Genomic DNA, 141,408 nt, shown 5'->3' with positions numbered 1-141,408 from the left:
CAATATTTAGATTGAGGTTAAACTCGTGAAAACTAATCTTTAAAGTGTAAGTACCTTCCACGAGTTTAAGGCTTCAGTTTAAAAAAAAACCCTTCATGAGAAATGAAAAATGCTGCATAAGAAGGATGATTTTTTTGTCTATTGGTTTTATTGATGTATAAAGGCTGTTCTCCTCATCCAAACCTTTCTCCATGTCTCCTTCAGGTTGCAATAAAAATCATCGACAAAACTCAGTTGAACCCAACCAGCCTACAAAAGGTGAGTTTAACCTTATTCTGTTTATTTATCACCATTACGAATGTTTAATGTATGCTACACCTTTTAATACCACCTCTGTTTATGAGCTGTAGCCAGGCACCAGATATGGGATTGTTTTATTCAACAAAGTACTTCTATGTTTTTGTGGAGTGGAGAGGTTCAGGTTCATCCTCAGCTGAGAGAGAGAGAGAGAGAGAGAGAGAGAGAGAGAGAGAGAGAGAGAGAGAGAGAGAGAGAGAGAGAGAGAGAGAGAGAGTTTGTGGGATGTAATGCTGTTTGGCAGGTGCTACAGACTGGATGGGCGAGAGAGGAGACCTCTGCTCCACAGATCATCTCTCGTCTCTCTCTGAGTTAATCTCCGCCCTGAGAGCGGGTGACTCATCTCAGAAACTGCGGCCTAACCAACCCATCGTTCTGTCTGTGTTTGTGTTCTTAATTTGTCTTCCATGAACACGTTGCTGTGGGTTTCAAGTGAAAAAGCCAGGATTTTGTCCCTGTTTGGTGCTCAGTAATGTTTTGGTTTGGTGCTTTGAGGGAAAGTCAGGTGTAAATCGCAAGGACTTTTGCCTGCTGGTCCACAGGTTGATCCTGAGTGGTGGACTAAAGAGGTGTGTTCATTGACTGTTTGTAAAGAATAAAAATGTGTCTCCACCCCTTGCAAAATAATAAAGTGAAGCCAAAAAAACCCCCATGTCAGGCAAAAAATATTGTACTGGTCACTACCCTTGGGGCAGAGTCTGGTACAGAAAGGACACAGATCTGACTCGTGTTAGTGTTTGTTAGGTTGTCTTTGCTGTTGCTCTTCTTCACTGCTAATTTGCTGCAGTTGTAATGGCTGCATGCAGAAATGCCTCTGAAAGCGATTGGAAAAACTTACAACCATTCAGAGCAACGCAGCGTGTGGTGTAGCACATAGCATCAAAAATGTAAATAGACAGCGGCATGCAGAGGAAAGAAACACTTCATTACCGCTTGACACTGTAAGTGCAGTAAGTTTTTAGTTCTTGTTTTATTGAAAATACATCATCCAGATTGTTAAAGGTTTCGCAAGTGCTGATTCAATGGACCTCACTGTGGCAGATGCCGCTATCTTGGTTGTCTACAAAAGGCTGAAGCAACACTCCTGTGTCTGCAACGTTTAGAATCTGACCCATTTTAAAATACAGGACTCTGGTTGGTCCGGTATATCTTAGACGAGAGGGGGAAGTTGTTAAGAATGGCAGCAGCTCCAAACCCATATGCCAGGAAAAACCAACACCCCTCTGGACAACCCCCGCTCCGACATGAATCGACATGATAAGAGATAACCATAAAGACAGAAGAAACCATGTTCTAGAAAAACAATGAACATGCATTTTGGTGGTAAAGTTTGACCCATGTTCCATCTGTCAACACGAAGGGGCAGACTGTATGACCTTCACTGCAGCCATTCGGCAGGGGGAGCTCTAAATGTTCTGGCTTTGCTTTGGGGGAGCTGTCATGCCGTCCATCTTTTAAACAGTTGTTCACATCTGGATTGGTAGAGATTCATCATAGCTGAAGGGAAGTTCTTTTGATCATGGGATCTCTTGTATCTCTATGTTGTCTCCACACATCAACCAGGAGCTTGTGTAATTTTTGAAGCAAGATCAGTGAGGGGAAAAAAAGCATTGCACGGTGAAGAGCAAAAGAGTCAAAGGATGCAGACAAGCATTCAGTCAACCCATATTTTCCCAGAATGCTCCTCACATGCACATGTAGGCCAAAGTGTCTCCCTCATTTAGCCGTAACTCTTTGTGCTCCTTCCTCTTTTTTCGCTCTTTGTACCTCCCCTCGGCCTGCGTTAGCTCCTCTGCCTGTGGGCAAGAAGTGAGCAGAGCAGAAGGATCAAATCAGGGATGAAATAATTGTTCTTTGTGTGGTGTTTGTGCATTTTAGTCTGACTGGAAGATGTCTGCATGTCTCGATACATAAGATGGGAGGACCAGTCTTTCTTCATTAGATGTAGCAGGGGCATAAATGTTTTCCGTGCACCATGACATGAGGACCCCTTCAGCTATGTCATACATACTACTGGAAATATTGTCGGCCACAGAATCAGTATTATCTCATGCCTGGTGTATACTTCTGTGTTTATTCTAGAAAACTAGTAAGATGTAGGACGTTAACATAACATGTTCTTTAGGAATGTAACTGTATGGCTTTGAGAACAAAACTGCTGCAACCAAACTGGTTTCTCAGGTGGCATTTCTCTGACATCACAAAAAAATGTAGCCTGTTTCACACATGCACGCCTGGAATTTTCAAAAAAATGTGGAGTGTTCTCCCCCTCAAATTTTCCAAAGTTACTTGTTCACAAACATCCTCACAGAAGGAGGGTGCTGGGTGGGATATGATATCAAAAGCACTCTGTGAAAGCCACGGTGTAATACTTCCAACACATTGGTGGATGAAGCAACAGGAACACTCATTTCCCAGTCATTTAAACAAGAATTTAAATTTTGACGGACTGACTAGTCTAAAGCTAAGAAAAAAATTGATCATGTATAAATTGAGCACAATTTATTTAAGACAGCTAAAGACTGGATCACATCATCTGTGGGTAAATTATGTCATATTGGTTTGCAGAATGTGGCTGCCAATAGCAGAGCAAGCACCACCAGCCTTTGGTTGTACTTGCAGGTTAATGTCCTTATGTATGTGTTGGTTACTCATTGCTCTGGTTAAGTGCTAGTTATGCTAGTTAAACCAGACACAGGCTACTTTTATCTCCATTTTCTAAATCTCCATTTTCTAAAAGACACACTGCACCACGATGCGAGATGCCATTTTTCATCTGTGCTTGTTTTTCTGGGTAGCAGAGCATTATAGCATTAATGTAGTAGCTGATAACTGGAGCCACAGTGCTGGCTAGAAGCAGGTGGCTGAGCAGCTGATTACATAGAACATTTGATGGCACCTTTGGCCTACAATAACAAAGATTTTAATAACTAATTTAACTGTTTTAAAATTTCTGGTGCAGACGAGTGACGACCCTTCTGGTCTTGAAATGGATTCTTCTTCAGCCTCATGTTTGTACATGAGAAGATTTAAATCTAACAAGTCTTGTCTCTAGCAGGTTTTTTAACCTCAGATGAAACATTTTTAGCTAATTACACTGTAAGATAGACAGAAATCAATACTAATGACTCTATATTATTTAAAAAGGCAAACCATAACAGCTATAACACTGATAATATCTTGATATTTACATTTTAAGCCTATAACCACTGTGGCTGGTTGGGTGATAGACAAAGTGAGTTAAAGCATGCTGCAGAAATGTCTGCTATTTCAGCTATTTCAGTGGTAGATTTAGTCAGAGACATGGTTGACTGTTAAAAGGAAGAAGTGTTTTTTTTTTTTTTTTGTCAGAAAACACTCCTTACACATGTACAGGACTAAATCAGCAAAGGAATCATCAACAGTGGGCGTCTTAAGAGACCAAAATAGCAAATATTCTTCACTTTAGCTGATGCAAGATTTGTCAGCTCAACTGTTTTTGCATATCTTTCCCTTTATTGTAACTGTTTTTTTGTTTTTAACATTTTTCCTTGTACGTCTTGGTTTTATTTTACCCTTTCTGTGACCACTGACACTACATGGACCACTCCACCTGCCTGACAGTACAGGTACATCACTGACAATCATGGGACTGTAACTTGGTCAACTGGGCTGTATCAACATCAAATAAGCTACAGATGGAAGGCCTGTTTTTTTCCCTCAGAACTTATTTCCCCATATCTGGTAGTGGCCTTGTGCCCAACTAGGTGGAGTGGCCATTCTGGCGTTTACCCAAAATACCAGATTACTAGCGAGCTGTCCAACTGCAGCTTGATCAGCTCGGTTTCAGTTTCAGTTGCCAGTGGCAAAACAAAAATCCATTGAAAAGGAGTATTTTGTCAGATTTATTGCAAAACAAAGCAGACATATGAGACCAGGAGTGTAAATGCATGCACTTGAAGGCCAGATGCATTATAGTGAAAGCAATGACCTTGTGTTGTTGCAGTATTATCAAGACTTTTGATGCAACTTGTCTTTGTTGTCTGTTGCCCTTGTAATCACTTGCATCCTGTAATCCTGATACTTTGACTCATCACACTTTGCAGCTTATATCATGACTGAAAATAGATTATTTTTTGTATTTTTTGTTCCTTACCTGGCTGGAATATTAGCTTCAGGAGGAGCTATGGCTCCAGTTTCATTTCTTGAGCTGGACCAGCCGCTGTAAAAGCAATGTTTGAACATTGAGGACAGGGCTGAGGAGCTGAGGAGAGAGAAGAAGGATTGGCCACTGATTGGAGAAAATACTCCACAATTGGCCAGTGATGATAGCAGACTTCTTTACATACCCGTGGGCTAGAGAAAATCCTGAGAACTGGAGACATGAAACAGCCCATATTAGCATAATCTGGACGGTAATGTATGTAGATGGGGGAGGGAGGGAGATAGATGTATTGTATATGGTGGATATAAGAAGGGGGAGTTAAACCACACATGAGAAAATTAAACCTCAACATACAAGACGAGGGATTTCTTTAGGAGAACATATCACACCAGGAGATTTTCAAAATGTCCTCTCTAAATCCAAAGACACCTCAAAAAAAAAAAGTTGTGTATTTTTCTAAATATTTTTCCAGCTATTAGATTTTATGTAAATACTAGGGCTGCAGTCAAGAAGTAAAGAAGTATTTGTGGTTCAGGTCAGGCAAGTTGGCTGGCCAATCAAGCACAGCAATATCACGGTCAGCAAACCATTTGGTAGAAGTTTTGGCGCTGTGGGCAGGTGCTAAATCCTGCTGGAAAAATAAATCTGCATCTCCATAAAGCTTTTCAGCAGATGGACGCATGAAGTGCTCTAAAATATCCTGGTAGACACTGTGTTGACTTTGGACTTGATAAATAGACCAACACCAGAAGATGACATGGCACAAGAAATCATCAAAGACTGCAGAAACTTCACACTTGATTCGAACACCTTTGATTCTGTGCCACTACCAGATCCTCTCCAGTCTTCCTCCATAACTTAGGACCTTGATTTACAAATAAAATGCTAAATGTACTTTCATATGAAAAGAGAGCTTTGGACCACTGAGCAACAGTTCAGTTCTTTTCCTCCTGAGCCCAGGTAAGACTCTTCTGACGCTGTCTCTGGTTCAGGAGTGTCTTGATATTACGAATGTGACAGATGTAGTCTCTTTCCTGAAGACGTCTGTGCGTAGTGGCTCTTCATCGACAGCCTCAGTCCACTCCTTGTGAAGCTCTCTCTAAATCTTATCTCGACTTTTCTTGACAATCCTCTCAAATCTGTGTTCGTCCCTGTTGCTTGTTTACCGTTTCTTACCACATGTTCCGTTCTAGTCAACTTTCCAATAATATGCTTCAACACAACACTCTGTGAACAGCAGACCTTTTCCACAATGACCTTTTATGCTTTACTCTCGTCGTGGAGGATGTTGATGATCGTTTTCTGGACAGCTGTAAAGTCAGCAGTCGTCCCCATGATCGTGGTGTCATAGTCTGAACTAGATGTGTGATGACTCTTGCGACAGAAGTAGATATCCCATCAAAATTTGGTCCAACCAATGACATTGAATTGTCCTCAAAGATATGGTGAAAAGCGTTCATAGAGTATTCATAGACAGACATCTTTTACATGCTTTATTCAATGGAAAAATGTAACTTAGGTAATCTCATACTGTCATGTTGGAGGCTTGTTTTCATCAGTGACTGAGAATTGCTTCCCTTTTGAAATGTAGCTTCCACAAGAAATCGTGGTTCATCATTATTTTCTCCTCTGCTTTTGTAAAGGATGGTCCAGTGTGTGTTCAACTCAACTCAAACTTAAATTTAAAGAGCACGTTCAAAACAACTGGAGTTCACCAAAGTGCTGTACAGATCAAAAGCAGCACAAATGACAAAAATAACCCAAACAATGTCAAAGATACAATACTAAAATACATAAACACAGTGCAAATATATAATAGAATAAGATAGAATAAAAAAAATTAAAATGTAATTTAAATTATGCCAGATTTCCACTCAACCTTGATTAAAAGCCAGGGAGAAGAGGTGTGTTTTTAGAGAGGATTTGAAAACCTGTAAGAAAGGAGGTAATACAGGGAGCAGTAAAGCTCCTTTCTTCCTCGTTTAGAGAGTTTGAACAGCTCCTGTCATGGCTGACACTCTTAGGTTGTTTTTCTCAGTTAGGGAACCTAAAAGTCCTGTTTGACTGTGGTCCAGGAGTGAGCTCTTTTTCCACAGATGTTGTGAGTCCATCCGCTTTAACGTAGGATTACTATTTATTCACTACTGATGACCCGGGCATGGGGATTGTTTATTGTTTTGACGGATCTGACCGCTCAGCCCTGGCTGTGAGGGAATTAACTGTGACGCCTGCGTGATGAGACGCTACGTCCAGCAGCACTACGTATCCCAAGATCCCCCTCTGGCACAGCTGGAGAAGCTGGGAAAAGAGCCTGGTCTTAATACCTGGGTCGCTATGGCAACAGTGACGTTTGGGCACAGCTAGAGGAGCAGGCGGCGAGGAGGAAATGAATGAAGGAGGAGACACACATTGTAGGAAAAAAAAGAGGGGGAGGATGGAGAAAAGAGGATAGAAAGGCTGGCTTCGTGTTATTTTTTGTCTCCGTGTGAGTTGACAGGGTTGAAATAGTGTCGTGTTTTTAGCAATGGCCCTTTTTCAGAGAGAGTTTAAATGTCATAAACATGAAACCAGGGGATCTGGCTAGAATTTAATCCCCTACTCTCCTCTGACAAAGTGTACAAATATATCCTCCAGAGTATCACACGCAGAGAGGACTCAGACACAGAGCGGAAGTGGGTCTGTTTTCAGCTCATCACATTTGTGTGTGGGCGTTTTTTTTAATGTTGGGTTTCTTTGCTGGTTGTTGGCTGGTTGGGTCAGTATAATCGTCAATATAATGCTTTAGATTTTAGGACAGAAGTGTAGATTTGTTTGGAAGCATCACCCCTCCCCCAGCTGCTAAGGGCTGACTTTAGCAGCAGAGTTAAGTCCATATTAAAATGCTATAGAGACTGATAACCAACTCAGTATAGGAATAGGTTTTATGTAGCTTTTACACTCAAAAACAAAACCTTCATGTATTGATCATTAAAATGGTATAGCATTGATGAGCTAATAGTTAAAGATGTTCAATTTTAACCAGCAGTATTCACATCTTCTGTCTCCAAAGTGTGCGTGGTTTCTTTATTCCCATCCCAAGACGGATCAAGAGTAACAATATTCCTTTTTTCTTAGCACAGAAATTGATGGTTTTTATGTGGCATGTAGATGATTTCCTTTTTTCGTGCAGCACTGTCAGTTCTGTACCAATAGAGAGAAGAGATAGCTGTGTTGCCAGATTTGCACATAACAATGAAAAGGTTGATATATTTTTTCTCTGCAGCTTTGAGGTGAGAACTGCTCCTTGAGCTGTATTCACACAAGCACAAAATTCCTGAAAGCTCTTGACATTTTTGGGGTTCACTGAATGTGTGAACGCAAACAGTCAAAATTTTCACCATTTTCACACTGACTTTTTCCTGCCATCCCCCCAGTGAAATTGGCACAGGATTGATTAAAAAAAATCAGAGGCTGAAGAAGGAGAATCATTGTCAAGTCAAGAAATGTGAAGACATTCATTAAGCATTGATAAGAATGCAAAAACTGTCACAGTAGGTCTCTGCGGCTTCATCTGCCAGCACCATCTTCGACTGACAGGTTGGACTCCACTCTGCAAGGGACATGTGAACAACTTTGGAAAAATTGTAGAAGTTTTCAGGACTCAGATTGTCTTTGGTTTTAGCGTATGTAGCCCATATACACCTCCGGTCTTTAAAGTGGGCGACTGTTACAACTGGTCCATACTGCACACCTGAGTAGTGTTGAGTAGCCACACAGCCCGCAAGAGCATCACAGTTACGCCCCAAAAGTTACAAAATAAATTCAGAAATGACAGTGAATCATGTTTGTTGGTGTGTTTTGGGGGTGTAGAAGCAGAACTCTAGTAAGGCATTGAGTCTGTTTTTTCATCATGGTGAAGAGATCCATGGATGTGAGATTGTTAACTACAAATACAATTCTTCTGCAAGGGCTTGGAGAGCAACATGTTCAATTTGTAAAGCCAATACAACCTCCTCTCTTTTTAACCGCTCATTAAGGGCCTGTGTCCAGTAGTAGGGTTTTTTTGTGCCCTTCTTGATTTTGGTTGGTAAGTAGAGAGGTGACATTGATGAGCCAGGGGATGGTGTTCCAAAAGTTGCTGAGGATGCTGAGCGCCGAAAATGGTGCAGTGCATTGGTTTTGTACAGAAAAAGGTTGCTCCCTGCGGGGAAAAAATTGTCTCAGTGGACATAGACCCTGAAAAGCTCAGACCTATTCTCTGTCATAACAAGTAATCTAAGACTATTATCCCAGCCCTTCTATAGGTTAGATTATTATAACATGGGTCCAAAAATTGTATACATTCAGTCTGTGTGCATAATGTTAAGTTTGGATCTTTTTTGTCCTCTGACTTTAAACTCTCTGAACATGTGGCATGTAGATTTTAAAGTAAGGTCTATATATAGTTGGTTGTATGAAGCATGGCCATGGTAATATAACTTTGCATTACTGGTTAACTCGCTTTACTTTTTTGAATTTTCAAATCAAAGATGAATTTTTTTTCAGATCAACATGAATAATTTTTGATGTTAACCACACATGCCTTCGCAGAGCTCATCTGTGTTGGTGTGCAAAATGTTCTCATCAGATCGTGTGAAGATCCAAGTTGGATATAATGTTGTTATTGAGTATTTTTTGGCACCGTTTAAGTGTGCAGGCGTAGATTTTTTTCATTGATGCTGTTCCCGTGGCCTTGCACCTACATGATGTGCATTCAGTTGATTTGTTTATTGATAACGAAAAGACAGATTTTGAGGATTCACAAGACATTGATCTAAGTGAAGACATCCAGTTTAGTCTGTGCTCGTCCTACAAAAAGGTTTTCACAATCTGTATGTATGTCAAGAGTACAGCTGAGAACTAAACTTCATTCCACCGTTTGTTTGTTTTTTACATTTACTGATGTCTTTTTGTCAAGTATAGAGGTTTTCTTCTCATACATTTAATGGCCTTTCGTGTTAAGTTGTTGATCTGCTTTTGTGTTTTCAAATATTCAAAATAACAGTTTCAATTATTCACATAAAATGAACATTATCTCCTGAAATGACCATTATTTTCAGGGACAACACAACGATGATCTTTAACTCCTGAACGGAAGATTTAAAACTCTCTTTTTTTCTTTGCAGCTCTTTCGGGAGGTGAGAATAATGAAAGGCTTAAATCACCCCAACATAGGTAAGACACGCTTCACATGCATCTCAATGGCTTTATGTACTTGGGTGTCTGTGTGTGTCCATGCACGCATACGTGTGTGTGTTTTGCGTCTATGTACGTATGTGAGACAGAAGTATAAAAATGCTTTGAATGAGCTTTAGAGAACTCATTGACTGAGCTGTCGTAGGCCTTATAGAAGGTCACAAGGTTGGATTTTCTAAAGCTCAGAGCCATATGGATCAAAACTCCCCCACAGCATCAGCAGCAGGTTCTCCCGTATTAAGACAGACAAGCAGACGGCTGTGCAATAATTTATAATGGGGGCAGTACTTGTTGTTATTTATATCTCTGAGATTTTAATCTGTTTCTGTTTTGGGCTACAGTGCAGCTGTTCGAGGTGATTGAGACTGATAAGACCCTTTACCTAGTCATGGAGTATGCTAGTGGAGGTGAGTACATCCTTTATTGTCATTTGACAATGCACAAGAAAATTAAGGAATGCATTATCTTGCATGACATTCAGTTTACAACAAAATACAGCAAACATTCATTGAAGCCAAACATGTGTTCCATGGTAGATAATACATTGTTCACAGTAAGAAGTTAATATTATACAGAAAATATAAACGTTGCAGTGTAAAAAACATTCTATATCAAAGTATAAAAATGGTGTTTTCCATGGTAGATAATGTGTGTTGCACTAAAGATAATGCATACTGCATGGCAGGTAATTCTATTGTCCAATCAAAAATGTGCAGTGCACAGAGGATAATGTCTATTATCCAAAAGGTTGAACTCAGTTCAGATTTTTTTTACCATTTTGTTCTCTAACGGAGCGTATTTTACCTTATAAGGGATATGTCTCAGCTGTTGTGGCCCATCTCGTGGCTGTAGGCTGAGGCAGTCTACTGGAGTAATTCAAACACTTTTTCTACCTGTAAGCCTCTTAGATGCCAAAAAAAGAAAAGAAAACAGGGACCAGGGCAAATACAGGGATTCTCCTTTAAAATGAAAGAAATTTATTTTTTGCCACATATATCAGCTGATTTCTTTTAAAGTTGTGTAATCATTTGAGATTCCTCAGCATCATTACTGTTCATCTACCCATCCTCTCTCTAAAATATGTGGACTACAGTCACCATAAGATGACTGTAAACTTCCCCATTAGGTGTTGTCTAGTCTGTATTCAAACTTAATAGAGCATAGAGATCCAGCATAAATAACTGAGCAGCCTCAGTGCAGTCATGCCACTGCTCTTTAGACACAATATCAGGAGTAATACCAGCTCACAGTCCATCCAATGCTGCTCTCCTTTTTATTTTGTTTCTCTTTGAGTAGAACTGTATGCCTCTGCTCTGCTTTTTCTCTGCTCTGAATTTTGCTGGAGCTTGAATGCCTTTGATTCAATCTAAATAATCAGCATGTTTAAATGTTCGTAGTTGGACATGTATGTGCAGATAATGGTGTTAACATCAAAAGGACTGTACTTAAGTTATTGATAGGAATAGAATGTTGGATTTTGCGTTTTGTAGTTTATCTTTTTCTTAGAGGGGTAGGAGGCATAATTTCTTTACTTTATTTGACTTTAACTAATGAATGAATTAATTAATTTGTGTCATTATTATTTATGATATTTATATTTTTGTAATTATTATTACACTTTTACCATTTGGGAGTCAGGATTGAGCAAAGATATTGCAAAGTAGCCCCAGCACGATCGCAGTTTATCATCTCTCAGCCATTTCTCAGCACTTTTTCATTTTCTATAAACATATCTTTTATTAATTTTGTTTTAAGGGCATTGTAGCCTTTCCAACAATTGATATCAGTAAATCCCAGAATGAATTTTATTGTATGATAAACTAAATACAGCATCCAATTATTTGATTTGATTTTTTATTATTTTATTATTTCATGAATTAAGATATGATTCATTCATACTGCTAAAACAAAGTCCTCATTTCTCAGTTGCTTTCATAGTTGCAACTCGAATTCACACCAAAGTTAATATTTCCATTCACCATAAAGTTACAACTTAAGTGTTCTGGCTCTCTGTGAAGGTCCCAAATGGCAATTTGAACTCATGTAGGAAATAACTTCAGCACTATATTGTCTCCCTTCCCCTTTCTCATAAAGTCTGCTGGAATTTTCTTTTCTCTAAACGGGTCCTGCGACTCTGCCAGACCTCATGACATGGTTCAGTTTGTTTCCTTCATGCCTGTTTTCTTCACTTTGGCAGACGTCACTCTGCTGCTCCTCAGGTGTTTTAACATCCCGTACTTTTTTCTGTGCAGTCGCTTTGCTCTGCTGGTGACTGGTCAGCCTTTAACCACGAGTCAGAGTTTTGTGCTCACCAAATAAGTTAAAAGTATTTTATTTTATGGATTCAAAAGCTAAAGTTTTTGCCACAGTGTCAACAGGCAGAGGTGAAATGTGCTGGACTCCTTTCTGCAGATAAATTAAAAAAAAATTTGTTTGTGATCAGGCAGCTGGTTGATAAAATATGATAGTTAAACAATAGTGTGTTTTAATGTAAAAATAACTGTTGCTGTTGTGGAAATCATAATGAATAAGTATGTTTGAACATGTGGCATCATCTCATGAAACTCTCAATATGTGAAGACTTCATCATTCAGAGGGATGATTAAAACTGGGTGATGGATGATTGTGAATTCAACTATTTTATCCTCGAAAGAGAGAATTTATCATAATAAAAAAAACACGTGATATGGTTTTAAGTATTAAAATTTAGAGGTGCCTGTTGTTGGATTTTGGGACCTTCACAGAGAGCCAGGCGAGTTGTTTCCTGTCTTCAGGACATGGAAAAGTTTCCGACAGCAGCTTCAATTTACGGACAAAAGAAATGGTGGTATTAGTATTCTCATGTAAATATTAGTAAGACAGGGAATAAGTGTATTTTCTAAACTTTAAAACGATTAACTTTTGGTGGAGTTCAGTGTTGGGTTTGATGGCTACAGTACAAGTCCTGATGTTGTTTTAATAGCGCTGGTTTTATGATCTGACTGCTCTGTCCCTGCTCTCAGGTGAAGTGTTTGACTACCTCGTGTCTCATGGTAGAATGAAGGAGGTGGAAGCCAGAGCCAAATTTCGACAGGTATGAAAAAAACACAACCTCCTGACATATATATGTAACAAAACCCTCCCTTTATTTGTCTCTTTTTAAAATGTGTTTGTCACCTGTTTTTCTCAGATTGTGTCTGCTGTCCACTACTGCCACACGAAGAACATCGTCCACAGAGATCTGAAGGTGAGACAGCTAAGAGGACTTTTTGGGCTGCTTTCAGATATGACGGATTAAGGCTAGTCCAAGACTAGGACATTTCTTTCACTGGCAGATTACAGTGAAAGAGAAATTTATAATCTGGGACTAGTCTTAATCTGTGTCTGTGAAAAAGGCCCTTTAGCATCTTAATCGCAAGATGAGTGGACATGCAGCTTTTTACCGAGTAGTGGGAGCCTGCTCCTGTTTTAATAGATTATTACATTACAAACACACACAGTGACATACATACAGTATGACTCATGTCCAGGATCTGTTTTGTTGGACAACACACAAGCTCCAACCCCCTCCCCATCTGTCGCTCATTCACACTGCCGTTTTTTTCTTCATCTCAACTCACATTCTTGTGCACACCCACTTTGTCATTCCTCTCCCTCCTCCTTGTCCAACTATTTTGCTCCCAATTCTCCTTCCTGAAACCTTCCTTTCTTCCTTCGTTCCTTGAATGTGACCCTATATCTGGCACCCCTCCCCCCTGCTGTCAATCCCCTCCTCCTCCTCTTCCTCTATTTTAATGTATGTGTGACTCAGGCGGAGAACCTTCTGCTGGACGCCGACGCCAATATCAAGATTGCCGACTTCGGCTTCAGCAACGAGTTCACGCTGGGCAACAAGCTGGACACGTTCTGTGGCTCGCCGCCGTACGCTGCTCCCGAGCTTTTCCAGGGCAAGAAATACGATGGGCCCGAGGTGGACGTCTGGAGTCTTGGAGTGATTCTGTACACGCTGGTCAGCGGCTCACTGCCGTTTGACGGACAGAACCTGAAGGCAAGTGGAGGAGGAGTCTGTGTGTGAGTGTGAGTGTGAGTGTGTGTGTGTGTGTGTGTGTGTGTGTGTGTGTGTGTGTCAACAAAATGTTTCCAACGAGCATCTGATGAGCCAGGTGACAAACGTGCAGGACCTTAGAAAAATACTTAATGTGTGATACGTTACTCAGTACTGTGATAACAATATGAAGTGAAGAAACAATTTAAGAGTGCATATTAGCTTTAACTTGTCCATGTAAGTCCATGTAATCCTGTTACACATAATACTTGTGTTTGCAACAAAATCCTCTTAAATGAAGAATAAATCATCAAGTAGTTTTTTCACCTCTGCATTGGAAACAATGAATCTCACCGAACTGATAGCTTGAGCTTTACCTGTCTGCATAATAATGGTTTAAAAGCATGGCCACTCTACCCAACAGCTGAAATATGCAAGAGCAAAGTGAGAAAGTAGCAACTATTTGCTTTATTTTTTCTCATCAAATGAAATAAATTCAGACCTATTTATTGGGAATGCTCATTTTGGGATATACACTGATCTCTGGTGCATTACCCTACCAGGTAATACACTGCAGAATTTAAAAGAAGACCGAATTGCACCAGGCAAAGAAAAGTTTAAACCATCGTAATCTGTTTTATGTCATTCATGCTTTGTCTGTGGTATACTTTCTTTCAAAGTGTTCTGCAGTTGATCTCATAGAGCAGTGATCAGCATGTAGTTGAAGTTGTGTTGGTCCTTATGTATCATACTCATGTCAAATCAGATATTCACCCTGAGCAGAACAGACATGTGAAGCAGACACAGTATGTTCTGGGTGTGTGTGTGTGTTGATCATTTCAGTGGAATTTCAAGGATCAAACTTGTGTTCATGTGTCCTGACATGAGAGAAGAGGTCACTGTCGGTGTGAGTCATCCTTTTCACACAGTTCTGCCTTTCTGTTGGTTACTGACGAATGGAGAAAACCATGTAGTAATGAAGAGGATATTATCAAGCATAAATCATTCTTCCAGGTTTTCATCTGCCATGTATTTTTTTGGAGAACTGTCCTCGGATTTCAAAATGAAACAGGTCACTAGAGCCTGTGTGATATTGTTTGAAATGTATAATCAACCATCACAACAAATGGAGTGACGGCTGCAAGCTAGTTCAGGCAGGCAACTCGAGCTGCACTAATGTCACATTTGCCATGCTCCATTCTCACAGTCACCTGACAAAGTATCCTCTGAGTTAGGGGGTCTATTTGAGCATCGAGATTTCTGGTCTCTGCTTCTGCTTTGCTAATGCTACCGCTGCCCTGCACCAGTGCTGAGCTCAAACTTTCCTGCATCCACCTGCAACCTCCGACTCTTGGGGGTTTAAGATATTATGTCATCACTCCTCAATTTTCCGAGCCAAACACAAAAAACGATCTGCTGCTACAACACAGATCTGATCAAAACAACGTGAATCGACTGAGGGGACTGTATATCAGTGATGTTGTGACACCTAATTATCAGCTAATGTAATTATTGATGATGATCAAAACCACAAATTGAGCAGAGTTAATTCAGGCAGTCCACAAAGTCTTAAGGCTAGCCTCTATCAGTTGACACCTCAGCTGATTACAACTGTGCATCCAATTGGATGCGTAGTTGTAATCTGTTGTAAACTGTTTTAGCCTGCCTTCTCTTGCTGCTTCCCATGCAAATTTCTTTTCAACCCACCTCCACCCCCGCTCCTCTTTTTCTGCTGTGTCTGATTTTACCAGTATCATATGTATTTTCACTGATGCTCACTCTGCTCTGTACCCTGGGAGTCTTTGCTGTTGCTCTCCCTGGTTTGGTTTTTCATGTATGCGGATGCAAGAAAGGGGAGATGCGCTCTCCTTACCTCAGGCTTTAGCATTTCACACCGGCACGAGCTCCCAGAACAGAGCCTTAAAGCCAATCATGACTTATTTCATGCAATGAATTAACTATTTTGACGAGAGTGGTCCTGACTGAATTAGTTTTGTTTATGAGCATAATGTATAATAGTTTGGTTATTTGTTTTAGAAATGCAAAGTCCAGAGTACCTTTTGTGGCCGTGTCGTTACAAAATCTACATTTTTGTTCCTGCCAAACATTTCACTGTTTCCACCATCATGTGGGTAATTGGTGTGTGTGTTTCCTCTTAAGTTGGTATCTATATCAATTTAAAAAATCTCATACTGGTCTGGCTCGACATTGGTCTTGCTCTTTGGGAAATCTTTGGGTCTTCCTGTGTAGTTTACTTATTTGTCATTTTAATCTCCTGAGATTTGCAACCGATGTAAAAACAATCTTATATTAACCATTCAGGTTTTATTCCTCATTTCAAACCATCGCAAATAACTGCAGAAAACACCACTCTGTGTCTCCTCGAGATTTTTTCCTCCTGAAATAAAGTTGTACTCAGGAGTAGAACCTGCTGCCTAAAAATAAGTGAAACATTATTTTTATCTAAAATCCAGCAGATGGTAATGACTGCCCCCTAAAGCTCCACCAAAGGGAGGAGACTAATGTGTGTTTAACCCCTCTCATCTGTCTGACTGCAGCACAGCAGACTGCCTGCAGAGAGGGAACTCTGAGCTTTTAATGCAGCAGACAACATCGCATCATTCTGGGATAAAAAAAAACTGCAAATTAAAATACTTTGTTATATAAAGCTCAGCATGAACCAAAGTGATGATTGTGTCCTCTTCTAGGTCGAAATGGTTTGCAGAGTGTGTCATGATGCAGAGTGCTTATGTAGTCTTTATGTAAACAAGCAGCTTTCATTTGAATGCAGCTTTCATTCAAAGATGCAGAAGTACTGAAAGAAACATCAGATGAAAAAAAGATACAGATACAAAAACATCAAATAAATACAGAACATAATTATCTAAAATATATCTATAATACAGAAAAGTATAGCCAAATTAAAGCCATATTTAACTATTAAGGTCTTTACGTAGCTTTTTCTGTCCCCCCATGCTTTCGGTTGAAACTGCCGATTAATAATAACCTCACAAAACATTAAGTCACTTTTATTTATGTCGACAAAGGTCACAAAGTACTTTAGAAAAAAAATTGAAAAACACTCAAAAAATGAAAAAACAAGCACTAACAAAGCCAAAATGTAATCCCGTTAGAGTCCTGTGATGAGGTTTTCGGCGGCCTCCCGGGCTGTTGTGTCTAAAATGGTGGGTCTGAGTAACGTGTGATATTTGTGGCCAACAGGAGCTGAGGGAGCGCGTGCTGAGGGGAAAATACCGTGTCCCTTTCTACATGTCCACAGACTGTGAGGGGATCCTACGCAGGTTCCTGGTGCTCAACCCCTCCAAGCGCTGCACCCTGGAGGTAACGAGTGCTAAACAAACAGAACAACATTACTCACCTAAAATCAACACAGCTTAAGCTTTCCTTCTTCCTTCTTCATTTCTGTCTCTACAGCAAGTGATGAAGGATAAGTGGATCAATGCAGGGTACGATGGGGAGGATCTGAAGCCCCACATAGAACCTGTGGAGGACTATAGTGATCCTGCCCGTATAGGTGAGTCAGCTGGGCCGCCTGTCTGATTCAAGATGTTGTCTTTTTTTCTCTCTGTGTCTCTCCTCACCTGTCACACCTGTCTGTTTGGGCTCCTCAGAGGTGATGGTGGGGATGGGCTTCACTTCGGAGGAAATCAAGGACTCTCTGCTCAATCAGAAGTACAACGAAGTCACAGCCACTTACTTACTGCTGGGCCGCAAAGGAGACGTGAGTTATACACACCTGAACTATGTTATGTGTACATACAAAGCATTAAACTGACTCTCTTTTATTTATTATGACTCTATTTTTTATATATACCACACTCTTATTATTATTCATTCTTACCTGTTAATTGTTCAATTTTATCTTTCTGCTTTCTGTCATAAGATATGTGCTCTTATCTTTTTTCATGTATGACTTAACTTTATTTTTGATATTAAAGCACTTTAAATCTTCACCTATGGAGAGAATGTAAAGCAAGAGTGTTCTATGTGCATTTGCCTTCACCTTTACTGTACTTACTTCTCGATATATCTTCACTGTTTTAATTTATGTCACAAGATGTCATGTTCTCATCTTTTTTTCTTGTATGATCTTTGAACATTTCTTCTCTTTAACCTTTATTCAGGATCAATTTTAGTCCACATCTGTTAAAGAAAACGTCCCACATAGAGGTTTTCATTCAACTGAACTTTGACTCTACTTATCTAGAGAAGATGGAATGAATGAGGCTGACCTATCATTCGTTCCCAGTTGTAGATGCATGAGTACTCATTCTGGGAGCTGGCAGTCCCTTGCAATAGATATTTTGCTGAGTTTGCCAAGTATAGTACTTTTTTTAAACTAAGCTTGGACTCATACAAATGTAGTTTCCCCCTTTTTTAATATATCTTGATTAGTTTATTTTAAGAGCAAAAATAAGATAAAAAAGAACAATAAAAAAATCAGCTCAGACATAACATGATGTGGCGCTGGCACTTGCTACATGTCTTCCCCACTCTCTACTCGCTATATCTCCTGCTTCACTTCAGCTCTCTTATTGACAAAAAGCCCCCTAAAAATAACTTCAATAGTTGAGAATAACCTAAAAAATAAAGGAAAAAAGGTAATTAAACAAAAGGTTTTTAATATCGGCTGTATTCCCAACCTTAGTCTCTGATCAGTCCAACCACAACTGTACAGAGAAGCAGCATCAACAAGGTAGACAAACAAGGTGAGATTAAAGGAGGTTATAGGAGGGCAGGTACTTAAATCATAGAGGCAGAAGAAGAGGCTGAAGATGATAATGTAGTGCCATGTCTTTTTTAATGTAACAAATAAATTGCTGTGCAATGTGCATGCATGCATTTAAGACAGACATGTAAGAAGCTTACTTGGTAGAGTTGAAGTGAGACATGGTAGGAAAATAGAAAAAAGGAAATTTGTGGATCTAAGAAAATAAATGAATCAGACTCAGACCTGATGTATGCTTCTTAATCACTGCTGGTCCTTGTGCAGTAGACTGACATGCTCCTCTCTAGGATTATAAATACACGCTGCTCTGACGCCGACTAGCACTACTGCTGTTGGTCTGCTCAGCAGCAACACACCACAACTACAGAGGACACTGTAATTTCAGTAGAAGCATTTATTGCACGTCAAATTGCTAAAGCTCTAACAGGATGCACCAAACTTTATCCTCCATTGTTTGGAGCTGTGATAGAGCTCAACACACAGAGTCACACACACATATGAACACCACCATCAGATAGTGTTTAGGTGGGTTTGTTTGTGCACAAGTACTTGTCGTCTTACAGAGGCTACCAGACTGGCTTTTTTGTAGACTTGAAGCACAAGTAGAAGTGAGGCTCAAAAGTCTGACCTCAAACTCAGCTCCATGTTTTTATGCTTGACAGTTTTAACTTCTGAGTGCTCTGATCACATCTCAAAGTACCAGGGTTTAATACCAGACCCCCACTATCAGTATTTTTTACCAATTTAGTGTCCAAACACCTTCCTGAGTTAAGTACCTTTCCTGTTTCCTGTGATGTTACAGGAGGGCAGTGAGGCTCGCTCAGCCAGTAGCCTGTCCCTGGCAAGGGTGCGACCCAGCCCCATCACCAACGGGACCAACAAGCACTCTTCAGCCACCGGCTCCTCCTCCTCCTCCACCTCCTCCTCACACAGCAAGACCCAGCGCAGTGCCTCCACCTACCACAGGCAGCGACGGCACAGTGACTTCTGTGAGCCTCTTTTCTAACTTCATGGGTTTTTACTCTTTCTGAGCCTTACATGTGTTTAAAAACATTATTATTCCATGTATTTGAAGGGTTTTTTACTCTATCACCTGAGGTGAAATCATGATAACCTACACTTGATCATGACAGTGTCCCCACCTGGAGTCGTTACCAGCGAGGCTGTATGGATAAAGTTCATCTGCCACTTCCCTGTTGATACAGAATATACCTTATATGAGTCCCTTTGTGTCTGTGCTCTGCTGTCCTCCACAACAAAGGCGGGCCCTCCATGCCCGTCATGCACCCCAAGAGGAGCCCGACCAGCACGGGCGACCGGGAGTTGCGGGAGGGTCGGATGCCTTCACGTAAGGCCAGCTGTAGCGTGATGGGGAGCCATAGCCTCCCCCCCTCCAGCCCCATGGTCAGCAGTGCCAACAACCCCAACAAGTCTGAGATCCCAGACCGCCGCAAAGACATGACTGCCACCACGGTAAGAGATGCACTCCCTTCTTGAACAGGATCGCAGATCGAAAGTGATATCTTTGAAGAACTTCCTTCCAAAGTAACAGGATCTTTTAGTTCCAGGACTAAGTAACTCAAAGGTTTCTTCAGCTAGGTGTTATTTAAGTTTCAACCTGAATGTAAAAACCTGCCAACAAGGCAAATTTGTTCATCATTTAGACCCACCAAATGCTCCATCTCAAGGTCTGATTCACAAAGCAAATTGCTCTGATGATATTTAAGCACAGAAAGGCCCACTATGTTCTGCAGTTCTGTGCAGTTTGCTCCAGTTTGGCACCTGATTGAGACTGAGACGAGCTGCTTGTCTCCTCTCTGTGCAGCACAGAACTGTGCCATGTGTGCTCTCATCCTGACGGCACTAAATTCTATCCACATATGACAAGCTGAATGAAGAGAGGAGGTTCTTATCATTTTATTCAGGAGTTGATTCATGACAGGTGTGACACAAATGTCACAGTTTGTTATCAGTGTACTTTCTGGAGTGAGCTATCAAAAAAACAGCTCATTCAAATTAAATAAAATTTCTCAAATCATTTCATTTTGTTTCTTCTGAATTAATCAGCCACTTTTAAGGGTTATTTTCTTTACATCTAGTTTATTTTTATTGAATCCCTCTGAAATTGTATGCTACTGCTGTCTGTTAGTGGACATTCTCCCCTTGCTCCAACCTTCATGTTTCTGCTTGTTTGTCTTTGAAAGGATCTGTTGAGAATCACATGAGCTGCACAGAAAAGCAGAAGCAGAAAGACGCTCTCCTGTATAATGTTGCTGCTGTGAATGACTGTGGTGTAGCCTCTCCTGTTAATTGACTGAAGACGGCAGCCACACGGCATGATTCAGTGGTGTATTGTTGCTCCTGTCTTATCAGAGCTCTAACATGGTAAAGTAAAGGTAAAATCTTCCTCTTTCTTTATTCTCTCTGTAGAATAACATCCCTGGAAGCTCCATGACACGCAGGAATACATACGTGTGCACAGACCGCTCAGGCGCTGACAGACACTCTCTCCTGCAGAATGGCAAAGACAACAGGTAAGACTTTGTGTCATTATTAACAGGAGTGAGCACAGTATCAATGCTCAAATCATACATCCACTTATTAGATGGGTGCTCCTTTTGTCCAAACTTAAAGAGGAAGCAGTTTTTCACCCTCAGTCTGCCTCTCATTTGGAGGATGTGTGAAAATCTGAAATAGAACTTCCCAGAACATTTTGTTTCTTGGAAATGTGCCGGCTCAGTTTTTGCAGTTCTTCAAAGATTAAACACTCATCTTCAAAATCAACAAAGACTGAGCGACACATTTTTCTTCCCTCCTGTGAAATTCTGAAGCTTCGGGGGCTAACGAAGCTGAAAGACAACATATTCAGTAACTGAGGCCTGAAGAAAGCCGATGTGCAAAGAGTCAAAGGAGTGCTCTCAAGAAGATTAAAACTGTACCAGAAGAAAAAAATGAGTGAAAGAAAACACATTAATAAAGGAAACCACAAGACAGTAAAAACAATGTGGAAATAAAAAGAGAAACACATAGCAACAAATGAAGATGGAGGTTTAATTAATTTGTTCTTAATTTCTATGTTTCTTTAATATGTGTTCTTTTGTATCTTCTATAAAGAAATATTTTCATACCATTTATGAAAATGTTTCCAGTGGATTGACAGCAAGGGCCACGTGAGTGAAGGATTTTAACAGATAAAGAAAGGATATCATGTTACAAAAAAACAGAATAAATAAAAATATGCAAAGAAAGTAAAATAAAAACATACATTTCTATAAATATGCTCTAAAAACCATACATATTTAAATTTGAAAAAACATCAATACATTTCCTCTTTTGTTGGATTTTTGAACACATTTCTACCTGTTTATGGCTTTCCTATGACTCCACAGATGATTATGAAGTTAAAACAAAGATGATCCTTTAGTTATCCACGTCCTGCTTTTAATATGAAGGGTTCTATTCAAGTCATATTTAGCAAAGGGTGTAGGTATTGCGCAGGTTTATCCTAAGTTTGAATATATAAACTTGAAAGTAACCAAACAATGCTTCAAAAGCAACAAAAAAGACGTTATGATGCTCTTCTCCAACACTAAAGCATCTTTCCTGTGCACAGCTCTCTCGGTCACCGCTTGCCTGCAGCGTCTCCCTCCACACTCAGCATCTCTGGGGCCGGAGCCGCCTCCTCCTCCTCTTCGGACCGATGCCGCCTGACCAGAGGATCCACGATCCGCAGCACCTTTCACGGGGGACAGCTGAGGGACCGTGGGCCCCCAGTCTACTCTGCCCCGCCTACTTCACCCACCTTGTCCCACCATGAAGCCAGCCCTTTGCCCCATGCCCGCACTCGGGCCACCTCCAATCTCTTCACCAAGCTGACCTCCAAACTCACTCGCAGGTAGATATACGAAACATGATGCACATTATGTGGAAAACATTCTGTTGTTCCAATAGTTCTCCCTTTAAAGTTAGCAAACAGCTAGCTGTGCCCTTATGTGTCTAGTCTTTATGCTCAGCTATGCAAACCCTCTCCAGGCTGTAGCTTCATATTAACCGACCAAACTTCAGGTTTTTTGATCTAATCATCTCACTCTCATCAAAAAAAGATAATTCCCATTATGTTTGACTTTTCCTCAAGCTCTTCATGTCGTAACTGATATTGAAATTGCTATACTGTAGTTGCTCATTGTACAAGACAAACTTGTAAAACCTCTTTCTGTCATCTAAAAAGTGAGCTGCATCCTATACATCAACGCGACCAATATACAAAATATATACCCAGAATGTGGCGCTCAAAGAAGCTAGCAACTGCTTCAATGTGCAAAGCATGTTGGATACATAGTCAGGTGAACCTAGCAGTGCCAGGAAACAGTGTTATTCTGTTAACGAGGTAAAAGTTGTGGAGTTTTGGTTTGATCGAAAAGACTCTTCGGCGTAATAAAGCAGGTGACCAGCAGAGAGGGGTTGCGCAAGTCTCTGCTAAGTGGTTGCGTGCATAGAAGCTGCACGTTGCTGAATGGAACGAATGGAAATCTTCACGCAGGAACAGTTTCAACCTTTTTTTCCTCCTGGGGTTTTTTTTCTTTTGGTTCAAGCTCGAGACACATTCTCCCCTTTTAAATATTGTGTTTATTTTTCTGCCCCTTTTACATTTTGTGTCTCCAAAGCTTAAACACATCATATACACCTCCAATTCAAAACTCCTACTAACCTACCCCACCTCTTCCCTGAGGTTTGTTCTCCAGATTCCACTCTACAGGTAGGATACTTCATGATAATGCGAGTCAAGCTCTTGATTTATGAACCTTTTGTTATATTATTAGTTGCGACAATCCTTCTTACCTGTCTTCATTTGATTGACCTATTATACTTCTTGTTTCAACATGTTTTAATAAGGTCACAGGGAAAAAGACACAAAGGTCTTCATGCTTACAACTCTGATTTGGTGACTTATGTTATTGTAAGACTTGGTGTCTTTTCTGCTGTTGCAGTTGGTGAAAGTTATTCAAAAAGCTCAAATTTAAAATACATCTCGAGGAAAAAGAATCAAATGTGGTATTGTTGTGCAGTTCCTCCTTTCAGCCTGAGCACAGCCTGGTATGGATCCCTGCTTATCAGACATTTTATTCACCCAGGCCTTTTGGCAAGCCCTTGTGTGGCCCTGGATTATCCTCTGCTCCCCTCTCCCTCCCAGTCGTCATAATCACACATGTCTAATCTTATCAAACCTCAGCTTTATCCCTGCCAATCAGCTCCCGCGCTGCGCTCTTTTCCTCCACTTGCTCTCCTGTGATCCAGTTTTATTCTCTTACCCCATCCCCCCTGCTCTTACCCTGAACTCCCTCTTTTTCTCCATCTTTATCTTGTTGTGCTTTCCCCTCTGTCATGGCAATAGGGTCAACCTTGACCCGTCCAAGCGCCAGGGCTCAAACAAATCAGTGTCGGGTTGTACTCTTCCACAAGGATCAAAAACAGTTAGTAAGTTCCCATGTCTCTCGCTTCTTTCTCGTCTGCCTGTGCCGCCTCACCTGTCTGCCTGCTCACAGGAGTCTTTGCAAAATGCCTGCTCAACCTTCTCATTTCTGTATCTATGAATTATTGCCTGCATGAAATGTTAATTCATACTGTCAACATCCCACACACAGTTTAAGCATGGCTACAATTAAGGGAGGTTTATTTTATTTCGTTTTATTTTTTAGATTACAGTTTCAGGATTAATCTCGTTGTCGGTGAAAAAAAATCCTTTCAGCTCATCTGTTATGATCCTTAAGTCCCCTTAGGAACAGTGTTTTCATTTTGTATTTGTGGTTTGAAAGTCATTCTGTGTTTACTCTGTGTTGTTTGTAAAGACTGTACGGCAACCCCGAGAGGCAACTGAGAAAAAACAAAACGGTGATCCATTTTTGAAAAAGTCTGATCGAAATATTGTCTTTCTTATTTTCATGAAAAAAGAACAGGTGAAAAAAGAATCAGTCCAATTTTTTTTTACAGCTGAAACATAACTTATATATCTAATATCCAGTTTATATCAGCTGTTTAAAACGTATTCAACTGGCTCCTCGCAAGACAGTTTAAAACTGGGACACACAATATACACAAGTGACGATGCAAAACGGTGAAATATGGATTAAATGTCAACACCTTCTTTAAACAACAGAGGTCACTATCTGCCTCTGATGATTTTGCTATTAAGGATGCACCGCAGGTTACTTTATTCACACCTGTAGGTAGATTTAGTTTACAGCGATTGAGTCAGCCTCCTTTAATAAACAAACAAACAAACAGCAAAGGACAAGACATGATAAACAAGTGACAAAAGTGCTCTGGACTAAAAGGGATCATCCTCAGTGAAAACAGGATAAAATGAGACGATATAGGAGCAGCCCACCAAGCCAACTCTATCTCTCTTTCTCTCTCTTATCATTGAGTAAACTATGTGTAGCTACTAATATCAACTATCTTTCTTTTAGCTGTTTCTATTAACTCACCTAACTTTACACTCTCCTGGAAGTACATTTTGCGCCCTTTCATAATCAAAGGAAGTTTGTTCTCAAAGAGGGAATAAAGTTATCTAGGTAGATGTGAGGCTGTGAAAAGACAAAATAAAAGCTTCCAGGCATCTTTCCTCTAGGGCCTGGATATCAACTGGATTATTTAAACCTTGGAAAAAAATCATGAATAAACAAATTGTGAGTTAAGAAAAATTAACGGAAAAAAAAAGATATCTGTGAAAACTTCACCCAGCAAACCTTTTTTCCACCAATTTAGACACCAGAAAGTAACAGGAAAAATATGATAACATCTCTAACACCTGCATATTCTGGCTGTTGTTTTCACACACTGAAATGTTCCCCAACCTGTTTCACAGCTAGAAAAAAAAGGAAGATTATGCTTTCTTTTTTTCACCTGTTTGTGGGTCATTACCACAGGAAAGGCAAATATGAGATAGGACTTGAAAAATGGTTGCGCTGATTTAGTTTCTGTTGCCTCTTAGGTTTCAGTAAGAATAGAAGTGAATGTGTAATAATTTGATAAAGCTGATGACAAGTCAAGAGACTGTATTTCTACCTGCATGCCCATAGAGTAGTGAATGAGCACACAGGTAAGTGAAGTATCATGAACACACATCACATGCTTGTTGTTGATGCCTGCTCAGTCTCACTGAATGCTGTCTCATCAGAGAGTTTTGGTTGCTCGTTGTACTCGTGTGGATTACCGCTCACCCTGCCTGTTTATCCTCCAGGGTCACAAATGAATCTGAGGGAATCAGGAGATTTGCGGTCACAAGGTCAGTACATCTGGAAACTGCAACAACAATGATTTTATAAAAGTTAAAAGTTCATGTTTATTATCTTGTATTCATTTGTTTGGCCTGACGTGATTCTTCCTTTTTCAAAGCAGTTAATGGGTTGTTCTTCAACTTCACTCAATATCATCTTTTAAATAGTGACATTGAACAGAAGTGAATATTTGAGACATCATTGGGTTCTTTTGGACATTATTTAATTCATTAAAAAGTCTTAGCAAGAGATGGTTTATACTTCTTTTGAGAGTTACTTTTAAAATTTTAAGAAATATTTTTTGATCCATTTGATCATTGATCTTGATACTTATTCACCAGTACCAAGATGGCAACCACAAAAATTACAGTACACCATTAAAAGTCTACAAAACAGAGTACTGATAACAAATGTTCTACGCTTACTCTTTTAATGATGATGATTTCGTGGTTCTCCCTCTTCTTCATAGTTGCCATCTACCTGGGAATCAAAAAGCGTCCGAGCCCCGGGCCGTCGGACGTGGCTGGGATCTGAGAAGTGGTGGGCGGCGGGACCCTGCGGAGGTGGTACTGGCTCTGCGGGAGGCAGCGCTCGGATGTGGCTGCCAGGTCCACCTTGCCGGCCCCTTTCTGCTGTCCTGCACCCATGGCGTGGCAGGGGGCCGCGTGGCTTTCGAGGCCGAGGTATGCCATCTTTCCACGGGCACCTCCGAGACTTCTAACGGGGTGCGCTACACGAGACTCTGGGGGGCGCCGCTAGCTTTTCGGGACATTGCCACCCAAATCTCTAAGGACCTTGAACTTTGAACCGGAGGGGGTGTTTGCGTACAAGTGTGTGTTTTTGTGTGAACGAGTGTCAATGTGTGTGCGCAAAGGGAGGGGGGTGGAAACAATCAAAGAAAAAAAAAATTGCGGAGAAGGGGCGAGGGGCTGGACCCAAGAGAAAAGACTTCTCCTTCTGTCTCTTTCATGACTTACCCCCCTCCTCCCCACACACACAAACACAAACACAAACACACACACACACACACACACACACACACACACACACACACACACACACACACACACACACACACACACACACACACATCTGACCCGTAAGTCACGCAGACTGAAGCACCCCCCTCTCCACCCATTCATCCCACCGAGCTCAGCCAACTTCTTCACTGAGCGTCTGCACCCACTGGACCTGGATCAGACAGAATTTAGTCGATATTTTTTATTGCTACTCTAGCCATAATGACTCTTTTTTTTGTTATTTATTGCTCTAATCATTGTTTTTACCCACTGTCATCTCCACAGCTACAGAAAACACCATCTTGTCGTCTATCACTCAGTCCTTTTTTAAACTCTTCTTTTATATGTCACCTTTACACAAACGTTCATTTTTCCCTCCCGTACGGATGACCTGATTATCTGCTGACTCTTCATCACCTGGGGACAATCACATGCACACAAACGTGGAGATGGTGCGACTCAGTGATCAGATAAGCAGCCGCAGAGGGTTGCATTGCTTTGATTCCTGTACATACAGCAGTGACGACTGAGCTGGATTAAGGTCAGTGAGAGCAGCGCTGACAGGCTTTGAAGCAGCCAATCAGAGGCAGACCTGGAGTCAAATTCAGTGACATCTTCCACTTCATTAACTTCTATATCCATCACCTCTCAGTCACTTTAGTTTACCTGCATTAGACAAGCAGAAATAAGGAAAAGAGCTTGATTATAACAAGAATTTCATAATTAGATCAAGGAAAAGAGGGGAATATTTTAGAGCAGTAGTGTCTAGTTCCATCCGAGCTTTCAGTTTGGCATTTTGCTCATTGCCACCTTGTCTCTGGTCATGTTTGGTGGAAAGTTGGCACTGGAGAGGAGCAAGTAGCAAAAGCCAGGTTATAGTGCAGTCAAAAATCACGGTTAACCAAAAGCAGGCTTTACATAATATATGCTAATGAAAACAAGACATATGTGACCTCTCACAGTATATCATTTACAAATAGCTACACCGAAGACTAGGTTTCTTTACTGCAGGCTCTCCTATAGAGTAAAAAGAGAGACCTGCAAAGACTAAAGCACACATGCTGCTCTCTGATTGGCTGAAGTTGTCGTCTGTCAGCGCTGGTCAGTGTCATTAAAACTTGTTCCAAGCATTTCCGATTTTTAAATGTGCCACTTCATCCTTTATACCTTTACCTGTCTTCAAAACAATGTACTGAAGACAGGGCAGCAGAGAGACAGTTAAAAATATCTCTCTGATAGCAGACACACTGTAAAGCACAGGATGAGTATTACCTGAGGATCTAAGGTGGTTTTTAAATCCCCTCCCAGCAAGTTCACAAGAATTCACTCAGTCACCCCTGATAAGATATCAAGACTCTGAGTTGTCTTTCTAACTGTGTCATAAAAGTTTGAGTGGGGCCTGTTGAAATCATATAACATAAAAAGAATCAGACCGTATTATCCATGTGATCATTTGAAGATCTTACTCCTCTGAGCTTTCACTTTGTCCAAGTCTGTCTAGATGCTTTGTAGCAACAAGAGCGTCCTTTCAGAACTTTCTTATTTTGCCAGCACAGCCTGTTTGATTCATTACTGGGACAGAGGAAGAGAAATGCACAAAGAAAATTAAAAGTAGGGAGAGGACGTATATAAACAGGACTGCTGTTTTTAGCAGTTTGAGGTGTAATTGTACTCTAAATTTACAGACATGGTAGAATTTGCAGATTTGCATTGGGGCAAGATCATAGACGACCTCCTCTTTTATTATAAATCACTCAGAATGCCCATGTAATACTCGTCCTGTGCAAATAGGGCTTTGTTTTCAGTGCAATGCAATTCTTTGGTTATATATCTTGTGCCATGTGATCTCACTACACAGTATGTTAATGGGAAACACCAAAAGCAGATCAGCCAAACAGGGAAAACTTCTCACATTACACACATACTTTCACACGCACACACACACACACACACACACACACACACACACACACACACACACACACACACACACACACACTCACACACTCACACACACACACACTTCTAAATGTCCACCCTGTGCTTGATCTGTGGGGATCAGACGGGGGAGTGTGTTGACTCTGGAAAGGCACGATGAAGGCAGTGTGTGCACAGTGTTTTCTTTTTGTTAGTCCAGTTGCCTTTAAAGTGAACAACCCCCAGCGCCTTCATTCAGAAACATGTTTAATGTATTAAAAAAAGAGAGACAGAAAAAGTGAGGAAGCTTTCTGTTCTCCCTCCCTGTTTTTAGTGAATATCGTACTGTGATATTTACGTAGGCTACAGAGATCATGTTGTTTGGCTGCTGATTTACTGTTGATACTATCTCTCAGTTGTGGCTTTGCTCATGGTGACCCAAGACACCCCCCATCTCCTTTCTCCCCCACCCACCCCTACATTGAACAGAGACGCAAACCTTAGCTGTCCACCACCTTCATATGTAACACCGACTTTTTTCTATCGTCACAATGAGCATCTTCTCTGTGTGAGACTCGCAGAGAGATGCTCAGCCATTATCCACACTCACATCGTAGACCCATGTTTGACCGGCCTGTTAAGTGTGTGCTGTTTCATGAAGCACACACCAACATAGATGCCAGGATTCTGTCCTTGTCCTCTCCCTGGACGTTTCTCATTGTGGTGTATATTAGCATTAGGTAATATAGACCTCAATGCACTTTGCTTTGACTTGAATCAGCTCCTTCCAGTGTACCTGTACAGGTAATACCCAGAACTAGCCACTGGAGGGCGCCAATGTCTTAAATGTGAAACACTTCAATTTGTGGATATTTGCACAGGTACTTTATTTATTTTTTAGAATAATATCATTAAAAAAAACAGGATTTATATCAGTCAGTTGATGGCTGTATATAAAATATATGAATATAGTATATATCTTAGAGCTCAAGGTTTATTTATAGCTAGAGCAAGGGAAGTAATTCTAGTTTAAAGCAGATTCTGTCAGTGACAATGGGGAACAAAACCAACCTGCAATCCTGCATGACTTCAGAGTTTGGGTTTTGGGAGAAAAAAAAGAAACATGATGCACACCCAGGATTGGAAGCTTTGTGAAATACAGAGAAATGTTTTTAGATATGAGTTAATACATGGAATTGGTGCCAAATGTTGCACCAGGTCCTTTCCCCTTTTACAGAAACAAACAGATAGTGGTTTCAGGAGTAATTTGGTACGCTAAAGAGGGCTCCTGGGTTCACATACGTATTTAAAATGCCATGAAATGAACCACAAAGGAAAATGTCCTGTGAGGACTCTTACACTGAAAGCAGGTTGTGTTGTTTGGTTCTAAATTCACTTGAATTCACTCTAAAAAGTCCCTGACGTGTTGGAAACTCTGGGTTGCATTCAAGCCATAGAAATGTTTTGTCACTGACTCCTGTTTGACGATTTGAATCAGGTTGTTTGTGAAACCGGCTTAAAAGCTAATAAATTAGTGTGCAACAACTCACTCTTAGTATAAGATGGATAAACATTGTCTTAAGGTGGAATCTACTGTGAAAACTTCTTCAAAAGAGTTTCGTTGAGTACCTGAGTGTGTTACTGGTTTAGATGGTGGATGGTACAGTATTAGGACCCCAGAGGGCACAGTATTGAACATGCACTGTCGTCTTTGGAAGCTGTTAATGTTGTAAAAGAGACTGAAGAACACACACAGTTTGACATGTATGAGTAAATTTACATCCTCTACTGTTGAATTCCTCCACTCAGAAACAAACTGTAAACTGAGACGGAGAGGTTGTGGTAAACATGGAAAACATGGAGCTGAAGATTAATAAAATTCACTGATGTTGGCATTTTTTTCCTTTATTTGTGTGTCTTTTTTTTGCAGCTTCCCATATGTTTGGAGTTCCCCCTGGTAACTGGCTTTAGTACAGGTCATAAAGCCTGCCTCCGCAATGTTATGGGACATGGGTCAAACTTGAAATTGAAAATGCACGTCAAAAAAATATTTCTCCAACATAGTTTCCTTCTTGTAAGTCAGTTCATTTCACGCTGAGTTATGGGCAAATGTTCATTTGTATGAGAAGTTATGTTTACATTTTTTAGTTTTTTCTGTAAAAAGTTGTGTAACACCATGATTGGCAGCTCTGCTGTGGCTCCTGTGACGCAGTGTGCAACACATCAGCAGAGTAGAGAAGGAGCATTGAGGTGAAACGTAAAAAACACCAACACAAGAGTTGCAGACTTGTTTTTATAACCAGGTTGTTTTAAACATTTGACAACCACCTAAGTGCCTGAGACCCCATAGAGACAGAAATTAATCAATAACGGCAAAGAGGACGACAACCTAGTAACTCACACCACATCAAATCAGTCTGCAGAAAGGAGTTTGCCATATTTACCCTCTGCCTGTTGACACTGTGGTAAAAACATTAGTGTTTGTCTCAGGCTTGTCTCAAGAGTGGGGAAATAATGACAGTTAATGGGTACAGATGTGAGAGCAGCCTGAGGAGCTACTGGACCCCAACCATCTCTGATATGGAAAAGTGGAGCAACATCCTGTCCTGCAGTCCAGGCAATGGCAGCTGAGCTGGTGAGAGCATCTCTAAGCTGCTGATCTCTGCAAAGTCACTTCAGCCAGAAGAGGTAGTGATAATACCAACAGTGTTAAAAGTTGTGACATTTGTCTCAGTTATGTTTAAAGGTGTGTCAACGTCAAAGCTCTAAGAAGAAGGAGAGTTGAATGAGGACAGAAATTTCAACATCAGTATTCCTTCAAGGTGAGACAAGACCCCTCTGCTTCATGACAGGTGCTGTTCACCCTGTCAGGATTCTAATATGCAAAACCACCCGTCAACATGAGCGTCTGCTTCAAACCAACACAAAAATCTATCCTGCTGGACAATACCAACCATAGACTTTTCAAAACATGAACATACTCTCAGTGACATCCCCGGTTGGTTTGTGAAGAGGCGTTATGAAGCCTTAAGATGGCGGTCCACATGTTGGAAATGTATCAAGCTTCACACCAGCCGCGGAGCAAGGCGGGCTTTCAGCCTGGAAACATGAACTTCAGTTGAGGATGTGTAACATTATTTTACTTGCCAACCAATTCTAATACAGGCCACTACCAGCTTCCATGCTGCAGACAGCACTGAGGGGGAAATTAACTGAGAACGGATTGTGGCTGTTCATAGCACCAAGAATTGTGCATCATTTGTCCCTGCTATCTGCTCAGTCCCAAGGTCTAATTCACAAAGCAGATTGCTTTAATGATATTCAAGCACGAAAACAACCACAAAGTTCTGCAGCTCTGTACAGTTAGCATCAGTTTGGGTTGTGACTGAGATGAGCTGCTACATTTCCACTCTGTGCTGCACAGAGCAGCACTATGTGGTCTCATCCTGACCGCAAAATTCTGTCCACATATATGACGGACTGATCAGACAGGGGGAGTCCTTACCGTTTAAATTAGAAGTGGAGTCATGACTGATGTGACACAAATTTCACAGTTTATATCCAGCTTATTTCCTGGACCGAGCTAGCAAAGAACAGATCATTCAAATTAAAAAGATAGATAATTTAAAAAAAACAAAACTGTTGTGTAATGGCACAGCCTGTATGTGCAGGTTGAGCCTTAGACACCCCTAGACTCATTTAACTCCTGATTATTATAAAATAATGTCAAAGAACATTTACAGATTGTATGTACAGATGTGTTATTTCTAGGTCACACAGAGGTAGAATTATTGTTTTGATCAGTAAAATGTTGGAGTTTAGCATCCCTTATTACTGTTCAGTTACCACCAGCTCTCAGCAGACAGTAAATATTTCACTCTAACTGCACGGGGCTGTTAGTGAATCAGGTGTTATTTGTCACTTTGCTCAATTGAATAGAAAATGTCCTGTTTTGCTCCAAATGAATGCACAGTGGCTCATTTAGGTCTATGCAGACAACACAAGGGCACATAGACGCACTTTGCTCTGCAGCGCAGTTTGTGGAGCATTTGACCCTTTTCATGTGCTTCTTGAATTAGACGATTTATTTTTGGCTCATTTGCATCGGTTAAGCGGGCACAAAAGCAGTGCAATCCTTTAGTGAATCAAACCCTGAGAGTATTGTGCATTATGCTTTGCCAAACAACATAATGAAACCTTTCCCCCTCACTTTAAGTATTGTTTACTGTATCATATATCAGATAATATCAGCTGTTAGATAGAAGCAAATGTATGTTAAGCTATTACTTCAAGTTTGTCATGGAGCAAAAGAATAGACCAAAGTGATTGACTTGTTTGTTTAAATGGGGAACTTTTTATTGAACAGTATGAAGAGCTTCAATAATTATTACTTTTTATAACAAAAAGTAGGTGATGCCACGTCTGCCAGGCGAGCCCAGCTCAGTGGAGGCTGATTTCAAGGTGTTACCAACCAGCACTGGATAACGTGAAAAAAAAAAAAAAAGGACAGAGAAAGAAAAAACTGGAAGGAAGAAAAAGAGGTGGGCAGAGTCAAGAGTCTCTTGGTGAGCGGCTGTTTCCTCTGCACGCCATGTCAGCTGGCTCGATTGCACATGAATGGTCACGAGAAAAACATAACATTGTCCCTCTTTACTTCTGGGAGGGGATCATGCTGTCGATGGCCTCTCCCTTCTCCAGCTTCTTCTCCATCTCAACCATAAGCTTGACACCATCAACCACCAGCTGGACCTGGGCCACCTCGGAGGAGCCCAGACGGTCAGCGTTGGAGATGTCGAACACACCACCCACGGAGGCAGTGTCCACACCACCTAAAGAGAACAAAGAATGAGTCATGAGATACAGACGCACTTTACACCCTGCAGCTCAGTGTGCTGTAAAGCCTCAGCAGAGATGTGACTGGACCTGTCTGTCTGATTAGCAGCTTCACAAGTCAGAAACTGAACATATCTGTACCTGTGCCACGCTTCTGCAGACGCAGCCTGGTGAGGATCTCCTCGAACTTGGCGTGTGTGCTCAGCTTGGGGAGCTTGACATGGACACCACCACGCAGGCCGGTACCAAGGTTGGAGGGGCAGGTCAGGATGTAGCCGAGATGCTCGTTCCACATGAAGCCACGGTTGTGCTTCTTGAAGATCTCCTCAATCTAGCAGAACAAAAGCAGAGAATCAGACTATAGGCACCCTTATCTGACTCAGTTAAACCAAGGCTTGTTTGACTCGTTACTGAGGCGTACCGTCTGCAGGCCGGTGCAGAAACGCTTGAAGACCTCCCTCATGTTGCCGCCCTGCTGCATGGAGATGACACGCAGGTGATCCTCCTCATTCACCCAGACCAAGAAGGTCTTGTTGTCGTTGTGCCTGGATGGAGATAGAGGCAAAGATGAGCATAAAGTACAAATGTCATACAAACATCATCAAACCCATGCTGACTGTTTTGGAAAGGGTTTCTCCAGAGCTCACAGTTATTGATCACACTCACCAGATGCCTCTAGCGTCGGGCCAGTCACGGGCCATACCAGCACAGGTCAGCAGGGGAGAGACGGGCTTGTCAAACAGGAAGTGATCATTGATCAGCTGCTCCTGCTCGGCATCAGTCATGGACTTCAGGGGGTAGTACTTTCCCTTGAACTCACCATCCAGGCTGGTCAGAGCTGTAGAGACATATTAGGACACAATGAGGACACTGAATTCTTCTCTGAGCTGTTCCCTATTGTTTTGGGAGGCCTGGCTTACTGCCCGATCCTTGGCTTCAAATTTTTCTTAGCTCACCCTCAACGGACATCCTCTCAATAAGTCTGCGCTCGCCACGGCTGTTGTGGGGGGGCAGGGTGAATCCCTTGATGCTGCGGCCAGTACGGACACGGCTGGACAGGACGTAGTTGGGGTCCAGGTCATCTCCACCCTGATGAATAACGATTGAAAGTAAAGTTAAATAGAGGCCACGAACTAAGGGTACTTATCATCAAGTCAACGGTGGGAAATCAGTGAATTCAGTCTAGTTTATGTTGCAACATCTGAAAGTCTTATTCAGTAAGCGTGCAACTGTCTCAAACTTAAGTACTGCACCTTCAGGTTCTCGAAGTTCAGGTCGGTCTTGTGCTTGTCAGTGGGCTTGTATCCACCATGACGGTCGGAGATGACGGGGTCCAGAAGCTCCTTGAAGACCTCGTAGGACTCCTCATCACCAGCGACGCAGCCAACAGTCATGATGAAGGGGTGACCTATTGGGAGGGGGAGATGAGTGGAGATGCAGGAGTTAGAAGCTATGCAAAGTTATATGCAAAGTTATGTGCAAACTCAACAGCATCTCAGCCATGATTTATGATTCATACAAAGATTCTGTCATCTTCAGTCTTACCTGGGTTGTCCACACCAGTCTGGATGACATCATCCACGGTGTATCCACTGGGGGTCTGCTTGCCCCTCAGCTTTTCGTAGATTTCCTTGGTCAGGATCTTGGCCATATGGTTGTTGTGCTTGGACAGATCGGGGAACTCCTCCTCAACTTTGTAGTTGAGCTTGAAGTTGTTGTGGGTGTTTCCGAAAGGCATGATTGCTTTCTAACACTGTAGAGAAAGGGACACACAGGAAAGGCACATTCAACAAAGGCTCCAAATGATCTGTACAGGAGATCTGTATGGAGACACGGTATATTGTGCAAGACAGCTGCAGAGTTTAGGTGGTGTCAGAGGCAGAGGAATGCTGGTAACAAGTGGCAGTCCATTCTCGGAGGCTCAAGTGTCCAGTTGAAATAGAGTTGGGGGGTGGAGTTGTTGGGTATTTTTAGCAGCTGCACATCTAACTGTATTCCCTTTCTTTAAAGTGCCATCAGCTGTGCCAGTAGCCTGTTCATTTTCTAGGTACATGCATTTAACATGCAAATACAAATTAGTTCTATTTGCTGGTCTGTTTTTTTTTTTACTTGTTTTATCTTTAAAAATACTTCACAACCTTTCTGTTTCACACTTTCTGAAGCTCCAGATCCAAACACTAAAAGTAAAAGCTGCCACTGTGCTGAGCTCCTGACTGAAGTTTGACAAGCTGTAGCTCCAGTGCACTCCAACATGATCTAACAACTTGTCATTTTTTGAGAATATAAGTCACTTTCTAGAATGTATCTTATGAACTTGTGACATGAAAGTCGATCTGCAGTGAAAAAGTCAGAACAATCTTTTTTTTTGCAGCAGTTACCATTTTGCTAAAGTTAATTGTCCTATAAGCTTAAGCCCTAAAAGCTGCTGTAAAGTGTGTCATCCTTAAATGGCTAAGCTTAATTACAGGGCATAAAGGGCCTGCAAGCTTACACGTCTCAAACTGTGAAGCACCTGTCCACATTAATCACTGTCCACATGACAGATCACATGCAGAGAACATAAATACAAGTAGAGACAACAATGCAGTCCCTGCTGTGCTAAATATCATCATTATGCATGAGAATAATGAGATTATGAGAATAATCTGGCACAATTTAAATTCTAAATTAATTATCACATAGATCCGCACATCAAATAATTATTGTGCATTTTGTCTACTGTGTGTCCAAAACCGTCATCACAAATTAAACCCAATAAAGAGTTTTTCATTTTAAAAGTTTGGATGGTCTTAAAATCTGCTCCTCTCTCTCTTCAAAATGAATCATCTCTGATTTTTCTTTACCTTCACACCAGACAAGAATAGAGGTAACAGTCCTTGGGATCAGATCCTGTTCACAACGGCCAATATAGGGGTCACCCAACTCGTGGGGTTTCTGCTTCCAGCTTATATACTGGGCAGACTCTCTGTCATTGGCTTTGCCATTTTAGTGCCTGCTGCGTCCTCATTGGCCAAATTGTCTGCACTGATACTCTGAACAGTTTATGAAAGGGACGCATTTACATCTCAGTCATCCAAGACGGGTGCTGCAGCTGTACCCACACCCCCTCGCCCCTGTCACCCCCCTCCCGCCTCCCCCCCTTGGCCCCATACATAGCGCCAGTTGGACTCGTGGAGTATCCGAGAGGGGAGGGGGGTCACAAGGGTTGCGTGGGGGAGCTGAAGGAACTGTAAAAAGCTGCGCTCACTCTTGCCAAGTACACTGTGGAGATCAGGGGTCCTTGTGTCAGGTGTGAAGGGTGGAAGAGTTGGTATACCTTTACTTATTACATGACTGCCGTGTCCACAGAAGCACTTAGACAAACGGGTATCACTCAGAGTTCTCTGGGCAGAAGGATGATGCTAATAATAAATGGTTAACATTTAAGGGATACCTACTTGATAATAATTAAAGGCCAGAGTGATGCAGGTTCAGCAGCTCTACAAGGAAAACTTGTAGGCCGAGGATTGAGTGAAAGAAAAAGAAACACAAATGGATCAAGCATGGATGAAGAACAATATGTGCTAATATATATATATATATATATATATATATATATATATATATATATATATATATATATATATATATATATATATACGTAAATGTTTACATAACCACACAAAGAAAGGAGACCAATAAGCAGCCATGGGGGAGGGGGCGGGGACCAATACCAACACACTGCATTCTAAGCACAAGGTGTCCAGCTTGCTTTTCTAGCTATCTCTCTGCTCTGTGCAGCGAGGATCATGTCTCATTTACTAGTGTGCAGAAAACACGTTAAAACAGACCAGAACGGTAGATGTAGAAACCAGAGGGCCAAAGTTAAAGAAACAGTGTTGGACAAAGCATGTCTGACATGTAAACACACTCCAGGAGAGAAACAAACTTTTTAAAGGCAGCTGTAGGAATTGCTTAGGTCAAAAGACATTTGTGAATACACAGCAGGTTAAACTGAGGACTTGCTGTGATCTTTGTGAAGCTCAAATAACATGAGCAGTAAAAAAAATAAGTACATCAAAATACTTAACTGTCTACTGTGTAACACACACAATTCTCTATGGTTTGTTATCAATGAGGCCTCTAAAGCAAGCATGTTTTTCAAATGAAGCAGATTCTATAGTTTAATGTTATCATATATTAATCCCCAGATCCATGTCAGGGCTGGTTTAAATCAGTCTTATTCAGTGTACAAGAAGACAAATTCACAACAAGGCTGTAGAGCTCTATCTGGTTTAGAATGAGTCTTAAGACTGTATTACAGTAACAGGCCAAACTAAAGATTTAAGCTAAGATAAGCTAGTTTTCTGAAAAGGTTAAAGGACTTACTACCTTTTGACATCAGAATGACAAGCTCTTTCTCTGTTTGTTTGTTTTTTAAGTTATATTTTTCAGCATTTATGCCTTTATTGATAGGACAGCTGAAGAGAGACCAGAAATACGGGGAGCAGAGAGAGCGGGGGAAGACCTGCAGCAAATGGTCGAGGCCGGGAGTTGAAAAAGTCACTGCAAAGAGGGCTCTAAATAGGGGGGTACGCTTAAACACTAGGTCAATCCTGCCCCACTCTCTCTGTGTTTTTAAAACTAGATCAAAGGCTAATCTTTAAGTAATTGGTCTACATTTTCATGATTGTTTTTAACAATATTTTTTTTGTGGGTATAAGTCTTGTCGATCTTCCCACTAGTTTTAGTTGATTAAATGGATCATATTTATGATTATCTTTCTTGCTTTGGACATTCATTATTTATCGGTTGCTGTAGTTTTTCTGTCTGTTTATTCTATGTGAAGCACTTGGAGATGCGTCATTGTATGCATGAAAGGCTCTACAAAAATAAAGCTGGATTAGATTGAAAAGAAGGTTTAAGTTCATTTCTAGTGATCCAGTCAGTCTGAACCTAACGTCTAACATCTAACGTCTAACATCTCTTGACATTATAATTTCAGCAAACGATGGAAACTTTCCAGGACTTGAGCTGTAGCCAACAGGTAGGGATAAATTACATTTTAGCAGTCAGCTGGTTTAGAGGAATGAAGCCTAGAGCAGTTTGTTAGCTGTTCTTTTCTGCAGATATCTATTTTGTAGACATCAATTAGAGCTAAATCATCTTTTGATGACTGCCTGGATTGTATTTCTTTGGATTGTGTTCTGCTTCTTTTACCCTCCACATGGACCACTGTCCACTGAAAAGCTTGAGGACTTGGATTACACATGGAAACCAGAAGACCCGGTACCAGAACCTGCTCAGACTAGACCTGAATCAGTGCCCCTATTCATTGATCAGACATTAGAGCTCTGATGGAAACAGACCGCCCGACTGAATGCTGTTTATGAAAGCTGATGCTGTCTTTGACATTATTTTCATTAGCTCTCTTTCTTCATACTGTATTCTCTCTTATATATCGCTTAAGTTAAGCTTCAACATTTTAAAGCTGCAGTCAGTGATCCAAAGGTAAACAAAAGCAGACCCCAACATAAAACTTTGTCTTGTCTCTCTTGATTTGAGTTAAGTTATTATGTAGTGTGTAGTGATTGTAGGTGATATGTTAACTTTATTACAAGAGACATGAAACGTTGTGCATTTGAACAGCGGGGGAACTTTACGATGTTAGAAAGGGAGCTGTCACATAGCTACAACCGACCACAAAGTGAGATCAGAGGGAGAGCTGGGTCTGTTCAGTTTTCAGTGTCATGAAGCTGGCTCTCTTTTCCAGATCACCATTATAACTTACTCTGGACTCAAGACCAGGGACCAGGTCATTTTCAGAAAAGTGTCATCATGGCATCAGTGTCAGTTGTTTCCACAATAACTTTTTTGAATTCATAGTTTCTTCTCATATCAATTTCACTGTGGTAAGTTGATCGTGATCCTTCATTTTTGTGCTAAGAGGCGCTGCATAATGTACTCAACACCCCATATTCTGCAGGCAGGCACAGAGGCACAGAGGCAGGATATGTTGAGCTTGACTTGACCCGTCTGGTGACCATTTTCTCTGCTGCCATAATTTTGTATCTTTCACATTTCCTGAACCAGACATGGGGACGCAGAATAGCTGAAGTCGAGGACTATGTTCTGCTAGTCAGAAAATAGAAACACTTTCTCATAGACCGGTAAAGTCACTGCCTGCTGGTCATTGGAAGGGTTACAGGTTTACGGCACTTCGGCAACCAAGAGGATACATTTACACAAAGTGGAGTTGGCCTAAAAGTGAAGTAGAATGATGAAACTGATCGTGTTCCATGTGTGAAATACTGAAGGTACATCAGTAATTAGAACAAGGATCTATGAGTGATATCTCAGGCACATTTCCAACAGGGGGCATCCCACTGAGCAGCCTCTGCGGGTAACCCCAGCTGTCTCTGAGGGACAGCTGACCGTTTCACACCTGCTTTTTCCAGTCCCACTAACCATTCCCACCTCCCCCCACACCCAGCATGAAGGACCCTCCTCCATCCCCTTCCCCCTCAAATATCCAACCCAGCCCTGCAACACACTTGCTGACTGTCTGCTCCAATGTTCTCTAACACATCATTAGTCATGCTGCGACTCTCTTTACTCTTTTGTTTTCCCCTCTGCAGCATGCGGAAACTTTGGGGAGCAGAGTGTCGGCTGCTCTCACTGTCTTTTGCCCTGAATTGAAACGTTGTCTCCTGTTACACACCTGTCTGCTGCCTGTCCTCCAGACTGCAGAACATGGTGTCTGGCAGCATTGCACCCACAAGGACTGATTTTTAAATTCAATAAAATTTCCATTTTAACTCTTAAATATGGAACATCAAAACTCTGACACGACTTCAAGGTTAAGATTGGAATCTTTCTTTAAACCTTAGTTTGGGTTTAACTTTTATAGTACAGCTGAATTAAATTTAAAACTTCGGTTTAAAATATGATGCAGTATTGATGTTAAAAGCAAACTTGGATTCAGGTTGAACATTTAAAAAGGCTGCATTTTTTTTAAGAGGAATTTGTTGTCCAAGAGGAACTGAACTTATCCCAGCTGATATTTGTGCTGCTCTGAAAAATATACATCTGTGCCACTGATACTCCAACTCCTGGTGTCCCTACATTGCTTTGCTCAATTAATTAACATCAATGTGTCCAACAAGTCTGTCCCAAAGGAGAAAGAAGAGCTTCCATGGGCAGGCTTTTTATACTTTCTTGTCCTGGCAGAATGCTTACGTATTATTTATGAATGAGTTGATTATAATTTGTATGGACTATCATTTTCATAGGGATTAACCTCTTTGTAATTTGGTTAATCCTAATAAAGCACTGAGTGGGGAATTCACTAAAATTGGATTGCAGCTACTAATAGCATCAAAATTGAACATAATTTGCTCTAAATATCTGCTCGATCTCAAGGTCTAATTCACAAAACAAGTTGCTCTACTGACATTCAAGCGTAAAAATGTCCACAAAGTCCTGCAGCTCTGTGCAGTTTGCTCCAGTTTTGACTAACTGAGATGTCAGCGTCTTGCTAATTTCAGAAACCATAGACTAAGTTAACCCTCCTGTTATGTTTGTTTCTTAGGGACAGCAATAATGTTTGTGGGTCAACTTGACCCGGGGCATGTTTAATTATTCAGAAGTGTCAGAACTAAAAAAAATCCCAATAAACATTTTTTTTATCTCATTATTAAATCCAGTACTAACCATTTAAATCAATATTTAGTGCAATGGTGTTCTTTAATCCTCACAGATCATGGTTCAATGAGGATAACTCACTCGTTTTTATGAAAATTCATGTTAAAGCTTTTTTTAATGAACATTTGAAAGACCTAAATATAAATACAATAGTTTTACATGACATAGATTTTTGTTTATTTCATTTTTATTTCTTTTTTTTTTTTGTTATGAAGTGATGTTGATAAATTTACAGGAGACAGCTCTTCTGTCACATGCTGCCCAGATTTTGATGCTGTATTTAGCTGGTTTGGAAGGCATATATTGCCTATAATGGAAGGAACCTCTGAATGCCTCTAGCCTTTCATCCACTGTGACATTAGGGCCTGGGTTATAGAGTAGTGGAAGTTGCTCTACCCACTTGTCCCTCACTGTTCTAATGGCTGAAAGCTTGTCTCTATTCGATCTCAGCTCCAGCAGTCAAATGCAGAAGTGTCCTTGGGCACAGAACCAGAACCAGAACCAAACTCAAGCAAACACAACCAGAACCAATTCAAGCAAACACAACCAGAACCAACTCAAGCAAACACAACCAGAACCAGAACCATAACCAAAGTCAAACTCCAGCAAACACAACCAGAACCAAACTCAAGCTAACAGAACCAGAACCAAGTAAAGCAAACCAAACCAGAACCAAACTCAAGCAAACAGAACCAGAACAAACTTAGGCAAACAGAACCAGAACCAAACCCAAGAAAAAAGAACCAGAACCAAACTTAATTAAACAGAACCAGAACCAAGTCAAGCAAACAGAAACAGGACCAAACTCAATTAAACAGAACCAGAACCAACTCAAGCCAACATAACCAGAACCAAAGTCAAGTAAAAAGAACCAGAACATACTCAAGAACATATGAAGCCACGATACACAGCCTCCCCTCCATCACCAGTATCCTATATCCTCACATGTGATTAGCCGCATGGTCGCCATGCTGACCAATCAAAACAAAGTTCTGCGTTTGCAGAGCTAGGGCTGAGCACTGTGAGAGCTAAGCAGCGTAAGGAAAATACTGGGTGCCGGCTCTCTCTTGATGCGAGCCGTCTCTTCTGATTCACAATAAAGCATCGACTCTCAGAACCGCAGCTTTTGATCATGACACATAAGTAAGGGTTAGGATTAGGGTTATGATTAGGGTTAGGGTTAGGGTCATGATTAAGTTTAGGGTTATGATTAGGGTTATGATTAGGGTTATGAGAAGGCTGCATTTCAATAAAGAGAAGGAAAGCTCTGAGGTTGTTGTGGATGAGAATGTAATTTTTGTTGCACAGCACAGGCAAGGACAGAAATCTGTCTGCATGATTAGGTTTGCTCTTTCATTGACACAAGAGGTACAAACACAAGACAACTGACAACCACACCAGTTATCCAAGAAACTTGTTGCTGCACTGTCTTTAAAGGGGACATATCACGCTTTTTTCATCAATATATATTGGTCTAAGATGTCCCCAAAACATGTCTTTAAAGTTTATGCTCAAAAAAACACTTTGAAATCAGATTTTGGCATGCCTGAAAAGTCCTCTTCTGCATTCCTCATCAGAACACTCTGTTTTCCCTCTGACCACGCCCCCTCCGGAAGTGGATGTGCCTCGGCTCTCCAGCACGTTGATCTAATGTTTACATGTTGGCTGAATATACACGGCTGCTCAGAGATCGCGTTACTTCAACCCTCTGAATCTGATCCCGACGGAGAGGCGCCTGTAGCAGGACCTTTCTGAAGGATTGGTCATAGATTTAGTGTTTCTTGTTGTTTTATTTATCAATATGTAGACGTGTGTCTTGGTACACAGCTACGAACATGTAGCTATGTGGCTATGCTAACTAGCGCTAGCACTTATCCATGATAAATAAAAATCATCCACTAGATCTTCAAATCTGCAGACGTGGGGAGTAAAACCGACCCCTACCAGAAAGGCAGCAGGACCTTTTATGAAGGATTGGTCACAGATTTAGTGTTTCTTGTTGTTTTATTTGTCAGTATGTCGACGTGTGTCTTGGTACACAGCTACAGCTACAGCTACAGCTACAGCTACAGCTACAGCTACAGCTACAGCTACAGCTACAGCTACAGCTATGAACATATAGCTATGTGGCTATGCTAATTAGCGCTAGCACTTATCCATGACAAATAAAAATCATCCACTATATCTTCAAATCTGCAGACGTGGGGAGTAAAACCGACCTTTGTGTTTATTAAGACAGCCTACAACTAGCATGCCTCCCTCCTAAGCTCCTTGTTACCACACATTTGTGCAGGTAATGAAAAACAGGGGAGGGATTCAGTATTATTTTATACAGTCTATGGGCTGAACAAGCTCCGAGCTCTGACTCCGTGACAGACCGGATATTGTTGTTACGTAACAAAAACACGGAAGTCTGAAACGGCTCGTTTCACACACATTTACAGAAAGGTGTAGAAATCAAAACAGGGGCAGAATGGATTTTTTTCATTCTCGGGGGGTTTGTAGACATGCCAGGGACACATATTTCAGGTAAAGAACCATTAAAAAGTCAATTTTGCATGATATGTCACCTTTAAACAATGTCACACTTATGTATCTGATAAATTAATCATTGGTTCATCAGTCTGTGGGCGGTCTTCGTCACTGAGGAATCTAATTTCAGGCACAAGTTGTGAACAAGCAAGGCACTTATTCACCTCCACTGAAACCTGAGTTCTGGGTTCTACAGGCTATTTCACACTGTGAACTCTAATCCCGATGGAGCTGAATTCCATCTACACATATGACGAGCTGGATGGAGAGGGAAATCCCATTTTTTGTGTGGAGTTGATTCTTGACAGGTTTGATGTGAATTCCAAAGTTTAGCAAAGTAAAGGTCAAAGTAATATTATCAGACCATATGTAGAGATTATGAGGTGTAATTGCTGTTTTGATCAAGAAAGAGTTTGAGCACGAAAGCTGTTATAAATACTCCAGTAAATTTATCACCAGCTCTCAGTAAAAACTTCATTCTAACTGCGCGGAGCTATTTGAGCTGGGGTTTGTGAATTTGAAGTTAATTTTAATGAGGCTCATTTGCATAGAAAGGGATATATTTTGCCCATTAGTGCATAATTTAAATGTTTGAATGTAAGTAAAAGACACTGGCACACAGTTACACTATTTGCTCTGAAGCATAGTTTGTGGTGTGCTTTACCCTTAGTGCATGCTCTGTGAATTAGACCATGTCTTTTTGGTTCATTTGTTCAGCGGGTGCGAAAGCAACACAATCCTTTAGTGGCTATGGTCCTCAGTTTTTGAATTGTTCAAACGAGTTAAATCTAGACTTGCTTTTTTCTGACCTAGTTTTGCAAAACTATGACAGCTAAAAATCCAGCTCTTTAGGAAGCACTATGCACTTAGCTAGACTGTTCTCCACTGTTGTCCCCAGTGGCAGATCATGTCGTCCAGCTACAATTGACTCGCACTGTCCTGCTCTACTCTGGGAATCTGTGTTCAGCTCTTGAGGGACCCAGAACTTGGTACTTTGGTCATTATTGTGGTGATGACGAGTTAATTGTTGATGATGATAATGGAAGGTCTTAAATTGTTTGGTTGCTTCATTGTAGATGTTCCTTATTTTATTAAGAAAAAAAAAAATCCTTATTTAGTTTTGTGCGTAGCCTTTATACTGCTTGGCAGTACCTGCACCCAAATTGACTTGAAGCACTTTGTTACTCTTGTTTCCTCTTGTCTACTTTAGATCTTTGCTTGTGTTGTTCTTGTTCTCGTATGTACGTCACTTTGGATAAAAGCGTCTGCTAAATGACATTGTAACATCAGTGCAACCTGTGCTCATTCTCTGTGACGGTTTCTACTGTCCCTCCAAGCAATAATAATAATATTTCTCTTCTTCATGATACAGAATTTAACCCTTTGATATTCTCAAATTCTTAAAGAATATCTCTGTTAAGATACACTTGAGAGTTCACAAACAGAACTGTCTGTCCAGAATCAAATCAAGTCTTCACTTTATGATGTAAAAAAATATGTCTGTCCTGAGGGTCTGTCTAGCATGCTCAGACCTAATATGCTTATGTGCTATTGTAAATTATAAAATGTTGCTAATTATACAAAGTGAATCTGACAAATCTTTATAATTTTTCTGCTTCCAGATGGATCTGCTGCTGAAAGACAGCAAGTATCTTTATTGTTGTACCTTAAAAAATAGCCCAATATTTTTAAGATGTCTTTCAATCTGCTAATGTTTGGAAGCAGTAAAACATAGTGCAACACAGGAGGAGATTGGAGGAGATGAGAAGATTTAGGATTTAAGTGTTAACCACAGTAATCATTCAAGCACCAAATGAGGGATTATCTTTTTGAAAAATTGTGTTAAATTATACAGTAAAAAAAAAAAAAATACAGTTAATAATAAGCAGATGTAGAGCTGTGTTGACAGAGGACGTTGATGTAGGTTTTCCTTTGATTCTTCACCCAGCCACGACTAAAGTGGTGTTAAAAGACAACCTGTAGGAAAGGCTCACAACAGGTTTTTAAACTGCAGAAGACAGTAGTATCACCTGCAAATGAGACACCAGATCAAGTGTCTAGCTGCTGACATTTTAGCCAGAGCCATTGACTGTCGCTGGTCTAGAACAGTTATGCAACTGGGCGGAGATAGATATGATGATGTGCCGTCTACTTATGTCACCAAGGGATTCCTCCAGCTTCACACGATGCTTAAACACCCGTCAACCCACTCAAGTATTCACTCATTACAGCTTTAGACCTCCTGCAGAACATTGTGCTTCAGCTATAAAATGATGGTAGGGTTTGAAAACACGCTCTGGTGGTGGGGAAGTTCAGTGACTGCAGAGTGTACACTTTCATTACGCAGGACAGAGTTTGATGAAACCTTATCATGTTGACCTTAAACACTTTGTGTGTGTCAAAGGAAGTGAGCATTAGTTCATGGCCTTGCAGAACACTTACTTGAAACATATACAGCTTGACCCCTGCAAAGGAATCCATGCCAACTGCACTGACCTGCGTCAGAATAGCTCAGTGTCAGGCTGCAGCTGCGTCCTGTGAAACCGCTGCGAGCACTAGGTGAGAGCAAATTGTGTCACACCGGACAGGAACGGGAAAAATCTATCATTTAAATTTCTGCCACGAGCAGTCGCAGTCATCAGCAGTTCCTTCATTATGACACACGACAGGGAAAGTAACATTATGTGCTTGGCAACCACATACAATGACAGGGAGAGCCTCTATAAATAACACCTTTATGGCAGGGTGTATTTAAAGCTGCTCTCCCACATTAAATTCAGCACCTGTCTGTGGGGAGGTTCACTGGAGATACAAACCAAGAGCACAAAATCATAATAAAGTGAATGTTTCTGTTCTGAAAGACCCATTTTCAAGACATCTGTGTGTTTGAGAACTGATAAAATAAAGCAGATTTCAGCACCAACTGAAAAAGACTCTGATGTAGGGGTGAGTGATTCTAGCTTTAAATGATATACTGATTATAAACTGGCTCTGTTAAATGTTCTGCAAGCTGAGCTTCTACAGGTCGGAGGTGGGTACTCGTATCAGTGTTGGTGGTTGGTCGTACTCCATTGAAACTTAAACCAGCAGAGTCTCGTGTACATAGTGTGGTCCGGGGGAGGCTATAATTAAACCAGGCTCACTTGCCCATCTGCAGCCTGTCAAACAGGAGCCCCCTGCCCAGATCAAGACCACGATTCAATTTCACAGAGTCAGTTCTCTACCCGTCTAAAAACTTGTTCAGACTTCTCCTGGCTTTGGCTAAACCCTCCATAAAAGGGAAACCTGTTAAATAAATCATAAAACCTTTTATGAAACTGAGCTGCACTGAGCAGGAGAAGTACAGATAAGTAGAATTGTAAGTAAAATTAATATTATTTTACAATTTAATATATCATAATAAGCTTTTTATTGATCATATATGATATTTTGGAAAGGTAACAAAGGTTTCTTCCTGTGATTGTTTTTTATTAAGCTGCGCAAACATATTAAAAGTTCTATTTTATTCCTAAAATCCAAACCAAAAAGAAAATGTTATCCAAATTTTTTATATTTATTTTATTTTAATTTATTGATAATATTTATGTATTAACTGTGCCTTTTTAATCATTTCAGTATTGTAATAATTGATATTGTCTGTGTGAAAATAAAATATAAAGATATCGACTATCCTTAATCCACGTGGCATAGAAAGTCAGATACTGCAGTTCTCTGAGTGGCCACTGGGGCCAGGTCATAAATGTACCTGGGAGGCCTACCCACCCAAGTGTGGTCTATGGGTGTTTTCAAAATCCCCCTCTATACTAGCAGTACATACTGATTTGGCCAAAATGTATTCTGCAGTATGTGAACAAAAGTGAAATTTGCAAAAAACATTGGATGTCGTATTGATTCAGGAAAATGTCTCAGTATGCAGCAGATTAGTCTCAGGCATGTACTGTTTAAAAGAAATGCACAGCCCTAACTTCCTTCACCTTCTTTTTTCTGTTCACGATTGTTGGCACTCAGCTATTAGGTGCATAACTGCCCCCTACTTTATACTTGAGTGTGGAGCAGAGCTGTTACCAAAACTAAGATGCTATCGTTTACAGTCTGTTACATTTACAGTGAAGTAAAGTGAAAGAAATGCCAGTGAATCTTCAAGTCATTACAGAGGCGATACCCAGCTCACCCAACTGTTCATTTCACGGCCCTGCATACTGCAAAACAGATCGAACAGAACAAACATAATACATACTACCTCCATATTCAAGTAATATGTAGTCTCTTCATGTGGAGAGACAACTAGAAGGAATGTGTGCTCAAACATTTCCTAGGCTATATACCTCTATAGTAGGGATAGGCCGGGCCGATAATCGGCGCCGATATTCGGGAATTTGACATATATCGACATCAGCCTTTTTTTAAAATCCGATGGCCGATAATAGATCAATTTAAAACTGGGTTACTTTGGCTCAAGATTCACTAAATCACGTGGCAGAAATGACACCGTCTGCAGAAACCGTAGCCTAGCTTGTGTTCCATTTCTCCTGCAGTTTCTCATTACAGGAGACGAGCTGAGCAGCATCTGTTGTGGCCCCTACAATTACTAGTGATTTATAACTCATACAACCCCACTTCAAAAACACTGAAATATCCCTTTAAAACAAAGATAAGTGAAAGATTAACATTTCAGTTAAATTGACATTTTGGAAAACTTTATTTACTATAGAAAACTTTAGGGAGTTATTTATTTGTTTTATTTTTCATTTAATTTTATAAGACATGCTGCTGAGCCTGGGAGCTCCCTGCACTTTTTGTTAGAATCTTAAAACAAAGATTTCTATTGTCTAAGATAAAAAAAAAACTTTAACATGTTGCAAATCTGAAAAGCCATTTAATTAACATATGCTTAAAGGCATTTAAACAAAGTTAAGTGTTGGAGTTTGTATTATTCAAAATTTTGACGCCAATATTTCCCCTTTTACTGCAAATGAATAGCGGCTCCAAATATCGGTTATCGGCCTCCTTGACTACTAATAATCGGTATCGGTATCGGCCCTGAAAAAAACATATCGGTCTATTTCTACTCTATAGTACAGCTTACAATTCACTCAGCATTGATAATCATTCAAATGAATTAGTCATTTAACACAATTTGTGATCCATACTTATTATTAGGCTGATTTATTTCACTGTTCTTCTATGCCCAATACCACTATCAGAGTATTTTGTTCTCTCTTTTTTTTTGATCAGCCAATCAGAGTGTTTTAAATAATGTGCCTTACCTAGTAACAGGGTCAACCACACCTCCTCACTAAATATAATTTTCTGTCCCTGCCTCATTCAGACTCAGGCCACAAGAAGAGTATGAGACGCTCAGTAGTGAATAGAGGTGTGTTGATGGTTATTGTCATTGCTTCAGGTGTGTTCAGGTGGACATGCATAACAAGACCGGGAGCAGCTACGACCATTGCTAAGGCTTCGTGGATTTGGTGTGAATGAACCCTCTTTGACATCCTGTATGCCCTTCGGGAGCTCTGCCCTTGAAGTTTTCCAAAGTTGTTTATTCACACGTTTCTCTCAGGTCCATGAAGAGGGGTGAGTCTTGGGGAGCAGGACATCAAAACGCACATTGTGAAAGTCACAGTGAGATGTTTAAAATGGGTTACACGATTTCTCACTTCCTCATTTCAGCCCTTCCACTTTCATCCTCTGACTGAAATGTTTCCTTTTATCTACTTTTCCAGTGGTACAAAGTTAGACACAGCTTGTGATTGTTACTTTTAACACAGCTTTGTTGTCATGAAATTACCTGAAAGTTATGCCTTTACAGAAAACATCTGGGGCTAACCACTAAACTATTAGCTGTTAGCTAACGTTACGTTACCTGCTGTTTTAATATTACTAATAGTTTGGCGGTCCAAGTTTTTAAAGGTCAGAGGTTTGATAAAATTTGAGTTTCTCATCCAGCTTGTTCTGGCCTTTGATTACAAAGGAGTCATCAGTGAAGTGGTGAGCACAGACAGCTACATTGTGGTAAAGACATAAACTTCCAGCTGTTTTCTGGTGCCTTCGTCTTTAGGTAGAGCAGTGACTTTCCTTTACAACCAAAAGAGTACTTACAAACATCTTCCAGAGACAAACTGAATCAACAAAGTACAGAGTAGGGGGAAAAGCAGAGGAAAAAGCAGAGGTGGGCGTGTCCTTCAACATTGTCCTTACAGGACAGAAGAGCCTAACATCAGGTTTGAGTAAAGTTTCACAAATTTCTTGAAACGAGCTGTTCAGAGAAGCCGCAAAGCAAATTTGGGGATTATGCCAACATTTGTGTATTTCATGTTATAACATATTTTCAGGTGTAGTATGAACATCCAACATCACAACATGATATGTATCTAATAGAATGCGGATAAGCATTATAGGTCTCCTTTAAAGTATATTTATTCAGGCCGAGTAATAAAACAAGATGAGATAATCCTTTGTAGTCTAAGGGAAATGTTCATTGTTTGCATATTTGATGAAAAATAATGCCAAAACGCAACATTTCTTATCGGGTCACTTGATTAATCACCAAAATAATCACTGAAAACACTTCTTTATTAAAATAATCAGATTTTCAAAATGATTACAAACAGAGATCTCCTATATGATGAGTGCTTGCATTCATATCAATGCTACATGTAAACAGACAGATGTGCAGACATCGTCACTGTTCATGTATTAACATGAGTCTCCTCATTTTATCTGTTTATATGACACCTATTGGTGCCTATGTGTAAACAACTTTAGAGTGAAGAAGTTGGTCACAGCTTAGTCGGGCACAAGAGAAGACTGTCTTGTTTATACCGAGCTGGTGAAGTCAGCTGCCCGCTCTGTGGCTAGTAGGTACAAACATTGAAAAAAACTGTTTCTTTTTACTGATGGTCATTTTATCAGTTGTAGGTCATCGAAAGGCATTAGTGTTCATTTCAGTCTGTTTCATAACCAACTAGAAACTCCTCACAGGATCTTTAATGAATGAGCAAAAGACAGACTGTTCAGCTCTGAAACTGAGTATCTGCTAACCTCTAACATCAAGCTCCCTCCTCTACTCCAACTATGCTCACTACAAAAGACAAACAAGTCCTGATTGAGCCTTAAAAACAGCCATCAACATAACATGTCGTGATGACAGCATTATGAGCTGTGTGCTGCAAAGGAGATTAGACAAATTAACAAGAGTCATTACTTGAATTTACAATGAAACATTTCTGAGAAGCGTTGTGTAAAGTGAGATTAGGTGCATGGCGTTTGTCCTCCACCTCATCCTTTTATCTAAGTATTAACACATGAGTCATTCAGGTGATGCTGCTTCGTCAGTACATGAGGTCTTCTCAGAAGGATTAACTGAACTAAATATATGAACACCATGTGCTGTATGTACAGGAGGTTTATTTAAGCGTACCGAACGTGTTTCAGTGCATCTGAATGAATAAAGGGTCCACATTCCAGAGCTGGGAGTACAGTATGTGACCATGGATCGCTGCACACATGATGTGACCACATTCGTCACGCTGCACTGTACAATGTTACATGCATGTACACCCGGCTCAGAGCCAAACCCCAGAGGGAAATGTATTTATATAGTTTGTACTTATCACCTTCATATGTTTGTCTTCAGTACGTTTTACACACGGTTGCTTTCACATGTATTCAATTCTTGAACTGTGCACACGCTACTTGTCTACAGTTATCCTTGTTTAGAAGATGTAATTGTCTTCATTGACTTAACATGGATAATCCACTTTAGGTCCTGGTTTCCAAGAGGAATCAAACCCTAGTCCCCCTGATGAATTGTGCTTAACCCATTTATCCCCTTTGACCTGCTCTCTGAGTGGACTTTGTTACTTTAAAGTTCACCACATGTGGCTTACTAAAGGCTTTCTGACTCAAAGTGATGAAGATTAACTTCTCTCACCTAGAGCATGAGAATGCAAGGCACAGTGATGCATGATCCCGAGGGTTGCAATAATACATATTATACTTTGGTTACCTCCTCATTTCCGTATTATAAGGTTTAACATTGATGTTAACCCTCTTATCCTGGCTCTATGTGTTAGATTAACACATAGTATGGGTCATGTCACTGATACTACACCCACGTTTCATACAATCATTTTTCATGACACATATTGGACATATTTTGATAAAGTATTTTCATACTGACGTTCAGCATTAACGTGTGAATCACACTATGATTAAGGTCTGAAATGTAAGTTTGTTTTGAAACAATCATCACGGCATTTCACTTGAAAAAACTCCCAGAAGGCTCAGTCAACAGATCAGAAGTTATATGCTTTGTGACAAATGGAATCAAAATATCACCAAAGTACTTTAAGTTTAAGCTCCACCTACAAGCTCAGCATCCAGGTGCAGCTTATCAGATGGATGTCAGCAGGCAGCATCACAAAAGCCATCAGAGCAGTATTTTGGAGTGTGTGAATGAATCCTCACAGGCCTATGGATTAAACTAAATCAAAGAAATGTGCTGCCCGTTTGTACATGCACTCCTGCATATTTCTTAATGTGTAACTGTGTTATCCTTTAAAGAAGTCAACCCTGTATTTCACAGAATAAGCACTCTGAAGCTGTCTCCCTCCCTAAGTCATGGTTTCAGTTCACAGTGGTGTAGCAGTGCAGCATTTATTAGAATCATCACCAACACATTGATTTTATACCCAAATCTAGACAGTACGAAGAACTGCTTTACGTTGTTAGTATGGACTCAATGTTTTGAGATGCAAAATAATAAAAATAAATTCAAATAAACGAATATTAAATAAAATTGGGTTGTTGATTTAGCCTATTAACTATGCACTCATATGGCAGCCAGAGTCCAGTCCCACATGTCATTCCCCCACACTCTCTCCTGGTTTCCTGCTCTGTCTACATGCCCTATCCCTCAAAATAAAGGTGTAAAAGCCCCAAATATAAGTTTTTTATATATATATGTTTTTTAATCTAATTAATTGCAATAAACTTTTGAAACAACCCTGTAACTTGACAGGATGAGTTCTGCCGTTTATTAGTTTTCTCTTGTTTATTTACTGTTTTTGCACCATAAACGCACAAAAAAGGTATTTATAAGAGCATTTTGTCAATCTGCTGCTGATATGACTCTATTAAAAAAAATGTATTCATGGAAATATTTGTCGAGAGCAGCATTTGTTTAGTGGGATAACTTTTTTTATCAGCTCTTTAACTCGTCTTGTACCTTTAAAGTTGTTTCTCTCTGATTTACTTTTTTTCTTTCACAAACCTGGACAGCTTGATAGAACAGGTTTTTAAAAAAGCATGAATAAAGCAGCAAAGTCTGAAACATGGCTGTAAGTTCTGTGTGACTAAAACTCAAACAGCCATGCTAAAATAATTAAACACTTAAAATTATTAAAGAACTGCTTTCACAGGCTGTGTAGTCCTCTCTGTGGTGAGTGAATTGACATTCATGTGAATAATTGGTGGCCTGGCCCTTTAACCAGAGTTAAATATATTTACAGGAGATAAACAGCCGGCAGGAGCAAATGTTTTCCTGCTCTCCCCTGTAAATCTGTTTGTTCAACTGCTTCCCTACTCGAGTTGATTAACGTGAGACTCTGAGGGCAGCAACAGTTCTCCTCTAGCACACAGAAGTCATTTCACCCACAATGTACAGGGGCAGACAACAGGTGGCTCCCGTTCCACAACACAGCAAACACTACAAGGACAGGAAATTCATCTCCAATCCTCACAGCAACACAGCCTTCCCCTCCTTTGGCACCTTCTAACTCCTCCATAGCAACAGGGCATACATCATCACATGCACCACCTACACCTCAAAGTGCATTTTGCATAATCCGGTTTTCATTCACATGGACATTATAGAAGTGAAGACAAGACACTGAGCACTTCATGGTCTAATAAGCACTAAAGTTTATGTCATGCAAAAGAGACGATTAAAACCAACAGTGGTCAGTAATCGTTTTGACCTTTAAGGTGGTTTTAATTAAATTATGAGCGATATGGTTATTTATATTTGGTATTTTGCCTGTCCTGAACCCCTCTGGTACAACAATTCAATACACACCCAACCAGTAACCTCATCATCTCTTGCTTAGAACAGAGTGACCATTGGACTGTTGGACAAAAGAGAAGAGCGGAAAATACTTGGATCCAGAAGCTCGGGACTACAAGGACTAAAGGCCTCATCGAGGACCCCTCAACCTCCATGACGCATGACCCCTAACCCTAACCCTTAATCTCAACCCCTAGCCACTAACCCCTAACCCTCAGGCCTAGCCCTAACCCTAACCCCTAACCTTAACCCCTAACCCCTAACTTTAACCCCTGACCCCAAAAGTGACCTTAACCCTAATCATAGCCCTAACCCTAACCCTAACAGTAACCCAGACCCTAATGCTAACCCTAACTCTAATCATAACCTTAACCCTAACAGTAAATCTAACCCTAATCTTAACCCTAACCCTAATCATAACCTTAACCCTAAAAGTACACGAACACGAACCCTAACTCTATTTGAACCCTAACCCTAACCTAAACCCGATTCTAACCCTAACTCTAATCCGAATCCGAACCCTAACCTTAAACCAAACCCTAAACCAAACCCTAACCCTTAACTTAACCCTAACTACAACCTTGGATTAACTTTAACTCTATCCCAACCCTAACCCCTTACCCTTACCCAGGGGTCCTTAGAGACTTTATACAAACACAACAAGGTGGGGGAGTTTACACAGCCTGCATGTTTCTATCGCCTTGAGGAATTTCAAGATGGGGACTGATGTAAAATGTCAAGAGAAGAATGCAGAATGTTTTTTATATTACATTTATTTCATCCAACTGTGAGAATAAAGCTAGAGTTCAAGTTTGAGTGACAAGAGAGAGATCAGAGATAAATTAAAAAAAGACATGTGGAGAAGGACTGGGTTGATACATAAAACATATTTCTTTGTGATTTACAATTTTGTGACCTTTTTACATTCATACATTTGCAAAGTGTGTATCAGCATAACAACAGGAAAGTCTGGAAACTGCCTTACTGAATACAGATAGAAAAAAGGTCAAGAGTTAACAGAAGCATTACGATAAGATAAGATAATACTTTATTATCCCCAGGGGGATTTTGGTTGTTGAAGCAACACATACATGGTAATGCAAGTAAGATATGAAAGAAGAACAAAAGTGAAAAAAATACACTTAAAGTAAAATTTAATTAAAATAAATTTAAAAAAGAGGTAAAATAAAATATAAACAAAGTGAGAGGTATATACAAATTTTACACCTGGGTGAGTTGATGCATGCAGCTTGTCATGGAGAGGGTGAGTGGTCCAAGATGGCTTGAAGTTTGTCCTTTCTCACCAGCTAGTTGATTTATAAGTCATGCACTGCCCAGGAATTGACCCCGGGTCGCAAGAGTGGGAATCTTGCATGATACCACTACACCAGCGGCACAATTAGGGAGATGATTTAAAAAAGGTCAAATAAGAAAACAACCCAATCAGTTAATTATATCTTTAAAATATTTTTAGAAAAATATAAGAGAGATCAAAGTAGAATCAAGAACTGTATTCCTTCCTCCACTCCTCTCCTCTTTGCTCCACAGTGATCCTCTTATTTTATTTTGTGTAACTTATCGCAGTTGAGAATTTTATACAATACAGAAAAGAGCAATTTTTCCACCTGAGTTTCAGTGTAGTACGAGAAGAAAACTTACAGATGGCACTGACATTTTTACAACAATGTCAACACAGAATAAACAATTAGAGAAGAAGGAAAAAAACATACAAGTGGCCCCTACAATATCACAGAATATAAATGGATGAACAACAGCTATAGAAATGAGGATCTGGTATCTCTTCCACTTTAAAGGGTAATCTTTCCACCCGTCTGTTCATATGAGGCCAACCTTCTTTATTCAATGAACCTCTCCCCTTAAGAGCAAGCTTCTGCCTTTCTCCATCCTCTTAATAAAGTCTGTTTGGATCAGTTCTGCATGTCTGCAGCCTCTCACTGATGATGGGTCACCCAGCACATGAAATTGTCTCTTGTTATTTCCTTCATAAAGTTGTGGTTTTGTTCCCAATGTTATTGTTCTTAGGACATTGCCAAAGAGCATGCAGTCATGTCCTTTTTTTTTTTTTTTTTTTTTTAACCTTACTGTTAAAATGCAAACATTAAAAGTAATCTTCCTTCTTTTGATTATGTTCATGCCTTGCTCCAATCCTCAATGTCATGTCTGCACTAAAGAGCTCTAACAGTTCATTTTCTGAGTGATGGTGCTGCTGTGTTTAAAAACAAAAGTACCATCACTCTCCATTCACACAAGCGACATGAATCCTTTGAGCTGTAGTTCAATGAAATGATAAAAACCTGAGCCCTGAGCCAGGCTGAGGGCTGCAGAGGGGGGGAAAGACTACGGTACAGTTGTGAGTTTTAAATACTTTTTATGCTGTTCTGCACATTTAATACTTTTCTTTTCGTAACACCCGTTCCTACAGTCACACATGATTAACAATTGGCAGCTGGGATCTTATCACTGAATGTCTGTTACATAATGGACGATTAGCTGTCCCACTTTGACACCCCAGCCTGCAGCTTTAACTACAATCCAGCATCTGCAAAACTTTGGCGTTAAATTAAAACGTGTTACAACCGCAACATTTTACTAATGAGTGCATTTTGAAAACAACATCACCACAGTTCAGTGTGTTGCCCTGCAGCAGTCATTCTTCTGTCACAGCATCTGCTGCCCCCTATTGAATCTCTGGACTCCATCCAAACTCAAACTCTGCCAGCTCTGTGTCCTTTTTATATCATAATAAAAATGATAATTAACCTCTAATACATACAATGAGTACAAGCTGTTGTGCCCCACTCTTCAAGCTGTAGGAGGTCTGGGGACTGTATTTGATGGATTAACTTTGTATGTCTATTATGTCGCTCTTTTGTCCCTTGTAGAAGCCTGTTGGCCTCTCCTTACACACCTTTTATATTTTCTAATCAGATTTTATGCAATCTTGTAAGTGTGCAAATACGTAAAATAAATAAATAAAATAAAATAAAATAATATTGACGGTCTCTGACACTCACATCAATTCAATCAATGATCTATAGAAATCTTAAAAACCTAAGAAAGAGTAAACAAAAGTAAAAAGAAAACAACATAAACATACAACACGGTCAGACTTCACCTTTTTTTTTTTAGCTTTCTATACTTGTACACCTCAATATCTGAGGGGAACTCAGAGGAGGATGAAGTTGATCAACCTGTCTGGTAGTACATTAATGAATGTAGGAATTTAATTTAAACAAGCTTCTAAATGATAAAGGTAAAGGTAAGAGCACATATTTACATATAAACACATATCTGATGAATATTTATGTGGTAAACTGAAAGAATGATCTGTTTTTTGAGGAGGGGGGCAATGACTTCAGTCGAATTAGAAAAAGTTGTGTAATTGCAGAGCCATCAGCTCAGTGGCAGTTCTGGGGAGGGGCCAACAGGGGCCGGTACCCCTGTAATATTGAACCTGGACCCCCCTGTGGCCCCCCCTCCAAACAAATATTATACAATAAAAAAAAGCTTCGGTGTCGCAGCGATGTTACAGGCGGAACACATGCGTGTGGTACTTAGTTCCAGTCCCTTAGAGCGCTAAGGGACTCATGTTGAGTGTAAACAGCCAAACAACTGCTGTCAGTCTGCATTTTGATACAGTACACAGTAGTATATATGTCTAGTATATATGGATGCACTGATGTTTTGCCAGTTTGTTCTCAGCTGGTCCTCGCTCTTCTCAGTCTCTTTTGTCAGGGTCGAATGTGTCCCACTGACAACACCCATGGCCCCAGCCTGGCCCCCCCAGTAAAATTGGTCTAGAACCGCCAGTGCATCAGCGCCAAGCAAAAGTATGTATCCACTTGGCAATACACGTTTAAATCTACAATAATAGTGATCCTGACTGGATTTGATATATCAGAGTTTATAAAGATGGTGCTGGTTTGGCTCAAACACTTGACAGAAACATTTAGATCTACATAGAGACATTTTACATCATTAGGCCTACTCATTGTTGTCTTTTAAAAACTATTACGACATGTTTGTACAACCCTTTTCCCTTCTGTTGTATTTACATGATGAGACTTTTTAACGTGTACTAAATGCATCCCTCTGCTCTGTCCTTCAAACCCTCAGAAGTGGATGCACTGTTGAACTTACAGCTAGAATCCACAGGATGGAGACATTTGTAAAGTAATTACTGTGTTGACTCTGCTAGTATCTGACATCAACGGCTGCTTGAAATTAATATAACCCAGATCACACGCAAGTTCGACATAATACAGTAGGAGCTGTGTTGCACAGTCTGGATGAGACAAATGCTTTCCCTGTGAGTCAGACTGGTATTTAAGCTCCTGTTGAATTGATTTTGGCTCTTCTTTGGACAAAGCAGATTGTTTGATCTCTCTGCCGACTTTGTCCTGTGCAGCATTGTTTTATAATCTGCTGCAGGGTGATAGGCATCTAAAAGTACTATACAGAAGGAAAAAAACAAAACTGTCTCCTCTTGAAAGGACTTGTTTGTTCTTGTAGTTCATCAAGGTATCAGAATCACTTTCAGTCAGTTTTATAAGCAGCAAATAATGATGTAGTCGCTGCCAGATACCACATAGATTACCACCTTTGGGTCTGCCTTTTGGCCATCTGGGTCTTTCAACCTGAAGTAAACAGAGGTCCAGAGTGTGGTGGAGAAGAGCGAGAAATAAGCAACAGTTATGTTAATATCAGTGCAAGAATTACCTCTGTTAGCAAGGGAGATCTGCAAGCATGTTTTGACAACCAAAGAGGCCATAAACAGATGGTACTAAACTGAAAAATAAACGGGCACCTCCCTGGAGTTTCTTTATAAAGGAACTAAAGGTGATATCTTCAGGTTTCTGTAACAGATACTTGTGTGATCATGAAATGGCACATCTTAGATCATGTTGTGCTTTGTACTGTATTTTACTCTTAAGGAGCCACAAATGCCAAAAATACATCATGCTCTTGTGAAGACAACTTGACTCAAGGAGTGGAAACCATGAACTAATGAGAAAAAAAAAATTCTGAGGTAATAAATCAACCAAGGTGCAGTCTAATTTTACTGACAGGCTTGTGTACGATCTGGCTTTTTGTGTCTTAAACCATAGGAGACACCGCCCTCTTCTAGCAACCCTACAAGAAGAAGAAAGAAGAAACATACTTTATTAATCCCCAGGGGGGAAATTCCATTTTTCCACTCGTGTGCCTTGCTCAAGGGCACCTCGGCAGTGCCCAGGCAAGTGAACCAGCACCTTTCCAGCCACCAGTCCACTTGCCAAGCTTGTCCATGCTCGGACTCGAACCGGCCACCCTCTGGCTGCCAAGCCAAGCCCCTATGGACTGCCGACCCAATGGGTGCATGTTTATGACACTTGTGATATGGCTTCACTTTTGCAACGTTGATGAAAAGTTTCTATTTCTATTTGAACCACACAAAATGACCACAGCACCTCATTATGGTGGTGAGTCCTGTCATTTTTTTGTTTCCATTTTCTTCTGACTCAACCCATCCTGTAACACAGCCAAAACCCATGTAGAAGAGAACAACAAATCAAAAAACAGAACAACAAAGAAAACATGACAAAAAGGAAAAACACATACATTTAAAAAAAACAAAAAACAAATCAGACAACACAATGATATTTATTTCTGTACAGCGTGTTTGTCCAATCAGCAATGATCATGTCACAGAAGTAATGTCATTAGAAGTGATGTTGTGTGTTTTTTTCTTTTTTTTTCTTATTTGTTGTCGTGTTTTGCACTTCAGGGCCACCATACAAATAGAAAACATTAGCAATAGCTAAAACAACGATAATGACCAAACAACAGAGCAAGCCAACAAACAGGCAAAGATAATACTGTTGGGCCGATTTCAGTCCACATGCATGAACTTATTAGAAAAATCAATCTCTAAGTTTACCATTGGTACCTCTATCTATTCAATACAACAAGGAACCATTTAAAAAAGCTTCAGAATACTATGGTTTTGCTTCAATCAGGCAGCAGGCTTGTTAATGCTGCAGCTAATAACTTCTGCCACGAACAGTTTTCATTTAAGTATGTAAGACTGATGTTATTGGTAAGACATGAGAAGGCTATCAGTGAAGATCTGTCTGCTTTCAATTACCATTTTGTTTCATAGACAGTAAAACTTCTCTTTGTAAAACTGCAAAGTTTGACAGATGTAGCGCTGATAACCAAGGCAGCTGGGCTTCATGAAGAGGGGAACTAAATTCATCATTGCTGGGATACAAAAGGAAAGAGTCACACCAGAGCAGAAAATTTACACACAGGTCAAGTCTAACTTATTTGTACAGTACCTTCAAAACAGTGTGAGCTTCACAGGCAGAAGTAAAATTAAAAAAAGTGTACAAAGACATTAAAGATTGTGACTGAATACGGCACATACATTTTAAAACACACTGAAAGCACTTTAAGTGCATTCAAAGGCTCACCCAGTCTGAGGGACGTCCGGAAGAGAGGGCCTGAGTGATCATTCTGAGTTATAAAGGGTTAAAAGGTCTGTTGATAAGAGGGAACCAATTCACTAAAAAACAAGTAATTACATTTGAACTTTGAAATCAAAAGGATGCCAATGGAGGCAGGCTAGGACATGGATGATGGGCTCTTGCCTTTGTGTACAAATTGGAAATCTGGCTGCAGTATTTCAAACACTGTGAGGGAACAGAATGACCTTTATGTAGAGGAAGTTAAACTAGTCCAGGCAAGAGGATTTTAGAAGCATGGATAAGTTTCCCCTGCCTGGGAAATAGATTGTTTTTTGCTAAGGCTTGCAGAATAGAATAGAATAGAATAGAATAGAATGCAATAGAATAGAATAGAATGGAATAGAATAGAATAGAATAGAATAGAATAGAATAGAATAGAATAGAATAGAAAAGAATAGAATAGAATAGAATAGAATAGAATAGAATATCAAATATCTTTATTGTCATTTTACATTGTACAACACAATTGAAGTGCAAACCATTTCAGTGCAAAAAGATGCATTAAAAGAACAGTAGTCAAAGCTAAAATAAAAATCAAAAATTCAAAAACAGTAGACAACCATAAATAATAAATAATATTAATAAACACACATCATTCAATAGTCAGACATTGAAATGATCAAAAAGATTGCACATTTATATTGCATTTTTTAGCATTGAGTGCACTTATTGCTATTGGATAAAAACAGTTTTCAGCCTGTTTGTCCTTTTTTTCAATGTATGCAAATTAAGAAATCAGCTTCCCACCACAGATTCGAAGGAGGAGTCACAAAGAACCTCAAAGACATTTGGCACAGGGCTTGACATAAGCTGACAGCAGGCCAAGATTGTTGGAAAAGAACTGGTGTAGTCGGCCAAACAGAAGAGCTTGATTTTTAGCTTGTTTAATCTTAAGAAGTTTTCAGGTCCTGGAAGCCATTAGGAGCCCTTGTACTTGGGGCTGGGGGCAGAGGCATTTTTTGTGGGACATGCAGTATATCAGGGCATCATCAACGTAAAAAGATATGCCCTTCTTCTTTATTGGGGGACACTAACAAAAAACATGAAAGAATCAGATGCATATAATAACCAACGTAGGTTTAGTTATGAAAAGGTTAATAGCACGAGGAAGCAGTCCCATGGTGTGGCCTCAATGAAGAGCAGGGGGATAAATTGCACCACATAAGCATTTATAAACCTGAGAAAGACATCTTAATCATGGCAAAGGGGTTCAAATAGCAGAGAGAAAGTAAATGCGCACATAGCGAATAACAGTACACTATGAGAAGTCTTGAGTTCAGTTTGTTATCTTTATAAATTCTATAAAGACAGTTCATTAATCCTGCAGGATACTGTTTACTTTACTAGTCTGCACTTTCAAGATCTAAGAACGTAATGGAGCAACGACTGTTAAACAGCCGATGAGAACCATATTGAGCTAAGCTATATAAAGATGGTGGTTCAATCCGTATCAGTGCACTGTAAGCATACGGTGCATTTCTAAGCAGTGCAAAGGTCAATACAGTAATGTCTCCAGTAGATATGGAGTGAACATAAAGGGGCAAAGTCCAATATGAGTTGACTGACTGCAGCTCATACTCACTGATAACATTGTGGATTATATTTTACTCTAAGGCGTCCTCCATGAAGTCTGCCACATGAATACTTCTAATCTAGCAGTGCAGCCCCTCCCAATACTAAGGGCACGTACAACATATAGGCCTCATCAACCATGGGAGGCCTCATTTTTCTGGAAGTGTGCAAAGGACTGCCTCCTCATCATGCTGGTGTCTGCAATGCGAAAAATATTACTGAGGTGATGAACACAAAAACAGTTTTCCTAGGCATCACGATCAGGTCTGTTCAGAGCACCTGAGTACTTTGAGTGATCCATTTTAGCATTAGATATATTTATTTGTTTAGATTCCTGTCCAGTTGACTTCGCCTGATATATTTCAGTTAACTTACTATATTGGTTTTACATCATATAATTAACATCAGTGCATCCAAATGTTAATTGGCCTCCTCACTTGACTAAGCTGCTTTAAAAACAGATCCCTTGTAAAAACAGATCAAGTTATAATTTAAAAACAAATTCTCCCCTCCATTGATAAATATTTTCCTTGTGTACATTGTTGGCTTAATGCCTTATCTTACAAATGTGGAAGTTAGAAGTGAGTCCTTCATTTCAGCAATAGCTTAAAGTTTTGGAGGATGTTTTTGCATTTGGAAATATTGCGATACAAATTGGCTAACAGAGAAAATACTTTCCTGAAAATATGGAAGCCTCTTTTGGATAAATGGTGGACCTCTTCCACTATACCTCCCTCTTGAGCCACCTCACATTGCGCTTGAACCCTCCTAATGGCATCTCAAATGACACTTATGGTTTCAGAGCTGTCACCAACCCACTTTGTAACACGCTGATGCTTACGTTTTGTCTTGTTTTGTTTGTTTGTTCTTTGTTTTTTCTTTCTCTTTTTGTATGACAGCATGACTCTAATATTTGTGCTGTAAATTCCATCACCCACGTCAATCATTGTCAGCATTATGGCATCTTTCTTTTATTCTTATTTACTTATTTATTTCTGTTACGTCCTTCATGTATGTCTTGTTTTTTATGGTTTGTCTCTGCCTAAAAAACAATAAAAAGGAAGTGAAAAATAAAAATAAAAAATCTGCTAGATGCCCCACTGGCCAATATTTAAGTTGTTGATTATTATGAAAATGTAAAATTTAAAACCATTTCCACAAATCATGACTATCCTGCTTCTAAAACAAGGTAAGGGATAATGGATAGTGAGTGAATGGTTCTGCGAAATAGAATACCTTCAGGTGAGGGTCATCTCACCCAATATGGACTCTTTTTCACATAATACTTCTTGATCTCAATCCTGGTTAAATAAAAAACATGGAAACAGAAAAAGAAATAGCTGCTTTAACTGAAAAAAAAAAAAACATCTCTTTTCCCCTGGTGAAACTTTCTTTTTCCCAACCAGTTGCAGAAATTGAAATAGATTAATAAAGAGAGAGTTTGAAACATTGTAACTTTTTTTGAAAAAAAAAAAAAAAGGATTAATATAATTTTTATTTCTTATTTGGCCCTTTAGGCTTCCGTACCAACCCACCTTGCTCGGACACACTATGAATGTACTGTGACTTTAAGAGCACAGGGGGAGAGGCACACTGCTCTGCTCACACTACAGCCGGGTGTGGCGCACACAGTGTAGTGAAACGAAAGTCCACACGTTTGTCTGTATCAGTGTGAGTTCAGTGTTTGATTGCATCATGGCTGAGTGGAAGAAGAAATGTGAGGTGGAGTGGGGCCTGCAGGGAGCTCCGATGCCGGACGGTCTGGACTGGAAGTCCACGTATGAAGCCAAACCGCTGGGGAGGAACTTACTGAAGAACCCCTCACCTCACGGTAAAAACACTGACAGGAACACGATCAAATGCTGCTCATAGGGGGGAGCAGAGTTTAACAGGACAGATCCTAAGTGGGTGTAGAGTTTGGTACATATGTTACAGTTAATTTAAGCTCATATTTAAGGTGCTTTTTCTGAGGTCTTTAAAGTGTTTTCCTGAAAATCTCGCCATGATTTTAGAACTTCCTTTTGCTTTTTTATGCACATAATTGAGCAACTTTGTAAGTGTATTGCAAGACCATGCAACAGCCAACTGTTACATAAATCCCACTGTCTTACCCCAGTGATATAGGTTGTAACTCTCAGTAGGGTTTTTATTTATCATTATAGCCTCCACAATCAATTTAGACTTGTCTACTTCAATAGCTACACGCTGTGTGGCTGTAATAGCAACTGTATTATGGCCAAATTCAACATTTAATATTACAATTTTTTTTTGCAAATGGCTGTCTTTAGCCTAAATGTATATTTTTTAAGCACAGCACTCAACAAATAATAAGCCATCGAAATATTTGCCGTTTTGTTATGGAAAAGGACATTGTGATGATAATAATAATAATAATAATAATAATAATAATAATAATAATAATAATACATTATGAATTAAAGTCTAGTTCTTCAGTCATACCGAACACAACAACAGTGTGGGTCAATGGATTTCCCAAGCCAGGTGGAGATGGGAGATTTCTTAGCTGCTGACTTGTACTTAAAGTTTGATATTCTCACAGAGACACACCCTGCAATCCTGTCAGAAAGATTGATAATTCAGCTTATCGGGATTGCAGAGGATTTATTAGGAGTGGCTTTACTTACAGGTGTCCCTTTGTGTGTATTTCCTCAGGCGTGAGTAAGGACGAGCCTGAATCAGATGAATCTGCTATGGATCAAAGGCCAATGCGAGGACCTATCCGATTTGCTCCTGAAGGTGAGAGATAGGAATGACAGCTAATGAACCCAACGGAAACAAATGCAGTTTTGTAAAGATTGTGTGAATGTTTCTTTTGATCTGGAGGTGACTTCATTGGCTGGACCACCAGTACAGAAACCATCCCTGAAGACAGAAGTGGCATCCCAGAGGGTGTTGTTATCTGTTCATCGAGTCGGTACAGGTAAGTGTTCCAGATATTCACCATACAGGTGGTCACTCAATATCACCTACAGACATGCAGCTCCCTTGTTAAAATGTCCAACTTTTTAACAAAAAGAAACCAGTTTTGGTCATGTTGCTAAATGCTTTATTGTTCTAAAAGGGCATACCAAGCCTGTGCCCACTATTTTCATATTAAATGTCGGTCATCCACTGCTGGCCCTCCCATCCGAGATGGTGAGAGCAAGCTGCTGGACAAGAGAAAAATCTACAGTGTGCAAATACATATTTCAGTATTGCCACCGTATGACGTATGAAAATAAAGTAATATTAATAAATTAACTTATTAATTTAGCTGTAACTCATAGTTTCTGTCTATAATTAAAAAATGTACAAACCTCACAGTGCCACCATCTGGCAACATATATTTACTCCTTCTGTATAATCACCTGCCGTACTATATGTTTCCTCGAGTCCCACTCAACCTTCATCAGGTGCATCCTAGGGCCTTCACCACACCCTCTTACTGAACTCATACATCTACACCTAACCTGTTGACATGAAGAAGCATTGTTCCTTTGAAAAAAAAAGCTTATTTTTTCAGGAGCTTAAAATTCCTGAAGCCTACAGTCGCCTGTGTTTCTTGCACATGGACAATACTTGGGTGACGCCTAGGTTTAGTTACGGCCTCCAAGTGTTGCTGACCATTTATGCATTTTTCATATCTTAGCTGTTCTAACAAGTCCATAAACAAAACCAAAGTAAATCCAGTTAGTCATATGAAACTACATATACCGTAAGTCCTCACAAACAAATATATTTATTTATAGTTTTTCATACTATATTTGTTTGCTTTTACTGCAGAAGGTACCAGATGTTTATCTCGAGCAGGCTTGTACTAGTATTGTAAATTACGAGAGAGAGGTTGACTTCTTCATCCAAGCTGTACTCTCATTTTTCGGCCCTGCATGACTGAATCATTTGTATGACGGCTTCACTCTGTCACTTGATGACTGTGCCATTCAGTGCAGGGACAGAGTTAAAAATCTTGGTGTTGTGTTTGATAGAACTTTTTATTTTGGTCTTCACATTAAAGAGGTGACAAGAGTGTCCTTTTTTTCACCTAAGAAATATTGCTAAGATTAGATCAATCCTGTCTTTCAGGGATGCTGAGACTCTTATACATGCATTTATTTCAACATGGTTGGATGATTGTAATGTTCTTGTGTCGGGTCTACCCAAGAAGAGTTTGCGAGGTCTGCAGATGGTGCAGAATGCAGGCCTTCTCATTCCGTGCTCTCACTCTATGGAACAGTCTCCCTGTCGACATTCGGTTGGCATGTTCAGTTGATGTATTTAAGGCAAAGCTGAAGACCCACCTGTTTACTGTTGTTTATGGCTGATGTTTCTTATGATGTGTTGTGTCTTTGTTATTTGTTTTTAGGCTTTGTAAAGCACTTTGATCGAAAGCGCTCTATAAATAAAATTATTATTATTATTGTTATTATATATCGGCTCAAATTTAAAAAGTTTAGCTATAATTATGGAATTGGTGGGCTTTTGTATGATGCCTATACCTACAAAGAAGCCTCTTGGACCTATAATGTAAACCCCCCAGGGAGTCTGCTGTTTTAAAATTATGGTGAGAAAACAGCTAAAACTAGCTATTTTCAGGGTTCTTCATGGATTGAATTCCCAAAGAAGTTGGATATACTCCACTTCAGATTTGGTGTAAAGCTAAATTTCTACAGCTCATGTACAACACTCAAAGGGTGTGGCATATCAAGACTTGAGGTCTCGACATGAAACAGGAACTTGCTGTATCTCAAACATACAAGGTTCAAACTACCTCAAACTTGACATGTTTGATAACAGTTCCCATACAAACATACCTGCATGCCAAAATGCATTACTTCCACTTATTCATGGGTGAAAGTAAGCTTTGAATGACAGATTTTAGTTGGTAATCAATGAATTCACAGTGTTAAGAACTTGGTTAAGGGAGTTGCACTTCTGTACACTTTTCTAGAATTTAGGACACTCAAAGCGCGCTAACACTACATGTCACATTCATCCATTCAAACACTAATGGCAGAGTTTGCTACACTAAGTGCCCATCAATACTACTTAATCCCACTCACACACATTCACTGATGGAGATGTCACTCGAAGCTGTGTTAAATACTCAAAGCTCAATTTGGGGTTCAGTGTGTTGCCCATGGACACATTTGACATTTAAAGGAGAACGACTACCACTGAGCCACAGCTGCCCCACTGCATGCTCTCACTTAACTCATCATCTAGTCATCATAGTCTCATTTAGGTCTCACATTTGGATAAATGGTAAACTGGTAAAGATAAAAAAAAAAGATGCAGTCATTTTTAGATTCATATTCATTTTTAAACAACAAAGTACTAAAGATGTAACTTCAAAGAGTTCAGTACTTAACATTTGTTGGAACAAGCCTGATTTGTAATTAAATCTGTCATTTCTCTTGGCATGCTCTCCACCACTCTTTCACATCAATTGGGCGTTGGCTGTTTGTGAAGTTATAGCACCCTGACCACAAACATTAAAACAGATTAGTTTTGTTTGATAGCTAGTCAGGTAATCAGAACCTCATTAAGTAGAATGAGGTGTTCCTGTGTTTAAATTCAACAGACACTGTTTCTTTCATGCATGTAGAAACACCTAATTTAAAGAAAACATTATGAGTGGTCTCTTCTTTATCCCGCAGCTGTATATTTTAATTATGTAAAGATAATGCTTAAGTGTTTAATGTGAAATCTTGTGTCTGCTCTCTTTGTACTAGCTGGTTCTCCTTGGTGCAGGTTGTGGACCTGAAGGCGGAGGGACTGTGGGATGAGCTGCTGGATAAGTTTCAACCTGAAATAGTCATCCAGGACTGGTGAGTTAATGAGCACCTCCTGCTGCCTCCTGCCTTTATAACAGACTGTGTGTGATGACTCATCAAGGTTGTCTTATCAGCTTTGTTTGCACACAGCGCTGTGCACAGAACACTTCTCACAGTCCTCTTATTTATATGTGCATCAGGCAGGTTTGGCTAATAAAATATTTAATCAGTTTGGGTGCTGACAGGTGTCTGGCTTTGAGCTTGAGAAGAAAATAGTCTCAACCGAAAAGCCCATAAATAATCTCCAACTTATGTTTGGTTACATCATGCTTTCTCAGCTTTGGTCTACTTTAAGGTGGTAGAACCTAAAAACTGATGATGATAAATTAAGATTATATTGTCAGTTATATTATATTTTCAATGAGCTTTAAGTAAGAGGTTATTAAGGGAAATCTTATGACCTTGTGTTTGTTTTATTTAATATTTTCTTTAAGAAGGCGCAGTGTTCATTGAATAACATGAGCACTGAGGTTCATTATGTAAAGTATGCAGGCTCATTTTATTACATTAATACTGAGCTGAGCTGCTTTGGTCTTAATAAAGGAACTCCCAGACTTACTTACTTAATACTGATTTATAAATAATTTAGAGAAGTAAATAAATGTATTTTCTTATTTCTACTTATCTGTGTTTCTCATTCTCCCTTAAATTAAACCAAACTACACAGTTTGAAATGACTGACCTGTTCATTAAAGAGTTGATTTTTCTTTAGCATTCAAATTTCTGCCATTTGTAAACTCACATAGTCCTTCATCATGTGAAAAACATCCTGTGAAATTGCAAAACTGCATTTGATAGCAATATCGTATGTACGTCGCTTTGGATAAAAGCGTCTGCTAAATGGCACTGTAACATTGTAACATTGTAGCAATGCTTTGGCTCTTGATTTTGTTTGCTTTGACACAAAATCTTCTGATTATTATCGGTAATTTTTTCCCAGGTATCAGGACAGCCAGCTTCAGGAGCAGGTCTACGAGCTGCACGTGAAGTTACTTGGTGCAGATAAAAGCAAGGTGATCTCAGAGCGATCCATCCTGCCCACTGAAGACCGTAACGCTGAGTCAAAAACCTGGAAGGAGGTGAGTCCTCACAGGTACAGGTGTACAGATGCCTGCCGTGTAAACGAAGCCAAGTTCAAGGCTTTCACTTACTTTAGACTGGAAGAAGTTGAAACAAGGCAAAGCTAATTTAGTTACCTAATACTTCTTAGAAAATATGTTCAAATTAATTAGTTTTACAATGATTATGATTGAAATAATTGAGGTAATACTGAGGCAAAAACATTTCCATTAGCATTATATTGATTAACATTGTGGCAAAAATGGTAGTTTACGTTAGCTTGGTTAATTGGGAGGCTGGGTCCTCCAATGTCTCTCTTTTGAAAGTGTCTTGTGCACTTACTTGGGAGGGAGATTTCTGTTTTATGGCTTAAAACTTTGGATCTCTCTATCTTTTAATACCAGAACAGCAAATTTTCTTTTCTGTTCTTATTCTAAGCCTGTTTGTTCACGCATGGGCTGCATATTTACATGTTCAAATGGTGCTTAAAAGTGTTGAGTCAAGTTGAGTTGCAGTTTTTGGCTGTGTATGTCTCTGTTGGTCTGCAGGTGTCACACGTGTTCTCCGGTTATGGACCTGGGGTGAGATATGTCCACTTCCAGCACCGTCTGAAGAACATGTCCATGGATGGGATGGTGCGCGGGTTCTACGAAACGAAGTCCAGTGACAGCTCGGTGATCGTCAAACCAACCAAAACCAGCTCCTAATCCTGCTTAGAACTGCAGAGCAGATATACAGCTTACACATTCAATATAACCAGCGTTATCAACACTTAATGCCTTTAAACCAGCTATCCTTTGCTTTGTTTTAGTGCACTGATGAAAATTACAAACCGTGCCTTCATCTGTGTTTTTATATGCTGCTTTTATACATTTTGTTATCCTGATTGAACGGATTTTGCACTTCTTTAAATTTAATTTCTAAAGATCTATATGGTGGTTTGTGCAATAAATAAACTTTTAAATTCTCATTTCCTAATTTATTTAAATGCCTGTTAACTTTCATGCACTTTCTGTTTCTTTTTAAAGTGCTATTTTTGGGATAGTGGATAGTGTAGGAAACTATAGGAGAGAGTGGAGGAATGACATGCGGGAAAGAGGCTGCAGGCTGGATTTAAGCCCAGGCCACCCACTGCATGGGTGCGATACTTAACCATTAGGCCAAGTTTTCATGCCCCCCACACCCTTTTCATGCACTTTCATTCACTACCATAGACTTTATATAGATTTTTTTAATGTACAGTCTATGTTCACTACACACAGAAAGTACAATAGTAACTATTTTGCTAGTTAACCCTAAAGTTAATGTAACTCAGTAAACAGGAGGTTTACTGATACACAGCAGTTACTGCTCTGACTTGTCTTCTTTTCTAGGAAGCTATACGGGAAAAAAATCGACCTTCTTAGTCTTATAATATTATGCAGAGTCAGACATTTATGTGCTTGAACTTTCATTTAAAATCCATAATCTTGATACCAATTCATCCTCTGTACGCATATAGACTGTTGTAATTAATATTGTACCGTCAGGGGTTCTGCAGCACTGACTATACTATACTTTAATAAAGGAGAAATATAAGTCAGGTAAGGCTCTGAAATACAAGTCAAAGAAATTTCATCTGGCCTGCTTTATTATTTTACATCATAGGAGTTTCACCGTCCAGGGATGAAACCTAAAATCAGTATTTGGAGGAGGGCAGAAAATGATTTCCTATCAAAACATAATAATGAAGGTGTGTCTCTGATTTAAAAGACTTCCATAATGGCTGCTCTCTTATCTAATCTCTTATCACTTCTCTGATTTCCCTCCTCTCTCCTGATCCTCTGTCCTCTGAGCAGCATTAAGGACTTTGTAATGATACTTAGCATTGCAAGTCCGTAAGTACTTCTGGTACAACCAAGGACCAAGAGAACTTCAGTTAAGGGCTTTGGGATCTGGGGACTCACACACACACACACACCAACCATCAAATGCTGTATTGGTCTCACTGCAGTTGCAAAGACATAATAACTATTTCTGTAGTAGACCAGTGGATGTCCTTCCAGCGTCAGTAAAGCAGATGTTGTAGGCTGTGGAAGCTCTTGTTTCAGAGGTTGTTTGTTTCGTCATAGCAGTTTTTTTCTCTGGGCTTCATAACAATCCGCCTCTCCGGACTCAAACATACTGATATTTTTAAGAGCACAGGGAGACACACACTGCTCTAACACTAGAGCCGGCCGGGTGTGACACTGACTCAGTGGTAAAATGAAACTCCACACACTCTTCTGGATCAGTGTGATTACTCTGTTTGTTTGCACCATGTGTGCCTCTGAGTGGAAGAAGAAATGTGAGGAGGAATGGGGCCTGCAGGGAGCTCTGATGCCCGACAATCTGGACTGGGAGTCAGTGTATGAAGCCAGAAATTTACTGAAGAATCCTTCACCTCACGGTAAGTAAACTCTGACAACAAATGCTGTTTATCTGTTTATTTCTTATCCAGAGACAGTCTTAAACTGTGTCACAGAGCAGAGGAAGGTGCAGAGCTCAGCAGCCCTGGTCCAGAGTGGGTATTGAATTATGTACAGATGTGACTGTTCATTACAGTTCACATTTTACCATACATCATTTATGCTTTTTAAATGGTTCATAAGTTCATAAGCTTTCAAACCCAAGACCGTTTAAAGTGTTTTACTAAAAATCTACCCAGGATTGCTTAAATTCCTGTTTGTTTTTTTCTGCACATGATTGAGCAACATCTGCATACTTTTGGGAAGTCTGGTGGAAGAATACACCCTGCTGTTGCAAAATATTAACCTTTCTCCTTTTCTTGGTTTGGTTTCAACACTCAGTAGGCTTTTTATACTGAAATGGAAATTACATAACGGCTGCATTTGATATCCAATGATGTTGCAATTTAAACAAAGAGTGGCAATCTATAAGTTGAATCATTTTTCTTGTTTTTTTAATTACAGTCCCCAAAAGAGAAAATATTGTAATGATTTTACGCATGTTTTGTGCAGTGTGTAGAATTTTATAAATTTTGGCAGAACAGAGTTGGTAGGAATGGAATTTAGTACTCATAAGTGTTTAAATTAGTGAATAATCACCTTAATATAAAGATTTCATTCACATTTCATTAGCACGAGCCATGCTGCAAGCTCCAGATTGTTTGCCTCTATGCACGGCTGGCTGACAGCTTAGTATACAGAGACCGTCTATAAAGTACAATACTAGGGATGAGTCAAGGGAGTCTAATCTAGGTATAAGTCATAATTTTCAAATATTGTAATAATCATTGACTTTTAAAATTTGAATTTTTCAAGCAACTATTACCTCACCTCCAATACCTTTTACCACAGCCTGGTTGTTATGTGGTACAACTACCACATGATGGCTGTAGCCCATCTGAAAACTGTTTTCTAACCACCAGTCTGTTCTATTTCCCCATTTTATACACAGGAAGTGGAAATATGCTCACAATTCTGAAATCTTGATGCTCATGTATCAACAACATGACTCCAAACTGCTAAACTAAAAGTTCAGTTCCAGTGGTCTCACTCAAACATTATTCTAAACTACAGCTTTGCAAATCTCTGTACCAAAATTGCATCCTTTTGCACACTTTGTTCATCTGTGAGTACTGGCCTTTATAATGCAACACCCTGATTACCAATCAGTCTCACTCATGTTGCACCTCTGCAAACTCAATTGTCTCTTTTCTCAGGCTTGAGTAAGGACAATCCTCCACCTAACCCTAAACACGCAAAAGAGGAACAAAGAGGACCTTCACGATATAAGCGGTGAGTGACAGGAGTGACTGCAAATAAAAACAAAGGGGAAAAAATGAAGGTTTGTGGATTGTCTGAATGTGTCTCCTAACCTTTAGGTGACTTTAACGGCTGGAACACCAGCACAGAAGATCTCCCTCTAGAAGTGATATTCAAACCCGGCGTTGCTGTCTGTGCATGGCCTGATTATGGGTAAGTGTTACAGATGTTTACCATACAGCTACTTACTGAAAAATGTCATACATCTACAATAAGTAAAATGTTTTCTCATTCTTGCCTGATTTGGGATTTTAGTTGCTCAACATTTCAGGGTCTCCTTTGTTGTATTTTTTTCATGATGCTCCAAGTGTTTTTAATGGGTGACAAGTCAGGACTGTATGCAGGAAAGTTTATCACCCAGCCTCTTCTAATACAGAGCCATGCTGTAGTAATATGTATCTGTGTAAACACAGATTGTGTTTTGAACTGTGTGCTGATAACAAGCCTGGTGGTCCCTCCTCTCTTTGAAGTGGGGGGTATCTTGTCCATGATTTACAAACTGAAAGTCAGATTTTGATACGTCAGAACGCAGGACAGTTTTCCACTTCCCCTCACTCTAACATTTGCTTAGAAGCTTTTGGACTTGTCTCTTAATATTTACTGTACGTGTATATACTTAATTTTCAAATGTTAAATGTAAAATCTTGTGTCTGCTTTTTCCAGCAGGTTCTCCCTGGAGCAGATTGTGGACCTAAAGGCAGAGGGATTATGGGACGAGCTGCTTGATGAGTTTCAGCCTGAAATAGTCATCCAGGACTGGTGGGTTGATGAGCACCTCCTGCCCTTATAACAGCCTGTGTGTGTGATAACTTAGCACTGTGGCCTTATCAGCTCTGTTTTGAGTTTTGTCTCAATTATGTATACACTACCAATCAAAAGTTTGGACACACCTTCTAATTCAATGTTATTTATTTAATTTAATCATTTTCAATATTGTAGATTAATACTGAAGACATCAAAACTATGAAATAATATGGTTTGGCCATAATATGGATTGCAACATTCTACAAATGAACTCTTGACAAGGCTCACCTGTTCATTCAAAACCATTCCTCAAGGCCTCATGAAGCTGATTGAGAGAATACCATGGTATTCTCTCAATCAGCTTCATGAGTGGGCTTCATGAGTGGGCAAAGCTGTCATCAAGGCCGAAGAGGGCTACTTTAAAGAATCTAAAATATAATTTTTTTGTTTGTTTAAACACTTTTTTTGTTAATTAAATAATTCCATATGTGTTCTTTCATAGTTTGATGTCTTCAGTATTATTCTACAATGTTGAAAATAATTGAAATAAATAAAAAACATTGAATGAGAAGGTGTTTCCAAACTTTTAAGTTTTTCTGAAAGGTGTATTTTACTTTAGCATTATATAGCGAATCCCTTTGGTTATTGACCTAATGGTTGTAATATAAAGTCTTGTATAAAAAGAGTTAGAGTTAGAAACTTCTTTACAAGTCTAGAACATATGCATAAACGATCCAAAAGTTAATCAGCACATAGAGTAGCCTACATACTGGTGAGAAGATAAATGAAAAATGTAATACAAACAAAAAAAGTTTGTTTATATCAAACTCTTTATGATATTATTTTTGATTTATCATGTATGATTTATGATTTACAAAGATACAAAGAGCCCTTTGCAGAATTTAGAAAGTTACAGCATCAAGGACAAACTTAATTTAACAGTTTGAAACCTCAAGTAGAACAAGACTTATGTTAGACAGCCATCTGCTGAGAAAGAAGAGAGATAGAGGTAGATGCAGAAATAGAGAGATGGGAAGAGACAGACGACAACAACAACAACAACAACAACAACAACAACAACAACAACAACAACAACAACAACAACAACAACAGCAGCAGCAGCAGCAGCTCATACAGACTTATGGTTACAGTATCAATAATAATGGTAACAGTGTGTGTACTATTTGTAGGTACTGCCAATTAATGGTGCTGATTTTCATATTTATTGCAGTTAAACGTCTCATATTAGCATTTATGATTATGATGTTGATGTTGATAAAGGGGTAGGAATGCTAATATCTATTAATGCAGTTGGGGTCAAACTGTTCTCAATTTAATATATTAGCGTTGTAGCAGTGACCATAAAGTTGAGAATGATATTAATACTTGCAGTGAAGCCAAACTATACATTTCTTTCCAAAATCCCAAAGTTGTTCAGAAACTATTTGGAAATGGCTGATCTGTACAAAAGTAAACTTTTTCTTCAGAGTTGGTAGCAGTCTTCTGCAGTTTGTCAAGTCATAAATATCCTGTGATCAATCTGCAAAACTTGATTTTATTCCAATACTTTGGCACCCATAGACCTCTAAATATAATCTTAATTTTTTCAGGTATGAGGAGAGGCTGGTGGATAAACACATCTACGAGCTGCATGTGAGGTTACTGTCAGAAAACAGCACAGTGATCTCAGAGCACTCTGTCCAGCCCACTGAAGACCGCAGCACTTCCTCATACACCTGGAAGGAGGTGAGTCACTGAGTTCTCACAGGTACATACAGTATGTCTGCAGTGTAGGAAGACCTCAGTTTAAAGCTATCACTGACTCTATACTGGCAGATGTTGAACCAATTCAAAGCTACTTTAATTCACTGAAACTTCTTAGAGAAGGCGGTGAAATTAATTTGTATTAAAATAGTTACATTGAAAATTTATAGTTGACACAAAATAAAGCAAAATATGACCCGAAAAGGTCACATGCCAACAAAAAGAAAATCATATGGTTGAGTTCATGTTTTTTAAAAAATGCATTCTTTATTAAAGTAGAAACATCGGCTTTGGTGTTGTATGAAATCTTCATCAGTCAGACACCGCTTACCTGAAACTAAGTTCAGGTGAGAATTATGCATCAAAATTAGCTAACCTCTATCTTACCTGCAACATCTTCTCCAAATATGTTTCCACTAATAACTGATATGTCTGACTGACATCTGAAATATATAGGCTGAATTTCACAAATTAAAAATAAAAACTTTGGACTATAAGACTTTTAGTTTGGAGTAATTTTATAGCATTAGTCAAGATATAATAATTGTGTCAAAAATAGTATTACATCATTCAACATTTTACTTGTTTTACTTCCTTTTTATTTTTTGTTTTATTTTATAACCTTCCTCTTTCTGTTTTAAACTGTTTGTAATTTGATCTTTTTTTTAGTAACTGTTCTTATTTTAAGCTTGTTTGTGGCCTCATGAAGCTCTTGGGCTTTATGTTTACATGTTAAAAAGGTGCTTAAAGATGTAGAGTAGAGTTGAGTCATATTGAGTTCAGGTATTTGACTGTGTGTGTCTCTGTTGGCCTGCAGGTGTCACACGTGTTCTCCGGTTATGGACCTGGGGTAAGATATGTCCACTTCCAGCACCGTCTGAAGAACATGAACATGGACGGGATTGTGAGGGGGTTCTACCAAACACTATTCTGTGACAGCTCAGTGATCGTCAAACCAACCAAAAGCAGCTCCTAATCCTTCTTAGAACTGCAGAGGGTATACGGCGAACACACTCAATATAACTTGCATGATCAACACTTAGGGTTTTTATATGCTGCTTTTATAAATTTTGTTACACTGATTTTGCACAAAAGGTCTATACTGGGATTTCTGCTATAATTAAACACCTGCATTCTCTGTATGTTATTTCTTTTGATAATAATGACTTATTAATTAGCACGAGGTAAGTACATTTAATTATACATCACCTTTCAAGAACAGGTGTCACAAATGAAAGATTAAAAAGTGAATAATCAAAATTAGAACAGACATTCATATAAAAAAAATTACATAACAGTAGGCTTAGATCGTACATTCTGAACAAATGAGAACAAATACTTTGTAAATGTCCACAGAGTCCACAATTCTAGTTCAAGTCTTGGAGTGACAACTCAAACACAGTCTCTTAAGTTGGAAACTGGTCCAAGGAACAACAAGCAATCGCTGATCTGAGAACTCAGAGTCCGGCGTCAGCAGCTTTTTAATGCTCCTGAGGAACTTTCTGTTGCTGTGCAATTTGGCGTCCCCCTGTGATTAAAGTGGTTTCTTTTAATTATTTGCCCTTACAGGGTTTTCTGACAAAAACTTCTCATCCTGCGTTGTTTCAATTGAAGAATGCATCACTCATCATGAATCTTTACTTTGGAAAAGGTAAAAAAAATTGTACTGCAAATTGTCTTGTCTGACACCTACCCCCATGCAGCTGTTACAGACATTACCAATAAAGATATTGTCTATCTTTTTGCTTATAGTCTTGTAGCTTTTGCGAGTCTCACTGTTAATTATGTTTAATAATTAATTATTATTATTATTTTAATTAATGTGAGTATGTTTCATAACCAGGTAAAAACAGATTTCCAGATGAGCTTTAATTTAACTGCAGAAATTCACACTTCAGAGCTTGTAAGAAAGTGAAGTGCTCTATGAATTTTTTTTTCAAGTCTAGTATTTATTAAATCAGCATGATTAAAAAATAAAAAATAACAAAATAGATTTTTCACAATCTAGCATCGCCTGTTTGATAGTTTAGACTACATAATATTTAGCTTTTGGAACAGTGAATCCAGTAGTTTTGAGTCAACCCCCTTGTAAATAGTTGATGATGAGAAAGAGGTGAAAACCAGTGGAAGGATAGAAAATAAAATAGTTTTCCCAACAAAACTTGGCTGAAATAATCACCAGTGGATGAGAGGACCGTTATTCAAATATGTCATGCAAATTTTAACAGTTACAGTTAAATTAGCATAAAATAAGATCTCTGTTCTCTCCTGAGTGCTTATCCTAATACAACTCAGTGGATGTACTACTGCAGGGGCCCTATAGTCAACTTAACCAACATTTCATGACCACAAAAGATATTTCACTGAACATCCAAAAACATTCCAAATCCTTAATGTGAAATATTTTAACATTTAATTACACATTTCTGCAAAATGTTTTTGTATTTTATGGCATATATTTGTGTTTTGTGAAATTTGTGTGTTCTGTGGTTTTAAAATGTTTGTGTGGTTGAAGCCATCGTATTCTTTCCAAAAACTGCAAACAATTGAGAGCTAAATAGAGCAAAAGGTGGCTTCAGCCCATTAACATATAATTTTAAAATGCATATTGAACCCTTGAAAGTCACCTAAATCAAATTTTTGACTGATTTGATGTGTCAGTGTGTGCGCTTGTGTGCATGTATGGCCATGTGTGTGTGTGCATGTGTGAGTGTGTGTGTGCATGTGTGTGCATGTAAAATCCTCTCAGCCTCACTCAGCCCTCTGCTTCCTGGAGTACAGAAATTGGTTTCACACAGATGTATTTAGTCCTGCTGTCCACTACAAAGGATACCGAATAAAAGTTGTGTTTTGATGGGGTTAAAATTACTGTACATTTGTGAAATCTTACTAAATTGAGGTTAAGACTCTAACATTGAAGAATCAATTTGCTTATTAGCAAGAGAAACATGATCCCTCACCTCCTTTGGTGCCATAAAATGTGAAAGTTGAGTTTGTAGCCATTTAGAAAAAAAAGTTAATGTGATCTGTTGGCTACACCCCCCCAAGTGAGACATCATTAGAAGGCCCAGGATGTCCTCTTCACAGGATAGTGGTGTTTTTACAGACTGCTTATATAGTGCTTAACTTAGATGGCTAAAATGCATGTCCTCCACAGAGGACAAAAATGAATTGCTGGGTCTCAGGAGGTGTTCTGATTTGTTCCCACTATAGTGTTTAATCTTATCTTTACAGAAATACACAAATCCATGAAATAATATAATTACATTCTGTGACTTATCAAGACCTAATGTTCGCTATGATAGATGATAAAAATTTAATTAACAACATTATTGCATTTTTTTTTCTGTAATATGTTTCTTTCAACCCCAATACTTATATTATATTATTATTATTATTATTCTAGAAAAAAATAGAATATCAAAACTTTTTTTCTTCTGGGTCTCAGGAGGATTGCTATGGAAGCCCGTTTTATTTTTTTAGGAAAATTAAAAAAATAAATTAAAAAAAATTGGGGGAGAAAAGAAAAAAAAAAAGTTAAGCCATAATAATGAGATACTAAGTCATAATAATGAGATACTAAGTCATAATTATGAGATAGGTCTAAATGGGCTTCAATGTGTGTTGCACAGCAGCTACAGTTTGAAGGGGCTGAGACAAATCTTTGCAGACCTTAATGCCTTCATAGACTTTCAGTTGCAAAAGTTTGGCAAGCAACGCAGCTACAGTTGGATGCACCAAATATGTTGGATGGCCAGAACAATTACAGACAGAGAAACTGTGTGTCAATTGATGCGACTAATCGATGGGTGCGGGGTAGATCTGTGTGCGCACAACAGTTTGAGACGGCTTGTGTGTGTCAGTCGTGGGCCAAACTATGTAAGGCATATAGATGGCTATGACAAATTAAAGCCCTATGGAATATGCATCAGTGGTTGCGTTGATGGTTTCTCAAGAAAAATGATATGGCTTGAAGCATTGCAGGCTATTTTATTGATGCTGTAACTGAAAACATTGGATGCCCTCAAAAAGGTTATTTCACGATTTGTGAATCCACATCTAAAGTAGTCTCCAATAATGATATCCATTAAGGTCTGTAAAGCTTTGTCGCAGCCCCTTCACACTGTAGCTGCGGCGCAACACACATGGATGAACATTTAGACCTATCTCATTATTGTGACTTAGTATCTCATAATAATGACTTAGTATCTCATTGTTATGACTTAGTATCTCATTATTATGACTTTACTTTTTTTTAAATAATATTACTTTTCCCAAATGTATTTATTATTTTTTTTACATTTTCCAAAAACTTTTTTATTTATTTATTTATTTTTAACTGGCGGAAACGGGCTTCCATAGTATGCCGATGCCATTGTTTGTTTGAAATGTATGGAGATAGGTCTACTGAAACACTCCTGCTGTAGAAACAGAGAGGTACCAGCTCTGCAGTTGCGCACTTTCCACTACTTATGCTGCCTTCTAGTGCCATCGGAAATTACAAGGACGAGATGCTTACACACAAAACAAGCCATTAAAACCTGATACAACAAAAGCAAAAGTTGATTTCACAGTCTATTAACCATTTTTACCTCACTATGTATGGCCAAAAAATCTTAAACCATCGTTAAACAGTCGCTTTAACAACTGGACAACTGTCCGATCCAAGAGCATGTTGGCGACCATGAACGCAACATCTCATCCACCGCGTGGACTCGCAGCAGCATCCCAGTTAGTTAACGGCGATGTGAATGAACGGGAAAGTTCAGTCCGTGACTTCAGCAGTGAGTCGAGACGGTCTATGGTCGAGACGGGGAAAGTGTTTGCAGACTTTCAGAAGCAATGCCAGCGCTCGGTGGAGCCGTGCCATAAGCAGAAGGTAAGACACGAAGCGGAGGATAGAGGAACAGGTGCGGAGGAATAACGGGCTTTTTAGGGACACTGCTGACGGCTGCGCCCTCGTGACCCAGCCGTAGTTTTGATTACTCTCAAAGTTTATGTTTAAAGTTTATTTTATAGAAACAGGTTAACATCAAAGTGATACAGAGACTTCATCAGTCCTTAAACTTTCCCACTACAGAAAGTCAAAAGGCATTACATTGAGGTCAGGTGGTGGATCTACATTAAAGAACACATCATTTTGAAGAGATAAGATAAGATAAGATAAGATAAGATATACTTCATTTGTCTCCCGTTGGGGGAAATTATTTTGTTACAGCAGCTTACAACATGGGACAGGGGAATACAACAATGTACTAACATAGTTAAAAGATATAATAACAATAATGATAGCAATGACAAGGTTGAATAAAATAAAATAAATTAAAATAAAATAAAATAAAGTAAAAATAAAATAAAGTACAGTAAAAATAAAATAGAATATGGCAACTATTACATATATATACACACTATGTACACTTCTATCTAATAAATAGATAAGGTAAGTTATTGCACGATAAAAAATGCACCAGGTTATTTAGAAACATACACAGTATGAAGAACAGTGCGATTCAGATGGATACATTAGTTATTTGTGAATTTGCCAAGCCACATAGTAACTTCCATGTAGTGTAATGAAAGATGAGAACAGATGATTAACGGGACACAGCAGTGCTGGTGTTAAACAGTCTGATGCAGATGGGATGAAGGACCTGCGGTAGCGCTCCTTCCTGCAGGGTGGGAGTCTCAGTCTGCTGCTGAAGAACCTGCCCAGGGACCCCACAGTCTCATGCAGGGGGTGAGAGGGATTGTCCATGATGGATGTCAGCTTGGCTAACATCCTCCTCTCACCCACCTCTTCTATGGAGTCCAGAGGACAGCCCAGGACAGAACTAGCCCTCCTGACCAGTCTGTTAATTCTTTTCCTGTCCCTGTCTGTGCTCCCTGCTCCCCAGCAGATCACTGCACAGAAGAATGCAGACGCTACCACAGTGTCATAAAATGTCCGTAACAGAGTCCTGGCATATAAGTGGCATATTGAAGTTCGGACCACAAGGAAAAGCTTTTGTATTTCAATCTGTGGTGTAAAACTTTGGAACCTACTCAACATAGAGCTACAGCAATGTCAGAACATAATTCAGTTCAGGGAGAGGTATAAAGAAGTAATTTTCATGAGGTACAAGGAGGAAGACAAGTGTTGAGAATAATGAGAGGTTTGCTTTGAGGTGAGAGTATGAAGATAGGAGATGAAGATTTGTTATGTGGGAATGCACTCGTATAATGCCAGAAAATAGTGAATAAAGGGGTAGGATGAGATAAGTTTTAACTTCTTCCTACTCCTTTTCACACATGTAAAGTAACATTTTTCAGTGCTTGCTAATGGAACAGATTGATTTTTTTTATACAACTATTTCTTCTTTTTACTTGCTTTTTTTCTATTTTACTCTTACATGTTCGAAATAAAGACATCAAATAAAATTAAGTATTTTATTTTTGTACACATTACAAATATGATTTGCTTTGAGTTCTGAAATCAACAACTTAAGATCAGAAGCAACCGATTAATGCATGCCAATAATTGTGCATCCAACACAACTACTGTTTTTTGATAAGGAAGTCCAAAGTGGAGAGGCATCCTTCTTTTTTTTTTTACTCAATTTTGCCTTGATCAGGTCACGGACAGGGACACTAACAAAAATAAATTTAAACCCTTATAAACAAGAAATGTAAGGCCTTTTGGGACTAAAAGGTTGAGTGGAGGTGTAAAACTCCACAGCCACCCACTAATTCTACTACAAATAAGTAGACAAACTAAGAAATGGCCCAAACAAATGGTGTACTCACTTGGCAGGGAGAAAAACCAAATGCACAAAATCTCCTGAGAGATCAAACCTCTTAATTAACCACAGTCATCTGACTTCATTTCAGTATGGGATTTATTCTGAAGAACTTTGCTATTTTGTCAGGTAGTCTTTGATATAATAATGCTTGATTCCCATGATAGATAGTGAACTTCAGCCGTTTTGTCGAGATCATGATTCATGTTTTACAATACCAAAGCTGTTTTTATAACAGCTCATTATTTTGGGGTAACAAAGCGTGTTTTCCTGTGATAATGGGCTTCTTTTCTGGTAATTTAGTATACAAAACGGTATGCTGGGACACTGTAGATCAGATCACAACATGCCATGGCATTGCCTTTAGAGATAAGTTAGGCTATTTTCTATGTTTGCTTTTTGTTTTATCAGGAAAATGGAGTAAATAAAATGTAAGGATAGTCTGCTTAGGGCTTCCACAGTTGCAAGTGTTAAAGACGAAACAAATCTACAAGTGGTGGAAAAGACCAAGACATTAAAACCAAATGTGAGTGGATTATATTTAAGCACCTTAATGCATATAGTAAAGGTTAAAGTTCAATAGAATAAAACAGGAGTTTGTTATTTTAAGTAACTTAAATAAAGTATTAAGCTGAAAATTTAAACTGTATTTCCACATCCATGAACCTGTAATTCAACATTCATTGCTCTACCTTCTTTAGAAGAAAGATTAGATATCATTTTTGTTAACATTTTGTTTTCTAATTCAGATTTAGCATGTTGAAGCCATTATTTATCTGTTAGGGTTTTACACTGCTGATTTTTTGTCCCCTTACTTGTTTGCTACCAGCTAGTGATCCGTCCATGCATAGTCTTTTCTACTGAATGGCCAGTTTAAGGTCTTGGAGCCAGTAGGAGTTTTTTGTGTTTGTGAGTTCCTGCTGGACATTTTGAGGGTCTAATTGATTTTATTCTGAAAGTGCACTCTGTTTTCCTGCTGACATTTCCCGATAAGGTCTAAACCTCAAAGCTGACATTTACCTGACATGAAAGCATCGTTCATTTAGCAGATTGGCTGTGTCCCACTTGCCTGTCCTTCTCTTGTGTCCAGGACAGCACTGTATGCACACAGGTGTGCTGAGAGCTGGTGATGTGTGAGACAGCAGGCGTTGACTGCAGATATACCCCCAGTGCCAATCCATTATATTTGATTACGCACATGATATCACTTCTATCACTTTGCATATGAGCGTCCAAATACGTACTATGATCACTCTGTTAGATTTTGCATACTTTATCTTATGAATACCTGAATTGCACATAGTAATGTTGCTCATATGTTATTCACATGTCATGTGTATAATGCTAGTTTACTGTGAGAACAGAAGGACATTTTAGCACTGAAGAACAGGAGATTAAAAAAACTCATAAATATACTTAACCCACCTGTTATGTTGCGGGTCAAGTTGAAATCTGGGCAGCATGTGACAGAAGAGGTGTCCTGTTAATTTATCAACATAACTTCATAAAAAAAAAAAAATTCAAAATGTAAAATGAAATAAACGAAAATCTATGTCATGTAAAACTATTGTATTTATATTTAGGGCTTTCCAATGTACATTAAAAAAAGTTTTAACATTCATTTTAATGAAAAACGAGGGAGTTATCCTCTTTGAACCATGATCTGTGATAATTAAAGAACATCAATGGACCAAATCTTGATTTAAATGGTTAGTAATGGAATTAATAATTAGGTTAAAAAAAAGTGTGAATTGAGATTTTTTGGGGTTCTGACACTTTTGAATATGCCCCGGGTCAAATTGACCCAGGAACATTATTGCTGTTCCAGAGAAACGAACAAAACAGGATGATTAAACAACAGTTAAGGCAATACATCTTTGATTTCACCACAAATTAATATTGTGCACACAGCTTGGGAATTATGACTGTCTCTGTTACTTGGTCCACAACTGTTGTGATGAATACTAATATTTTTTGGGTCACTTTTTATGCAAAGATCCAGCACTGGGTTGCACTAGTTATGTGTTAACTCAAACATAGCCTAGTAATGTCTAATTTTGGAGGCTGTTTACACTCTAAAAATGTTTTATGGGTTGCACCAGCTGAAATACTTCAATTTTAGCACAAGTTACATTTTTATTCTTAAACCTAGCTCTAAGTGTGTGTGTGAAGTACTTCATAAGATACCACCTGTCATGATGCATAGTTTTAAAGATGGGTAATTCTGGAGGATGAGGAGAAGCCTATTTTGTGTCATTTAAAAATGTATGATGACTTTGATGTGTACTCCTGCTTTTGTTTTCCATGGGCAGAGATAATTTCTCCTGCACAATAATCAAGTAACGGGTAAACTAACATAAATTGTTAACAATTTCACCACTTAAAGCTGCTGTTGGTAGTCACAGAGTAAACATCTGTTCAGAGAGAGGGACTTCAAATGTCAACACTATCCGTCCCAACCAGATTTCCTCTTAGCCTACCAACACAGATCGGTGTGTGCAGTCATGATAGTGCCGGACTCATAACCAATCGAAGGACGTAGTAGGGACCACTCCTTAACCAATCAGGACAGAGGATTAGAGATTAGCTATGATTGGTCCGTCATAACGGGAACGAGGAGAATAATAAATTACTTGATACAAAGGCATTGGAAAACGCAGAGATTTCTAAATAGTCTCAAATTACTTCACTAACCGATGAATACAGATGGGCATTATAACCTTTTCTCCAAACCCAGCAGAAAAAAAGTAACGTTTTTTACAACATTCCTACCAACAGCAGCTTTAATGTCACAGTTATAATTTTATACTACAGATTATCACCTTATTATTATGCTTTGTCTTATTTTGCATAACTTGAGTAACGGGAGTTAACAGCACTGATTAGCCAAATGGAATAAAAACATCTTTCCTGTGTCAGTATTTTGGTTAGTTTGGAGTTCCCGCTCTACCAGTAAAGATTAACTGTATATCCACACAGTGCAACCAAACAATAACAACTTAAGTTACAAACTAACTAGATTCAACTTATGGTTTAGTGTGGGTGCTACACCCTAACTTATACAGAGCTGGTGCAACAGGTCACTGAACATTAGCTGGTTGCAGCTTGAGTCATAATTTTCTCCTTTCCTTTTTTTTTGTAAAACTGTAATCTTAATCTGCAGTTAAACATTAATTATAGCACAGTAGCCCCTGGCTGCAAAACTTGCTCTGTGGCAACTGAATCTTAGATGTAAGGTCCCCATCGTCTTCTAAGTCAGGGTAAAAGCAGTTTTTAAAAAAAAAGATGTTTACGGATGTTCATGTTATTTAATTTGTTAGTGTGTCACAGTGAAGTTAGACTGTGTTTGGCCCTCTGTGCACATTTTGGCCACTACATTTAAAGAGTAGGTGGTCCATGAGGCCCATAATGATTTTATATACAAAATGATTTATTATATAGCTATGAAGATGAATGTTGGTTGCCACCTCATCAACAAGATTTTGCAGTTTACAGTTTTTGTCTCCATTCTTCATTGACATCTCAGCCAATGGAAGACAACATGTGTTGAGGTTGAGAAGCTAAATCCAAGCAGTCCACCACTGAAGCTCACTGACACTTACCCTGTAATGTAACCCCACCCTCCCCTCCAATGTCTGTGACAGCTTAGGTAAACCAATGCTGCAGCATTGTATGCAGGCAACCATATGCGCGCCATCACAGGTGCCATGAGACAAAGGGCCATACTACACCTCACGTTTCTCTCACATTTCCCCCACGATCAGCCAGTCAAACTGTGGAGTCGATCAGTTTCTTCTACTGCAATCTCGTCATTCACCTCATTTAGTGATTCAAGATGGACAAGTCCCCTTTACCCTGAGTGAATACCATATTTTACCTCTTTTTTTTGTTTTGTAGATAATGCTTGTTAGGTGTGGTCTGGATTCTGGAGCAACTACTTTTCAAGTCGATAAAATTGAAATTTCCGTTCCGACCAACTCGTCTAACGAAAAGGCTCAGTGAAGTCAAAACTGAGATCAATCTGCAACCCCCATTCTCAAAAAATTGGGATGCTGTGTAAAATGATAATAAAAACAGAATTTGAGGGTTTGAAAATAATTCAAAGACGATATATCAAATGTTGGAACTGAAGAATTGTATTTTTTAATGAAAAATATGCTCATTGTAAATTTGAAACCAGCATCATGTTTCAACAAAAGTTTATTGTTGTGTTGCATCACCTTCTCTTTTAACAACACGTTCTGTGAATTTAAGAAAGCAGAGAAGACCAGTTTATAGAGTTTTGACCAGCACCTGGATCTGGTGGTTTGGTATTTTCTCTATGAGAAATGCACGGTCATCCTGAAAAAGGCATCCTCTGGATGGCAGCTTATGTTGTTTCAAAACCAGTATGTGGTTCAGCATTAATGGAGCCTTCACAGATGTTAAAGCTACTCATGCTCTGGGCACTTATGAATCCCTATACCATCACAGATATAGCTTTGGAATTGTGTACTGATAACAAGTCATGTGGTCTCTCTCCTCTCCAGAGTAGAGGATGCTGTGTCCATGATTTCCAAAAATAATGTTAAATATTGAGTTGTTAGACCTCAAGGCAGTTTTCTTCTTCACCTCAGTCTGTCTGAAATGGGCTCATGCCCGTTTCTGGATTTTGTAATGATTTCCTCTTTTCATCGTACAGTTTTAGCCTGCATTTGTAGAAGCAGCAACAAACTATGTTCACAGACAATGGTTTTTGGAAGTGATTCAGGCCCATGCAGTGATTTCCACTACAGAGTCATGACCTGTTTTTAATGCAGTGCCACCTGACAGCCAGAAGATCACGGCCATCCAGTATTGGTTTCAACGTTGTCCCGTTTGTACAGAGATTTCTCTGAATCTCTGAAACACTGATTTATCACAGGGATCACAGGGACTGAACAAGGGTTGGGTACAATTTTTGTTTTATCGATTCAGTTTTGAATTTTGGCTCCCTTTAGCGATGCTGGTTCTTATCAATTTTTGATTACGTTCCATTCATTTTGGAGAGTAAAAAAAAAAGAATAGTTTATTTACAATATTTAGCCTGCCTTTATTGTTGGGAAATTACGGCATTAAAAAGTGAACTATCAACTGTGATTCTTTTGTTTAGTTCATTTATAAGAAATAAATATTACTCTTTCTTAAAAGGATACATTAACAAGCAAAATGACAACCCTTCACTACAGGGACTATTGTGAGGAATCAAGGATGGAGGGATGCTCTCTGAACTCATCTAACAAAATATTTGAAGATTTGTAGACATGTTTTTTTTAATCTCAATATGAATATTTCCATAAAGCAAATATATGCTTCATCACATTTGCACAAAATGTCTTTGCCACACGGGTTGCACTTTGTTGTGTCATTATGTTTTTTAGTGAAGCTTAGCCAAATGCTTATATTTGCTGTGGTCTGATATCATCCTCTTCTCACAACTTTGTTGATGTTCTTTGTCAAATGACATTATATGCAGCAGGATCTGGCAGGTCAGTACAACTTCTGTGGACTTAAAAATGATCACTGAGGTTTGATTCTGAAAGAATTCTGTTGCTATTAGGAACCGGAAACCAGAACTGACCTTTAAGTGCCTTATGGAATCCAAGAGTCTGAGATATTTAGAACCGGTTCCAAGGTTGGGTTCCTTGAAACCCAAGTCTGGTGTGAGGATGTGAAACTGTGTCAAAATGGTTTTCCGAGTGTGGCTAACATTAACGTAGCTGGCACAACCAGCCTTCAGTCCTCCTTGCAGGTCTACCTGTGCTGGTTACACATTACTCATCAGTTAAGTGCTTATATATCAGTTTAACCAGACACATACTGAATACAACTTTAACAAAGCACTGCCCAACAATGCCATGCTACCATCAGTCATCTGTGTTTGTTTACATCCTGGGAGTAGAGCTTTAGAGCATTATGTCAGTAGCCACACACACACACACACACACACACACACACACACACACACACACACACACACAAACACAAACACACAACTGTCCCATTAACAGACCGCTTGTGTGGCAGTTGCGTTAAGCAGCAGCAGGAAGGTGCTACTAGTAGCGGGCAGTGTCTGTATAAATCTTTATCTTGGTTGTGGTGAAAAATGACCAAACAAACTGTTGTGTTTCTCTGTGCTTGTGTAAGACTGATAGGAACTGTTGCAGGTGCAGTTCTCCAAGGTCGTAGACAGAAGGCTTTTGTTTGATAAGAAGTAAGGTTTCCTGTTTTCCCATGACTCTTTTCTCACGGATCCTGTATTCTACTCATCAGTGATCTTTGTTAGACCACAGGATTTTACCTTTTTTTGGAAGAAGCTTCCTGTCAATGTACCACACCTGTTTTCGACAGCAAAGACGCTCTATAGCCACAGTCTGGTGAGAATACGGTATTACAACCAGGCACCGGTAAAAACAAGGAAAATATTCGAAGTAACTCTTCGATTTTTACAAAGTGAACGAATATTTGAATATTTGAAAATCATTGCCCATCCCTAATAAATATTAAAAATGTGTTCAATTGACTGGTAAATCTGGTGCTGGCTAGGAAGGATGATGAAATCTGTTGCTTTCGCTGTTTTGCAAGCACTAATCTCAGGATGCGAGATGGCTCACTCCTAACACACTAAGTGTCAACAAGTGCATTTTGTCTGCAACACATTTTGTCATTGACTTTTGTGGATAACATTGACCTGTCCTTGCACCCTATACAAGATCACAAAACTTAATATTGCAAAGCTCAGATTTATGAACACCTGTGTAAAGCCTAGTTTTCTGGTTAGTTCTCATTTCTGAATGTCTGACATTGTAAAAAAAAACATTTAATAAAAATGATGGTAACTATCAGCTCTCTGAATGTTTAGAGTGGTGGAGTAAAAGTTAGAGCGCTCTTTGTGCTGTAATGGATAGTATTTAGCTTCCTTTGTGTGCATGTGAGGGATTGGGAGATGAGTGTTGAAGCCTGCGGGGGTCTGTTTTGTTTTCACTGAGTCTCTGGTCCATTGTGTGTTCAGGCCACTGGCTACCTCTGCACATTTTGTTAACTTTTTGTTGGTCTAAACTAGATTGTTCTAGTTTGAATTCAAGCGAAGAATATAGGTCAGTGCAGAAAAGTTTTGGGCAGAAGTGGAAATATTGGTCAGCGGTTTGATGACTTGTACGTGCTTACTTTCTGTCTTTCTGTTATTTTTTGCGTTGCTTCATCTTGTGAATCTCTGTCAACATGTTAACTACGACAGGGTAATGATTGAAGTATCTCTCTGTAGTGAGTCACATTAGAAAAAACACAGGTTTCCAGGATAGTTGTGGAGTGACGTGTACTGTCATATCTTCCCTCACATTCAGCCGTGTACGTTTGTATTTTCTTTCTGTTATTAATGTTTCTGATAGCTTCTTGAATATTGCATAACTAGTGTCCCTGTCTGGACTGGGTTCATGCTGAAGTTGAGAATGCTGCTCCTTCTAAGGTGACAGTGGCTGGGCAGGGTGTCTCAGGTAATGGAAACCTCAGGAGCTGCTGTCTCCTGGTTGTCATTCGTTTGTCTCCCAACCCCTTTCTGTCCAGCTCACCTCGAGCCCCACGCGGCCTCTCACTGCCCACCCAGCTCTTCCTCCACAGTGAGCCACACGTGGATAAGTCTTAGGAAAAGGAAGTGGGTTTCAGCAGAGGCAGAGAGAAATGAGAGATGTCAGACGGATTGTTTACCTCAGAAAGAGACGCTGAGCTGTAAAGCTACCTCTGAGATCTACAGGGCCTCTTCTTAAATCTCTCATTATATAATTCATGCTTAACCATAAATGACACTTAAATATGTATTAGCTTTCAGTCACGTGCCTTATTGTTCTTAGTCTCTTCAGTGAACGTCTAAATAGAATTTATATTTATGTCACAATTTTAGTGCACATAGAGTGGGTGGGAAAATGCAAGTTTATGTGCTCCTAAGTTATAACTGTAACATTGGATCATTCCTTAATAACAGTCTCTTCTCTACAGCAGACTGTTGTTATGAAGAACAGACCATCGACAAACCATAACCATGTCATCTCGGGATATTAAACCTTGACAAGATTTCTCTTGGAGGTGACAGAGTCTTTGAACTCCAGATTATTAAAGAAGATGTCCACTTTGTAAACATTTGTATGACAGCATTTTTTACGGTGGCCCTGAAGAACAAAACAAAATTAGAAAAGATGAAACACTTTTACAAAGTTGGAGACAAATTTACATACTGAAAAACATTTTTACATTTTATAAAAACAAAATTACATTAGCAAAACACTTATACCAAGGCGAAAACAAATGTTCATTTCAGAGAACAAATGTACAAAATAAAAAAAACACATTTACAAGCGGTGAGACAATTTTACAAACGGCGGGACACTTTTACCATTTCTGAAATAAATTACATTCATTTTTAACGGAAAGGGAATTTACCAAACACCGGAAATGATCCGCTCCATTTGGTTTCTCTCCATCCAAACAAACTAAATGACCCCTCACTCGATCACTCCCGGATCACTTCCGGTATTTGGTACTTTCCCTTTCCGTTAAAAATGAATGTAAATTTGTTTCAGAAATGCTAAAAGTGTCCCTCCGTTTGTAAAATTGTCTCATCACTTGTAAAAGTGTTTTTTGATTTAGTAATTTTGTTTTCTTAAATGTAAACTTTCTCCAACTTTGTAAAAGTGTTTCATCTTTTGTAAATTTGTTTTGTCCTTCAGAGCCACCGTAATTTTGGGTACCCAACAAAAACAATGAACATTGACAGAACGACAAACAAGACACAAACAATATGTAAGCACTGGAAGAAAACGGTGTCTTACAATGGTACTTTGAATTAATGAGCATATTATTGAAGTGGCTGTGCGCCAGGCAGGATTTGAGCTGCTCATGGAGTGCTTGGCACACATGATAAACCTTGTAAACCAAGCTGGCCTCGGTGTAGACGGCATCCCTCATTTGGTAGGGCCATGGGATGTGTAGCTGCTTGTTTTCATCAGACTTCAATCGGTACAGCAGTGTTGGTGTCCAAGCAGAAGCTGCTTCAGACGTTGCCATGAGATAGATATGAATATGCTGGATATGTTTCCTGGAGCAGCAGCCTGAAGAAATAAAGTGATGCGCTGATTCATGTGGTCCTGTTGACCTTGTTTGACTTCACCATGAGTGGAAGTGTTGAGTTTAATGTGGAGCTACTAACTCATTTTAAGGACAGATAGATAGTGAAATGGGGTTGTATGAGGTACATGTCAACAATGAGTGTGTACAGAGGATCCCGGTCAGCTCAGCCCCCATGTGAAGAAACCAGAGAGAACTGGCACAGCAGCTCCGGCTGCCCAGGGTCACTCAGTATCTGTAATTTAGCTAATTAGGTAAGAAAGTCTGACCAACACTTACACCAATAAAATGTGAGTTTAAGCTTTGCAGAAAAGCATTCTCAGTGCTTTACTTTGCACTAAGAAAGCCACTAGTTTACGCACTATTCCCAGACTTAACACATGCGTCTATAGTGGACAACAGAACTTGACTTTTGAGTACACTGATAATTCTATTGGGTATTTAGATATCTGCGCATCCCAGTTTGAGATCATTTTAAACAACAGCTGCTGATCATTATTCAGTTGACGTGTAAAGAGATGTCTGTAGATTTTATTTCAGCTCTGGTTTTCTCTTCAGTGTGACTCGATACTTTGTGACTACTAAAGTCACATGTTTGTGCATTACATTTCTGCAAGAATCTGCCTACATGTCATGGTTACAGGGATTTTGATTCAATACTGTGATAAATTGCTGTTAGTTTGGCTGTGAATGTGAATTTTAAAACTTAAATTTAGGACATTTTTACAACTAAACAAATTGCAATAAAGAAAATTTTACTTTGAATGCACTGAGAAAAAATAAATGCTTTTAATTTACTTACAAATAAAGTAAGAACTGACCTATTGATTCAGCAAACATGACATCACAAGATGAAGATGAATGATAATATTAGGGCTGCACCGAAAATTCGGCCACCGAAAATTTTAGGCCAAAACACTTTTTTCACCGAAACAACACGGCTGAAACATAATGTTGTGATGACGCAAGCAAAAACCGTGTCTGGATTGCTTTGTGCAAAAGCGAGTTTCTGCATTGCAGATCACGAGTTCCCCGCGACATTCACTTCACACCAGTGGGTTTTAATAGAGAACATTCCCTCTCTTCTTGCCCCCTATGAGCAGCTAACTAAAGAGATCAGCTCCTCTGATGCATCTGTAGCAGACGTCATTCCTTTAATTGCAGCACTACAGAGCGGCTTAGGGGCAGTGGCGTGTCCAGAGCTTTTTGAACGGGGTGGCCCAACTGAGGCTCTCACATAGGCAGGGGTGGCCAGTGCATTTACAAATAAATAACATTGACCCTTTCTGTCTTCACAACCTACTTTAATTAAAGTATTAAACGGTTCTTATATTCCCTTTGACTTAAAAAAAACAAACATGACAAAGTGGAATAAATCTTCTCAGCTTAATTCTTTAAGGACTTACAAAAGATGTTTTTTTCAAAGTCACATTTGAGGATAAAGAGCCTAGAAAATGCCTGTGCAACACAAACAGAAAATGCATGGCTTGATCTCAAATCCAACGAGTGAAATGTTACAACTGTCCCCAGTCTCCCTACTAATAATTGGCATAATAATTTTTTCGGTGTTTCAGTTTTCGGTTTTCAGCCTTGGTTTCCTCATTTTTGGTTTTGGCCAAGAATTTTCATTTGGGTGCATCCCTAGCTAATATCCAACAGTAGAAATTTAATTCTGTTAAGATTTCTTGCGAGTACTTATACTTTGACAAACATTGATGAATGTTTTATACCTTCACAATTCTTTACAAGAAGGTTGTACTGATACAAAGCAGTAAGAGAAAACAGATCACCATACTTCAGGAGCTGAACAGCGTGGCAGAGTGCCCGCCGCGCTGTAAACTAAACCTTGTGCTCAGCCGAGCTTGCACCGCTGCTGTCCAGATTGTGAGGTGAACAGAGGCTGTGCACGACTTGGGTTATCTATCCCCCTCAGCGTCTACACAGACGAAGACTAATTAATTCCACTGAGGTACTGATTGAGCTGGTGTAGTTCATTTACAGACCGAGTGACTTCACTGTGTGCAGAGATAAGGTGAAGCGCTTTGAGAGACAGCTGCTAATGTACCGGTTCAACTTTGTCTTTAGGTCACTTTTGGAGAAGTTGATTAAAAGCTAGAGACTAGTTTTGAAAAGTCAGAATCATCATCACCACACTCATCACAGCTGAAGCGAATCAAATGAATTCACTGTTTTAGACCTGCTGCTTTAGTTCAGAGTCACATTAGACACTGCAAGGAACTTAGATCTTGTGTGGAGTGTATTCGCTTCAGTACTAGTCAAAATATCTTATAGCACTTAATAAAAACCACATCAACCTGACAGTTCAGATACATATTCTTATTTTAAGTTAGAGCTCCTATGAGGAAGTTTCTGTTTGAGTAGATTTTGGCAGTCCCTCTGACATTTTCTCCTACATGGGTAAGAAGTGACAACCTCGTTTTGCTTCCATTAAACAGTTTTGTCTGACACTGACAGACCTCTACAGGGATTGAATGGTAATATAGAAACAACTTTTTTTCTTTTTTTTTTCCTTTCTTTTTTAAAGTTTTTTTTTTTGCCTTTGCAAATCTTAAAGAGGCATCAATATTTATTTTGATTGGTTTCATAATCTGTAAAAAAAACTCCTCAAAGGGGCTGTGATTGATTTGAAAGAGTACAAATGACTGCCGAAGCAGCAAGCAAAATGTCCTTGTTAAGTTTCTTGAAATTAGTTTTACATCTTGCTTAAAGAAAATGTTCTTGCTTCATTAGTGACCATTATAATATCTATGAATAAGATTTATATCTGACCTTGCCTGTTCATTGTGGCTCGATATAACAACACCTGGCAAGTCAATACACGTGAGGGACGACTCAAATTGGTGAGATGAAAAATGAATCAGGAGACCCCATGTTTAAACAGCTCTTATTTGATATCATAAAGCCTCCTATGTATTAAAGTGAATAGAGGTGTTCAGACATGTGAATGAAGTTGAGGATGCACTTACAGCATTTCCCGCGCATAGATGAAACATATAGGTGGCCTGTCAAAGTAAATTTGACTGCTGATTTGCATTTTTCCATGATTATCCATATATCGCTGTCCACTTTATGATAAGTAGTGTAGTGGATGATCTCTCTCTCTCTCTGCGCAGTGAGTGTTGGAGTGTGTGGCAAGTACAGTCTCCAGATAATACAACATCCTAACAGACATTGCAGGGTTCCCATGTGTCCTCGAAAACCTGGAAAGGCTCTCAACCTGCCCTTTGTCCCATCACCCTGTTTCTACAGTCCACTTTAGTCACTCTTACACTTTTAGACTTTTGTTTCATGGTCATTTTTCAAGTTTTTCGCGGCTGCTATAGTACCATATCTCCTGCATTGTTCTCAGTACAATATCAAAGAAGAAAAAAATTGAACTCCTTCTTGAAAAGCAGTAAAAGTAAAAACAGCTCTCATTTCAAATGTAAACTCATGCATACCTTCCTGACTAACGCTGCACTCTGTTAAAATGTAAGTGCATTCAAATATACTGTCATGTAATCCAGTGACTAGCAGTGACTCACTCGTGCAAGTGTGTGTGACATGTTTTGAATGTGTTTAAACATTTGCAGGGATTACACTTGGTGGAAAATTCTGTATGTAAAGAAAACAACCTAAAAAGATAACACTTTAACAGACCCACATCTACCATGCCCCTCTTTGAGGAATATTCCAACCCTGAATCCTTTCATTTAGCTTCTGTTTCTGCTCCAAACATCCTCTCTAACGACGTAACTTTTCATATTCATCTGAGACTCAAACGTAATGCTTCCTCCTTTGGATTTTCAACTGTATTTGAAGTTTGTTGAAGTGGATGTTGTTCACTTTGTTTATTTGGATATTTTAAACTTTTACTCAGAGCTAAGTCGTGGTGCATGGATCCTGGTAGTTCTACAATTCGTACAAATCACCCCCCACCATTCAAAGTGCATGCATGTGATCAGCAGGCTGATTGAAAGTGTATCATCTTGATGTAAAAAAAAAAGGAACTGCTATGGAATACCTGTGCAGTCTCAGTAAGAAAAAGAAGTGTTCAAGTCGTTTGTGTTGGACACATTTGTACAGTCACACAGTAAAAATGTAAAGATGTGAAAAGACAATCTGTATTTTTATTACTGTTTCACGAGTCTCAAAGTTTCACAAAGAAAAGGGTCCTAAAGGGTTGATATGTCTGTGCATGGCTTCTTTGTAACAAACAGGGCTTTGACTTTTGTTCTCTAACTCTTGCCGGGTCTGCATTTATCATGTATCAGCTATTTACTGTATGTGACAACAATCAGTAGTAATATACCTGTAATATTATCCTTCAGCCTGCTGTCGTCTGTAACCTGGTTTATACCTCTGCCGTGAAATATACGCAGCTTACGCAGTAGGTCCACGTAGCTCGTAGCTTGACGTACACCTGCTCAAACATTTACCTGCATGCCGAAACAACACAGACCGCAGTGATTGGTCTGCTGGGTAGCATTGTAATATTCAGCATTTACAACATTTGCAGATTCAGGGGCCATACAGTCCATCTCCTCTTTTCTTCTTTGCAATAATTACAGTCTGATCAACTACTGCTCAACATTTATCAGCTCCAGCTCCAACATATTACGCTAGGTTTCAGTCGCAATGATGGTTTCTGGTGCACAACAAGCACAGAATGTAGAACTAGCTGATATTACAAGTGTATAAATCACACTACTAAATGAGGACACTCCAACACACAAATATATATTGCTCATGACAGCATATGCCACTACGCCTGGACTTAGATTTGTTGCATACACTGTTATACAGCGCTGTGCTCTGTCCAAAAACTGAAGATATCCTCCCTTATCGTACCATCTTTGTTGTTTTTCTTGACTCACTCATTACACGCTGCAGGAGCAGCCAGGGCAAACACACACCATGTCAAACTCATATGAAAAAGATCTTGTTTTGTGGACTACTGCAAGCTTGTTATTAAGAGGAAGATTTATGGTTTGTGTATATTTGATGATGGTATTAGTTGGTGATAACAAATACAATCATTGCAGAATGCTATAGCTTGTATTGATTATTTGAGCTGTGGTGTTGAGTATATGTACAGAAGAAAATTGAGAGTGTGATACATCACTGAGGTGCTCGGGGATGCATTGTGATTTGTTTTCTGCTTTAAAATGCACAGACACAGTCGTGGCTAAATGTCTAGATTTTTTCAGCACATTTAAACGTTGATTTGTAAACAGTGTGAAAAGCTGAATGTGATAAAAGCATGTTTGCTCGCAGTTAGACCTTCAGACTACATCTTTACAGTCACATTAGTGGTATGGTCCATCCTGTTTGTGTGTTGGTGTGTCTCTGTGGCCCCGTGGATTATCTTACACTCTGATTCATCGGGTTCATTGACAGGCCCACAGCAGTAAGCCAAAGCCCAGTGTTACTTATTAAAGGGAAGGATCTCTTTCCTTTCTTTATCTGAACTGCAGGTAGAGGACCAGTTAGAGAGACAGAGAGAGTATACGTGCCATGATTTGTGTAGATCTTCAAAAGATTGTTATGCTGATGGGAATTTTCTTTGTATTTGAGCTGCAGGAGTTTGAAGCTTTAGCCAGTGTGTTGGTGCAATAACAAGCCTTTTTAGATCTTCACAAATCAACAGCTAAAAGTTCAGTAAACAGTGAGTAAAAATTGTTTATTTTCTTTCAGTTTGATTTTCGTAAGAAAAAAAAACTGCAGCTATGAAAACTTAGAAAACCTTGGTGACCAAATATTTGGCCCTGACTCTAACACTCAAAGAGAGAGGGACAATCTGACTGTTCAGTGATGTGTGTGAGATGGTTTTCACATCCCCGAAAATAGCAGGACTCAGGGTAAGTGAAACACTAAACAAACAAACAAACAAACAAACACTGAAAGTATATTATACTCTGTCTTTTTGAAGCTACACCTATGTGAATGCATGCAGTTATGTCCAATATGCTTATACATGATTTGTTCATAAAACTCTTTCAAATGTTCACAAGAAATGGCTTCAGCAGCCCCACTAATAACATGATCTGAATTATTAGAAACATTATTAGCCATACAGGTTGTATGCAATAAACCTGAGAGCTCTATAACTCTCAGGAACTCTTGATACCTCTTGGATATTCCTCTGGTTGTTTACTGTTTCCAGAGTGAATTACCATTATATTCTCAGTTCACAAAAAACTTGAGTGCGTTCAATGTGCATGCTCATTTTGGCACATTCACACACCACACTGAATATGAGCCTGTCAGCAGCAGAAACAAGCACTTTCAGTACATTTTGATCAGGCATATTTCTCAGTTACTAAAGTCACTGAAGTCAGCCACTCAGTTGTGTTTTTGCTATTGGTGCTTTTCTGAGTTTATTCACTACAAGGTCTGTGTGTGTGTGTTTTCCTGCAGAAGACAGTAAGTCTGAGTGATCCTTAAGCTGTATTCACACATACACAAAACTCCTGATTTTTTTCTTGACAGACCCCCAATATCTCGGGAATATTCCAAAAACTCAACCATGAGCGAGTGAGCAAGGATGATTACATTTATATCATGCGATAGGTGGGAATCCCAAACATTGACACTTAACACGATGAATAAAAACATCTGTGGCAGAAGAGGGAGAATCATTTTCAAGACGAGAGCAGGAAGATGCACAACTGTATAGTACAGGTATAAGTGCAAAAACTGTCATCACAGTTAGGTGTCTGTTGTTCATGTGATGTTCATGTCCTGGGACTCAAAAGCTTTACTTTGACTTAATTTTGATTATAATACTATTTCTATCCCTACCTAAAATACAATGTTTTGGCTTTCATCTTTAAAAAAGGAGACATAGGCACATAGCTTTACATTTATATTTTGTAACAGTATGGACCTTCAGGTCGCTCACTTTTAAGCAAAAAAGTCGTTAGCTGGTTCTAGCTTGTTAACGCTCCATGCTCTCTTTATACCTCTGCATCACGAACACAAACTCAATTATCTTGCTCTTAGCTGGACTATCTGTAGATTATTCTCTGCACTTTTGTTTATTGGAGCATTATGGTATGTTTTTACTTTAACAACAAGCTTTGTCACCATAGAAAGCCTGTTGTTATAATGGAACTGTGAGTAAATCATTTTAAGACTGGAATTATGTCATATGATTGACTCAAAAAAATGAACAGCTGATGAAAATGTCAACAGAGAAGCTAGATACTGTTAAAGAGAGGAGGCGGGCTGGGTAGGAGAAGCTATTCTGTTAGAGCGTAAATAATCGTCAGCAATCGTGCCACTTTGATCAGGGTGTGAGTTATATTTATCCTCTCCCTCTCCTCTTTCTCTTACTGACACTGCAGATTGTCATAGCAGAGTTTTATCTGTGGTTATCCTTAGAAATATTCACCTTGTGGCTGTGGTTTTAATATTTCTTTCAGTTTGAATGTCATGATTTTCATTTTTGTAGTTTTGATTGTTTTGTGATGATGCAGAAAGGAAGTTTTTTTTTGGCTTCACATCTCATAGTTGGTGGAAATTAAGTGATGTCCATTCTACAAACAGTCAATACTTAAATCTAAAACACAGTCATGTATTTAGTTTGTTAATGTCTGTTTATTTCACTAGCAAGGACCACACCAACAACAGAATGAGATTTGAAAGATAGTTTATTGATTACTAATTATTGTATTGATCGATTTTGAACTTGTAGTCGCTTTGGGGAAGCTTCGTAGGGGATCCGCCGTAGCACCCGGGCACGACGAACCCCCTCAGGGCCCTATGGATAAGGAGGACAGGAGCAGAAGGAGAAAGGGAAGGGAGGGGGGATGTGGAAACGAGAGCGAGAAAGGAGGAAATGGTCAGGTTTGAATTTATGGGAAAACGGAAGAGGCGCGGTTGAGGTGTGGCCCTGCTCCTGAAATTTTGCTATTATCACCACTTCACATCATATCTTTATCATAATATTGAACATTGTTATGTACATGGCTCTTTTTCTCATCTCCTGCAGGCATAGTTCTGAATTTAGTTTTTAAAAAGGCTTCATTTGTTTCCTATTATTAACTGAGAAATCTCTCCTATCTGTCAGAGTACAGGTAGGGAATATTAAACTGTTTAAGGTGCTAACTCCCTTTTATGCTGGCACTCCTATCAGTGTAAGATAACCCCAGGCAATCACTTATCAGAGGTGCTGACAGACAGTGAGTGTGTCAGAGGAGAGTAAGAGGAGATGAGCTGTCAGCCAGCTCTCTGTTTCTGTGAGCCAAGAGGATAAGGAGGCCGCAGACCTGTCGACACCCCAAACGACCCCCAAGCCCAGCAGAAACAAAGACCTTAATAAGAAGGGGTGAGATTCTTTTTTTTATCGTCTCCATCTCCTTACTTTTAAAGCTTTTTATCAAGCAACAGTTTGACCATGGAGTGCCCTTTTATTGGAGCAAAATAAAAAATGCTGACCAGAATCAGTGTAACTGCAGAGGGAAGCTTTGAACTCTTCAGAGCAGGAAGCTGCGGCAAACTGTCGATGTCTCTCCCTGTGTACGGATCTCTCAGCTTGAAGCACTCCTTTAATGTCTGGCTGAGAAATCCATCAGATTCCTCTACTGAGTGATGTTAGAGAGCTGCTCGTAGGTGACATGACAGGAAGTGATATCCTGCTATATTTAGGTGAATGCATTCATCAATAATGCATCCAGCTCTTCCAGCACTAGCTTCTTGATTATTTAGCCTGCATATATTTGATCTTTGTGGCATTACTGGATCTAATAGATCATCTGCCGGGATGATAAACCTTTTACTGTAAAGAAAAAATCTGCATACGGACCATCAGACTGGCATGGGCTTGCATAAACTTCTTAATACTTTTGTAAATTTATACAGAGGGATATAAGAAAACACCTTTGTACCAAGCTGACGTTGCATTATCTGCAGTACATTTAAAAATCTGCATTCATATATAAACTGACAGAAATACTACTGTATATAAAACCATCACTGTACATGCCACTTCTCTCAGTCATTTGTCCACTATTGTTGTCCACTATATAGCTGAGGAAGTTATTTTTGGTGACCCCCCACCTCACCCAGCTCCTACCGGTGTAAGGTGGCCCTCTGTCTGAGGTCGTGGTAACCATAGCAGGCCTTGGAAAGTGAAATGCGATGCGGCGGGCCCTCTGGACTGTGTTTCTGAATCACAACTCCATAATGAGCTGGCAGAGCTCAGGCTGCATCAAACATGCAGCACCCGAGTATCTGTTTCAAGTCACGCTGCACAATAGTGCAGTGTCACCTGTGCTAGAGGAGGAGGAGGAGGAGGAGGAGGAGGAGGAGAAGGGGTCCAGGAAGAGCACAGAGAGACTGAAAGCTTTCTGCCCTCTCGTTGTACTCACACCCAAACATTCTTCTCAGAGAAGATTACACTGAAACCCAACCTCTACAACTAGATGAGTTTACAATCGTACATGAAGCCTACTTTCCAATTATAATCAGTTTGGTGTCCCAAACAGAAATAACACTCTGCATGTAAACACCTGCGGACAGGTAGTTTCAACACTTGGCTTAGCCGATCAAACTGTGCTTTGCAATCCAGTTAATTACAATGCTATACAATCCAATCGGCCTTTCTTTACTCCCTTTGGCTGCCCTCAGTTTTGTCTTTGATATGTGGAATCATATATTTTGATTCTGCTTTTAGTTTTTCTTCTGATTAGCAGACAGAAGTCAACACTAGAATTTGTTCATAGATAGTATACCTTAATTTTTTTTCTTAAAGTTATATTTTTGGGGCTTTTGCACCTTATTACAGAGGGGAGGACAGTGGATAGAGCTGGGCTGCTCTAGAGAGTAAGTCTTACACATTGTTTGATGTAGATATTTGCCTGGTCTATCCAACAGCAGAAATCTGCCATGTAATAACGTCATGGTGTCACTGCCCTGGTGTGTAAAATAAATCTGTTTCACACGTTATTCACCCACTAATTTTCTTCCCCTCTGGTTTTCATCCTCAGAGTCCTCTGACCCAGCGTCTCCCTCAGTGACCCCGGCCCGCCTGACTCAGGGACACGATGGGACTCCTCCTTGTTCACCTTTCTCCCTTTCTCTTCCTTCTCCTCTCCCTTCTCCTCCTGGCTCAACCCTGCACCTCCATCAGGCCTCAGGTTGTGGAGCGAGCGTCGCCCCCCGAGCAGCCTCAGCCCTCTGCTAACGGGTCCAGTAAGAGAACATGTGCAGGTGTCGTCGTGTGTAGACCGGGTATCCTTCTACCTGTGTGGCTGCCTCTCGACCCTCCAGCGGGCGAGAAGGCGGGCAGAGCTGTGGTCTATTTCATGTGTCTCATGTACATTTTCGTGGGTGTGTCCATCATCGCAGACCGCTTCATGGCCTCCATTGAAGTCATCACCTCTCAGGTATAATTGGATAATAGACCACACAGCTTGTACTAAAGCAGTTTCACACTTCAGTTCACGATGTTGTACTAAATATAAGCACAGCTCTGATAATCTTCAGTCTATAACTGCATCATAGCAGTGCTGATATTCAGTGCAACAACTCACTCATGTGTTATTAATCAAGTGATGTTGAATTTGATTGCATCGACTGAAAACTGGCTGTATGTGTAGGAAAAAGAAGTGACCATTACAAAACCAAACGGAGAAACGACGGTGACGAAAGTGAGAATCTGGAACGAGACTGTGTCTAACCTCACACTAATGGCCCTGGGCTCCTCTGCACCTGAGATCCTGCTGTCTGTTATTGAGGTACAGAAAGCACGTCTCACCCTTTAACCCATTCATAACGAAAACTATAAAGGTGCTGTGTCTCACAGAATGACAAAGAATTAGCATCTTGAACAGACTGTACCAAATGGCCGTGAGATTTTTTTGGCCTATTGATAGATTGCCTCTGTTCTAGCTATATTAAGTAGTATTTTTCCTAACTAGTTCAATATTTAAATTTTTAATATTGAAATAACAAAGTCGGGCCTATACATACCTGGGTCTCATCATCAGTTTCACTTAAAGGTGACATATCATGCAAAATCGACTTTTTAATGGTTCTCTACCTGAAATATGTTTCCCTGGCATGTCTACAAACCCCCTGAAAATGAAATAAATCCATTCTGCCCCTGTTCTGATTTCTCCACCTTTCTGTAAATGTGTGCTGAAACGAGCCGTTTCAGTTTTCAGTGTTTTTCATACATCACAACGACATCCGGTCTGTTACGGAAGTCAGAGCTCGGAGCTTGTTCAGCCCATAGACTGAATAAAATACAACTCAACTCCTCCGTTTTCATTCCCTGCACACATGTATGCTAACAAGGAGCTTAGGAGGGAGGCATGCTAGTTGTAGGCTGTCTTAATAAACACAAAGGTCGGTTTTACTCCCCACGTCTGCAGATTTGAAGATCTAGTGGATGATTTTTATTTTTCATTGAAAAGTGCTAGCGCTAGTTAGCATAGCCACATAGCTACATGTTCGTAGCTGTGTACCAAGACACACGTCGACATACTGACAAATAAAACAACAAGAAACACTAAATCTGTGACCAACCGTTCAGAAAGGTCCTGCTGCAGGTACCTCTCCGTCAGGATCAGACTCTGGATCAAATTCAGAGGGCTGAAGTAACGCGGGTCTGTGAGGAGCCATGTCTATGCAGCCAACATGTAAACATTAGATCAACGTGCTGGAGAGCTGAGGCATCATCCACTTCTTGAAGGGGCGTGGTCAGAGAGCTCATTCTTAATTAAAGGCACAGACACAGAAAACAGCCTGTTCTGAGCAGGGCTGAAAAAGAGGGGTTTTCAGGCATGCCAAAATCGGATTTCAAAGTGTTTTTTTGAGCAATAAACTTTAAAGACATGTTTTGGGGACCTCTTAGACCAATATATTTTGATAAAAAAGAGCATAATATGTCACCTTTAAAGGTAAATTATGTGTGTCTTTTCTGTCCCTAAATATCAACAGGTGTGTGGGCACAACTTTGATGCAGGAGAGCTTGGTCCTGGAACCATCGTTGGCAGCGCTGCGTTCAACATGCTGGTGATCATAGGTCTGTGCGTGCTGGTGATCCCTGAAGGAGAGTCTCGAAAAATCAAACACCTGCGGGTGTTCTTCATCACCGCCTTCTGGAGTATTTTTGCTTACATTTGGCTCTACCTCATACTGGCTGTCATCTCCCCTGGGATTGTAGAGGTGTGTTTCCCATAACTGCATATACCTTTTTGAAATAATTCATGTGTGTACATCCTGTAATGTTTATGTTTCCTGTATAACCAGGTGTGGGAGGCCATAGTGACGCTACTTTACTTCCCGGTGTGTGTCCTCCTGGCTTGGATTGCTGACCGCCGCCTTCTCTTCTACAAGTACATGCACAAGCGTTACCGTGCTGACAAGAGGCATGGCATTGTGGTAGAAATGGAGGGGGACCTCGCTCCTAAAGGCATCGACGTGATCATGGATGGAAAGTTGGCAGATGGGGGCGCGTGTCCTGAAAACTCCTCCAGTGTGACGGTTTCTGTGCAGACCGGCAATGAACTGGACCAGAAAAACAATGATGAGGTAAGATGGGAGACACAAAACAGATTATAATGTGTAAAAAATATTTAAATATTTTAACAGCTCTTTCTTTTTGGCATCTACCGTGTCCAAGGCATCTGGGTGTCTTGAAAGGATGATTTTTAAAGAAGAAAGAATAGTTATATACAACTATGCCACTGAAAATAAAGGATCTGTTTTCACAAAGGCGCTCCTGGTTTATCATAAACATCATATTTTGTGCTGTCAATTCATTTTTTATACAGAAAAAATACAAACAATCACTACGTAACTGGACTACACTGTTTGGTATAAAAAGAAGATACTTTTTTTTTCTTGTATCTTGTATCTGCAACAATTGAGTCATGTATTTTTAAAAAGAGTGGAGGATGCTGCCAACTTTCAGGCACATACAGTAAGTGGATCTGGATTTTTCTATGAAGCTTCTTAATTGAATTTAGAAGGAGTATCAGTTTTCTTGAGGCGAGTCGGATTTAATCCCAGCAGGAGTTTGAAGGCTTGAGAGTGGACAGCAGATGATTTGACTGCAGAAAGACGGTCTGCATGTGGCTGAGCTGTTTCTAAAGTATTCATTGGACAGATACATCATCATTCCTCAAATTACACTCAATATAAGTTATTCTCTGAGAAACAGAAAAAATTGTTTTGTTGGAAAGTAAATTACTGTTTTTTCTCACTGCTGACAAATCTCACTAAACTCTGCAGAGCTGTGCTGTAAGAACTCACAACTGCTGTTGTATCAACAGAAGCCAATCATAGAGCCTTTCTGTTGCCTTCTGATCATAGTATATAGCCTTTAGGAGCATGGGCTAACATTTTACAATATTATAATATTACATGTAACAGTTACATTTAGCAGATGCTTTTGTCCACATGACATACTGTACATCTGAGAGTGAGTACAACACAAGCAAGGGTCTAGACAGGAAAACCGCCAAGCAAACAAACAGGCTAACATGCAGAGTTAGTGTTTAAAAGATTTTTGTTTTTTGTTTTTTGTTTTAAGCCATAAGATATTAACTTTGCATTGTTAACTTGCTGACTAGCTGCTTATGAAGAACAGAGTGGGTATTGAGAAAGAGGTGTAGAAGCGAATTATTAGCTTCTCTTGCATGTAGTCTGTAAATGTCTGCTTGTAAAAATCGATTACTTAAAGCTAAGTCTTTAATGTTCCCCCTCTTTAGCTTTTAACACACACCATTTCCTGCATACAGCCAAAGCTCACTGTAACACTACTGGGAAATATTAAACCCAGACAATGCCCAGGCAATATGAAACACCATCAATACTCAGATATGTGTTACTTATATGTGTACAGCTTGCTTTTTCGGCTGAAACTGCAAAACAAGGTCTGAAGCATGTTAGTTAAAAAGGTGAATCCATCGGTGAAACAGTAATTACAGTATGAAGAAATCTGAACACAAAGGCTGTGACTCTTATGATGTTATCTTAGCAACTCTGCCACCCCGCCAACTTTAGCTTTAACAATCATGATCTTTACTGATATGTTGTTTACAAGACCTCCACAAATCTCCCATTATTATCTGAGACTTTCAGAATAACTTAAGAGATCTGTTAGTTGTTGACAGTTTGTGAGTATGTTGTTGAAGTATTTCCATCCTTTAGCCTTGACTCATATAACTTGTGAGGGACACCTCTATTAGTGAGATATTACACTTCTCGGTAATAAAACTGCTTTAATAAGTATCCAGTGTATGTTTGAAAAACAGTCTCTTACTTTACAAACTATGTCCTCTCTTGGCTAGGTGGTCCGGATTCTGAAAGACCTGAAGGAGAAGCACCCTGACAAAGACCTGGACCAGCTGATTGAGATGGCTAACTACTCTGCCCTCGTCCAGAAGAAGAAGAGCCGCGCTTTCTATCGAGTCCAGGCCACACGAATGATGATCGGTGCTGGAAACATATTAAGGAAACACGCTGCAGAGCACACTCGTCGCTCAGGAGGTCAGAACTCTGACTTGGCCACGTGCTCACACATTTGTTTTGAGAGCGCTCAGTACCAGTGCACAGAAAACTGTGGCTCCATGAGCCTCTGTGTGACCCTTGATGGGGGCACAGGTCAGGACACTTTCTATGTGGACTACTGTACAGAAAACGGCTCAGCCAATGCTGGGGCGGACTACGAATTCTCCAAAGGAACTTTGGTGTTTAAACCTGGGGAGACACGCAAAGATATCAAGGTGAGTCGGGGAGAGACGAGATTGTTTAACACAAGTGTTTTCACAGCTGTTATATTTCACTCTTTGTGTTTCCTGTTAATCTTAAATATCAGCTGTCTGGAAAACCCAAAAAAGAGCCTTACATGTAAACAAGCTGATTTAATTAACAGACAAAAAGAATGTACTAAAAGGAGCAACACATACATGATGAACATTTTGCTTTGAGCCTGAAGGATGTTTCTATAAAGCATTTTCTTATGGGAGAAAAACCCCAAAAGAGTTGAAACAACACTAACAACACTAACCCTAACCCTAAACCCCTAAACACTCAGGGTTGCACCATTCCAGCTATAGCAGCAATACTGATACCTGGCTTTGGTATCTACTCATACCAATACTGATCCAATCTGCTCCAAGACCAGGAGTAAATTCAAAACTTGAATACCTCAGTGTGGGTATGACACTGAGAATTAAGATTTGGCAAAACCAGAGTTTTCTCTTTAAACCAGAATGAGATAAATAAATAAATTAGAAATAAGAAATAAATATATTCATATTACAGGTTGCAGTTGGAGTTGCTGGTGTAACGAGTGAAATAACTCCTAACGGCTGAGCCTCTGTAATTAGCTCCCTCCCTCTCTGCTCATCAAAATGAACAAACTTACAGAAGTGCTGATGACCTAGCACATGCATATAGCTGCCATAAACAAAGCAGAGTATGGAACTGATTTACAGTAGTCTCTGACCAATACCCAGTGGATTAGGAATCACATCCATCCATCCATCCATCCATCCATCCATCCATCCATCCATCCATCCATCCATCCATCCATCCATCCATCCATCCATCCATCCATCCATCCATCCATCCATCCATTATCTTGACCTCTTATCCGGTTAGGGGTCACAGGGGGCTGGAGCCTTTCCCATCTGGCTACGGGCGGAAGGCAGGGTAAACCCTGGACAGGTTGCCAACCTATCAGAGGGCTTAGGAATCACAATAAATACAAATTAAAAAAACATCATGCTTTGATATAACAGGAAAACTGGGCAGGCTTAAAACTGTAATCAGTTTGGAATGATTATTTAGAGATATAACTTCAGAAATGCACAAAGTTTGAAAGATTCAGTTTCAATATGTAAAGAATATTATTTTGACTTAAAAAAAAATATGCTGCATATAGATTGTGTTTGCAGGCGGTAGAGTAAAAAATAAAAGATGAGTGTTCATGGATTTTAAGATTTGGCTGCTAAACATATTAGCTCTCTAAATTTTTTAATGAATAATTTGTAAGGGTTTGATCCCAGTGGGATCACTGAATTTTAGTTTTGACAGTTGTGTTGTTCTGGGTGTCGTGATTATCCATTAGTACAATAACGATACAAACCTCTGTCCTCTCCAGGTGGGAATCTTAGACGACGACATTTTTGAGGAGGACGAGCACTTCTTTGTGCGTCTTCAGAACTTGAGGTTTGAGGAAGGGGGAGGTGAAGGGACAGGAAGTCCACCAAAGGGGAGACTAGTGGAGCCAGTGGTTGCTACAATCACCATTCTGGACGATGACCATGCTGGAATCTTTACCTTCGGCCAGCAAGTGCTGCGGGTCAGTGAGAGCACCGGCACACTGACGGTGACAGTGGTGAGGAACTCAGGCTCCAGGGGAACCGTCGCTGTGCCGTACCACACTGAGGATGGAAGTGCCAAGGCTGGGGTGGACTATGAGGACACCAGAGGAGAACTGGAATTCACTAATGAACAGACCAGGTGAGGCACATCAGAAACCACAAGCAGAGAGTGCTTGTAATAAATAAAACGCAGGAGCCTCTGAGTCTGATGGGTGTGCTTCCTAGAACATCAGTCTATTCCTGTCCAGGATGTAGACAGTGCCATACATCATGACTCATCAGGTTGCGTCTTTAATATACTACACGTTAATTCAAGAATTTTATATCGCCTAAAGCCCTCGAATAATGACTCGGTGGCATCGTTCCATATGTTTGTGATGTCGAGCCAATAGAAAGACCAAAACTAGCTATCTTTTGATTTCATTACCACTAAATTCATACAGAGTTTCCTTATCATAAAAGACACAATGATTGCCCTTTACAGCTGGGCGATTTGTTATGTTTGGGCATGTTTTTACTTTGGCCATTTCAAAGACTTTAGTAAGAAAGTGGCCCCAACTTCTTTTTTTCAAAATGCACAAGTGACTTGAAATCGAGTCCTTGTTTCAGCCATGTCTTTTTCTCTCTGTATATGTTTCTTTGTCTGTCGTCTCTCTCTCTCTCTCTCTCTCTCTCTCTCTCTCTCTCTCTCTATATATATATATATATATATATATATATAATTTAATATTCCTTCAATATTCTTTGCCTACTACCAAACACTTAAATGATTAAGCGTCAGCCTGTGTTTGTGATTAAGAAGTTCACAAGCACATCACTTTGCAGTTTTGCAGTTTTGCAGTTTACACTCTGACCACCACAAAGACTGTTCACTTAGGCAGCAGGACAGAGAGAGGCAGATAAGTGAGAGACTGAATGGCTGAGTGAGGGCTGCAGCTTGTGCCTTCACGGTCTTCACATCAGGCTGAATGTTGGCGGCGTGAGTGTCTGCTGTAAGCCCAGTCTTCCTCTATCAGTTTTACCCACATGGAGCCCATTAGCTCTATTTTATTCCAACTTCTTAGCTTTATAAATTTCATAAAAACAATTCTGTACAAAGAAGGGTGAAGAGACATGTGCTCAGATGTAAATTGTAAATAATACATGTATATAAAATATACATAACAGTCCCTCTGCACTTAACAGCCAAACCCAGGGAGTAGAAATCTCTGTCCCCTCAACGGATGTATCTCATTTTCATAATAGTAATGCTTCTGATGGTCAGTCTCATTCAGAAAGAGAAGAAATAAATTAAGAAATTACCTGCTGTTTAATGTCCTGTGAGAATATGATGTAATTCAAGTGTATTAGTCCATTTCTGCTGCATTTCATTGGACCTAACCAAATGTCCACCTCAACTGAGACCTGATCCCACCATCTGTGCACAGGAGGCTTTTATTTTGGTAGAAACATCAAGGTGCACTGCCACCATCATGTTTTCACATGTTTGTAAGCAAATTTATTTTCCCCTCCCAAAGTGAAATACAGAAGAATGTTTTGTGCCATGCGTGAATCAGGATTAATCATCTGCACCTGCAAAACACACCCTGAGCCTTAAATCATGAGTGTTTCAACTCTGCATGATGTCCTTAATGTAAGTTTGAGTCTATTCAGTGGAAAATATAAAGTAAATTGAGGATGCTTCCGGGTTTGGCTACACTGTAATTTACAAGTTACCAAGAAGACCCGGAAAGTTCCTTCTTCTGTGTCTGGAACAAGAAACTGAGGAGTTCGCTGTCTATCTGTTTGGATTTTTTTTTTCTAGAAAATAATAGCTTTCCCTTTATAATCAGGGTTAGCATTGATTGCAGATCCACCTTGCTACAAGAACAAGCATCAACATTAGCTGCCCTTCAGGGTAGAGGCTAACAACCACTCATATCCCCTCTCTCTATCAAATATGAGGACTACTAAAACAGAAATGTACACAACCAATGATGAAGGTAGCAAAATTGACTCAGAGCATCTTAATGCCTTCACTGTGGCCCATAAGTGCTTTAGAACGACTCACCTGAATCTCGCTGAAACATAACAGGTTATCAGCCACACTTCAGGTGGAGAAGGTCCTATCAGACAGAGTTACCTGATGACTTGACACCTGAAGATTATCCCATCCCCTGATCAGGTGTGGGAACCTCCAGTCACCCCATGTAAACCGGCAGATCCTTTTCACATTAAATTTTCAGGTCATATAATCTGTGTTTGCACATGGGCTAATCGACACTTAGTGTGAGACTTTTACATAACAAGGCCTGTCACAGAAAAGAGTATTACAGTTATTAGAGTTCAGGCTTGAGCCTTTTTTTTTATTCTGATGTATTTTCTGTTCTATATTAACCATTATCATCTGTGTTTACGCGTTTACTTTACAAGTTTTCAGAGATGTCAAAATTTTCACAAATTACAAAAACACTCTCTGATTAAACGTACGATTGTTTTGCCACAAGTCATTTAGTTTAGCTGCATTTGGTTGGCACATTGAGAAGCAAGAGCACACTCTGTTTAAGACTGAATTATTTAAAGGTCCATTGTTATTAATTATTCAGCTCACTTGAATTTGCGATGTGATTTAGACGGCAGAGTTAATGTTTAAAGCAGGGAGGAACTTTGTAAAAATGCATGTTGAAATTATTTTATTCACTGGAACTTCATTCTCAGTTACAGACATAAAAATATCTGTATGTTAAGTGTTTTCTTTGTGTGTGTGTGTGTGTGTGTGTGTGTGTGTGTGTGTGTGTGTGTGTGTGTGTGTGCCTGTGTGCGTGCTTGCATATCTCCAGTCAGGTCTTGAAAGTGCGCATAATAAATGTGGAGGAGTACGAGAAGCAGGAAAACTTCTTCATTGTGCTCGAGGATCCCAAATGGCTGAAGCGAGGAATCTCTGGTGAGTGTGGAAGCATTTTTAAAGTTATCCTAAGTAACTTCTGTTTCTTAGTTAAAGCAATGAAGTACCGCAGATTTGGTAGTCAAGAGAAAGGGGTCGTTCATATTTGCATAAAGTATCAACTGTGCAAACAAACAGCAGCAGGATCGAGTATCAAAACAATGACAAGAGCCACACAGGAGGCTGAATGCTGTGCACCTGCGTCACAGCCAGTAACCCAAGATCACACTCTGCTGTCTCTGTTTCACTGCTGCACCCGCGCTGCAGACAATTATGACTTTAGAATCCTTCAGGTGCCTGTTTCCTGGAAGCTTAATGTGTTAAAAGAAAGGTGCAGGAATTTGATCTGTGCTTGTTAGTGGAGGCAAAAAGAATCAATGACATTAAACGGCATTGTTTATCGCTTTGAGTTAGAGTGGAGATGAAGGCGTGCACTGTGCATGTCTTACCTTACACTTTGTCCTGTTTGCATTTTGAATTGTCTCAAGTATCTCTTCTTTTTGGCCCGGAATATGATTCAGTCACATTGTATTAAATCGTTGTCTGTCTGTCTTCACAGCACTGCTGCTAAACCAGGGTAAGATGGTTCGGGTGTAGGTTTGCATGTCAAAGGTGCACTGTGCAGCATTTTAATAAACCAGTTTATTATTGTTCATTTGCAAATCTGCATCAGCTACAAAGCCAGAATATTCCCCCCTTTCTAAAATCCCTCTCCCTGTGGATTGATAACATTTTTCAGATTCTGAGTATTTTGAAGCTTTAGTCCCTCATCATTCGCTGAAAAGCACATCAGTAGCATGTCCATCAGGATTATCTATTGTAGATGCTGTTGCGATAGATGTGATCCATGCTACTGCCTCCTGCGGCAAGAGAAAACAATACTACTTTCTGTTCACAGTCTTGAGCTTTATGCATGTATTTGTTCAATACATGGTTTTAGTTCATGGTGCATCTTTAGGCCTCTATGTTATGGCCTAGTCAGCAGAAGTTCTTGCACACCATGTGCGATATATGAGTTATGTCAAGGACCCTCATCCAAATGCAAGAGAAGTCCTGAGGGCTGCCCCAAATATCCTGTTTCTAAAAAAATACATCAAATTATGAAAGCTGAATGTTACACACAGCACCTGTGGAAATGTTTTTCTTTGAGAGTTCAGTGTGTGCAACATTTTAATTTACACTTGCATGTTGGGTTTGACTTTTGCCAATTTTAAGGAAAAGATTGTGGACCATTTCAAAACTTTATTTTCAAGACTGTATTCTAACATTTTTTAATTTGTCCTCAAAGTTTCAAAGTGATAGAAACATCTTCCTCTTCTTCTATCATTTATTTGATACAACAACATCAAAAACATGATGATGAATAAAATGTCTGTCCTCTCTGACAGGGAACCCCACCCCTGAGGAGGAGGAGGCCAGACGGATCTCTGAAATGGGAAAACCTATTTTAGGAGAGCACAGCAGGCTGGAGGTCGTCATAGAGGAGTCCTGTGACTTTAAGGTGAGTGAGTAGTGACAGTAGACCCACACTGATCACTCTGAAGCTCATCTAAAGGAAGCTTTAAGGAATCATCCATGGTTGGAGATGTATTAACATTAAAAAAGTATGATTTTTAAGTTTGCAGAAGTTGAGGTTTATGTGTTTATTAACAAACTCCCACCTTCTTACACATCAGACTCCCAATGGCATGCTGGACCAGGTACAGTTACTGTCAGCATTCTGTGAAGTTTCTTAGTTACTCATTAAGTTCTTGCTGTACTCCACCTCTTACAAACTGTTGTGAATCAACATCTTCCTTTTTCTCCATCCTGAGTATTTCTGCTATATTTCATAGAGGGATGGGAATCGAGAACTGGTTCCAACTAGTTTGAGCCACCATCATTATTTGCTTTTATGCTGAACAGTTCCCTGATCAATATCTTCCACGTAGTTCTGCATGCCTTACAAAGCAATGACGTCACACAAAGTGAGAGGCAGTCAACTAAGGAGTTGAGGAAGTATTCATGGCGAATTGGAGACAGAAATGGTCCAAAGTATGACTTAATTTTTTCTCAAACGACGCTATAAGCACAACATGCAATATCTGTGGCTGAAACATTTATTGACACTGACGTTTTTTTTGTTTCAAGAGTGACCCTGTTATCTGGCAACTTTAAGCTGAATGCATCAGAGGTTGTCAGTTACATTAGCGCTGGTTGAAACCATAGACTGTATAAAATATGGACGTAGTATCTGTAACGTCACCCGTCTGTTCCTGAGTGCTGTTTTGAAGCCAAACGACGGCAGCAGCCATATTGGAAATGGGGAACTCAACCACGCAGAGTGTGACGTAAAGGGAAGGAGTTTGAGCCTCCTAGCCAACAGCTATGTGTTCCCGACCAGGAGTCAAGTCAGTCATGTCCTTATTTGGGCAAAAACTCGTAATCTTAATACCTTCTGAACCGTCGCGTTAGAAAGAAATTCACCCCCCGTACAGTGTGTGCCGATAGAGAAATTAGCTACGTAGAGCCAAGCCGTTTTTTGTACCAGTCTGTAAACATGTTTATTAACGCTGCAAAGATCGTCTTTTTTGAATTGGTGTCTATGTGGTTTCCGGTGATTCTGCAGCCAGCCTCAAGAGGATTCTTCATGAATTGCAGTTTATAACACTTCCGCATGGGCTTCATAGTTTGAGACCGGAGGTTGCCGCTTGGTTGAAACATGAAGAGTCCTCGCGAATGTATCCAAGTTTAATTTTTCAATATTATTACAAAATATACTCATAGCCTAAAGTCATTCCAGAGAGACTTCAGTAGCTGTCCTAACTACAACAACTAAAGTAGCATTCAAGTGAAAGTTGCAAGGTCATTTTTTAATCTAATACACCGGTCAATAAGTGGTTCCCTGACCCAGCAGTGAATTAACATCAGCACAAAGCATGCAGGCTGTTGAAAATACACAGGAATTGATCAGGGAATCAATAAGGAATAGGATTGATATGCAGAAGCAATAATAGCATTGATATCAAAACAATCTTATCAATTCCCATTCTTAATTTCATCTCTTGTTTTGAGATCAGTTCATGCAAATAATGCATATCCTTGTGTGCTGTGTGTACTTTTGTTTCACATTTTGCAAAAGAGCCATACAGTCAGTGGTTTTTATTTGTGTCACATTCCTATTTTCTGTATTTTGCATGTCACACTGGGTCTAGATTGCAGCTATATCATGAAACAATAAACATTTTCATGGTTTTGTTGAATTGGACAAACTGTATTGTTTCTTTTTTTCCTGGAAAAAAATGCATAGAAGACAGAACATCCTCATACAGTCTCACAAAGGCTCATTATTCTACATTGAATTCAGCTATACTGTCATTGCAGAGTACAAGTTCTACAAAACTGAAATGCAGTTCAGCATCTGACCAGAAATTAGAAAATGATATTGACCGGAATATAAGACAAGCTTGATTACAAGACGACTATCTTTTTCAAGACTAATGTGCTTGCTATCTTTGGACATTTAGTGACACCATATTTTTTGGCTGTGCTACTCACCCTGTCACCTCTTCATCGTTTTTACCCCTGGTGCTGTAACGCTGAGTGACAGCTGGGCAACTCACTCTACAGACAAGTGGAGTTTCATTAATAAACCCCAAATATTAGGCATTCCCACTTATTTCAGATGTATTTTGATAACCCTCCCGGTCTTATATTCGGCTCAGTACAGTATTTACAAGTATATTGATATGAGAAAGGGCTTCCTGTGTCTTGCTGACCTGTTTAACGTACCTTTTCACCTCTTTAATGTGTTGTCACAGAACACAGTGGACAAGCTGCTAAAGGACACAAACCTAGCTGTGGTGCTCGGCACTCACTCGTGGAGGGAGCAGTTCATCGAAGCTGTCACAGTCAGTGCAGGTCAGTGAATATTTGACAAGTCTTTATCATCAGTTTGTGTTTTTAAGTTGTTATTTGAGCTGTAATGTTGAAGGAAATTAAGAGAAAGTATTCATTTAGACCTCCTAAGTCACAGATTGGATCAAAGGCTTACATCAGCTCACTTCTCTTCAACCGTTGTTCTATAAGATTCAGAATGAACAGACTGTGGACATGTGTGTTTATAGTTTTACAAAGAGAAAGGTTTCCTGAACTGGGGAAATAGGGTTTCAGACACACCATGAGTTACACTTCTGTTTAAAGGCGTTTACTTACTACAAAAAGAAAAGAGATATGAACTTACACAATAAAAAAAACTTGGACATTAAAAAGCTCAATATGCAAACTAACACAGCAGACAGTTGAATGAAAAGATAAGGACGACTCTTGTGCTTCTGTTAAACCACGAAAGCCATTATGACACTGTTTTTTTCACATAATAACAATTGCTTTAACATTCAATTCAACTCCACCTGACTGTTGACCTCTCAGTGTCTTGCCATGTAGACTCTAGGCAAAAAGAGAACCAACAACAACCAATTTATCTGCACAATTCAGCCAAATCTTGAAATTACATGTCGTCACTTGATCACAAACTTTTCATTCACTCCTCATTTGATGTCATAAACTCCTGCCTGAAAAAACAAATGTATCCGAATCAACTTCATCAGCCAAGTATGACTTCAGTTAACATTGCTCTCACTGTGCAAACACAAACAGACTTATGCAGCAAAAAATATTTTATATACACAATATGATTTTGAAGCAACAACAACAAAACATGAAGAGTGAGACATTGACTATGAATGTAACAGACCTCTACGACAGGTTCCTCATCGTGAGGTTGATACGTTTAAAATATATATAGTCTGTAGGTGTGTGATAGTGTCACTATACCAACAATGGGATTTCTTTTAACAGGTGATGGAGACGAGGAAGAGGGACAGGAGCAGCGAATGCCCAACTGCTTCGACTACTTCATGCACATTTTCTGCATTTTCTGGAAGATTGTGTTTGCTTTCGTCCCGCCCACAGAGTACTGGAATGGCTGGGCCTGCTTCCTGGTGTCCATCTCTGCCATCGGCTTCTTAACAGCCATCATTGGAGACCTGGCCTCTCATTTTGGCTGCACTGTCGGGCTGAGAGACTCTGTCACTGCTGTCGTTTTTGTAGCACTTGGGACTTCACTTCCTGGTATGTAGACTGAGTATAAAAGATAGAGGTTTGTGATGTCACTGATTGGTTTGTGGATGACTTGATTCATTTGGATGAGAGGGGGGATACACTTTGCTTAACCTCTGTCCTTGTTGACATTTTTGGTATAGACATATTCACTTATAAGTCTGGTCCAGCTCAAGGTTTCTGTCTGATGAGGCATTTTTTTGAGTCTGTGTTAATAATACTATTAAGATGATGCTCTTGACCTGCTCTGTATTTGAAGGGTCATGAGATCATTTTTTTCTAGGGAGGCGGGGGGTCAGAAATGACCATACTTGAATTAGAGGGTTGAGCGAAAGAGGAGTAAACGGTTAGCTGAGGCAGATTGTCAGTTAATTCCAGTTTAGTTAGCAAGGTTTATTGGTCCTTTGTGAAATCATAACAAAAGGAAGTGCAAAAAGGAAATACCAACGCTGATGTAAGGGGGCACCAGTATGGCCTAGTGGTGCAGTGGTGCACCCCATGTAAAGAGGCTGTAGTCCTCAAGTAGGCAACCCGAGTTCAATTCTAATACCCTCCCCTGTCCCGCCCATCACTCCTCTTTCTCCCTCCTGGTTTCTTGCTCTATCCACTGTCCTCTCCTCTCTGGATGAAGGCATAAAAGCACCAAAATATAGCCTAAAAAAATACCCTGCAAGGAACTTCTTGTTTCTTCTTTTTACATGGCGACAGAAAGGGTTGGGGCTCTGGAAACCATTTTCAAAAGTTTGTATTTTCAGTCGCACAAAAATCAGTTTCCATGTGAATGAAAGGCCAAATGCAACAATAGTTTACATTTCATCCCTGTTATTTCCTTCCAGACACCTTTGCCAGTAAAGTGGCCGCCACCCAGGACCAGTATGCAGACGCATGTGTGGGCAATGTGACGGGAAGTAATGCAGTAAATGTGTTTCTGGGCATCGGGTTGGCCTGGTCTGTGGCTGCTGTGTATTGGGAAGTCAAAGGTAAAGTCTTCCGCGTGGATCCTGGCTCGCTGGCCTTCTCTGTGACTCTCTTCACCATTTTTGCCTTCTTCTCTATGGGAGTGTTGATGCTGCGCCGGAGGCCATCCGTAGGGGGTGAACTGGGAGGCCCGCGGGTCACCAAAATCCTCACTGCACTTCTGTTCTTTGGACTCTGGTTCCTCTATGTCCTCTTTTCCAGTTTGGAGGCCTATTGCCATATACAAGGCTTCTAAGAGAGCACATCTGGAGAGAGGAATGACTACACAGTAACCAACATAAAGCACCAGGACATCCACCTGTAAAGTACTGCAACTACCATCAACAACCGCTGCCATGATTCATAAAAACGTCAACACACTCCAGACTTAATAAACTCTAGTACTGGTCACATCCACTGCAAGACAGTACCGATCAGTTGACTTAATGGTGACTGTGCTGACTTATTCCAAGTTCACTGAAGAGAAAAAAAGTGACATGACCTCTGAATTCAATGCATCTCACTGGATACTGATTTGAAGCCTGATCAGTCATAATATGGATTTCAATTTTGTTCTTGTTTCTCCTCAAGCTTAAAGAGAGCGGGTCCGTCGATACTGCCTAATACTGTGATCAAATGAGTAAATAAATAAAGGCTGTTCTATTGAGAAAAGTTACAGGAGTCAGGGAACACAAAGGGACCCTATCATTTAAATGAGATATTGATCAGATATTTTTTAAACATTTTTTAGGTTAGTTAAAATGATAAAAGCAGTTTCTTGTTTATCTCCCAACACTTCACTCAGTGAGACCACTACATCAGGAGGGACTGAGCTGTGTCTAAAGTAGCTCAGCTTGATTTTAGATAAATATTCCTCTGTTGTCTTCAAAACAGACCTGATCATTGAAACTAGTATGAGCAGGTAATAAAAGTTTATTTAAACTCTGCGTCTCTCTAGCATGCACTGGGTGCAGGATGTCTGAGGGGGCGGCTAGTCGAGCTGCTACTAGTGTCCACATAAGCGACTCTGTGTTGCCAGTTTTGTCAATAACCTCCTATGTAGCCGCTTTGTCCGAAAGCTCAACGATTGTTTTGTAGTGAGCAGAGGGTGTGAACACTGGCAGCTTTTTGGGTGCAAGCAAAAAACTGCAGACTGTTGTTGTGATAGGTTGTTTGATCCAGCTGTATGTAGTAAAACATGTCCAAAGTTTATTTGCTTGATTTAGATACAGTTGACTTCCAATGATTTCATTGTGCAGTCATCGAGTGTGATTTTGTTCTGAGGAGGAATCTATGCTCAAATTGACTTTTTTAACTGCATACAGTCTGTTAACCATAGAATATATCAAACATGAATGTAGTCTCTGTGAAATCACCCATTGGTTTCTAGAGAGACATTTCAAAGCCCAACATTAGAAAGCACCTTATTGTTTATGCTGACTCAACCTAACTTTCAATCAACCTTGTAAAAGACAAAAAATTGGAGCAGAGGTGGGCTTTGAGCCTCCTGGAAAACAAATACAACACACCCACCTGTCTGTCAACTCAGCTGTGTCTCTTACCCTTTATATTCTCTTTACATACAAATAATTCACACCTTGTACAGTGTGTATGAAAAGAAATGAGATTCATACACAAAAGCGTTTTTAACCAGGCTGTAAATGTGTTTAATTCTGCTGATAAAATGGGCATTTTAACATGGGACCTTTTTGGGATTCCTTGGCTTTTGGAGCCAGCCTCAAGTGGACACTTGAGGAACTGCAGCTTTTTGCACTTCCCTGGAGTAGCATGTCTGCAGAGCCTAGGTAGCAGATTAGCACCAACTAGTGCATTGGAATCAACAAGGATTGCATTTTTAGTGTCTAACGTAACCCTAACCCTAACTGTGGAAACAACACTAAGGTCTGAGGGATGAAGTCCCAGAAATACACCCCTGAAACTACAGCCTCCAGCTCTGCAGACACATAATATTGCTTCCCCACCAGCTTCATTTTTTAACACTGGAGGTTGCTGCTTGTTTATTACATGAAACAAAAAGATGGTTTGTTCCATTTCCTGAGCGCAGATTTGAATGGAAGTGTTTGAGTTGCGAGCCAATTAAGAGCAAGGAATGTATGAAGCATGATAGAAAAGAGGAGGGCGAGAGCTGCTTCTGTGAAATACCTCACAGATACATTTATTTTCTTTGTTGAGCAACCTTTAATGAAAGAGCTGAATTTGATCTCACTATAACGGTTGATAACAGTAATGATCAGAAATGCACTACATGGACGCACTACTGAAATGTTAAATTAAAAAAAAAACAATGAAGCAATTACATTTAATATTAATAATTGAAAAATGAAATGAAAATATAATTGTTCCTACTATCTGCCAGTTAGTTTGACTTTTTGAAAGGGATTCGTTCACCCCTGAAGTATTGTCTGTTTATTTATCAATGGTGTAATTATTAAATGTATTTTTAATTTAAAGTATTTGATCTGACATGAAGAGAAATATATTGTAATTATTTTAAGTTGTCATAATTAAACTGAATAATAACCAAGTGTGTCTCCTTTGGATCCATCACCCACACTGCTTTTTATGGGGACATTTCTCAAAGGACAGAAAACTATAGGGTCAGAAAATTCAAAAATGGAATGGCACGACTAAAACATGGACCATTAAACAGAGATACAGTCAATGTCACTTTTTGAACAAGGAGCCTAGCAATCCAGCTATGATGCACGTAGAGTATTAAGATTTAGATCTTTATCTAGGAACCAATCCAATGGTTAAGCCACTACAGGGAAATGTCTTGGTTAATGACTAAAAGATTCCTCCCTTCAACTCAAGCTGGCAATAATATGCTGCAGGCCATTTTTCTGCAATTAATCAAGTACAAAGTAACCCATTTTTCTGCACCTAGTTTTCAAGTTTTACCATAAGGAACAGGTTTGAATATCACTCTTTCCTCTTCCTGGAAAAATACAGAGGGACACCTCTTATAATAGGAGCTCTCATGTTCAGGAGAAAAAAATGGTATTGGTTTAAATGGGTACAAACAACCAAATTTAAAGGGCTTGGCTGTGCCTGCAATGGATGTGAAAAATGATTGTAAAAAAGAAATTTGTCTAAAACGCCTGTGTGTAATTTTTGGTTTGACTTTTGGTAAGTATTGTGTTAAACAAAAAAAATCACATCCTGCTCTCAGTTAAATGAATCACTCACTTAAATATTTGCAATGGAAAGTGGAATGAAACACTTCTTCCCCTGCATGCTGTGAATCCTTTCTACAACACCTACCTGCCCCGTAGTTTCATCTGTGATGGCTTTGTTTGCTCTTCTAAGTTATGAAGAGGCATCAATTTTAATTCCAGTCTGTTTCATCAAAAAAAAAAAGTCTAAAAACTCCTCACATGAGCATTATTCAAAAGACACCAAATAAGTTTAAATTGCAAAGATTCCCATTTCTGGTATGAATTGAACCACGGTTATTGGTCTAGGTCTTCTGAAGATGAAAATCCAATTAATTGAATTAACAGTGTTCTCATTTAAGTGGTTCAAAAAAACTAGATGAAACACACAAGTGACAGTTAACATTGTATGACTTGATATAATGGTAGCTACTATGTCTTTGAATACCAACCCTCTTGCTTCCTTGTATCTTATTTTTTGAAGACTTTTTTTTCGATAGTTTACAATTAAAACTGACAAGTTTATAAATAAAACAATACCTAAAATAATTCAGAAGTAAATCCCAACGACATTGTAAATATGCCCGATGGTAAAGAAAAAAAAAAAAAAAAGGTCACAATTTGTGAAGAGCACTGAATTGAAATGTACTTTATACTCGTAAAAAAGGACAAAAGTGAACTCTCAACGAAAATACAGTGACCAAATAAGTTTTTTGGGGGTGGAGGATTTTGTATGGATTGAATATTTTTCCCTGTTTTCACAGAATGATAAAATGTTTAAATAAATACTTTGTGAAACATTCAACACCCTGCATGTGAATCACACCATGCACTCACGGTTGAGACACAACAAGGAAAGTTTAAATTGCTGTTTTCATAGGTTTTATAAGTGACAGATGTGTTACAGGTTAGCTTGCTTTATTCCACTATTGAAAGTATCTCGAATGTCTCTAACCACCGAGTAAACCCGCCTCCTCTCTGATAGGACAGGTGATTGACGTCCTAACCTGACCAATAGGAATAAGAGAAGCACTTGACGCGCTGCTGCTGCATTCAAGGAAAATTATAGGAAATTAAAAGGAACATGTATGCCATACCTGGCCTTCTTTGAACAAGTCAAAATGGTTCCAGGTATTAGTTTCAGAGTGCAGATTGAGTGTGTTTTTAGTTTAGGGAAAGTGATGTTATTCTAACGATTCTTTTTTTTTTTTTTTTTTGTGTATAACATTTTGAGGCTGCAACCTATTATAAAAATGGAATTCTGGTTCAGGAACGACAAGATCGACTTTCTGGAAGAATTCAGTCGAGCAGTGGTGGACAAAGCAAAGTACACAGCATCATTACTTAAGTCAAAGTATAGATCCTCTAGGTCAAATATTACTCCAATACAAGTGAAAGTTGCTCTGTCAAATTATGCTTAAGTTAAAGTACCGAAGTACTTGCTTTTAAAAATACTTAAGTATTCAAAGTACTTTTTAAATATCTCAAAATGTTGTATTTTTACAATACATAAATGCAGTAAAATATACATAGAAGTACATTTGGTTACATCATGTTTATCGAGAAACCATTACTTGAAATCTCTAAAAACTATACCATGGAATACAAACAGCAACTAAGTCACTCCAAGCACAGATAACTTTGAAATGTCCATCTGGAATGAAATAAATGTTAAGTAGCTCAACACGCTTTCTCAGTTTGGACAATGACTGTTTGTATGTTTGGGCAGAGTCAGAAACAGAATCAGAATCAGAATCAGAATCAGAATCAGCTTTATTGGCCAGGTATGCTTGAACACACAAGGAATTTGACTTAAACTGTGCTCTCTTTGTACAAAGGTATGAGAATAAGGCATACAAATAAAAATATAAATATAATAATAAAAAACATCAACTATAAACACAAAAAGAACAACAAGTAGACATGACTAATATGTACAGGCTAGAAAATAATATGATAATAGTGCAGTGGTGAGTAGTGCAGAGGTAGTTTTACATTAAAAGAGTATAGTAGGTGATAGCTAAATAATAAAAAATATACATTGTGTATTTGTATGTTTATTTACAAAGAGTATTGATCCTCGTTTATTCCACAGCGACAGATATGACACTTTCACAGGGTGAACATTTCAAACGATACGTATCATTCTTCTTTTCAAAAACCTCTAACACGGACTGAAGATATGGCCATGGGTGCCCAGGTGGAGAATTATAGCCATCATTACCACCTCTAAATGAACTGCCTGATCTGAGTGAAATTTGCTCTATGTTTGCTCCACGTTCAATTGTGGAGATGCACGATTTTCAGGTATGGCTAACCCACTGAGACAAACAGAACTACACAAACACATTTTACTGTCTTAGGGATCAGATTTCAGAAAAGAGAAGGAAATTTATGAACTGACTTCAAATCAAAAGTAGTGAGTAACTAGATCATTGATATAAATGTAGTGGAGTAAAAAGTACAATAATTGTCTTCTAAATGTAGTGGAGTAAAAGTAATAAGTTCCAGCCAATAAAGTAAAGTACAGATATTCAAAAACTGTACTCAAGTAAATGTACTCTGCTACTGCTGCTGATGGTTTATAAAGCACTGAATGGTTTAGGCCCAAAATACATTGCTGATCAGCTACTAATATATGAACCACCTCGACCTCTGAGGTCATCAGGTACTGGTCTGCTTTCAGTCCCTAGAGTCAGAACGAAACATGGTGAAGCAGCGTTTAGTCATTATGCACCACATATCTGGAACACTCCCTGAAAGCTGCAGGTCCGCTACAACTCTTACCTCTTTTAAATAAAAGATTAAGACTTTTATTTGACACTGCCTTCCTATCTTAGCTTATTGTAACCCACTTTAAATTAAAATTCAATGTGATTTTTAATATATTTCTAATTTTCCTTTTCTTTTCTGTTTTATTATATTTGTCATTTTAATTATGTTCTTTTATGCTTGTCTGAATGTTTCCAATGCTTTTAATGTCTTAATGTAAAGCACATTGAGTTGCCCTCGTGTATGAAATGCGCTGTACAAATAAAGCTGCCTTGCCTTGCCTTACTTGTCCACCACTGCAGTCGAGTATAAATTAAAGACTCAAATTCCCAGCTATCAACAATAATAACAGTGTTTCTGTAGCTCGTACAAACACAATGTTCCTTTTTCCCACAGACAGTGAACGCAGCAGGAGGCCGGCACAGGGGGACAGGACAACATGGCTGCCGCTGCGGGCCGATTTTACGGAGAAGGCGGCAGAGCAACGAAAAGACAGAAAACTGAAGACGGAGGGATGACAACGGTGAGGTTTTGTTTGAAACTGGTAAAGTTTGGTCTTTATGGTGCTAAAATATCTCTGCTTTCCCTCAAAGAGAGGAGAGTGGAGCAGCTAACCGACGCAAACCAATTCACATTAACGTCAATCCGGTTAACGTGAGGTTTATAGCTTGAACAAACGACGGGGCTTCTGATACTCCTCATAACAATGAAAGCATATGTCCCTAATGAATGTGTCAATGTAATTCATGAATAAATGAAAGATGTATTATCTTTGAGAGCAGCCTGTCGTTACTGACGCAAATCTCCAGCGTTGACGTTATCTGTGTCCAGCTGACTGAAGCTGATGTTTCCTCTTGTAATGCAAAGTGTAATCCTCCTCTCCATCCTTTACCCTGTGATGTGACCGCACAATCTTTATGATGCGTGTTTTAGGAGAACTATGATGACCCTCATAAACCGCTGCCCTCCCCAGTGGTGCACATCAGGGGCCTGGTGGATGGCATCATGGAGGCAGACCTGGTGGAGGCCCTGCAGGAATTTGGAGCCATCAGGTAAGACCAGCTCAGGGATGCAACGATACACTCAACCTCACATCTCAACAGGAATCACGATACTGGGTTCACGAAAGGGTTTCTCATCACACTCTTATCATTTTCATAAAAATAAGAAAAATCATGATTGAAGTCATATCATAATTCTTGTATTTAATTTTCTGATTACAATAATGCAAATTATCACAACATCACCGTTGCAAGTTTAAGTAACCCTTTTAGATTTTTCTTGTTCTACGGGTACTGAACAAGCGGCAACCTCCGGCCTAAAAATATGAGTCCAATGCAGAAGTGCTAAAAACTGCAGTTCATTCAGGATCCGCTTGAGGCTGGCTCCGGAAGCACCAGAAACCACATACACACCAATTCAAAAAAGACGATCTTTACAGCAGAAATAAACATGTTTACAGCCTGGTACAAAAGACGAGTGTAGTCTGGATAGCTCATTTCTCGATCGACACACACTGTTGTAAATCAAAATTTATAGCACAAGCAAGGAGAATCTCTTTGAATAAACAGTGCAGCCTGTGTTTCTGGCAGTGAAGCATAGCAAGCTTATTAAAGACTGAGTTTTTTCAATCTGCGATTTAAAGCTCCTGTGAGGAGTTTTGAAATGGTCATGAAATGAACAGTGATGCTTTCTTATGACCTAGAAAAGCAAATAAGATTGTTAGAAAAAGTATTGATCATTTCTGTTTTGTTATTTTTAAAGCCTCAAATCGCTGTGGGAGGGTAGGTGTCAGATGAGGGGATTGAGAGCACGTCAAGAAAGAACCCTTTTCTGCAGTGAATATTCTTAATGAGTGAAATAGTTGACTGTTAGTTGAAAGCAGGAGGAGATAACAGGATTTACACATGTACAGGACAAATTAAGCAAGATTACTTCGTCCACAGGGGGGCACCAAAGTCAACACTAACAGAAAGTTCCTCACAGGAGCTTTAATGTGTTTTTAGTTATGTATTATGCAAATGATTAAAAGTAGGCACTAGGATTACTAATCAGCCTGAAGTGCCAGTCACATGTGGCCTTGTGAACGTGAAAATGGCCTGATTTAAAAGAAAATCTTTCCTTTGTGTTCCACATGACAACACATGAACTGAAAACACTGGAGTATGCATGCTAGATCAGAAGTTGATGATACAATTTTGTAATGTGACACGTGTCTGGGCATAAAGTCATTCTTCAACAGTGTTGAGTGCAAACAAACAAAACAAGGTGGAACACACGCTCAAAAAAGAAAATATTAATTTGTCTAGAGAAGCGTTAATAAACTCAGAATAGTCAGCAGCCAAAACACCACACAGTAGTCTGCCATTGTTGTTATTTTCCTTCTCGGAATTTGACTGGGAACATAATATGTGGGAATTGAGCGATGACCTCACAGTTTTCAGAGGATCTGTGTATTGCCTGTCTAAATGGCAACGAAAGGGGTCATATTTTCAAAAAAAATTCACTCTAGAACCACAGACTGTATAAATAATGGACGTAGTATCCGTGACGTCACCCATCTGTTCCTGAGTGCTGTTTTGAAGCCAATCAGCAGTGGCAGCCATATTTGAAATGCGGAACTGAACCAGGCAGAGTGTGACGTAAAGAGGCGGGGTTTGAGCCTCCTAGCCAACAGCTATGTGTTCCCGCCTGTGAGTTAAGTCAGTCATGTCCTTATTTGGGCAAGAACTTGTAATCTTAACATCTTCTGAACCGTCCCGTTAGAAAGAAATTCACCCCTGTACAGTGTGTGCCGATAGAGAAATTAGGTGTGTAGGGCCAAGCCGTTTTTTGAACCAGGCTGTAGACATGTTTATTAATGCTGCAAACATCGTCTTTTTCCCATTCATGTCTATGTGGTTTCCGGTGTTTCTGCAGCCAGCCTCAAGCGGATTCTCAATGAACTGCAGTTTATAACACTTCCACATGGGCTTCATATTTTGTGACCGGAGTTCCTGCTTTTTATTGAAAACCTTCCCATGTTCTCTGAGCCTAAGCTGTAGTGCCACAAAACCACTAGCTGGGGCTGTAGCTCTGGTTTACTGGCAGAAGGTACATAATGGATAAAGTAGAGTGAACCAGTACTTATGCTGCCAAGACTCTATTTGCCAAAACAGTTGGCTAACTATACATTGTCCCACTTATTACACAACTAGCAACTAAAGTTTCAAATCAGACAAAATATACTGATATAACGATGGTTTCTTTATTTTGAAATTATATATCTATAGATTAAAAAATAGGCTCTCTGATTCCATGGTTGGTAGCACTACCATGTATATAAAATCTAATCCTCCTCCTTGTAGCACGAACAAACATCTAACTAAACATCTCAATTAATGTTGAAGTTCAAACAGTAGCATGCTAATATGATAATCATCACATAACTGAATATTTCCGTTGAAGGTTACGTTAGACAGTGTGAACAGGACTTCTGCAGGAATATTTGAAGCCTGCTTATTTGTTATTAATCACATTTAATTGAACATTTCCATTTGTTGCATGTTAATCTGAGCACCTCATGGTACTGATGGTCCTTGTGTTACAGCATACTGGCCACAAGATCCCCACCTGGTAAATGCCAAGTGTGTTAGTCCAGTCCAGAGTCAGACCCAGGTTTTCATGGTCCTGGGAGTCCAAAGTCATGATTGAAATTAAGATTTGAGAAGTTCTCAGTGCTACAAAATAAAAAGTCTATGTCAATAAATATTCAGAGTCCCCTCCTAGCCTTCAGAAAGAACACAGGTGTAATGCACTTTTTCAACATCTTCATTTTTCCACCAAGAAGTGTACCAAGTTGCCATTGATTTTCTTTGACTCATGTATTTATGAATGAAACCTTGGTATTTTCTTCTTATGTTTATTTACAGTTATGTGGTCATGATGCCCAAGAAGCGCCAGGCCCTGGTTGAGTATGAGGACATGAACGGCTCCTGTAATGCTGTGAATTACGCAGCAGAGAACCAGGTTTACATAGCAGGCCATCCTGCCTTCATCAATTACTCCACCAGCCAAAAGATCTCCCGTCCAGGAGACTCTGATGACACCCGGAGCGTCAACAATGTGCTGCTGCTCACTATCATTAACCCCATCTATCCTATCACCACGGTAAATCGACTCTAAAATGTGTCTTGCGTGCTGAGGTGGCATCGCAACCTGACTCATGCAGTATTGTTTTAAAGAGAAGTGTGGTATAATTACAGCTGATGTTCAAATCTTTCATCAGATCTTTGTTCAGTTGACTCTTGTCTTTTTTTAACTTCTATGTGCTCCTACAGGATGTGCTCTACACCATTTGTAACAACTGTGGTCCTGTGCAGAGGATTGTCATCTTCAGAAAGAATGGTGTTCAGGCCATGGTCGAATATCCTTTTCAATAGTTTTGTATTCAGTTGTCTTTGGTGATGTTAATTTATCATGGGAAAGACTAATAAAAACTAGGGTTGCAAAGGGGTGAACGATTTCTGGAAAGTTTCCGGTAAATTTCCATGGGAAGTTAAGATGGGGGATTTTGGGAGTATTCCAAATTGGAAACTGTCCATGGGGATTATTATGGAAATGTATGGGAATTAACTAGGAATTAACTGGGAATTGAGGGTAATTTAATGGAAAGGTATCATATCAAGGCATAAATATTTGTTTTTGTTATAAGCAGACATCCATCCAAAATAATACAATTAAAACAGATTTATTTTCAAGTAGAGCTTTATCAAGTTAAATATTTTATTGAACAATCAATTATTTCATTAAAGAACAAAAACATGAATGTTTAGTTAAATATTACTCATCCCCCTGACCTAACCCATTCAAAAATTAACAAAAATGCAATCCCAACAAAGTCCCATTCAAAATGTTAAATGAAGAGAGCCTCTCTCCCTCCAAAATAGTCCCATTCAACATGCAAATAAAAAAGCATATTTCCTCAAGCATCTCAAGCCTAGCCTCTGCATTTTTGCTAAACCCTTTCAGTTAATGGGCTCTTCCTAAGTTCCCTATTAAGAGCCAGCCTTCAATTTAGTGAATTCCTGGTTTATTCCCGTTTATTCCCATAAATTCCTGTTAATTCCCATGGAAAGTTTCCAACTTTGAAAATTCCTGGCATTTCGCAGCTCTACTAATAACATACAATATGTACATTTTTCAGTATAGTTGGGCCCTCAGATATCCTGAAGAAAAAACACTTAACCTTAACTCATTGCTCCTACATTTGATTCGGTCCAGAGTGCACAGAGGGCCAAAGCCTCACTCAATGGGGCAGACATCTATTCTGGCTGCTGCACTCTTAAAATTGAGTATGCCAAGGTAAGTGTGTACCTGTATCCAACCAACCTTTGTACCTGTTTACAAAGCATTAGATGTTAATGAGGGGAAACTAGTTTTGATTCCTGTAATTCAATCCTTACAGCCAGCACGCCTTAACGTCTTCAAGAATGACCAGGACACGTGGGACTACACAAATCCAAACCTCAGTGGCCAAGGTAACCTGCAGTCCCCTATCCTTCCTTCCCCTTTATTCTTCCTATTCTCCTCTCATGGCACTGTATGGGATGTTCAGGGTTCTCTGCCTCCTGGGGTATTGCCTTTTGATCACACGTGAATGTTCCCCACGTTGCTCAGAGGCAGTATTCCTGTGATGCCTTCACAGTCTTCATGCATTTTCTTACCACACAGCAGGCTCAAAGTAAGGGCATGAGGAGCAACCTCAAGGGCAACCGACCTCAGTTACAGGCTCATGCATGTGAGAAGCCAACTGCACCCGTCACAGAAGCATATACAGGTGCACCATACCTCACATAGGTTCACATTCCCTGTAGAGCATGTCACAGCTGCACAATCTCACAGCCCTGCTTACTGTAGTCCATTACACACTACAGAAACAATCACACCTGCTAGCTTTCTTTCACACATAGTGGAGATTTTATTAACGCTTAAATTAGACAATGCACACGCAAGCTAAGTGAGTTGTTGTGACCACTAGGCACACTAAAGAATAAAGGTCCCATGAAACAACACCTTTGGCCCTAAACCTGTCATAGGCTCTAAATGAACTTTAGACTCTGCAGACACAGCAACTGATGTTTGATCATCTCAGTTTGTGATCACTGTTATTTGACAAATGATTTTTGCATACACATGAAATGCATGATGGGTGCTTTAAGAATTCACCCTTAACGCTAGGGCTGGGACAATCTGTTAACAGTGGTGTCTTTATGTTGATCAACTTTTGAACGTGAAAGTTGCCGATCACGTTTTCAAAGTAAATTTAAACCATTTGTAACAGTCATGAAAGTAGTGTTGTATTAAAATTCAGTGTCTTAAATGCTCATTAGGAGACATAAAGGAGAGGCTGTGAGCTGCAGTATTTGCTCGTTGTTTTAATATAAATAAAAAAGAATAAATGACCATGGAAAAGAAGATAGACTGCCAGCTGAGCTGCTGCTGGCTTTAGCTCAGCAAGTGATTGAGATGTCCAATAGCTACATTTTTTGATAAATTTTATCTAATTAATTACAAAGTTAGCTTTTTTTGTAAAATAATGGGTACATTTTTGGACATGTTTTATATGTGTAGATCCAGGGTTCAGCCATTCTGCATTTCATGGGACCTTTGAAACATCCATTACAAATGCACTTAATTTCATTAACATTACTGAGCTTTTAAATGTTTATTATCTGGAGTGAAACATTATTTAGCATTTTTTGAAACTCTTTGATGAACTTTGACAAATACCACATAGTCCAGAGATTTATTTTTATACTCTTATACTTATATGCAGGCAGCCTGATGGAGAACATATTTGCCTTGAATTATATGGGGTCAGTGATACAATATTGGTGTGATTTGAAACTTGAATACAGACAAATACTTCTATGTAAGTGTATTGAGGACATATTTGATGTATTTATTATTTTAGCCGCACCCTGTTCAAAATCGTTGTTTCTCTTGTGCACGACCAGGATCACGACATGTACATTTCATACAGGTGTTGACATCTTTTCTGATACTCTGAAGTTTATGCTGAGGTCTATCCAGAGGTACTCCTTGTGTCCTCACTGTTCAATGTCATACAGGCTCACCAGAATCAACCTCTAAGCAGACACAGTGGCTTCTACAGCTACAGTATGACAGCAACCACAGCCACAACTAATGTAAAGAGCTCTGTGGCACACATTGGACACAGTGGGGCAAAACACCGGAACACAACCTCAACTCAGTACTTCCTTATTCCAAGTCCATCATCACCCCTATCTCCACCACCTGACATGGGACTCATTTACTCTGGTGGTGGACATTAGCCGCCATTTCAGTTAGAGGGACAGAAATACTCCGAGGCCACTCGAACAGACATCTCGCATATCCACCACAGACTGATGTTGATACATTGATAGAAGCATCTACCACCAACTCTTTACCAGTACAGCACATCTCATCTTCAAAGCCTCGAGGAGTCACCACTATGACACAATACATTGATGATGAGGGCAGGAGTCAGGCGTGCGGTCGTTGCGACCACGCCTCCCCGCCCTTGGAATGTGCCTGCATAACACAACCACAGGGACCAACAGAGGAGTTTTCAGACACACTCAGCCTGACCAGGGAACAGACGACACCACATACTGGGGGCAATAAACAAAAGAGAGGCCATGAAAACACAACGAGCTGAACATCCACGGCAACACACAGCTGAACCGCCATGACAGCACATCGTCACGCAGGTATTCCAGATGACTTATTGTCAAGCACTAGATGCCTTTTTACTTCCCACGTGGCCGTCAGCTTTTACACCAATTAATCAAGCATCATGTGAGCGTCCATTTTTACATGAGAAGAAAAATCCACGGGGGGGCCTATGAAGACACAAGCATCAAACACCTATCAAGCATACAAGCACAGAGGCAAACAGATTAAACCCCTGTTTTTTTTTTCTTAAACTTTCTACATTTATGGACTCTGGTGTTCTGTATTGTCCCTGTACCTTCTTCCCCATTTCCCTCCTCCTCTCTGTGCTGTTCTTGTGTTTCTGCGTTGTTTCATTTTTCCTTTTTTTTGCACTGGCCCATAGTGATGCCTTTAACGCCTCCCGTGTGATGCAGGTTTGGCTCAGTGTGTCTGTGGACAGACAGCCCACTCTCAAACGGTGCAAATGTCCTGCTTTGTGGTCAGAGCACGGTAAGCTGGAAATGAGCCCTCTAATAAGCAACTCTCAAAACAAAGCGGCAGCAAGTCACAAACCAAGCTTGGATGTGTGGATGTACTTTTCTCTCTGGTGGTGGGGATTCAATGAAGGACGGAGGGAAGGAAGAAAAGACTGAAGGAGGAGAATGAGTTGAGGCTGGAGTCAAGAGGTTGGCAGGCAGCATCGTTGCTGAAGACTGCCCCCTACCTGCCCACTGTGTCCTGTGCTCCATGTGTGGTGCTGTAAGTACTTTAGAAAAATGAATGAAATAATTTGACTTGATGGTTTTACGTCCTTGTCAAAATAAAACCACATGTTTGTTGTCATAAATTGTTGTAATGTCATGTCATATTATAGGAGCCCATTAGTAACACTAGCAAACAACTGACGTCCTCATTGTCATTGACGAATTAAAGGCAACTCTCTGTGCAGACATTACTATCTGCCACCTATTGTCTTCTTCCCCTTATTATCCAAGGGAACGAACACTGCGTGGCAGAATAAGAACATTCTGATCTTTATTCTGTTAGTGTCTGTTTGAATTAAGTAATAGAAAGAAATTAAATTAGAAGCTGTGTTTGAGTATAGTGTTAATTTATTCGTTTAGTCCTGAGGTAGCGGTTGTTACCTCAGGAGTTTTTCTTGCTCAAGCAGATATATAGATGAAGGGTTTTATTTTTTTGATATGGTGTCAAAAAAGACATCACAGTATTCTTTATTTTCAGATCACAAGTGAGAGTTGTGTGCAGCATTGGTTGTAATAATCCTCATACATTGATGAAATTGATTGGCATCCCAGTTTTTTTACTGCCAAAACTAGCAGCCGTCTCCTCAGTCTCTTGTCAGCACAACCAAGTGCCAAACAAGATACGCCTCAGTTTGCTGGAGAAGCTTGTCAAGCAAGCTACCGAAGACCTTTGATTTTAGAAAAGGTTGTAGTCTATTTAAGATACTTGAAACATATAAACTTTTCTTCAGTGCTGAGGTAGTATATCAAGTGAGAAGTAGGGTTATGAACACAGACTTTCATTCAACAGACTCCTTTTACAACCTGTAAAGTAGTCCCCTGCTGGCCTTTAATAAGACTGCAGGATGAAGGCACAGCTTACAAGGTTCACTTATCAGCTCATCATTTTGGTTACAGTTGAGGTTTAGGTTATTTTTAGAAAAGGAAATAAGTGGGTTTTTGCACTTAATATTTTTTGTTTTCAGACAGATCGCTGTAACACATGCAACTTCACCTGCAGAGAATTTATAAATATGTTACTGCAGGCCTGTCCCTGACATCATGTTATATCCTTATTTGGTTATTTTGTTTTCAACAGGGCTGCTGCTTCTTAAAATAGTGTAAACAGAAGTGTTTGGGAAATGCAACAACACAATTAATGTCACACTTTTTTCAATCATTTCCTTTCCAACATGTAATTTAGTCAAAATGCTTGATTTTTCTTTACCTCTGATGTTAAACCTCTGTTCTCTGGGTTTGCTATGACTGTCTAATTATCCTAGTTTCAATAAAACATGTTAAGACTGCTGATGCTGCTCCTGGCACTGATGCATATTTTCTCTCGGACCTTGAATGTTTCAAGTCATATAATTGCCCATGTGTTCTTGACAAATGTATACTTTTAAAATCTGGATTTGACATGTGTGTGTATGTGTACCTGCACAGATGCTGATGGTGAAGGCAATTGGAACAATTCACAAGGTGTGTGTGTGTGGATGGCTTATATCGGAGGTCTTTTAAACATTGTTTGAAAGCTTTTTATCAAAATCACTGATAGAAAAATCTCCATTATGTCGTATATTTAGTCAGTAGAGTCTGCAGACTGTGTTAACACTGAGGATGTCAGGCCCCTCTGTTGCATGTCATTCACAAGCTTGTTCCTTAGCATGTAGTAACACATGAGGTACATATTAGATTACTTTGGCATGTAAAATGTTTGAAAGTCGACTTGTATTTTTCATTTTCAGATCCTAATGCCAACCCTAACAAACGCCAGAGGCAGCCTGCTCTTCTGGGAGACCACCCACCTGATTATGGTAAATGTCCAAATGTCTGTTGTTTGACATCAAGGACGATGAAAAACATCCAAACACTGAAACTAACGCTCATGACTATTTCTCTAACTAAGGTGGCCCTCAGGGAGGTTATCATAGCTATAATGACGACAGCTATGGTCCTCCGCCTCCCCACCGCATGGGGCCAAGTATGGGTGGGCGTGGGCGTGGTGGGCAGCGTTATGGCCCTGGATATGGACCACCGCCCCCAGAGTACGGTCCTCATGCTGACTCCCCTGTACTTATGGTTTACGGCCTCGAACCTTCAAAGATCAACGCTGACAAGGTCTTCAACATCTTCTGCCTCTATGGAAATGTAGAGAGGGTGAGTGTTTGCAAATTATGGCTTGTTAGTCAATAGACAAAGAAAAGCACTGACGCATCATCAGTTAGGATTCCTTCAGTGTTCATTTTTTCACAAGGTTTGTTTATGGGAATAAAATTATCCACGTAGAACTCCTCTCCTCCTTAACCCTCCTGTTATGTTTGTTTCTCTGGAACATGTTCCTGGGTCAGTTTGACCCAGGGCATATTCAATTATCCAAAAGTGTCAGAACCCCAAAAAATTACAATACACTTTTTTTAAATCAAATGTTTAACTCCATTACTAACCATTTAAATCATGATTTAGTTCATTGGTGTTCTTTAATTCTCACAGATCATGCTTCAAAGAAGATAACTCAATTGTTTGTCATTAAAATGAATGTTAAAACTTGTTTTAATGTACATTGGAAAGCCCTAAATATAAATACAATCGTTTTACATGACATAGATTTTTGTTTATTTTATTTTACACTTTGAACTTTTTTTCTCTATGAAGTGATGTTGATAAATTAACATGACACCTCTTCTGTCACATGCTGCCCAGATTTTTATCCTGCATTTAACTGGTTTAGAAGGCATAGTAAACTGGATGTTACTCTTCCTTCAGATTAAGTTCATGAAGAGTAAGCCTGGAGCAGCGATGGTAGAGATGGGAGACTGTTACTCTGTGGACAGAGCCATTACTCACCTCAACAACAACTTCCTTTTTGGACAGAAACTCAACGTTTGGTAAGAGCAGCTTTCCAAGCAATATTAACGCCATACACATAACTGACTTTATGTTCTCAAGCAAAAGATGCAGAGTGCAGAATCCAATACAGATATCTAAAATATCCTCTCCTCCTCCTTGGCAGTGTGTCCAAGCAGCAGGCTATTGTTCCAGGACAGTGCTACCAGTTAGAGGACAACACCAGCAGCTTCAAAGATTTCCATGGATCCCGCAACAACCGTTTCACCTCTCCAGAGCAGGCCGCCAAGAACAGAATCCAGCATCCCAGTAACGTCCTTCACTTCTTCAATGCTCAGCCTGACATCTCCACAGAGATCTTCAACCAGGTGAGAAACACCAACAGGGCTCAGTCTGAGGTCTCCATCCTTATTTTTTCCACCTCAAATGTTTAATGACACTGCTTCTTCCTTCCAGGTCTGCGATGAACTGGGAATTAAGAATGCTGCAAGTGTAAAACTTTTCACCGGAAAGAGTAAGTATTCTGAGTTACAGACTGGATAAATGTCAATGATCTCAAACCTATACCGATCTGTGTTTAGTTCACTGCTTTAAAAGACATTTCTTTATAATATAATTTCAGGTCTACATCACTGTATCTTCATATAAGTGATGTATAATCATATGTTAAAGTATATATTATATTATTTTACATGTTTCAAAATTGATAGTATTATCATTGATCCTGTCAACTGAGGGATGTTGCATCATGCATCTAATGTTGTTAGAACTGTCTGGCAACATTAAAAATATAACATAATGCATAACATCAGAAATTTTTTTGTAACAGCAGGAGCCCCAACATTACTCTACAAAGTCACAACGTTGTTGACAAAAACATTTACTACACCATACAGCTGTTTTCTATAGTCTGATAACTCTGTAGAAGGTGGCGTGACGGCTATTCCTAGTTTAAAAAGTAACAAACATGTTAATCTGAAACTGAAAAAGCATATTACTGTATTACTATAGAGGTGGAGACTCCCCTTGTTTTCACACTTTGCTTTTATTTGGAAGTTTTGTTCAGGACAGTTATTTTATAAGTACCATGCATGTATGGTAGGTATGCTTACCCTAACCCTCCCTTTTCATCCACCTTTGTGCCCCTCTCACTGCTCAGCTAGTGTCCGAGTTAAACAACCATTTTTTAACATGATTGTTTCCTGATCAGACCAAACCCCATACCTGTATGACTCCTGAAAGCATCTCCTACTATCAATAAAACAGTTTTAATTTAAATAATTGACTGATCAAATAACATCAGGTTACAAGAGATAATCTAGAACAATCAGGGTTCTACAGTTGACCAGTTTTCCAGTACTGGAAAACACCTGGAAAATGGGAGAAAAAGTAAAATGTCCTGGAAAATCACATACAGCCCTGGAAAATTATTCCAACATGGCTGCGTTTGACCTGACCCTATTAACAAAACACATCCCCGTTCATTGAAAGTTGAGTGCACGCAGTGCTGGAAAAGACAGCGACACTGCACAACTTTTTTCACATCTTTTCTCCTTCATTTCATAATCATGCATTCACAGAAAACGGGGGTATATTGTTTGTTTTATGGTACATTTGGCTCAATTACCGTACTCTAGCTCAGTTGTTCTCAAAGTGGGGTCCTGGGACCCCTGGGGGTCTGCGAACCATAGCCTGGGGGGTCCGTGAAATAACTTGAATACATTTCTAGTAAATCATAAAATTGTGCCGTGTCATTACAAAACAGCATACACCATTGTTATGATACCATTTGGTGGCTCGAAGGGATATGTGAGTCTTGTTACTGTTAATTTTCTAAAAGCGTTTAAGATCAATTACTTGAAAAGTATAAATGTTGTCATGTTGAGTCCACAAGGAATGAAATGACCCTCTGTTTTAAAGTATACAAGTGGTATTTACTTGATTCAAATTGATGTGTTATCTGTTTATCACTATGGTACAGGTCTGAAGTATTTACATTGATACGTTTTACAATACAAATAGTTCCAAGGGCAACTAAGAGTGCAAATGGTAGTAAGCATGTGTTTTAGTGATGGGAAGTTCAGCTCTTTTCAGAGAGCCGGCTTTTTTGACTGGGCCCCCAAAGAAGAGCCGGCTCTTTCGACTCCCGAACGGCTCTTAGTTTAGGACCTTTTGTAGTCGTATATTTTTTACCTTAACTTTGCAAAAACTAATGGTTTGTGTTGAAAACCCTTTTACGTACGGTGTTTTTATGAGAAGCCTTATAATTGCCGAATTGTGTGCATTTATTCTGTTACAAAATCATTCTCACCCTAAACCTAGGGTTGTGATTAGGGTTACGGTTGTGATTAGGGTTAGGGTTAGGATTGTGAGTAGGGTTAGGGTTATGATTAGGGTTAGGTTTAGAGCCAGTACTAAACTTTAGCATACAGAACCAGAGCCACACTCATGCAAACAGAACCAGAATCAAACTCAACCAGAACCAAACCAAAACCAAACCAGAACCCTACCATACGATCATAACCGAACCAGAACCGAATCATAACCGAACCAGAACCGAACCAGAACCGAACCAGGACCGAACCAGAACTGAATCGGAACCGAACCGAACCAGAACCATACCAGAAATGAACCAGAACCTAACCGTACCAGAACCGAACCAGAACTGAACCAGAATCGAAACCAGACCTGAACCAGAATCGAACCAGAACAGAACTGAACCAGAACCATACCAAAACCGAACCAGAATCAAACCAGATCCAAAGCAGAACCAAACTCAAGCAAGCTGAACCAAAACCAGAACCAAACTCAAGCAAACAGAACCAGAACCAACTCAGGTTAACAGAAACAGAACCAACTCAAGCAAACATAACCAGAACCAAACTTGAGCAAACAGAACCAGAACCAAACTCAAGCAAACATTATTAATGTCCTCAGGTTGGCATTGAGACAAATCAGATTTCTCAGCTTGGATGGGCTGATCCGATTTCTCCTCTCAGTGAGTATTTGCCCGGTCTTCAAGAAGACTCTCTCTGAAGGAACAGATGTAGCCACGATACACAGCCTCCCCTCCATCACCTGTATCCTATATCCTCACATATGATTGGCCGCATGGCCGCCATGCTGACTAATCAGAACAAAGTTCTGCTGTGAGCAGAGCTGGGGCTGAGCACAGTGAGAGCTAAGCAGCGAAAGGAAAAAACTGGGAGCCGGCTCTCTCTTGATGCGAGCCGGCTCTTCTGATTCACTATAAAGCATCGACTCTCAGAGCCCCAGCTTTTGATCATGACACATCACTAATGTGCTTAATCTGTGTTACAATTATGAGGGGGCCATGGACAATTTTCTCTGTAAGGGGTCCCTGGCTCCAAAAAGTTTGAGAACCCCTGCTCTAGCTAGTAGGAGTGCAAACTCCCGATAGTGAAAACAAACGGAATAAAAAGAGCGACACAGCTGCACAGAAACTCCACGTTGTAGACATTGCTGTTCATAATAGACATCGCCATGCAGGAAGACAGTTTACATTTTCTAAATATCTGAGAGATCTTCAAATACAGAGTGCGTCTTTACACCAGTGCGATTTTTTCAGAGTTTACGGTAACTCAAATAAAAAAAGGTGACATTTGCTTTGTTTTATATCGACCACTTAGCAGGATGAATATCATGATGAAGCAGGTATATTTTGAGTCTGAGTTGAGTTGAGAAACATTTGTGGCCATTTTTGTCATTCAGATCTATTTAGGTCATTAAAGCACTGATCCTCTGATCATCATTATGATTTAATTATTTCAGTAAGGCAGCTTCCTGATTCCTTTGCAGGCTCTTTTGTTTTTTTCTTAGCTCATTTTATATTTTTTGAGAAAAGAGAAAGCTGAGATGAGAGTTTCCCATCATTGTTACTTGGTTGCACTAATAAAGTGAAGTGCTGTACATCTGTGGTTGCATTATTCAATTAACAATTTGCTATAATTTTTAAGTATGTAAGAGATGATTTCATTGATAGCCATAGACTACGTGTCTTTCAATGTAGACTTCCACTGAGAGGAACATATTAGACTATTTAGGAACTAAATTTGATTGCAGTGGGTCAGGCTCCACCCTTAAGGGTTGGATGGGTACGCTTGGTATCTCAACAGAAGGATGCCAAAAAAGTAGGACAGTACGGATCGGTTATTTTGGTTTTGTCAATGGAAACTCAAATAATTTAGTACCACACTGTACCAAACCGGTGGTGGAAACGCATTTTAAGATGCTGTGGATACATTAAATTGAGTGCATTGCCCACAGGGATTACATTACAGCTGTTGTAACCTGCTCACCTGCAAATGGGTGAAGCAATCTATTGGAGGAAGTTGTATCTCCAAAAGTTTTGTAGTCACTTTGTAGACTCAAAAAATAATGCCCAGGCTACAAATAGCACAATTCTGTTTTTGAAAATATATGTATGATCTATGATGATAATCTTATTTGTGTGCCTCAAAAGGTGAGCGAAGTTCATCTGGCCTTCTGGAGTGGGAATCCATCAACGATGCCATGGAGGCTCTAGCTATGATGAACCATTACCAGATGAAAAATCCCAGTGAGTTCTCATCTCAGCATATTTACGTTCTAGCATTCCAAGTGTAACTTCTTTAAGTAGTTAAATCATAATGTATATAAACATGAGTTTTAAAAGGTGTGTTTCTGTTCTCTTATAGGTGGGCCTTACCCGTACACACTGAAATTGTGTTTCTCAACTACACACCATGCCAACTAAAACTCTTCCCTTCAACTTTTTGTAACGTTTTGTGTCTTTACATAGAGTATACAGTTGTTCTTTTGTCACGTCCCATTAAAACATTCAATCAGTATTGACTAAAAAATAGAATTGATGTTAAGAATATGTTAATTTAACCATGACTTTGTAAGATTTATTTCACTTTTACAATGTTTTCAATCAGATGTATTTCTTTTTAATTTTGTGTTCAAAACACTAGATTTACACTTGAAGAACATGTCAATGTGGACCTCAGATCATGTTTGTAGTTCAAGTGAACAGTAACCATTATGTCACTACTAATGTAATCAGGGTTCACACCTTCAGAGATGTTTTATTTATTCACTCCTGACAGGAAACACCCACTTACATTCATCAAGAATTATAAATACATTTCTCAGTAAGTCCTTGTAGAGAGAAGGAGCTGTAGTTCTTTTGATGAAAAGTCAAAATGACACCCCTGTGCTTGTATTTAGGTGGCTGTGTTGATGCCCTGACAAAAAAAATATTTGACTGTTCAGATGAGAGAATGGCATGCACGAAAGAGATGGTCATCTGTAAGAAAAGTGTTTAGGCACTATCAACATTTCAATGTCCAGTTGTTTTCTTTTTTAGTAAACAATACTGTGAATATTACCCTGGCTGGATTGTGTGATTTGTCTTTTTATTGAATTTACGTAAAACTGCATAAGTGGAGACAGATGCCTCTCTGGCATTTGTAATTACATTCGTACCTGCTTACCAAACTCCCTCCTTTTTCCTTCATCATTCTTTCTGTCTCTTCAGGTATATATATATATATATATATATATATATATATATATATATAATCAGAAATACTTTATTAATCCTGGGGGATGTTTGGTAATATACAATACATGTAAGGATATAAGATAGGATATTTTTAATTTTGGGGATTTGGAATGAGGCATGAAAATACAGAATAAACTTAAGGCCAAAGTGCAGCTACTGATATGTTTTTACATGATATGTTATTCTATATATTTTAATTTAAGGGGAGCATGACCCACTTCAAAGTGGAACCCCTAAAGTGATTCTAATTAGCATAACAACCAATTCACCAGACAGCCCACTTATTACTGCTCATTACCCAGCTAAAAACTAACAACAAAAGTTGATACAAATGTTTGTTTTAAAATGATTTATCTACACAGCCAAAACAAGCAATAGATTATTGTCCCTCCTTGAGGGACATTCTCATTAAAATGGACATTTCAATACATGGTTAAGTTAAAACATTAGCCTACTTATTTGTTATAATTCAGATAAAAGTGAACATGTTTAAAGAAGTTAACGTTAGACAAGGTGAGCAGGACTGCAGGAATATTTATGTATAAATGACTGTCCTCTTTCAGCTCTCCCTCTCCTTAGGGCTTTGTAGTTGACACGATTCAACAAAAATGGTTGAATTGTAACAGCTTTTAACATTGTTGCTATCACTACTCCTTTAGACAAGTTAGTTTGGTGCAATAAGTAACATGCATTTTTCCACAGTGTCAACAGGCAGAGGTGAAATGGTCGGACTCATTTGATATAATGTATTTGATTAAAACTGGGGTTGGTAATCTCGGAAAACTAGCATGAATTTGAATGTAGCATTTCCTCAGGACTCCGTCTAACCCCTCCCCCCCTCCCCTCGGAGCTCCTCCGAAATGTCCCCCCCGTCATAATCCACCTGTCAGCCACCACCTCCACAGGGTCCAGGACTGAGCTGGCCTTCTTCACCAGTTAGTTCAGTCTTGCTCTCCTGTATCCTGTCCACCCACAGCAGGTGAAATCCTTTCGATGTGGTGTTTGTGTCCGGTGTTAGCTCTGTTAGCATGATGCTACTCTGCCAGTATTCCCTCTATTGCTGGGTTAGCTCGTCCACCTTATCATAGATAGATCTTACATTCCCCATAACGGTGGGTGGAAGGACAGGTCGATGTCGTCTTTTTTGGCTTGCATCTCAGTACCAGCACGTTGTCCTTGCCTCCTTCTCCTCAGCTCACAGGGAACATCGGTTTACCCTAACAATTTACCATTCATGAAAACAAATTTACATTTATTTTTAATGGAAAGGTACCAAACACCGGAAGTGCTCCGGTACCAAACGGAGTACCAGTACCAAACGTCGCTCCTTTTGGTTTCTCTCCATCCAAACAAACTAAATGACCCCTCACTTGATCACTCCCGGATCACTTCTGGTATTTGGTATATTCCCTTTCTGTTAAAAATGAATTTAAATTTGTTTCAGAAATAGTATAAGTGTTCCGCCCAAGCGGCACCCTCCGGTCTCAAACTATGAAGCCCATGTGGAAGTGTTATAAACTGCAATACATCAAGAATCCGCTTGAGGCTGGTTGCAGAAACACCGGAAACCACATAGACATGAATGGGAAAAAGAAGATCTTTGCAGCATGAATTAACAATTTTACAGCCTGGTTCAAAAAATGGCTTGGCCCTAAAAAGTTAATTTCTCTATCGGCACACACTGTGCGGGGGGTGAATTTATTTCTAACGTGACGGTTCAGAAGATATTAAGATTACGAGTTTTGCCCAAATGAAAAAAAGTGACTCCCGGTCTGGAACACGTAGCTATTGGCTAAGAGGCTAAAACCCCGCCCCTTTACGTCACACTATGCCTCATTGAGTTCCGCATTTCAAATATGGCTGCTGCCGTCGATTGGCTTCAAAACAGCGCTCAGGAACAGATGGGTGACATCCCGGATCCAAGCCCATATTTTATACAGTCTATGGTTCCGCCGTAAAATTGTCTCACTGCTTCTAAAAGTGAGACTGCTTTTTTTAAATTTTGTAAATTTGTTTTCTTAAATGTAAATTGGTTTTGACCTCGGTAAAAGTATTTTGATTTTGTAATTTTGTTTTCTTAATTGTAAATTTATTTTCTAAAATGTAAATTTGTCTCCAACTTTGTAAAAGTGTTTCATCTTTTGGAAATTAGTTTTGTCCTTCAGGGCCATCGTAAATAACAAATAATATCAAGCATACAAAAAACGCTGAAAAATTCTTGAATTCAGCATATTTCATTTCTCTCTACCAGTATACTAATAATTGTAACGTTATTTGTTTATGATACAGCGT

General features: G+C 39.5%; 6 protein-coding genes across 13 annotated transcripts in view; 5 read left to right on the top strand and 1 right to left on the bottom strand.

Moving 5' to 3' along the window:
- The window catches only part of mark4a (MAP/microtubule affinity-regulating kinase 4a), a 40,772-nt gene extending 10,222 nt beyond the window's left edge, over window positions 1–30,550 (top strand). Inside the window, exons 3-17 of one of the 2 annotated variants that reach the window (XM_034684564.1) lie at window positions 205–258; window positions 9,586–9,634; window positions 9,997–10,062; window positions 12,658–12,728; window positions 12,825–12,881; window positions 13,446–13,682; window positions 16,902–17,021; window positions 17,115–17,214; window positions 17,312–17,421; window positions 19,232–19,418; window positions 19,691–19,902; window positions 20,860–20,963; window positions 22,043–22,324; window positions 25,670–25,714; window positions 26,176–30,550. In XM_034684564.1, coding sequence (XP_034540455.1) covers window positions 205–258; window positions 9,586–9,634; window positions 9,997–10,062; window positions 12,658–12,728; window positions 12,825–12,881; window positions 13,446–13,682; window positions 16,902–17,021; window positions 17,115–17,214; window positions 17,312–17,421; window positions 19,232–19,418; window positions 19,691–19,902; window positions 20,860–20,963; window positions 22,043–22,324; window positions 25,670–25,714; window positions 26,176–26,512 — 2,031 coding nt within the window. In that variant the 3' untranslated portion in view covers window positions 26,513–30,550. Of the gene's footprint in view, window positions 1–204; window positions 259–9,585; window positions 9,635–9,996; window positions 10,063–12,657; window positions 12,729–12,824; window positions 12,882–13,445; window positions 13,683–16,901; window positions 17,022–17,114; window positions 17,215–17,311; window positions 17,422–19,231; window positions 19,419–19,675; window positions 19,903–20,859; window positions 20,964–22,042; window positions 22,325–25,669; window positions 25,715–26,175 lie in introns of both variants that reach the window. The other variant, XM_034684563.1, reaches the window with a different exon arrangement.
- A 2,426-nt stretch (window positions 30,551–32,976) lies between these two features.
- ckma (creatine kinase, muscle a) lies at window positions 32,977–36,902 on the bottom strand. 5 transcript variants are annotated; one of them, XM_034683803.1, is made up of 8 exons: window positions 36,792–36,902; window positions 35,021–35,228; window positions 34,729–34,883; window positions 34,432–34,564; window positions 34,142–34,313; window positions 33,897–34,020; window positions 33,617–33,806; window positions 32,977–33,471 (listed from the first exon to the last, which is right to left on the bottom strand). In XM_034683803.1, the coding sequence occupies exons 2-8, from the start codon at window positions 35,211–35,213 to the stop codon at window positions 33,293–33,295; spliced, it is 1,146 nt and encodes a 381-aa protein (XP_034539694.1). In that variant the 5' UTR covers window positions 35,214–35,228; window positions 36,792–36,902; the 3' UTR covers window positions 32,977–33,292. The 5 variants fall into 5 exon arrangements, with proteins under 5 accessions (XP_034539694.1, XP_034539692.1, XP_034539696.1 ...); XM_034683801.1 differs by lacking the exon at window positions 36,792–36,902 and adding an exon at window positions 36,319–36,425; XM_034683805.1 differs by lacking the exon at window positions 36,792–36,902 and adding an exon at window positions 35,967–36,018.
- Window positions 36,903–63,441: 26,539 nt separating this feature from the next.
- On the top strand, window positions 63,442–69,727 carry LOC117813345 (F-box only protein 50-like). The gene is made up of 6 exons (XM_034684510.1): window positions 63,442–63,695; window positions 64,538–64,621; window positions 64,709–64,805; window positions 67,597–67,692; window positions 68,639–68,777; window positions 69,306–69,727. Exons 1-6 carry the CDS (start codon window positions 63,560–63,562, stop codon window positions 69,462–69,464), a joined length of 711 nt encoding a protein of 236 aa, XP_034540401.1. The 5' UTR covers window positions 63,442–63,559; the 3' UTR covers window positions 69,465–69,727.
- Window positions 69,728–70,816: 1,089 nt separating this feature from the next.
- On the top strand, window positions 70,817–77,936 carry LOC117812890 (F-box only protein 50-like). Its single transcript, XM_034683880.1, has 6 exons — window positions 70,817–71,185; window positions 72,461–72,532; window positions 72,614–72,716; window positions 73,227–73,322; window positions 74,918–75,053; window positions 75,889–77,936. Exons 1-6 carry the CDS (start codon window positions 71,002–71,004, stop codon window positions 76,045–76,047), a joined length of 750 nt encoding a protein of 249 aa, XP_034539771.1. The 5' UTR covers window positions 70,817–71,001; the 3' UTR covers window positions 76,048–77,936.
- A 1,882-nt stretch (window positions 77,937–79,818) lies between these two features.
- slc8a2a (solute carrier family 8 member 2a) lies at window positions 79,819–118,852 on the top strand. Of its 2 annotated transcripts, XM_034684353.1 has the most exons (13): window positions 79,819–79,950; window positions 100,975–101,373; window positions 101,587–101,724; window positions 102,932–103,159; window positions 103,244–103,525; window positions 105,289–105,723; window positions 107,106–107,467; window positions 110,148–110,251; window positions 110,811–110,828; window positions 111,640–111,752; window positions 114,052–114,151; window positions 115,091–115,363; window positions 116,188–118,819. In XM_034684353.1, exons 2-13 carry the CDS (start codon window positions 101,032–101,034, stop codon window positions 116,562–116,564), a joined length of 2,772 nt encoding a protein of 923 aa, XP_034540244.1. In that variant the 5' UTR covers window positions 79,819–79,950; window positions 100,975–101,031; the 3' UTR covers window positions 116,565–118,819. The 2 variants fall into 2 exon arrangements, with proteins under 2 accessions (XP_034540244.1, XP_034540245.1); XM_034684354.1 differs by lacking the exon at window positions 110,811–110,828 and having other exon boundaries at window positions 116,188–118,852.
- A 3,791-nt stretch (window positions 118,853–122,643) lies between these two features.
- Window positions 122,644–138,939, top strand: LOC117812828 (heterogeneous nuclear ribonucleoprotein L-like). Of its 2 annotated transcripts, XM_034683785.1 has the most exons (14): window positions 122,644–122,779; window positions 123,190–123,308; window positions 126,168–126,405; window positions 126,576–126,661; window positions 127,503–127,599; window positions 127,703–127,775; window positions 132,147–132,182; window positions 132,449–132,517; window positions 132,610–132,860; window positions 133,467–133,588; window positions 133,714–133,915; window positions 134,004–134,061; window positions 138,031–138,126; window positions 138,245–138,939. In XM_034683785.1, the coding sequence occupies exons 1-14, from the start codon at window positions 122,696–122,698 to the stop codon at window positions 138,301–138,303; spliced, it is 1,590 nt and encodes a 529-aa protein (XP_034539676.1). In that variant the 5' UTR covers window positions 122,644–122,695; the 3' UTR covers window positions 138,304–138,939. The 2 variants fall into 2 exon arrangements, with proteins under 2 accessions (XP_034539676.1, XP_034539677.1); XM_034683786.1 differs by lacking the exon at window positions 132,147–132,182.
- Window positions 138,940–141,408: the final 2,469 nt, after the last annotated feature.

The sequence above is a fragment of the Notolabrus celidotus genome, chromosome 5, assembly GCF_009762535.1.
Source record: "Notolabrus celidotus isolate fNotCel1 chromosome 5, fNotCel1.pri, whole genome shotgun sequence".
NCBI lineage: Eukaryota > Metazoa > Chordata > Actinopteri > Labriformes > Labridae > Notolabrus > Notolabrus celidotus.
The sequence above is the reverse complement of the archived record's forward strand: the minus strand, read 5'-3'. Positions and strand labels throughout refer to the sequence as shown.

Coding starts and splice junctions, on each gene's coding strand:
- ckma (XM_034683803.1), bottom strand. CDS start 35,213: ATGCCTTTCGGAAACACCCACAACAACTTCAAGCTCAACTACAAAGTT. Junction 34,565..34,728: donor TGAACTTCGAGAACCTGAAG/GTGCAGTACTTA, acceptor GTTATTCATCAG/GGTGGAGATGACCTGGACCC. Junction 33,807..33,896: donor TCTGCACCGGCCTGCAGACG/GTACGCCTCAGT, acceptor TTGTTCTGCTAG/ATTGAGGAGATCTTCAAGAA.
- LOC117813345 (XM_034684510.1), top strand. CDS start 63,560: ATGGCTGAGTGGAAGAAGAAATGTGAGGTGGAGTGGGGCCTGCAGGGA. Junction 67,693..68,638: donor GAAATAGTCATCCAGGACTG/GTGAGTTAATGA, acceptor ATTTTTTCCCAG/GTATCAGGACAGCCAGCTTC. Junction 68,778..69,305: donor AGTCAAAAACCTGGAAGGAG/GTGAGTCCTCAC, acceptor GTTGGTCTGCAG/GTGTCACACGTGTTCTCCGG.
- LOC117812890 (XM_034683880.1), top strand. CDS start 71,002: ATGAAACTCCACACACTCTTCTGGATCAGTGTGATTACTCTGTTTGTT. Junction 72,717..73,226: donor TGTGCATGGCCTGATTATGG/GTAAGTGTTACA, acceptor TGCTTTTTCCAG/CAGGTTCTCCCTGGAGCAGA. Junction 73,323..74,917: donor GAAATAGTCATCCAGGACTG/GTGGGTTGATGA, acceptor TAATTTTTTCAG/GTATGAGGAGAGGCTGGTGG.
- slc8a2a (XM_034684353.1), top strand. CDS start 101,032: ATGGGACTCCTCCTTGTTCACCTTTCTCCCTTTCTCTTCCTTCTCCTC. Junction 101,725..102,931: donor TCCTGCTGTCTGTTATTGAG/GTACAGAAAGCA, acceptor AAATATCAACAG/GTGTGTGGGCACAACTTTGA. Junction 111,753..114,051: donor AGGAGTCCTGTGACTTTAAG/GTGAGTGAGTAG, acceptor GTGTTGTCACAG/AACACAGTGGACAAGCTGCT.
- LOC117812828 (XM_034683785.1), top strand. CDS start 122,696: ATGGCTGCCGCTGCGGGCCGATTTTACGGAGAAGGCGGCAGAGCAACG. Junction 132,518..132,609: donor AGACCACCCACCTGATTATG/GTAAATGTCCAA, acceptor TCTCTAACTAAG/GTGGCCCTCAGGGAGGTTAT. Junction 133,916..134,003: donor CCACAGAGATCTTCAACCAG/GTGAGAAACACC, acceptor TCTTCCTTCCAG/GTCTGCGATGAACTGGGAAT.